The sequence below is a fragment of the Pocillopora verrucosa genome, chromosome 14, assembly GCF_036669915.1.
Source record: "Pocillopora verrucosa isolate sample1 chromosome 14, ASM3666991v2, whole genome shotgun sequence".
In the NCBI taxonomy this organism is placed as follows: Eukaryota; Metazoa; Cnidaria; class Anthozoa; order Scleractinia; family Pocilloporidae; genus Pocillopora; species Pocillopora verrucosa.
In genome coordinates, this window is record NC_089325.1 from 15,329,275 (window position 1) to 15,457,728 (window position 128,454).

Consider the following 128,454-nt stretch of genomic DNA (forward strand, 5'->3'; position numbering starts at 1 on the left):
CATATAGACAACTTATTCATGACATTAAGTTAAAACATTACAAATGAACCAAACACAACAACTGACGTATGCCACTTGAGTCTTGCAGTTATGAACACTATTTAAATAGTAGTGAAAATAAAGCCTGAAATTTTTGGTAGTACTTATTATAATATTATAAATAGTGTTCATAACTGTGAGGATTGCTTCTATATTTGTTTCTTCAACCGCACTTTGCATATATGATTTTCATGTATTTACAGTCATTTATTTGCCCCTTCAAGGGTTTATTTGGAACCAACATAATGACCAGCTCCCAGTTTGCTTGTTAGCTCAGGTTGTAAAGCACTGCACCAGTATTACAGAGGTCAAATCCCATACAGGCCTGACTTTTTTTCAGGCCTTAATTTCACTACTGCTTAAGTAGAGTTCAGAACTGCAAGAATTGCTTCCATATTCATTTCTTCAAGTGCAGTTCACATGTATGATTTTCATATATTTACAGAGAATTTGATATTAGATCAACTAATAATCCCCTAATTGATATTTTTCTTTATTCTCATCACTTATCTGGTTGATATTGTATTGATATTGTGAGGAGAAATTCTGTCATGGTCACAAATGGGAGTTAAAGGGTTAAGGACTGTAGCCCTCAACAGTCTAGTTCTTTTAGTCATAGTTGTTTTATATTCTTCTTTTCAGTAGCAAGACAGAAGTCCGATTTCCTATCAATATAGGAATTACAGGTCATGTTGCAACAACTGGCGAGGTTTGAGATGCCTTTTTTTGTATGGGAGACTTTGGTTTATGTAGATGTACTAAAAAGTTATTATCTGTGATTTTTCCTTTATTTTTTCAGACATTAAATATTCCCGATGCGTATCAAGATGAGAGATTTGATCCAGCTGTATGTATTCAATATTTTATGTTAAATGACATCTCTTGGCAACCATATGTGACATGATCAGTTTAAAATGCAAGCTTTACTCTACTGCACAGCCCACTTATGTTTTCTTCCTGTTCTGTTACACAGGTTGACCAAGCTTCAGGATTTGTCACCCAAACAATTCTATGTATGCCTATTAAGAACAGCAGTGAAGAAATTATAGGTGAGGAAGTGAATATTAATGTCTGTCTCAATAATAGGCCATTTTACAGTTGTGTACTTAGTTGCCAAGACTTTGATTTGGAGTGAGGCTGAAGGTGTCACCATGTCATGATGGAGACCAATATTTAGTCAGCATGATAACAAAGTCATATACATTTGGAAAGCAGCAAGGTTTGTATCATAACAAGGTCAACCTTAGCCTCACTTCTGTTCAAAGGCTTGGCAGACAAGCAGTCAAGCGTAAAACAGAGTATTGACAATTTGGGTATGAATCAATGGAACAGAATGACTGTGCATGCAAAATGATTGGATACCACCTCTTGAGGCTTGTTAAGTGGTCTGCAACATGACTGTCAGCAGCTTAAAACAACTGTTTAAGTGATATGTCTCCAATTTCATGGTCTGCTTTTGATCATAACACTTTAAGAGATGTAAATCCCAAACTGATGTCAGTAGTCTCATTCAGTCATCTAAAAATTTTACAATAATTGTGCCTTGCATTTAATAATGAAGATCCCAGCCAACTGGGTTGGTCTAGTTTGGTCTGGTCGTTAATACTCTTTTCATAATTGGTTCTGTGGTATTTGTTTAACCTTTTACAACCTAAATTCATCATGCATATTCTCTGCACTGTTCTCTATACATTTCCTAAGGTGCTGAAGAGGAGAATTTGTTTAACAATCAAGAGCTTCTTTAGTTGGCAATCATTTCTGTTATTCTCATGACCTTGATATGTGATTCTGGGGTGATACTGTAAGGAGGAATTTCATATTAGTCATTCTTAGGGGTTAAAGGGTTAACAAACAAGGATTTTTATGAGCCAGACCCACTCTTCTATCCTTTGCTAATAACTGTCATTTTCTCTAAGAATAAAGTTCCTAAAAGTTCGTTTTCCTCTTCTCTTTTTTCAGGTGTTGTCCAACTCTTGAACAAACTTGATGGCACAGCTTTCAACAAGAATGATGAAAATCTCTTTGAGGTATATCTTCTGACAAAGTGTGTACTAATTTATGGTAGATATGATTTGAAACTTGTTTAGATGGGCAAGTGAATTATTTGATCTCAACCTATTTGCTGCTGCTAACATGGCCCAGTTTGTAGTGGCAGTCATGTAATATCTGGAAGGCAAAGGTTTGAACTCTCTCAAAGCCAGAATTTATTCAGACTTTTCTTTATTCAATTTCCTCTTTTGCAGTACATCTGTGAGGATCAGTTTGATTTTTGTTGACCTCCTTATACAGAGATGCAAAATTATAGAGCTCTATCAATACCCACCTGTACTTATAAATGCCAAAATATTCCTTCATATCCAGTAATGATATTTCTTATTTTCCATTGGTTTTACAGGCTTTTGCAATCTTTTGTGGCATGGCAATCCAGAATACTGTTATGTATGAAAATGTCAACAAAGCTATGGCAAAACAGAAAGTTGCACTGGAGGTAAGAATTGTTTATTAACAAGCTCAGGGTTTCAGTAACAGTTGGGTGGCAGGTAGATCCATCTGTCTGTGGCATTTCTCAAAAGTCATTGTACTCTTAACATATACATGTTGACATCCAAAAATGTCAAAGTACCAGGTCATTTTACAGTTGTCTGCTCAGTTGCCAAGCTTTTGATTTGGAGTGAGGCTGAAGGTGACCTTGTTGTGAGAGAGACCAGTATCTAGTTAGCATGATACCAAAAGTAATTTGCATTTAAAAAGAGGCAAGGTTTTTATCATAACAAGGTCACCCTTAGCCTCACTCCCATTCAAAAGCTTGACAACCAAACACGCAACTGTAAAATGGACTATTGGGGAAAACCTGGAAAATAAAGGATGATGCTGCTGCAAGATTCTAGAACTTCAAAATTTCCTGGGAAAGCTTGGACATTCTTAGCAGTGAAATACCTACCAGCCCCTCACATCTACTTGCCTGCTATTTTTGACTGTCCATTTGTACCACATCTCGACCCTTAGACCCCTAAGAGTGACTAACATCTAATAATTATTTGTCCTTTCAATATCACCCCTGGATCACTCATATAGGTAACACGAATAAAGGAAGTGATCACCAACTGAAGAAGCTCTTGATTGTGAAACAAATTCTCCTTGTCAGTACCTTAGGAAATGCTTAACAACAGTATGGAGAATATGAATACTGATGTTTAAGTGTAAAGGATTAATGAAATCACTGCAAGTTTAATGGATGTCTTGAATGTTTGAATTAGTGGCCAGCTTTTGATGAACACCATGATCAAAATAAGTACCTTCCTCTTGTCTTGCTCCACTATCTGGGGTTAAGTCACTAATTTTTTGTTTTTGTGTTGTGTTCAAGGTTCTTTCCTACCATGCCACTGCCCCTTTGGAGGAAGCTAACAAATTAAAGGTACACAACTTTTACATTTGATTAATAATTCAGGTTCCATGGAAAACCTGGAGAGTCTAAGAATTTTTCAATATCACTTGAAAGCTTTGAATGGGTTATTTACAATTGTGTACTTTGTTGCCTAGCCTTTGATTTGGAGTGAGGCTGAAGGTGACCATGTTGTGATAGGGACCACTGTCTAGCCAGTATAGCTAGCATGATAGAAAAGTGATTTACATTTCAAAAGCAGCAAGGTCCATGTCAACCCTCTAACTCCCATTAGTGACCAAGACTGAATTTCTCCTTCCTTTTTTGAAACAACATTAAGTAGGCAAGTGATGAGAACAAAGAAAAGTATCAATTATCAGTTGATCCAATACCAAATTCTCCAAAATAACATCATAAGAATTATACGGCAGACAGTAAGGAGAATTGCTAATGAGATCTTCAGAGTGAAAGGCTTAATTAGCCTCACTCTTTTTCAGAGGCTTGACAACCAAGTATACAACTGTAAAATGGACTATTTATGGTTTATGGTTTACAGTTTCCATTGCATGAAGTGTCTATAGCAAAGTAACAACATCCCCCCCCCCCCCACACAGCATTTCATCAGTGAGACTTCCCTGATGATTTGTCAGTATCCATTTGGCTATAATTTCTTGTGTAGAAGAGCAGGAATAAGAGCTAAACTTTGTTGGGTTTTATCTCAATTTGATTCAAAACTAACGAAAAAAAAAAAACCCCTTTGCAAATTAAACTTTACACTAAGCCCTAGTTAGGCTAACCCATTCACTGTCATGGGCAATTACCATTAGGCCATCACATCTGCCACTTCAGAGTGGGATAAGCTCCGGCAAAATTAGTTCTCTGGCTGGTAAGCTAACTGTATTTATTTTACCTTAATTTTTTATCCTTCTCCTCGGCAGTCTGTTCCTTTACCATCAATCAAAACTCTTAATCTGTTGGAGTTCACTTTTGATGATGAGTTGGTCAGTGATCAAGATACTCTTCTAGGCACTCTTGCTATGGTGATGGACCTAAAGTTACATGAGCATTTTAATGTGGAGTACCAGGTAAAACAGTGTACTGCTCTTCCTTTTTTATTTGTTTTTACTTAATTTAGCTTACAGAATTGTTTGAATACTTAATATATATTTTTGGATTTTATTTTATTACGGAGTAAATTTCAATTGAGTGTGAAACGTCATCCAGAATCAACCCTTTTACCTCTAAGAATGACTAAACACACATTAAGGTCAGGAGAATAAGGAAATGATCAAAAACTTAACACTCTCTTGATTGTTTAAAAAATCGTTCTTGTCAGCACCTTGGAAAATGTATAGGGAACAGTTTGGAGAATATACATACTGATGTTAGGGTGGTAAACGGTTAAATTCATTTATTTTGTTTTACTTCACTCTGTTGTTGGCCTAGAAAAGTTGTGCTACCCTTTCAACCAAACAAACAAAAATAAAACAATTTTGTATTTTCCCATAATGCACAGGGTATTTTTGTTTTCTCATTGACTTTTCATTGGTTCCTTGTGTTGGCTGTTTGTCCTTCACACTCTTAACATAAACATATATATTCTCCACACTGTGTTCTCTTAACATTTCCCTTGGTACTGGTGGGGAGAATTTGTTTGGCAATAAGGAGCTTCTTAAATTGGTGATCGTTTCCTTTGTTCTCACAACATTTTCATTTGACTCTTAGGTGAAACTGTAAGGAGAACCTAGAAGCCAGTTAGCCTTGTGGGGTTAAAGGATTATGATTACTTTAAATTTAGTCTTTGCTGTACAATCCTCATATGAAATGTGCTGCATCATTAGTAACCAACTTTAATGTTTTTGTTCATCAGGTTCTCTGTCGCTGGATCCTAACAGTGAAGAAAAACTACCGGCCTGTGATGTACCACAATTGGAGGCATGCATTTAATGTAGCTCAGACAATGTTCACCATTCTCAAGGTAGTTATCCATTTTTTTGTTCTGGCAACCATTTTGTGATTCCAGATCAAGTCATGGCAACCTCAAAAAAGGAATGAGCTCGGAGCCCTGATAAACATAACATGTTTTCATAAAAGGAAATACCTGTTATATATGGCATTAGTGTTAGTTTTTTTCCACAATGTGATACTTTGGATTATAGGTGGACGAATTTGGGAAGTTGTTTACTCCAGAAGAGAAATTTGCTCTTCTAGTTGCCTGTCTTTCACATGATCTTGATCACAGGGGAACCAACAATTCATTTCAAATAAAGTAAGTGGACAGAACACTCATTTTGAGTGTGTTAAGTTCTTCTTATGTAATGTTTTGCACCCTAACATCAGTATGCATATTCTCCTTATTGTTCTCTATACATTTCCAATAGTACATTTCCAATAGTACCCACGAGGAGAGTTTGTTTTTTACAGCCAAGGGCATCTTAAGTTGGTGATCATTTTCTTTGTTCTCATGACGTTAATGTTTGATGTCTGAATGATACTGTATGGAGAAATTAGATGCTAGTCACTCTTAGGAGTTGAAGGGTTAAGGTTAAGTCTTAGGTCTCATTCCATTTTCTTTAACAAAATTCTCCTCTTTCACAGTGGTTGTTTGAGTGTTAAACTCAGTCGACTACTGTCACATGAATAAAGGGGGTAAGTTTCTAAAGAAACTGTTGTGCTGCATCGGTGTTAGAGTATAACAGGGTAATTTAGTATCATCAACTGGGTTGATAACCTGAACTGGCCATTGTAAAGATTTTAAAAGCTGACTTTTTGAGCTTTAGCCCTTTGTTAGAGGTTAAGAAGGGATGAAGGGCTATGACAAAGGGCTAACACTTGAAACATCAGCTTTGAAACTCTTTATGGCAAAAAATTTATGTTATCAACACAGTTCATAATACTAAATTACCCTGACTAATGTCACAACCTACAAATTATGTAAATTGCTAAAGTGTAATATTCAAATTATGATAACTAGCTATTCACCACACCCTTAGGAGTGCCTCGGCATTAGCACAACTTTATAGCACATCAACTATGGAGCATCATCACTTTGATCAATGCATTATGATCATCAACAGCCAGGTATTGATTATTGTTTAATCTGTAAGGGAGATAGGATATTAAGGTTAGGCCAGATGGCTTGTTATGTTTTGTAGTAATCCCTATCTTGTACAGTTTCATTGCTTTTTTGCTTGTGATTTAGAATTTCTGGAACACTTAGTGTTTATTCAGAGCATCTCTGTCCCTTTCCAGTTACACCTTGCTACTGCAATTATCAGTTGAGTGAGATGTGGATAAGTAAGGTGATGAAATTATGGTTTTGGCACAGGTGACCTTCCTCAATTAAAGGGGTGGTAACTGAATCTCAAGAGCTAATTATCACCAACCATTGAACATGAAAGTTCAGCAAAAGAAGTGAAATAACATATTGCCATAAGAAACAGAGCTAGTTACCCATGACAATAACAGAATTTTCACATCAAAATTGGTCACCAAACTTCCCCCACGCCTCGCTCATCTGAAAATTGCAGTATTTTATGTTTTGTCAAATAATGTTGACTGATGTTAATAACTATTTCACACTAGATGAGTAATGAATTAAATACTTTTTATCTCTTTTACTTTACTTAGTATTGTTTTACCTAATATCTCATTTTAGGGAAATGAAATTTTTGGATCTCTCTCAGCTGAGGATTATAACAAAGTGATCAAACTTGTAGAACAAGCAATCATTGCAACTGATCTAGCCTTGTACTTCCAGTAAGTAATAGACAGTATAGTGTTCTTACCAGGTTGATGCACTTGATAATGATTTTTGTTCTTGGGAATAATGTCAAGGAGGCATTTCCATTCTGAATCTTTTTCGTCTAAGGAAACGGGCTGAATTTTTCAAGAAAGCTGAAGCTGGACTTGAAGATTGGTCAACTGATGAAAACAGAGAACTTTTGAGGTGTGAAAACATCTTTTAATATTGTCAGGGTTTTTTCCAACTTTTGTTGAACAACTGAGTATCAAGAAATTGTGCTTTTTGGTCATTTTTTAATTGATGTAACTATTTATAGCCTTGTTGCTTATTTCACATACCCCAACCAGCCCAGATTCTTGTTCTAATAATGTACATGAAAAAACTACACGCATCTGATTGGCAGAAAACAATTGCATTTTTCATGTAGCACAAGTGCAAAGTTGTAACACAAGTGCAAATTATAAATAGCACACAAGTTACAGAAATTTACTCCACTTGACTTTCTGTACTGCATTTTTCATGTAAATTATTAACAAGTAACCAGATGATTTCTCATTCAAGCAATTTGGTGTAATTAAGCACTTGTAAATTTTTCAAAGAACATGAAGTAGTCATCAGGATTTGGTTTTAAATCAAGAGAACAACTGATAAGTTTGAATATTCTCATAACCCTTTTACAGGATAATGTGTGGATTGCATAGGGAGAAGTTACTTGTTAATCACTTTTGGGAGTTAAAGGGTTAAGTAACACTTTATATCTTATATGCATTCAGAGCTATGATGATGACAGCATGTGATCTTTCAGCCATCACCAAACCTTGGCCTGTACAGAGAAGGGTAAGGAGATTTTACTGCTTGGTCATAGTTAAGTGGTTAACCATTTTAATGGTTTGTTGAAATAATTGTGCTTCTGAGAAGAAAAATGTAGTTGTTCTTGTTCTAAATTTTATGCCAGTGATGATTACAACTCAATTTCAAAATTTGAGTGTTTTTTTTTTTAACAATCATTTTCCATAATCTTGGTGACTAATATTACCAGATAATATTCCAATAGGTGTGACTTGAGAGAGCTAGATCAACTGAAAAAACCAATGCTAAGATTTACAATTTTTTTTCAACACAGCTGTTGAATAAATTTTGTTCTGTTTCTTTTGTTTTTGCTGTTGATTTTTCCTATTTAAAAGTAAGTGGATTGTTTTTTCTCATCATACATTTGTTATTGATATAAAGCAAGCAGCTCTCTACTGTTTGTCTCAACCTTTTCTTTTTTTTTTCATTTCTCATTAAAGACAGCACTACTTGTGGCTGAGGAATTCTTTCAGCAAGGTGACCTTGAACAACAAGAGTTGAAATCCACACCCATGGCTATGATGGACAGGGCAAAGAAAGATGAACTTCCACAAATGCAAGTTGGTTTCATAGATTCTGTCTGTCTACCTCTGTATAAGGTGAGTGGCATTCAATCATTTGGTTCAATGTTCTCAACATTGTGTGTAAAATCAAACTTTTCTAGGAAAACATAAATTTTTTTCTTAATCTGTCATGGAAAGTCATGGAATTTTACTGCAATAAAATAAAATAATCCCGCTCTCAGTAACAAGGAATTAAACAGTTTATTTACAAGGTTGATGAACTTGTACATTATGTCCAGTAATTCTCATTTGTTGGCTAATAAGCAACTGGCAATTCAAGTTTATCTTTTGGGCTTTTGATTAGCTATCGAAAAAAAAGAACTCTACATTAATTATAATTTCTCAGAACTTCAAGGTAGATGAATCTTTAAGTTTTCTTGCAGGCTTTTACACTAATGAGTCCAAAGCTTGCTCCGCTTAAAGAGGGCTGTAGAGAAAACAAATTACAATGGCAGAAACTAGCTGATGATTACAAGGCACAGGTGTGACAAAAGCTATACATTTTGTTGATACTGTTATTACTACTAAACATCTTGCTACAAGCCTCAGTGAACACTGATTTTCACTCAAAATGGAGTTAGAGTAACCAAAGAGTTTGAGCTATATGATGTGGTGAAATTATTTATCAGCTACTTGGTAGAATACAAATACCCCCTTACCTTTTTGTTTCTTATGATCTAGTGAAACTATATTTTTGGATTGAACTGGCTCTTTGATCAGATTGTTGTTCCTTCTCTCCAACAATGTACTGCAATTTTCAATTTAGTGAGGCGCGGTGGTAACAAAATTGTGTCATTGTCTGTTTCCAGTGGCAATGTTTTGTTTGATTTCTTTTGGGTTGTGTAGTTTGATGGTTGGTGACGTGTAGCTCTTGCGATTTGGTTACCATTTGACAACACTGTCATGTTGTGGTCAAACCTGTCACCAAACTCTTTTAGTGCCTTACTCAACTGATAACAATAGAAGGTTTTTTTTTCGAAATATTGATAACAAGGATTAATAGAAGTTTATTTCCCTTTTAATCTCTATTATTTCAAGTTCACTTGCTCAGCTTTCTGAAATGAACTAATTGGATTGTAGAGGACAATTTTGCCATCAATAGAGTTCGAAAATTTGGGCTATTGACCTCAAAAAGAAGATGGTAATGAGTGCTTAACTCTTATCTCTCAAAGAGTTTTAATTAGTTTTTTTTTGTATGAGACTTATAAAAAGGTTTTGATTCCCAATAGCTGGATGCTTGGAATTTTCAAACAAATTGTTTTTTTCGTCTTCTTTGTACAGATTGAGAACAAAGTGTGGAGAAAGAGATGAGATCTCAGATGATGTAAATACTGAACATTTGTTATTATTTTTATTTGCTTGATAGCCTTAGCTGAGCTGTGAGCTTGCATGATCTTTGTAATACCTAGTAAGTATGTAAACATTATTTTTTTCACATCCCATTCATGGCAATCATTCATAAAATGTCTATTTTTTCCCATTGTTGACATGAAATTATTATTTTGTTTGGTGTTTAAGAAAATTTAGATTAAAAGTAATATTAACATGTAATGTAACATCAGTTGAATATTAACACCTGATTTAACCACATTAAACCCATTTTGCCTAGGATTTAACTAACCACAACTGGTAAATAGAATTAATATTATTCTGACTTTTGCCTGAGAATAATATTGTCAAGGGTTAGAAATCACCTGACTTTCATAAGGTAAAGTTTTCTAAAGGTTAATTCAACACAATAAGTACATTTAACCCTTTTATTTAAGATAAAAATTAATGATTTATTAATATGTGATGAATATTGATTGGCATTGATATCGATTTTGAATTTATTCGATATTAATATCATGACAATTGTCAATTAATTTCAGTCAGGCTATTGATAAGTGTATATTTTGGCCATATTTGATAAATTTTTATTTTTTTCTTGAGCTATGTAGTAATAAAATCTAAACATCAGAGGGCACACCACAAGGACTCTTCTCTGAAATTATTTTGGCACAATGTAATAGCTCTCTCTTGTAAGTTGGCAGCTCAGCTGAAAAGACATTTAAGAAGGATGACACTTCACAGAAAATATCACTGAAGCTGTCTCCCTTTCCTCCTTCTCAGAAGTATTGTGAAAAAAGGGCTTGAGTCTGTCCTTTTTTTTGAGGAAACTCTAGTTGAATGTGATGTTCTCGGCAAAAAGGGGGTAATTTCAACCTCATTCCTGGGCCCACTCTCTTACTTCCTCTACTAAAGGTCAGCCTACTGTCAGGGAATTTGAAAGGGGGCAGATTGCTGGTGAGGGAGGGAGGGGGGCTGGTTGACAGCGTAGGATCTCAAGTAGGAGTTGCATTAATGCTCCCAATTGCAAACAATGGTAAGTCCTGGGAGAGTGTGAGTCTCTTGTTTGATAACACTTAGCCCTAACATATTTTCAGTTGAATTCTTTCTTCTTTTGTAGCCTCAAGATGAGAGGAAATCAAACAGAAAAGTATGCCTGTCTCATTGGAAGACAAATAGTATATTAAAAGAGTTAAAGTAGCAATCTTGTAAATAGACATCATATGAATTTAATTTTTCTAGCAAATGAATAGTAAGATCATTGCCAGTTGGTGTTTGTATAAATATTATTGTACATGGTCAAGTAAAACTATAGCAGTGTCTGTTATATTTTCTCTATTCATAATATCCAACAAATGGGATCAAATTAAAGGCTTTACTGGTTGCTAACAACAAGCATACAAGAGCATTTACTAAAAGAAAATAGGTTCAACTATGGGGTTACATTTGATGGGGTGGTCTAATTGTCTGTGTGAGAACAGTGGTGACAAGAACAGATGTCCCTTACAGTGGGTGATGTTTTCACAATCTGAGAAGAAGTCACCTCATGACTGTAATGGCGACTTTTAGCTCAGGTTTTTGAAAAGTCTTTTCTTGTCACGATAGAGACTTTGAAGCAAACCACAATGGCAATGGCAATAAGGATGTGGTAAAAAAACAAAGACTTAATGCATGGGCAGTACAATAGCCTGGCACATGTATTTTAGACTTCATGCACTTCTTAGCCATCCCCTGCAAAGCAAAAAGGTGCAATCGCCAAAATTTGTGTGGTCTGAGAACAGAAACCCAGACACCAAATCATTTAATAAGTTTTTATTTGGAACTCAACAATTTTCCTTTACATTATGCTGAAGTAGGGGAGTGGCATCATAAGAGGTGGTAAACACATGCAGCTATTTTCAAAATTCTACAAAAAATGATTGATGTCTTCCGAGGCATTGCCATACTGACTGCTTAAAAAACTTTTAACTACAAAGCCTTTCGTTGAGATGATAGACTAGTGCTCCTTTCACTCCACCAACCCATGTTTAGTTCAACCAGGTTTAACTAAATAAAAACCAGCGATAGAAAACTGAAAGACTAAAACTTACTATTTGGGTTCAAGTAAGCATGAACTTTTATCTTCATTGTGCTTAATTTGAAGTCAGCAAACATCATTTTAAGCAACTTAATGAAGAAAACAGTCTCTGTTTGACAAAACAGCTGTGAAACGTGATGTAGCTTTGGAGTGAATAGAGTATAGGATTTCACATAATTCTTTCACACTTGAGATCCTAAAACTATTTTTCTAACGATAGTGAGTGCACATCTCTTCTGGTTGGTTCTGAAAAGTTCTGTCAATGCAAAAACCCTTAGTTTGTTCATTGATAACTCTCATTACCTGCCTGCATGAAAGTGTATTATAATGCGAATAGAACTCATATACTTGTCACTCTTGGAAGTCAAAGGTTTTGCGCAAGTGAAGTGTAACTCATATTAATTGTGCCACAACCATCAATGGTGGCACTTAAAGCCTCTTGGCTGCTTCTTATACCCTTCTGAAGGAACAAACTCAACTTTAAACATTTTCTTACCAAATCTCTTGTTTCTCTTTTGAACAATGTACTTTACTAAAGTTGAATGTCGTCCTATCATTGCATAGTGAAATAAGCCATGAAATTATTATGAAATAGAAGTGTTATTCAGGGATTCCACTGACCAATGACAGGAATGAGAGTCCTTTCTTTGCCACATTTAAGTCTTTTCCTCATTCACCATACTATTGATTCATGACTCATAAACTTACATTGAAGAGTAATATATGAACCTGTACAGAAATATATTATTTTAATGGAGGGTCCAAACGGGTAACTTGTGTGGTATTATATTTAGTGTTGAACACTATCTTTTGTTGGCAAAATTCACATTTCATTCACTTTGTTCCCATCTTGAAACACAGGGACAAACACTTATATTTGAGCCCCCAATCTGGTAACACATATTAGACTGAAACAGGTGGCATTGTTACAAAACGATTATAATTTAAAGAAAAACAAAACCTAAAAACTTGATTAGTCAAACTTTGAGTAAAAAATATTGGTTGGCCTCTTTAATTAACGTTTCCAAGGAAAGTTACTAGTTCACATGGTGATGTACATGTTTCAGTTTTTTTTGGCTTGCATCTCAGGGAAATTGTCAACATAGGTTAGTTAAGCACAAATTTCCACAAATCTGCAGCTGACCTGAAGCTGTGCTTGTGGCAGTAAATTATTAATTCACTGTCAAGTCCAGCCTTTAAGCTCATAGTGCAAGGTCACTTTGTGTCAATATTTTCCTTTTTTGTAAATGTTTTAAGGGCATTGACATGTTCTTGACCAACTGTACTGGTTCAAATGTTTTACACCCTTTTGGTACATATAAGTAGGAGTAAATTTATTTGTGTATTGTTATTCAAGTTGTACAGGGCTGAAAGTCAGAGGTACTCTAATCTTATCACTTAATTCATACTTTGTCAGTTGAATAGGAGCTCTTGTTTAAAGCAAGGTAGAAATGTCTTTCTGGGCAGAAAAAGGTGTAAAGTTTCAAAATTAATATTTTTCCAACCAATTTTAATTTAACGTGATGACGCCACCCACCAACAAATGAATGGAGCTAACCCTTTTACTCCCAAGGGCTAATTAGTCATTCTCCTTACTTTCTGCCATGCAATTCTCATGATGTGAGTTCAGAGAATTTGGTACTGGATCAACTAATCTTGTAATTGATACTTTCCTTCATTGTCGTCACCTGTTTGCATGATATTGCATCAATATTTTAAAGAAGAAATTCTGTCTTGGTCACCCATGGGAGTTGAAGGATTAACGAAATGATAGCATCATATGGATAGAAAGTACAGATGGTATACTGTGTAATACAGCATAGTATACTAAATTTTAATAAATAAACTCATAAAGAAACTTTTGTGTATGGTATTTTGTGTGTATAACTTTTAGTTACAGAGCTAATGTAAAGTTTGATTTAGTGCCTAGGGTGCTTATTAGGAACAGGGTGCTTATTTCATTTGAGAAACAGTGCAATATGGAAAACAAGGCTTTGATTTTATCTAATAAGGAACAAAAGTGCAAACTGTAAAAGTAACAAATGTACAGTGAAAATTTGCAATGTAATGGTAGGGAATGTACTGTTAGTGCTATCATTGAAATAGAAAAGGAAAGCTTCTTGGAGTAGGAGCACTTATTGGAATGAGGGGGCTAAATCAAATTATTACAATGTTAAGTTGCATCTGTTTGCTAAAGTTTGATTAACATAAGAGTACTGATGTTAGGGTGCTGAAAGTGACCCTTTCACTCCCAAGATCTCATTGGTACTTCTCCTTACTTTCTGCTATACAGAACTCATGATTTTACCTCTGAGAATTTGGTTTCTGATCAACCAGCAATCTCCTTACTGATTTCTTTTTTATTCTCATAACATTTCAGCTTGATATTGTTATGATATTGTAAGGAGAAATTATGTCTTGGTCACCTGTGGGAGTTAAAGGGTTATTAACTAAACAAGATCATAATTTGAAGGCCTTGGTCACCCATTACCAATCAAATATTTTGTCCAACTTTTGCCACTTCCACCCCTATGAGGAATACAGTCACCTCAGAAGCACTCTTACATTGAAGCTATTGATTACACAACATTTCCAATGCGGTGACACACCTAGCTGTTCCTGATGTGTGCCACTTTTGTTATTACATTTTGATATTGCGTTGATCTTCTATAGAAAAGATGCATGGCACCATGGAATCTACCATATTTCCTCAAAGAAATGCTGAGTGCTTATCTGATATTTCATTGTGAAGGAGGCCACTTAATCAAGAGCAATGCTTATGATTATCCTGTACAGATTTCACAGTAGTTGAAGCTTAACAAATTCTAATAACAGCAGAAGTAGCAACAGCTCAGATGTCCTTGTGCCCCTACTATTATGAAAGTGAGGGAGGAGGGGGCACTGCTTATTTGAAAGAGGTGCTTGTTTAACATTAAGTCCAAGGGGGTGGGTACTTATTCAAGGAAATGCAGTATTTTTTAATTAGACAACAATGACTGCCAAGTCTTCTACTGTCTTTTATTCACCACATCCCCTCACAAACAAAATTCAGTTTCATTAAATTTGTCCCTGTGTGTGTTCACTCAGACACACTGCATCTTTCAATTAATTCACACAACTTGATACAAAGAATTATATCATTAAAATTATGTGATAAGCTGAATTATATATGCATTTTGATAAGTTTTTAGTTATGATCTACTGAAAGAGAGATCCATATATGATGTCAGAATTGACGACATTTTGCTTCTTAATGTATAAAACAAGTAGAATCCATGTTGCTGTGGGTCTGCACAGTAATAAATCACAGATGACATCAAAATGTAGTTAGAACATTTCATTTTGTGACACATAGCTGCACCTTGTGTGCCACTTTTTAGTTCTTGCTTTATTTTGATGTCATCTGTGATCTCTTGCAACACAGAGGCATGGCAAAATGGCATCTATTTTTTAACCCTTTAACCCTTTCACTCCCAAGATCTAATTAGTAATTCTCCTTACTATCTGCCATACAATTCTTAAGATGTTAGTTCAGAGAATTTGGTATTGGATCAACTAATAATCCCATGATCAATATTCTTCTCTACTCTCATCACCTGCCTGCTTGATATTGTATTGATATTGTAAGGAGAAATTCTGTCTTGGTCACTCATGGGAGTGAAAGGTTAACTCCCAGAATTGATTGACTTGTAACTTCTCCCTATGATATCTGTACATTATCTGGCCACTACGTAATGAGAATACTCAAACTTATCAGGAAGAAGTTGTTATCTTGAGTTAACACCAAATTCTCATAACTTATTTACAAGGAATTGTGAGTCAGTTAGAGGGGAGAATTGACAATCAGATCTTGAGAGTTGAAGGGTTAATTTGGTTTATTTCATGACAGTTTATTTCCAGTTATAAGTAACTGTATTCAGGTGATATTTTCATTAACTGCTTACTTTTCTTAGCTGTCTCTGACAGTCTTTGCATCACTCAACAAACTTCATGAGAACAACCACACTTGAATGCTTCCAAAAGCACACGTCTTCACACTATGGTATTTGTTGTAGATGAATCAGACGAGAGAAGGTCAATATCTGCACGCCTTATAACCTATTGATCGTTTACTCCACATTCTTTTGATGACAGTAGTTAAGGAGGGTTATCAAATGGTACAATTTCCATCTCCCTGCACTTTTTTGTAACTTCAGGTTTGAGGGCTTGACTGTTATAGTACCACATAGAATCACCTCCTTTGTTAAATGCTGGTGATGTAAAAAAAAATTAGTAATCAGTAATTCAGTAAAGCTTTCCAATAATAAATAACTGATTTGATTGTTAACTGTTACATTAACCCTTTAATCCTTAACAGAGACAAGGTTCTAATTCTCCTTACAATATCATCCCTGGATAAAATGTTTCAGTCACAAGAATATAGGAAATGATCAGCAACTCATGAGGCTCTTAGTGTTTTTACAAATTCTCCTTGTTAGAACCTAGAAAATGTATAGAGAACAGTATGGAGAATATGCATAATAATGTTAGGGTGCAGAAGGTTAAATCTGTGACATTGCTGTTAGAAGTAAAGTTACAAAATGTTTTCAACTTCATACCTCAGAATTAAATTTTGGAAGCTATTAGGTCTAAAAGAGGTTCTCTAGAGTTGAGCATACTGTGTTGTAGTGGCACGGAGAGCTTGAATCCCAAGGGGGTGCAATGTAAATACAATACTTGTTTCATGGTCAGTAGTTTCTGTGAATAACATGGAAAATGCTGAGCTTGATTTTAATCTGTTAACGGTTAATTTTTATACCAATTATTTCTACAGCTTGTATATGTATTTTCTGAGGATACTCATTCTCAAGCCAACATAATTTAAAAACCACCTTGAATAATCTTGGATAAAACTGTTCAGTATTCACCAGAAATAGTGAATAGCATTTAAGGCACACTCTGATTTGGTACTCAAACTCTGAATAACATTTACTATTCAACTCCAGGAGATTATGTGCCATGTTTGCACCCCAAAACATTATAACCATTGCAGGAAAAAACAAGTCTAAGTAATCTCTTTGTGCTGTGCTATCTCACTGTTTTAGTATGTAATAAAACATCTACTCACCTCAGTGCTGGTGGCTATCAGTGGATATTCACTTCTCTCCTTTGTAGCTTGGTAAATATCCACAACTAGCCACCTCCACTTCAGTGAATACTTGCTAAGTATCAACAATTATTTAACACTGTCCATAAAAAAACTGATAGTAGTTAAAACGATGTAAACCAATTTTGAGCTACTTTCAATGAGGGAAGCAAAAGAGGACGGTGGAAGGGGGGGAGGGGAGGGGGGCTCCAATTTTTAGCCAAACTCACACGTCACGTGTACTTAAAACAGAGTTCCAAGCTTCACGAATTTAAAGAGAAAAAGTTTAAACTTCACTTTACTTGTCTTTTTACAAAATCGATGCGTCACGTAATAATTTTTAGCTTAATCGCGCGTCACGTTTAAACGCTTCGCCAACACCCAGTCCTCAATATTACAGTAGATTGAAGTAGATCGTAGATGTCCGCTTAGTCGTTAGGAGGGCAAACAAACTTACGAGAGGTGACAGGGGCCCATAAAAATAAAGAAAGTGAATCAAAGTTACGTGTGATTTGCTTAAAACGAATAACCAGAGGAAAAAATATTCGTGTAAGGATGGAAAGTAATCAAAGTCCAAAGTACTTCGCCGAGTATCAAAATATTGGCAATCACTGTCCCATTGTTAAATAAACTCAAACCGCACTTTCGTATTCCAAACCGAAGCTTTAAACACAGACAAACTCAGTCACGAAAACTTGAACTTACCGTTTCCACCTCTAAGCTCGAGAGGCTGCCCTGCAAGTTTAGCGAGATTTCCACTAGTCACGCTTGAAGAGTGTAAATAGTTGTTTGTCTTTTCACCAAAATGCACGTAAAACGACCCTTTCACTCCTGTTACTTTCTTGATACTTTGACTGATAACTTTTGCGTTGGCGTTGATTGGAAACTTCACTGTGTGTTGTTTGCCATTATAAACAACCATGATTGACTCCAGTTCTTCGTTGGCTTTCTCGGTCTCGAGTTCTTTGTGCATTTTTGTAGTTTCACTTGTCGTAGTATTACTCATGATCAAAGGTTAACTCGTAGCTTTACGCTGTTCAACCCGAGACAATATTCAAGATCCAAGCGCTAGATCTAATATTTGGTTCTAGTAAAGGCCATAAAATGCATCCCGAGGGATACTTCGTTCGCTGTTTCAACCAATAAGTATTACCCTACAACAACAAAAGAACACAAAACCACGAGATGAGCCAAAGGTTACGCAATATTATGCATGAAAGAGCAAAGCGACCGAATCCAAGCGGGGTCCGGTAGGTAGAGTTTTGTTTGAACAAAGAATCGGTGATTAGTGCAAATTTGTGTTACAGGAATATTATTCTCCAGCAGTAATTCACCATTTCTGAAAAAGTGACTCTTGTCGAGCCCCAGATCTCTTTTAGAAAACAAACAAAGCGTCAAAGAAGGGAAAATGCATGCAGACGGAGGACAGGCTGTGTGGTAGTCTTTTTACCTTTAAATTAGTGAAAAAAAAAAGGGGAAGGCTTATCAACCATTTTCATTTCAAATTTTCTGTTTCCATTATGCAAAACTGCATTGTGATTAACATTTTTACTGAAAAAAGATTTCCACAGGTAATAAGGTGAACTACACAGTCAATAAAATTAGCCAAAAAGTCAAGGCAGAAGGGTATTAGTTTTCTAAAGAAACTTTGTTGCTGCATCAAGGGGGGGGGGGGGGGGGGGCAGGGGTGTTACAAAATAATTTGGTTTTTTCAACTGGGTTGGTGATGTCAATTGGCCACCTAAACAGTTTCTAAACCTAACATTTTGAAGGTTAGCTCTTTGTCAGAGCAAAAGAGTTGAAAGCCAGAGCATATATGATACAGTGTAGACATGTGAAAAATGTTTTATTTGCACACAGGTCAAAAGCTATATCCTGCATTAGTCACATCAGTCTTACATACAATACCTTGATGCATGCATGCAAGAAGGATATCATATCTGTGCACCACTAGCTGACAAATTTACAGCTACACGAGTATTTAAAATCACTATAGATTTTCAGAACTCACTGAACCCTCACTAAACCTTGAATTGCTTAATTATCCTTTGAAGGGTTTGTTTTGAGTCAAGAATTTTTTTAGGGTGGGATATTGTACATGATCAGCTCTATAACCTTCGACCTGAAATGTGAGTTTCTCTGAAGTGTTAAATGGATTGTACTTTGGACATTTCCTGCTTATTCTGACAATAAAGTGATGAGATAATTTTGGTATCAAATTATGTGTAAACAAAATTGCACATTGTGATAACAAGGTTTCAAAATTACTTTTTACAATCTGAACTTGTCATAATTATTTGCCACAGAAAGACAAAAATCTTACAATTTCCTCTCTTGTGAGGATAAAAGTTACCAGATTTGAAATGTCACAGTAATTGGAATCTTTTTTTACGTGCTAAATATTTGCTTCATCCAAAAAAGATTAAGGGGTGAGATGCCCAAATTACCACACAGACAAAAACAATAACAAACAGAAAATTCAAGGATGATGAATGCTGACATAGATGGAAAACATCCAGGGTCCAAACTGTAACACAGCTAATCAAGAGTAAAACATGTTATTTCAGTTTAGTCATGTATGCTGTGAGCAACCAGTTTTTGTCATGCTAGAAAATACTCATTCACTCTACCCATCACAAGGCAACTGTCACGCAATACTCTTTCCTGGTGACGTAGATCTTTCTGGCAAATTTTATTCTTCTTTTCTTCAGGCATGTGGACAAAATTGGCATTGATCACTCCCTGTGTACTCCTGCCAGTTCTACCCATACTGCTTAAGTATTCCTCTCTCTTCCTTGCCTTTTCATGCTCCCTCTCAGCCATTTCATGTCGGTGTCTTTGTTCTTCAGACCTTCTTCTGTCATCTTCCAGTTGCTGGAATAAAAGAAAAAGCATAAATATCTGGGTAAAGGAAAAGAAGTGGCATGAGTGTATGAGAGATGAAGAGAGAAAGAAACCCAGTGTTATAAAGGTTGATGAGCACAATACTTAGGTTCTCCACGCCTAAGTAACAAGTGCACGGATGGCTAGTGAGTTGCTGTCCTGCCTCAGAACAGTTACACCCAACTAAAAAGAATACCTTCTTAACCAGGGTATCACCTCCTTCATTGTTCAAACCTTCTCCAAGCACCCAGTTAACCTCAGCACCTGTGAGTACAACAGCTGGCTAGAGACTCAAGCGAGATACAAGGTTTTTTTGTGCGTAAGGATCCCTTAAAAAATAATTAACCAATCTACGCCAAGGAAAGTAGAGTAAATGCTTTGTTAGAAAAATAAATGTCCCAAATTAAAATCGTCATAGTCCTTTATCAGTGATAGCTGTGCTCATCTTTGAATAAATCACTTTCAGAGTCGATGTCGTCAAAGTATTTTAAAAACAAAATAAAATTCCCGTTTGTAATCAAAATTCAAGCTCGGTTACGTCGCCTGTCTCCATATTGCCTCGGGCATTACAACTGTATACAGCTGGGCTAAATTTGAAGCGTACAAAATTTCTTGAACATTATTTCACTCTAAAAAGCTGCACTATTGGAAGGCTATTTCCTGGATCAAATACAACAACAAAATAATTCTCTGCGACTCAAAGCTATTAAAACATTCCGCTCGTAGTTTGTGCAAACAGCTAATTACCAAACTACTCGAATTTCAATGAAGTTCAGCTTAAGAGTTCAACGCAGAATAGTGAGCCTTTCTGAATATATTTAATTATCGACTAGAATTCTAAGATACTAGATTATCATTTAATAGAAATGTTCGACAGTTCAACAACCGTCAAATAGCAGCGTGAATAATTTCCTACTCGCAAACACAAAACATGCCGGGCAAAAGGCGAAGAACTTCAAACCTGTCGAACGGCAATTCTTGCTAATGCTGCATTCTTTTTGTCGATGATTCTTTGCTTTCGTAAGGCTTCTTTATGGTATGCTTCAGCCATTTGGCGTTTATGAAGAGATATCTGCGATGTTATCCTCAATTCGTGAAGCTATTTCAGAGTATAAACACTTCCCGTGTGCCAAGAATTTGTTGCTTCTTTGGTATCTAAGGGCGAATGCTGATCGCAAAGCATTCTGGGATACAAAGGGTTTTCCCTTTCATTCGAACACCTGTTTAATTTTTCGCAAATTTTCCTCGAGCACGCTAACCATTCATACCGTAATTATTAACGGATGCATTCTGACTGTCGATGTCTGGACTGAATTTGACCGTTCTTAGATACATATTAATAACAAGAAACTGCTTCGAATCATTTTCATAAAATTACGATTGTTTTTGTACTATACTATTCTATACCAATCTCACCTGTCCATACTCAATCCTTGCCAACGCTGCGTGCATTTTATCGACAATCCTTTGTTTTCGTAAAGCTTCGTTGTGATAAGCCTCTGCCATTTCGTTTATGAATAGGATCAGCTGCCCTGCACGATTAATACTTTGAATACGCCGACAATTATAGCAGCCTCTTTTATTTCTAGGAAACTTGAATGACAAGCCTCGATATTAAACCATACAATCCTTTGGCAAGTGAAAGGTTGAAAGCATCGTCTCACTAACCCCTCAGCCTTTCTGACGTCAAATTTGATTGTTATCAGTTGTAATCCACTGACGTCAGATGGCGTCACAGTAATTGTACTGAGTGGAGTCCAATTTGGTCTGTAATCATACGAGGGATCAACAAATCGGACGACCTCGAAGCGGGTGTCTGACTTGTTAATTACAAGTATGATTACAGACAGAATTGTACGACGCGAAGTCCCATTACCAATTTATCAAACCTATGACAAAATTTGAGAAGCAAAAAAGTCATCGGTTATACGTTTTCATACCAAAAAAAAAGTTATCTTAGTGAAATGCACGACAAGTAGGTTTGCGCGCTCCTGATGCGCACTGTCCAATTACACAGGCATGACGCGTACGCTGTTAGGAACCCAGCACCAGACACTGTCCACTAACAGGTATGATGGGTACACTTTCTTCTTACACTGTCCACTTACAAGCACGACGCGTACCTTTTTCTAGATCAAGTATCGAGAAACCAAAGACACTGACGTATCTAACATAATACTTTGATTTCAGCCATAGGTTTTAATTAGATTTTCTTGACAAGATTTCACTGACAATGCAGATGGAAAAATTTAAGTCTTTTGGGCGAGGAAAGTAGTCATTGTGAGACTTCACAAAGACTCTTAGTTTGGAGACAGTTCAGGATTTAAGTGGAATTCCACTTCAGAAAAGTTTCGTTCGAAAATCTTTCATTACTAACATATAATGTGAGTAACTTTCTGGTTTCTTTATCAAGCGCACTTGCCAAGGAATTGAACAGTTGTCGTTGTCTATGGCGACAGAACACAATTGTACTCACCAATGCGTAACGCACCAAATTTATCCTCATTCGCCGAAAAAACTGCAATGACTGAGCGCAACAACATAATTTTTTCTAAGAAATTTGCTTCGAATGGCATAATTAAGGCTAGAAGTAACTAATCGATCGCACTATTGTACCATTAATACTACAGTATCTATATAACATATTGTTTATTTCATTTTATCTATTTAATTTGATATTAGGGTGGGCAGTTTCAGAGAATGCTACCAATTCGTCGCATACGCATCCATAGTCGCAACTCATGGCGGTAGTGGACCCAGAGGGTCCGGAAACTCTGGTTCCCCCTCCCCGTCAGACCTCTTGTCTGACGCCAAATTAGTTGTAACGACAAGATCGCATGTTACTTATTAATATGAGGTAATTGAAATTAACTTGTTTGAAAATTTCTTACCTTACTTAGGTCATTGTGTAATAACAAAAATTTGTGTTTTTCGAATCAAAGTACGGACTAGACTCTCCTGCATCAAGGACACTCTTCGAGTGCCGTTATGTGGTTGTAGCAGCCTTATAAAAGCATGCAATTTGCTTCAAGAGCTGTGCGGTATGTAATGCTGAAAGTTCTCCGCCTTTCGGTTTTGTCTGTCAAGGTCGTGGGCAGGAAATAAAACCATTTAAAGACTGATTTTTATTTATCACAGTGGGGAGGGGTGGGTGGGAGGAGTTTGGTTGTGTCACGCACGTTTTGGTCGTGTCACGCACGATGAAATTGACCAGAGCCACCTCATAAGGTTCTGTTATAATCCTATGATCCTCTCTCATTGGCAGTTGGCAGTCAATTTTCTATAGTCTCCCATTTTATACTCTGTTGGTGAAGAGTGATTCCATCTCCGTTTCCCCTGAAAATCATGGATCCCTCCAGTCCGACTCCTGCCTCCCCCTGGTGATAAATCATGACAAATCCCTCATCCAAGGATAACAAGGATAGAGAATTGTTTGAAATTATTCCAAAAGTTCATTAAAGTCATGCGGAAAACAAAAAAAATCGATTCTGAGAGCGTTACATGATTTTTTTTAGAGAATAATTTGGACTGTGAAAACTGTAAAAACATAATCAGTGAATTATCATCTTTTGTTGAACTTTGTCGCGCGGATTAAATTTGCATTTGTCTGAGAATTGAAGTAAACAATAAAATCCTAGGCAACCAGAATTATGAAAGGAGAAAAAAAACCGAAAAAAACCGTATTTCGTTACAAAGAAGAGACAGCTTAACTTAAAAATTATGAATATTGCATATCCTATCGAAGATAAGAAGAATTTACGAAAACATTGTAAAGATCAGATATTTCAATAAAAGCATCTGGGCCACTTTTATCAATACTAGAACTAACGAAGTGATGAATTTTAAAATCCATAACGTTGACATTACAACAAGAACTCTTAAAGATGTTTGGAAAGAGCTTGCCTTAAGAACGTAGTAAACAGCTTTGTGCACAAGGGGGTAACATGGGTGATAGCTGGTACGGGTGAAGCACAATTCTTAAAACCCTTCCAATAGCTACTGTCACTACGAAGCTTTATTTCTCACCCTGCGCTTTCTCAACTTTTCAAGTGCTTCGTGTTTTCTGTCTACGACGCGTTGTTTTCTCTGAGCTTCCTGATGAAAAGCGATCATCTTCACTTGTGTAGTGTCGTCATTCAGACATAGAGAGACTATTCCTTCTTCATTGCCAAAGGCTAACTGAACTTTATTGATGAGCACGTTACACATATACAAGTATAAGAGTTTACTGACATATAGTTATTTTACAGCATGCAGGTATTTCCAGTACAATAGGATTACTGCGAGTAGTACATTTACTGAATTAAGTACAAAGTGCTCACCTTAGAACCCATACTAAGGTTGTTGTCAATAATTAAGATAGGTACATGTATAATCAATACACTACAACTTGGAATCCAATCGCCTCGGCAGATGTTTGCACAATCACGCGGGTTCACAAAGCGACAAAACTTCGATGACGTTTCAGGTCTAGCCTGTTCCTCCAGCTAAATCTCTCGGGGCCCATCCGCTATCCGAAGAATGCCACACAATGCACATAAAAGACATTTAGAGCTCTCTTCAGAAAGGAAATTAAATCCTCTGCTTACAGAAACCCGTTTGATAAATTTCACAGACAAAGCCATCATCTTGCGGGCAAACAGCCTTTGTTTTAATCAAAAGAGCTTTCTCTTTATTCCAGATGCATACATGCTCATTTTAATTCAAATTTGTCGCGCGCACGTTTGCACACTTACGAGAAGATGATGAAATCTGTAACAGCGAAAAGTTTCGCGGTCTAGGTGACATCGCGATCGTTAAGTGTTTACACATTTGCAATTATGAACTCATTTGAAGTGTGTTTACCCTTCTGTTGATTGTCATTTCCCAACACACAAACCAAACAATACTGTCCCAAGAGAGCGCTCTCTTACACCCTTGAAGCAACAACTAAAAAGACAATCAAATTTAAACAACGTGTTAATAAGATCTTTTTGGTCACACATTTGGATTTCCGACTGCAATCGTTCATTCTGCTCACTAAAGGGGCCACGTTGGACTTTTTTCTGAGTGCTGCAGTAAATTTGAAGCTTGAAAATGTATCATGAAGCCTACCACCAGGAAGCCCAAAGACGACAGCGCGTGATCGAAAGGAAACATCTTGCTTTGGAACGCCTCAAAGAAAAATACACACAAGTGAGTCTAAATTTCACTTTACGATTTCGGGGTCTGGTAATTTTGTTCATTGTAAAAAGCGAAATTTTTTCTCAGTTTGAAGACAACTCAGGGGATGCCATTTTATTTAGCAGAGATGTTATTCTGTTTACCAGATTTGGTCTTAAATGTTACGCAACAGCAAACAAAAGTTCCATTTTAAAATGTCAATGTTTACCAAATCCAAACAAGGCAGAGAAATAATGGGCCAAACTGGAATAAATTGCACAGAAGCTGTAAAAGAAGGACACTAACTTTAAGAAATACCGTTACTTGTCCAAGCAAAGTATTCAGCTTTCTCAAAATCACGTTCCAGCCGCAAACTTAAATTGCAAGGAAATCATACTATCAACATCCCGTATCTAAGACGACGGCGCCAAATTGATTGGTAAAGGAGAGTTAATCGAAATTACCAAGTTGATAAGAGCGCCGACCAGAAATCCCATCACCGTTCTGAAAGAATATATACGGATTCAGAAATATCGATTGAGCGTTTGAAAGAGAAGCCTCTTTTCTTTAACTTGCAGGATCTGGGCAAGAAACAGAAGTCGAGAAAGAACCAGCCGGAAGACGACGAAATGACTGGAACTAGGGCCGGGACCCGCGGAAGCAAGCGTGAGGACACGCGCGCAGCTACTCGCGAGATACACTCACGCGATACTCTGTGGCTTCCAGATATTTGTCAAACCACTACAGGCAGGACATACTACCGACTTATTCCCCCAAAACCGAAGCCGCTGCACCAATGGCGCGATTTGAAGAACCGCATAAGGCATGACTATAATCTGGTACCCCTCCCATACAAGAACGAGCACATAGTGAAAAGATAGCTCTTGAGGAAGTAATCCACTGCTTTAGCGCAATTTTCAAAGTCCAGGATTTGTTTAATTTTGCTTTACTTCGCTTTGTGATTGGCCCAAAAATCTCATACCACCCTGTCAACCGTTCATGTTGCACTTTGAACTCTTTGCTTGTTTTGACTTTTGCACTTTGGCGCCTTGTGATAATTTTCTCTCCTCTGATTGGCTGTTGTGATAACTTTGGTTTTGGTTATAAAACACTTTACTCTGGTCTGTGACTGGTGTAAAAAAAAAAAAACTCACTTTACCCTCTCAACCAATCAGGTGAAAAACTATTACCAATCGCCACTCGAGTTTTCCCGCCATGCATACATTGCGCTAATGTTTACTTTGAGTTTTTGTCGGTTTCTTGGCTGCTATGTTTAATTCTAAGGTGTTCCATCCAAATGTGCTGTACTAAAATAGGTATGAAATTATAAAAAAGGAGAACTGGTTTATCATGCTTCTTTTAACAAATACTACTTAACATTCCATGTTACAGTTAAAAAAAAAAGCGCAAGAGTTTCTGTTTAAAAACCGAATATGTCTTTTTTTAAATTTTTTTTTCATTTAACGGCTGAGTTGGGGGTCCAAAGGTCACTTACAAAAAGCGATGTAAAGTCTTTGATCAGTGTACAATGCAGCTATTTGTCCAAATCCTTAAATCTAACTTAATCACCATTCTTGTTCCAATCAGATGATTACGAGGGAAACCTTTGAGCTGAGACAACCTCAAATCACATTTTTTGTCAAGGAACGTTTTTTTTTAGGAGGTAAGGGGGAGTAGTGAGCTTTTATGAACCTCCACTACCATACCCCCCTCAGTGCATGGGCACCACACAGAAGGTTTTTTTTTTATGACCCCCTAAAAAACGTGAGATGCAGATATATTGCAATGCACAAAATGATTTGTATTTGTTGTTCAGTATAAAGCTGATCACAACTCCTTGTATTGATGTAGCAGCCACCTAACTGTTCATTTAAAAAATTAGATAAAAATAATCCTATGACATAACCAAGTGTAATGACAGCATACGGAAGACACAACAACAAGGAAGATGAACGATAGTAATTTTCAGTGTTCAAGTTAAGATGTATCTGCACAGGGGTCTCAAACTGTAATATGGATTCTGGATAATGATACCCAAACAGATATATACATTTGATAAATTAAACTGTGCCAAAGTACTTCACAATTCTTTGTTTCCTCTTCATCTTCCACGACCTACAAGAAGAAATGAAATGTGTGTCTACTAAATTTTCAATGCAATTTCTTCTAGAGGACAGTAATTTTCGTAAGTGAATAACAAACAAGATCTGAGTAGCTAAACGATTTCAAACATTCACTTTTTGTTCTATTCCTGTTCTAAATGCAGTAGCCATTACCTCTAAAACCTCCACCACCACCCCTGAAACCTCGTCCTCCTCCACCTCTTCCTCCACCTCTTCCACCACCTCTGCCACCTCCGCGAAAGCCACCACCACCTCCTCTACCACGTCCACCACCTCGACCTCCTCTGCCTCCTGAAATTTCAAAACAAAAACAAAGGTTTAAGCAGCAGAAAAATTAACACAACTGACACAAACAGAAAGTCATTATGTCATGAAAGTGAGTCTGACTTACCTCTTCCTCTACCTCCAACACCACCTGGGGGTCCTCGAAGGGAGAAATCACAAATAATGCTAATCAAAATAAGACTACAACAAAGATGGACATGGATTGATCCATATCTCAATGTAACTGACAAAACACAACTTCCCTTAAGGCTCAATATCCTTTCTACTGCAAGTATTCTAAAGTAAAGTCCTTACTCAAGCCCAGTAGCTCATCCAGCTGGAGCTTATCCTGGTTTCTTTCACATGAAGTGACTAAGAGTATCACTACTCCCCTCAAGAAGGGATGCTAGTTACCCCCAAGAATTTGATGCGGCTTCCCTGACAATTCATCAGCACTCATTTATACTCCTAGCCGGCAGGAGGCAAAGTGGAAAGTAAGTGTTTTGCCGAAGAACACTGACCCAGCCAGTTCTTGCATGCAGACCTCTTGACTGGAGTCCAGTACACAAACCATTAGGCTGTCATATCTCCCATTTCATGAACACTAAAAAAACCCCAAAATTCTTCCTTAACTAATGTACACTAACAGAGTGTCCTGCCCCAACAACTAATTTAAAACAGGACACTTCTTTTAAAAAAAAATTCAAATTTTGCACCTCAGTGATGCGTTAGAAATCAATTGAATGCCATATGTGTCATAGAAGATAACATACCTTTCTGGCCAGGAGGTTTAGGGAGAAATCTGGCAAGAGGTAGCAGTTTCATAGGATCGATAAAGAACTAAAAAGAAGCAGAAGTAAAATTGAAAAAAATTTCTTTAGAACCCCAATTACTCATTCCCAGTAAATTTAACCCCCCCACTAACTCAAACAAGATCCAATTTCCTTTGGATTTGACTCTGTTTTTTTCAGTCATTTACAATCAGCTAACTCAAATCCCCCTCTAAACTCAAACTCATTTTACTTTCCCCTTACTCAAATTTACCCCGATAACTTGATCATACTTTAAGAAAAAACATTGGTCCATAAATGTCTAAGTGTCAGAACAGAGCTGATCGACACATCCCCATCCTTAATCTTCACTGATAGGAATGTGATAACATCATAAAAATGAAATAAATTATCTGTAAGCTAAATTTCCCAAAGTAAATGTCTTTATAAAATAAAGCTCTGTTGATTGTGCAAAAAATGGTAAAAACTAGATTACTTTATATCAATCATTAACAGGATTCAACTACAGATAACTTGAATTCCCAATAACTTGAACCATGTTGTTTGCCTTGAGAGATTGAGTAATCAGGGTTCCATTATATCTTTGATTACAAGTCACAGGAACCCTTTTTTCTTGATCAAGTGGCAAAAGTTAACTCTTGGCAAAGAACTGAACCCTCTATTTAACATTCCTTACCTTTTGATCTTTTTTAAATGAGGAAGCTTTCATATCTGTGTTAACCTTCACTGAGAAATACTATATAACAAACACATAGTTAAGAAAAACTCTCAAATGAAATTTCTTTTTGTAATAGCTCTATTCATCTATATGAGGAGTTCCAACACTTTCAGTGATACAAATTTAAAACTGTGAGATAGACAAGATAATATCCCAACAAAAAAATGCCATGTATTTCTGAATAGCACGGAAAATAAAAATAAAATTATGTTTTTTTTCGAAATTGCTTGAATTGCAGCCCATCTTATCCACAGGTCAAATGAAATTTATTTCAGTATAAATATTCTAATCAGATTCCTTCATGGGATAGAAGAACCATCTGAGATGTGCCTCACACTCAAGATGTGGCTTCATAGCTCAGTTAGTTGTAGCACCCAACTAGTATCTGGGAGGCACAGGTTTAAATCCTGTCCAAGCCTGAATCTGGCTTCTTCCCTGCAATTTCCTAAATTGCAGCTTACCTAGGAGAATCACTGCTTAACTGTTTAGCCCCTGAGAGTGACTAGCAACTAATTTCTCCTCACAACATCCCCCCAAACCACACATAAAGGTCACAAGAAAAAAGGAAATGATCACCAACAATAGAAGCTCTAGATTGTTAAACAAATTCTCCTTGTCAGCACCTTAGGAAATGTATTGAGAACAGTATTGAGAATGTGTCTACTGATGTTAGGGTGTAAAGGGTCCACTGAGGCAGTGATTCTGTTTATTTACTTGTATCAGTCTTTCTTACTTGACTGCTATGGGGTTATGGCTTACATTGTTGGAAACTTTAACATTTTTTAAGGTGATACATGCTAAAGAGATGAAGTATCACTATTTTTTATGCAATTAGGTCAAGGATACAAATTCTGTCATTGGACCGAATATGTCATCTACTTTGCCGATCTGTGACTTGTTTTCTAAGTACACTGGAGCATTAAAGTATGGAATCTTCTCATTTGTACATTTACACACTAAATCTCCTTCACAAGTGTGGAGCACATGTCCAAGCTCTGTGAAAAATGAAAACAATATCTTAGTTATCGAGCAAAATTGAAAAAATTGAATTTGAATCAACTCTGTTGTTGTGTAGGAGATGGATGGCTTTTGGGGTCAATGCACTTAACCCTTTAACTTCCAAGATCTTATTATTCTTTCTCCCCTTTAGCTGCTACACATTTCCTTATGAATTAGTTAAAGGAATTTGGTGTTAGATCAAAATAACTTTCACTTGATACATTGGAGTACTCTCATTACTAGTTGCTGGATATTGCAAAGATATCATGGGGAAAAGTTACATGTTAACCACTTCTGGGAACTTTAGAGTTAACCCCTTTATTGAGAGTTCCATGATTGAGCCCTCGTGCATCATTCTGTTGTGTTCTTCAGAGAGTCATTTAACCCTCATAATGTCTCTCTCTCTACTAAGGAGTGATCATAGGTACCACAATTAAAAGGTGGAAGATACCTGTTAAAATGGAGATGCTTTTAAGGGAAACGAGGGAAGCTGCATCCCTTCTCCAGGGGGATTACTTAATTGTAATTGACTAATGGAGATGTCCCTCAGGATAACGTCACATTTACCACAACTGTATAGACTATAATGGGGTTGCATTTGAAACAGAGCAATTAGAATGGGGTAGGAAATTTTTAGGATTTAGAGGGTATGGATTTGAAATGGGAAGAATTGGGGTTACAAAGTTATTACCAAAGTGACCAAGTTGGGATCACTAAAGTTACATTTGCCCAAAAGTGACTAAGACAGGGTCTTCAATTGGCCAGAAATCAGACTACGATGGGATACAGGTTCTGAGAGGCCAGCTGCACGTACCCAGCAAAAATCAACCCAAGTAACCCCTCCCCAGATGTCTTCCAAGAGGAGTAGGAAACCTTCTGGACCCAGTTGCTTAGAGGCCAGATAATGCTACCTAACTGATAAATCACTGGCAGAATAGTGATACCAAACCATGTAGCATTATCCACCAGAGATAATTTTATCCAGTGGAAAGCAATATCCAACCTTTGAACAACTGGAGCCTGAACCCAGTTGCTTCAAGGGCAGATGATACTATCCTAAGGACAAATGATGATCCAGTGGATAAGTGTTAAAAAAACATACTGTGCTATCCACTGGAAAGAGATTTATTCAGTGGATAGCATTATCCACTCTTCAAACAACCCAGGCCTGGTTCCCTAATACTATGAAAGCCACGTCATGCCAAGCTGAATGTGAAACTTGACTTGTTCATACACTTAATTCATTTGGCTGAAATGCCTCCCATCATTTTAGGATAAGGTTTAAGTGAAAATCGTTCTACTTTTACACGTAGTGGCCAAGCACAAGTGCATAAATACAATTCTATGTAATTACAGCTTCTACAGATGATTGCTTGCTGGAGAAGTTTTATTTTCCTTTATGATCGATTAAATTTGAAATCCACTGCAATCTATCAGACGTCTAAGAATTGCAAACGAGTGTTTGTAGAACTTCGGTTCACTAGAGTGAACTCTGATCTAAGTAACTCATACTAGTCTACTTAAAGCTGGTATATGAACCAGCGATACAGCTTACTAAGTAGAGTAAGCGCTCAGAAAATAATTTTCTAACCAAGGAGTAAGGTCTACCATTACCTGTAACATAATCGGGAGGCCCAAAATCTCTCTGCTGAAAACCTCCCCTTCCACCGCCACGACCTCCGCCTCGAAAACCGCCACGGCCACCTCGACCGCCACCACCACGGCCCCCTCCTCGGCCACGAAAAGACATGATCTGATCACCAAAAGATTTACAAGTTTACACTATAAAAGGCTGTGTTGTTATCTGGCGACCGCGTGGTTGAGAGAGAGTTATACTTGGTAACCACTCGCTGGATTGATCGATAGGTTACCAAGCCCATCAGGTTTGTGTCCGGTTGTGTCCGAATTCTTGGCAAACCAAAATAAGCTGGGGGAACCCAGGTAGGTGAGGTAACCCGGCTAACTGTGGTCGAAAAATAGCCTGCTTTGACATGCAATTTTTACTACCTTTGTGCAAGTTTTACTACCTTTGCGCGAGTTTGCACCCTGAATTAAAACAAGTTTGCTTCCCTTCCACCTTCACCAGCTCGCTCCAGGGGGGCAAATAGCAAAGGTAGTTGAAGGGCGAACTCGCAATGAGGAGAAACCTCCAGATACCATCAACAGAAGAGGTCACTAGCAGTGGTGGTCCCAAAGCGGCATTCGGAGGACATGGTGGTCATTTCATTGCACCCATTTTGTGAGTTGCCACGAAACAACAATTGTTATTGTTTATCCAAGACATGGAAAATTTGAAAATTTTACTGCTCACATACTCCCTAATAAGATTAAGAACGTTTAAATGTCTTGCTCATTTTCAGCGAGTTAGTTGTCATCTTTGGAAAATGTGATTCATGGCAGTTAATTTTAAACGCACTCTTTGATTTAATTCTTTTCAGGCTTGCAAACTGTCTCAAAGGGCGTCCTTGTAAAATGCTCCCCATCGCCTGGCTAAACCATTTTTCGGAGAAATGAAAGGAAAGAAAGAGTAAAAGAACACCAACGACCAACCAGACAGTACAGAACAATGCAACAAGTTTAGAAACATTGTATTACAATTGGAACTTTTATTTAAAACCGAGTCAACCTTCTCTATTTTATATACAAGCATGTAAATAGAAATCGTTTTTTTTTAAACATTATTTTGTCCGCTTAACCACAAACCACTTTCACAGAGGGGGGGGAGATGAAGCTTTATAATGGAATTGCGATTTTTCATAATTTGCACGCACGGAAACAAACAATCAGAGGTAAAATAGGGCTTTCTTTAAGCTACAGTTTCTAAGAGGATTTTTCATCTGGATAAAGTAAATTGGGAGAAATGTGCGCGCTGTTCTAAGGATATGCACCTACAAGAAAGCCATCATACACAAATACAACATTTCTTAAAATACCACGTTCTAATGTAACGCATGTTGATTAAGTAAATCTAGGCACGCATTTATGGTATGACGAACGTAAATAAAATCAGCCAATGTTGTCAAAGAAATTGTTGCATGAACGAGATCAACCGGAGATAAGAACGAATATTTTCCGAAGATTACTGACTACCTCGTGAACTTTAGCGGGTATCTTTCGAACACAGACATCTCCCGAAGCTTAAATTAATTACAACTGTTAAGCTTACATATCTAACTCTACTGTGGTCGGTTACAGGCATTTTTCGATACTCTAGTACCCAGACATTCTCTTCCGGCGCCTGGCCGTAGAAGCCCTGGGTATTTTTACTTCTCTCACCTTGAGTTATGTGCGCTCTCAAACTTGATTTCTTTCGTATATACACCTTCAAAAACAGGAAGGAATTCACCGAAGTCGGTTTTACTCTTGGCGTCTACACGCAGTGTAGATTTGTATGATATTTTCATTTCTTCTATCCAGGTGTGGAATAGAAGGGCACTCGTTTTCTAATTAATATATTTTTTTACATAAATAAATGCTTCTCTCGCGCTTTGTTATCAATGCAAACCTCTATTTTTAGCTCTAGCTTTAGATATTAATAGTCGTGGGAACGAAGACAACATGACAGAAACTTCCCCTTTTCTTGAATAGTGATTGAGCCAGCTGCAATAGTCAGCGGCGTAGCTAAGCCTACCTATCCATATCTCTGACAAAGCTATTCTTCTTCTAATTGGATGACAGGGTGTTGAAACCTTTGAGTACCTCAACGATAATTTGCCGAAAATTGTGTTTGTTCTCCGCGACTGTTTAAATAAATTGACCTCTTTCGCCAATCAAAAACTAAAAGCAGTTACCGTAGAATTCCTACACTAAAGTTTCCTGCTCCAGAAAGTCTTTCTGGCTACTGTTTTGTTGGGTAAGAGATTCCCACTGGAACCAATTCTCCAGCTGCCAGTCTGAAAGACTAAACGTTCTAGAATCAAACGGCTGATTACGATTGTACTCCTCGTTTTTGTCCCGGGCCAACTCAACTTCAATTTCAGTTTGTAAGCTGGTCCATTCAGTTATTAAATGTCCGTCGTCAGCCACATAGGCCCGGACTGGGATCGGTGACGATGAAGTGGATTCCGCAGAAACGAACGCGGTAGACGAAGGAGATGAAGGAGGTGTTGAAAAGTTTGAATAAGAAACTGAAGCCGACCCTGAAGAAAGAGCAGGAGACGGAGGCTGCTCGAAAGCAGATCCTTCGTACCTGCACGTAGGTCTCGTCATCGGCGGTGTCTTTCGTTTGTTTTGTCTATAATTTGAATTGTAACTCGTCGTCGACGCGTGATCGTCGGGTGAAGACATCTGTCGCCCGAACATGTGTTCTCGGTAATACCTAGCATCGTCTTGATTCAAAGAATAACTACGATTAGGAAATGCAGAATTGTGATTCGATTTATCACTACTGCTACGTGTCACTGTGCGTGGTGAAGGATTTTGTCTCGCACGCCAGTTTGCTTCGTTGAAAGAACGCGAACCAGACGCGTTCGAAAAGCGTGTTACAGGACGCTCTGCCGCTCCAGCGGACATGACGCGTCCTCTTACTGGCGTCTCTGCTTTACCACTAGCTTCGTAAATGAATGGATCGTCTTCTGTTTCAGAGCTGTTTAGAAAATTGAGAGAAGGAGAGGTTAAGATGAAGGTAAGAGATGCGGTTTATTTTCCATATGAGTGAATATGGCGCTCACAAGAAAGAGCGATAAACTACCGTGGGAGATAATCTGAGGGGGAGGGGCGTCCACCCTTTCCGAGGGGACACACCTGTAGTATTTTCAAAACGTGTCTGAAAAAAAATTTCTTTAACATCAGGACCGTACATTACTTATTAGTGGGTTATCATGCTTTTAAGTCTTAGGGACAAGTCATTTTTATCCTCTGGGAGAGAGGGGTCAGGGCATTTTTTTGGGTGGGGGGAGGGGTCCTACGATTTTCAGGAGGAACGGAAGAGGAATGGAGGAGGAACAGTCGTCACCAATAATAGGGGGCACCATAGACAATCGACTGCCTAATGGCTGCCCATGAGAGGGAATTATGGGAATATTAAAGGTAAATTTTATCGTGACACAAGCAGTCTCTTCCGAGCCCTCCGTTCATCCCCCCCTCCCTTCAAGTACATTGACGAACACGTAAAATTTATGTGTATACAAACCCTCCATTTACTTTTGAACATACGGAGTTAAAAGACAATGTTGAAATATAACTCCACCTCACAACAATCAAAATCTACCCGTCCAAGAAGAATGTTTTCCACACTTTTTACCTTACTCCGTGCGTTCTCAGTAACCTTCTCCTTAAAATGAAATCCAGAAGTTCCGGTTCATTTTCCAAAAGATGAACCAGCGCGTCATGATGCATTTCTGCAGAAACCTTAAAGAATGAAAAAAGAAGAGAAAAATTTCAACAGCGTCTAATTGGATATCAAAAGTGCATGAAAACAACGTAATATTGGAGGTTATGGCTTGCAGAGACAAAAAGAAAATGACTAAGCTGCGGAGATTGAGGGAAACTCGTGTTGTGTTATTATTTCATGTGCGCCCGAAGACCGCGGCTTATCTCAAACCCAGGTCTCACTCGTTTCTAGGAACGTGTGTGTGACGTTGAAGGGATAGGCGCCGATAGGCGTCATTACGTAGCATTTCAAAGTATCAGAATTACTCCCGGGTGATGCAAAAATGTAATAATCAATGCCGATCCTACTACCTGAAACAACTGGTCGTGATGTTCAATCATATCTTGCACCACATCAATAATTTCCTTCCTTTCATCCGCACGAGCCTTATCTTCTACTAGAAAGTCGTGATGTTGCCCTTTTACCTGAGAGGGAAAAGAAATAGAAATTAAACAAAAGTAAAATGAAAAAATTATAAAATTTTAAAATCAAGACGACGACGCAAAAATGATTCAAATGTACATTCCGATTTCTATTAGAATTTAATTTTTATTTCATCCTTTACATACCTTGTGTAAAATATTCGGGCCAATTATAATAGCTAAGTTTTTAGAGTTCATTTTGTTCCCAGGAATCTGAAAGAGCAAAAGTTTGTTTAGAATCTGCGATTTGATACAGATCATTGTTTAAAATTCTTAAGCCAGTTAATAGCCTAAGAAAATGGGGTCTGTTTTTTTTTTCGGCTTAAAACAAGAATATATTTATTCAAATTGATTCCCTCAAATAATGCTGAAATGATCACGCAGTTTTTTTAGTTTTGACGTAACCTGTCTGGTTTGTATTAGTAAACCACATAAATAATAGATATCATGAGATAGACGGACCGAAAAACCCTTAAAGAATGGACGGCAGCAAAAAGGCGAACAACCCAAGAAATTTTAAAAGACAGATACGGACTGGCGTCTAGAGAAAACATTTAGTCAAGAACCAGTCCCCTCTCAGTCGATTGTCAGCCATAATGGCGGAACCGAGCTGCCCACGGTGAACCCGAGTCATTCGCAAGAAAGAATCAGAGTCAGCTCATTACCTCCACTAACGGAGGTAGGTTTTCAATCAGTCAGGTTAAAGTTAAAAGGTGGATAACACTCATAGTGCTTGTCAAAGTCTTGGTGGTCGAAAATTTGTAAAGATTTCGTAAAAAGATCTTGTTTGCACCGAGCTTAAACAATGCATGAATTTAGCTAACGATGTGTAGCAAAACTTACTTCATTGCCTTTTTCGTCAATGCTGTCTTCTGCACATTGCGCAACTCCAGCGAGAAATTCCAGGAGTACCTTTAATGTGTCTCTGTTTGGTGCTGGTAGAAGACAGCAAAGAAGCCGAAGAGCTGAAATCTGCATACTTGGATTATCGAAGGCTGAAAAAATGAAAATAACAATTGTTATGCGTCGATCAATGCGAAACTTTAACACCCCTTCCCCCGGGAATTCCTCTGGGAATTTGAACTTGAACATAGGTCCATTCAAATTATCCCCCGCTCAAGCCAAAATTGTGTTCAAACATCCTACCTAAAGTACCTACCCAAGCGCCAGATTTGATGGTCACTTTTCAAGTGAAAGGCAAGATTTGCAACCGTAACTTTCTTCTCATTGGCCACTAATTGATTTGACTGTTCAAGCTTTTAAACATAGACCTTACAGACCTTTTCTTCCAGTTGATCAGTGTGGTATCAGTTTATCACTCTCCCTTTTACAAACTTCACTTTCAATAGAAATTCTAGTTAAAGTTATGGTTTGATCTTTCTGTCATCTTCAGAGTTTCTGCTGGTTCATACACAGGCTTCCCAAGCTCATGTCTTGAGAAAGAGCAAACTAGTAATTCATGAAAGCATCACGCCCTGTGTGACATGGTGTGTATATCAGGAATGACAGTTATGGCAAAGCAATCTTAAAAACAGCAGTGAACACCAGACACCACAGTGCTTCCCTAGCTCGTGTCTCAAGAAAGAGCAAACTAGTAATTCATGAAAGCATCACACCCTGTGTGACGCTGTGTGACATGGTGTGTATATCAGGAGTGACAGTGATGGTAAAGCAATCTTAAAAACAGCAGTGATCACCAGACACCACAGCAGACACACAAGGAGTGAGTAACTTTTGTTAATCTTGCTTGTATAATGTTTATATTTTAGAATATTTAGCCTTGTAAATCATCCATATTTCTTTCCCCATTTTATTCCTTATAACACGTTCAAATTATCGATGGTTCCTTGTGTAACTTAACACCATGTAACACAGTATGTGACAATTTCATAAATTAATCGTTTGCTTTTCCTTGATACATGAGCTTGGGACACCTGTCATTCGTATTTGAGGTTTGTGATGGTCACTGAAAACCAATTTACTTAGGACGTTAAGTAAGAAATATTTCACTTAATTTGCATTGTGTTGAATACTTACTTTGTGTTTCTAAGAAGGCAGAGTACAAGTCACGTGTGAGCAATGGTTCTGGAAGGTCTCTGAAGTATTCTTTGAATAATGCAGCCACATCATGTGGGTTGTCTTCAACTGTGAACTTTGTTTTTTCTCCAGAGTCAAACTGATCTCTCATCTGTTGGAAACACAGAACATAAAAGAAATAATTTGGTTGGAAATCAAAATACTTTTGCTATTATACAAAGCAAACTAGTCTTTTTATGAATAAAATATTCAAAAAATGTAATTTACTTGTTTCATTCGCTTCTTAGAACCTCCAACTCTGAATATTCCAAGGACATGTAGACCTTCAAAACAGGAAGAAAACATAACTTCTGTTAAATGCTCTTTTAAGGCCAGGAAACACTTAGCAACAAGTTTCTATTTCAACTGCTTTGTGTGTACTGCCTTCAAAAAAATGGTCCAGTAATTTTTTAAAAATTCAAACTTGTTCAAGTTTAAAAATGTACCGCCTTCAAAAATATTTTGGTAAAAATGATTTGGTTTCAACTATGGGGTAGTTAAACAGGCCTCACTGCTTAATGAAGTACTGTAAACTGCTGCCTTTAAAGCCTTGGGCTTAGACAACTTCATAGGGGATATTAGAAGGGCTTATGTCTGATGGGCTTACAACCAAAATGGTAAAAAAAGCTTAACAATTGGTTCATACGTCAGTGTACATTAATCGAGATATGAAGCATGCGCAAAGTTTGGAAAGCATGAAAGATGGGTAAGAGTTGCTCTTGGCTAAGCCTCGAGCAACTCTAGCTTCTTGAGTGCTCTCCAAACTTCTCAAGTGCTTCATATCTCAATGAACGCACAGCTGACATATGAACCAATTGTTTTATAAAATTTTCAAACCGATGGAAAATTTTTTCTTGAGGGATTTGTTTGCTGACATCATGTCCGTGCACAATAGGAATATGAAGCACGCTTGCACAATTGAATTTGATTAGACAAATTTACTAGCTATGTTATAATTTAAAATGAACTATAGCAGTTCTATATCTTTACACACAAGCTAGAGGTTTACACGTACAGTATGCAAGAACTGAAATAACAATTTTAACTTCACAGACTGGCCATACCATAACACTGAAGGTGCTCGATAGCGTGCAAAACGATTGGTGGAACTTGAGGTTGTGGGGGACTTAGCACTGACTGTTTATCCATCAAACAGGATGCAGAAGCAGATGAAGACAGTAGTGTCAGTGCTTCAATAAGTCGTGATTTCCAACTTGGTGATTCCAAAGGTTGGTCTTTATGAGAAGAGGTCTTTTCATCAGTATTTGAATTTGAATTATCCACTGATGATCTTGAACTGTGAGAGATGCTGGATCCAGATGAGTGTCTTCTGACCCCAGTTGAGTCATCAGATGCCTCTTGGGTTCCTGTTGATGATATTGATGGTGTGCCCTCTTTAACATTCTTTGGTGATTTTTTTAGTTCACTGGAATCTGGGGGACTTTGTGTGGAGACAGCTTTGTGAAGAGGTATTGCAAATACACCATTTTCTGAAAAAAAATGAAGAGATGAATAAATAGGTAAAATTGTCTGTTCAAACCTATTTTTGCTCGAACAAAACCCATTTTTGCCAGCCAGTTATCCATTATGTCGTATCTTTTATTGTACATGCAGCCTCAAATTCAATGCAGGCAAAAGTGACACAGCCTTATCTTTCTTTAACCCTTAAACTCCCATGAGTAACCAAGACAGATATTCTCCTTACAATATCAATACAATATCAAGCAGACAAGTGATGAGAATAAAGAAAAATATCAGTTAGAGAATTATAAGATGATCCAATACCAAATTCTCAAAACTGACATCACAAGAACTGTATGGGGAGATAGTTAGGAGAATTAATAAGGAGATCTTGGGAGTTAAAGGGTTAAAAAGACATGAATTTAGCATGAGTGAAGAACAGTAAAAAATGTGTGGCCATCCATGGCGTTGACCATACATTATCTGTTATCTGGTTGTTATTTCAAGCCCATGCTTATGATGTGGGGGTTCTTTAGAGGATTCCCTATGAAACTGCTTCAAAAACTGTATCATCATAATAACGCATCTAGCAAAGCCATTCAGTCTTGAGCGCAAAGTGATTAAGACTATTACTCCTCCCTGAAGGGATACTACTCTATTGTACAGCCAGAAATCTGTCAAGTTTCACTGACATTTGGCAGGTACCTATATTTGCTCCTTGGTAGAGAGAGGCTCTGTGGGCATTCAGTATCTTGCCCTTAAATTCTACCTAATGGCCTGCCTGTGGGGGTAACATCAAAATTCTCAATCTAGCATGCATTTTGTATAAGTGATAACATGGTTCAAGAGGAATTTGGTGTTAATAAGCACAAGTAAATTTTTCAAAGACAACAAAACTGCATGAGCCCATAGGGCAAGTGCAATTTGTAGTCTTTGAAAAATTTACAAGTGCGTATTATACCAAATTGCATGAGAAATCATATTGTTACTTGTTAATAATATACATGAAAAAACCTCAAAGAGAGTCAAGACAGACGTAACTTTTAACAGTGCAGACATGCTTTTTGTAATTTGCACTCATGTTATAACTTTGCAATCGTGTTACAACTTTGCACTTGTGTTACAACTTTGCACTCTTGTTACAATTTTGCACTCTTGTTACAATTTTGCACTTGCGTTACATGAGAAAGCACTTGTTTTCAGCCAATCAGACATGCACAAATTTGTCATTGCATAATTAGCTAATTAAAACCTCACTGCCTATACAACGATCGTAACCACGATCCAATGGCATAAGTTTGTGTGCAGGATACAAGCAAATTTCATAGAGAACACTGAATTACCAACCTTTGTCTTTGTCAAATAAACTTGACCCAGAGTTTCCTTTCTTCCATGACAGTGCTCTCTTTAATGACTTCCTAGGATTCCGTGGATCTTAGAATGAAAAGATACAAATAATGTGAGTTGAGTGCTGACAAGGTATTACTGTCTCTCTCTAGGGGTGACACCAGGTACAAAACCAATCAACAAATATCTGAGAAATTAATGCACAATAGAAACCTTGCAGATTATTTTGAATGAAATGAGTTTTCCAACCTGTACAAACTTTTGTATCTGGTTTTAGGGGGAAAATATGAATGAGAAAGATGAGTCAAACAAGGTCTGAGGCATCAATAACTTAATGGACCACAAAACAAGGTTAGATTTTTATATTTCTGGGTTCAAAGAGAGGGGGACAATTTTGATTTACACAAACTTTAGCTAAATGATGACTTTTTTGCATGAGGAATCGAACCTAATAGTCTATGAAACAGCTTAACCCTTTTAATCCCATGAATGACCGAGACAGAATTTCTCCTTAAGTTATCAATACAATACCAGGCAGACAAGTGATGAGAATGAAAAAAAATATAAATTAGGGGATCATAAGTTGATCAAATACCAAATTTCCAAAACTAACATCACAAGAACTGTATGGCAGACAGTAAGGAGAATTACTAATGTGATCTTGGGAGTTAAAGGTTAAGCAAATATCAGTTACTGTGCAACTACACAGGGATGATATGCAAACTGTCCAATTACACTGGTCATTCGTAGCATGACGTCTATTGTCCTACCAATTGTGTATTAGATAGCCAATTGCATGTGAGAATTTTATGACAGTATCGGGGGGGGGGGTGTCACCTGCTAAATATAGCTTGGTGTGGCAGAAAAGTCTAACAGAGCAAATTTGGAAAGTTATAATTCTCATTCTGCAATTTGACTCATAGATCATACAAGATCATTTAAATAGATGCACTTTAACTTTATGAAAAATCAAATTTCTTTTCCTGTCAAGTATTTGTTGCATGAAATAAAAATATCTGATTTGATAAGGGGGAGGAGACAAACTCATCCTTATTACAAACGTTTGTCCTGAACAACTTTTAGTTGACTCATGTAACAAAAGTCCAGACATAAATATACCCTTCTCTAATATTATGTAACTAACAAAGTAAATGAACTTGACCGAAAATTGCTGTCAGCATCCCCCATGATCCCAATGTCTTCAGGTACTAACTAAAAATGTCAAATTGTCATCTCTTTTTTTGGAAGCCAGCTAAAACGATTACATGATGTGACAGTCAGTTAATGCAGAATGTCAAAATTGAGTCCTTTTTTATGTCAACATGTTCAGACAATTCGTTCAATGTTTTCTTAACAGACAGTTTGTGCGTATATGACTTGTTACGTTTTACCACAGAGTTTCTAGAGATAAACAGTGTGCTTGATAAATGGGCTCAAATTGCTTTGACGGTTTTCAAATAAAGTTTGTCTCTCTGAACGGGTGATTTATGTTTAGACGCATAGCCATTGTCAACGTGCCAAGGGAAAGATGATAAAGACTATTGATGTTGGCTCCAATGAAAAGTTGCAGCTCGAATTAAGAGATTTCAAGAGCTGATTGTAGTTCATCTCCTTCAGTCCTTTTGTCAATAACGGTGACAGGTCATTACTTACATCCCAAACCGTGATATGTTTATTATGGCAAGACAGGAATTTGGAACAAGAAAAATTTGCATTCCCTTCGGTCAAAACGATTTTACGCGTTCAGGGTTTGTGCATAGACTCTGCGCACGCGAACAGAACGATAATTATCAGGTTGACGCATTTTAAAAAAAGCGACAGCGTGCGCCGAGGCATCTAGATAATTGTCGAGAAGTGCATGCTCAAGCTAAAATGACGATAATTGTTTATTCCGCTGTCGTGAAATCGGAAAGAATGAAAAAAAATCGAAGCAATTTCAGGAACGTCGCCGAAAACAAAAATCCCGGCGTCATTGCGAAATCGGCATTGAAATAAACAATTCTTGTACGTTTCCGTGTCGGAAGAGGTTGGCCGACTCGATCGTCTTTAGTCGCCACAACAGAGAACGATTATTTCTACCTGAATAGATACTATTTAACGAATGTTCTGATTTGAAAGTACGAGGCTATTCTCAGTTAAAAACAAAATAAACGCGTTCAGCCGTTGAAATTTCACCTTGAATCACTTTTTCATTTTGCTAAAAATTTATACAACATCTCATCAAAAGAACCGCTTTGGATGTCGCGAATACTGTTTATGGTTGTTGTTTCAAGTGTAGATATGTATGTAGTGTACGGTAATGGCTTTTACAGTGTTTTTTTAACACATTAAATCGCACCTTCAGCAATTGTAAAAACCAATATTGCACTGAGGAATATTTGCGAGCGATAAGTAATTACTGAAATGAATTGAAACGTTGCAAGAGTCACTTTTATTTCATTTTGATTTCAGTGAATAGTATACCTATTCAACAGTAAGCAGCTCTTGACCGGAAAGGTCGATAATATGTTTCTAATTGATGTGATTGTTTAGCGCATTTACCAGTACGTTTATCTCTTGAAAAAAAAAATCGAAAATACTGGAATCAAATAAGTGCGGAGAGCCATTAAGAGAAATTAAAAAATAAATAGATAAAAGAGATATTGTAGTAAGGATTATTGTACCACTCGTACCTTTAGGTATCGTTAGGTGACTTTTAAAATCCAGTTGCTTTAACCGAGTTTGAGCGACTCTTTGAAGAGCGATACACTCCGGTTCGGACAAAGCCGAAAGTTGAGTGTCTGTCAGCTGAAGTCTGCGTCCTTCCACAGAGCACCAGCTAAAGTTATCCTTCACAAAAGAGAGAAAATAAGTTCGCATCTCGTTAGGACGGTCATTAATTCAACAAATGAAAATGCAAAGCTCTGGCAATTTAACAAAAATGCGCTGCAAGGACTTTGGAGCAGTTATTACTCTGTAGTAAACTCTAATGAGGGCTTCGAGATAATGCTTGCTTAAGAACGTGTTCCTGACAAGCTAAGCGACTTGTGTATTTATCTTCTGCTGGGTTTTGTTTTAAGAATGGCAGAAGACGGCGGAATGTACCAAGATAGTTTGCCAAAACAATTAGCTGCTCTCATTTCAGAGTCTAGCGTAAACGCAAGTATAAGCGCCGATTCGAACCCAATAAACGCTGGTCAAATGCTTTGAAAGGAGCACGCTTGAAGCATTAAGATGTGTAATGACACTCGATATTTTAGCAAGGTCAAGAACGCGTGGAATGAATAGTAGAGGGGAAAATGCCGATGGAAAAATGGCTGTGCGTAACCTATCTAATACAATTTTCACGATTGGTAAATCAATCCACGCCTTCCGCTTAATCTTAGACGCTGGCGCATTACAACAAATTCAATCGCAGCTCATCGCGAACCAGAGGAACGCGACATTGAGCAGTCAGCGCGATGAACGCGGTCGCAGCCATACCTGAGGAATCCACAGGGCATTGCCTGCGTTGGGAATGACCTTCAGCCGATTTCGCCAGCCCTTCTGGAAAAACTTCTCCTTGTGGGAAGGCGGTGACAGCTTCTCCTGCATGCCTGAATCAGAGTCGATAGTGAAATCAGGAGTATTAGACCAACCCTTCGATGAATTTTTAGACGCTCTACCCGCACTTAAGTCATTTCGCCCCTCTGATTCACCACTTGTAGTACCCCCCCTAAAAACCGATCCGATGTTAGCAATGGCTCCCGAAGCAAGCTTTTGAAGTCCTTTCTTTTTAGCTCCAGACGAAGAGGACCCGTCGCCGTCAACCCTCGGAGACGTATCGCCCGAGCCTTCGGCAGGCTCTCTGTGCGTATTCATAGAAGTCGGCGAGCCTATCCTCGGTTCATCGTCGCTTCGCTCGACCTCGTCTTCGTAGGGACGTGTTGTACGGTATTTACGCTGCCCTCTTGCGCTAATGCTTGATTCGTTCATGGCTCTTGGAGATTGGGTTACTGTTCTGCAAGATGGCGAAACCCTCTCCACCGGTTCTGTTGGACTGTCGCTGTCGCAAGCGTTCAGAACCATGAATACGTATCCCAACTGCAAATAACCTCACATAACTTCAAATGGCGTGACACGCAGAGCATGAATTGGCAATTGCCGCGCACGTCTTGAGGCGTCGGACGTTGTGGAGACTTTCATAATTTGCCACTTATTCGCCGCATTTTCTAATGGAATTGCGTTTTGTGTGTAGCTGTGAGTGAGTTGCTAATCATTCATTGATTGACGCGAGGGCAGATCTTGTTAATTGAAATCAATAAATTCCCATTCCTGATTGGCTGATAAACAATATTAGTCTGACGTCACGCGCGAAAAGCCAATTCTATTGTAATTTGCTGCGCACAACAAACACGGTCTTTAACAATTAATGACAGTCAAAGCAACCTCAAAGACAGACTTAAAAGTAACAAGTTCTGATTTGTAGAACTGATTGAGTAGACAGAAGAGAATAACCAGTGTGTAAACAAACCGAATAAACAGATCCTTTTGTAACCATTCTCTTTGATGGCGCGTTCGATAACCCGAGCTCAACCTTCCCTTGTCGCCGAAAGTGATTTCGTAGGTTTGTTGCTTACTGTATCTGGACGCACGAAGCAACGGACTTCCCGTTGCTCACTATTTCCAAACTACCCCTACCTGTGAGAATTGTCGGTTAACAGTAGAAAAATCACTTTTGAAATAATTTCGAAAGTTTGTCAAACGGCTTTGCAAAGTTATCCAAACACATTTTGTTTATCATATACCCCGGGGACTTGTAATCCTTGGTTCGTTCGTCAATAGCGCGAAATTGACGTAACTTTGGTTCGTGTTCATGAAGGGAAGGCGGCGAAACACTTACCAATAACATCCGTTTTATTCAAAATCTTTGTTTTTTTTTCAAGATAACCTCAGGCGAAAGGAAGTTCGTTGGCGTAGATCTAACTTCGCATCTTGATGCATCTTATCCTCATCAAAGATTTAACACAAAAGGCACCGGGGTGTAATAGACCAATTATGAATACAAGTCAGACACGAAAGTCAAACAAAGTTGTCAAAAGAGCAGACTTGTTTGATTTATTCCCCTCTTAAAATTACCCAACCGTTCGTCTCGATTTATTCATTCGAAAGAGATGGAGCTGATAACTACGTGGAAGACCGTGTTTAGAGGCGCAGTTATCGGGACAGAAATAACAAATTTTTACCTCGAAAGAAAGGTTCCCGTGGATCTTTCTTACTCACTGTGAAAAAGTTTTTGAAGTTTTACAAAAATTTTTAAAACAATCAGGTCCTGGCAAGATGTTTCATTTGGCATTAAACTGTGATATCGTCTCTCCTATATTCTCATGCAAGCTATTGAGTTTTGGATATTCAAACGTACAATTTGGTTTTAACCAACTATTCTTTGCAGATCATGAACACTGTCATGCGTCAGGCTACAGTTGTCATAGACAATCGTTCTTTGACGCAAGACAAAAAAGGAAAATTTTGTGAAGAAACGTCATATTTCTTTTAATTCCGTTAGCGTTGACAATTTCTCAACCTCTCCGAGTTCCCTGAGCATTTAATCATTTCATTTTTCTCCTTGAAACCGTCATGTCTCTTGCAAATTAACGAGCAATCAAAATTTGGATTCTAATTAAATGTTTGTTTTGATTAATTTTATTTGTATAGAGTTGAACGAACGTGATCAGATCAACCTAAAACAACAACGATCTTTGTGAAAGTCTCTTTCGTCCGAAATGAACCAACTTTTACAAATTTTAACAACTTGAACTAGCTTGGGGTGAATGATAAATGAGAGATCGGTTTACAAAAACCCACGTGGAGAGCTATCATTGACAAAAAGTTTTAGATCGATGCGCTGTTCGAAATTTGCTTTCTTTAATGGCAGTACAGTTTCACCATGCTCGCAAGATCAAGCCTTCAGACATCTTTTCTACGCCTCCCAACCGATTTTCAGTTTGTTGCGGTGTTGGATATATGGAAGCAACGTTTCTCTTTGAGAATCCTTCGTGGGTAGGCTGACCGTGTCTTTGCTCGTAACATAATATTTTGGTTTAAGAGGCCATCGTGGTAAAAGTTGGCTCCCAGTCAAATCTGTCCCTGTCAACAGTTCAATATTGTATCTAGACGCGCTAACGAATTCTATGTCAATAAGGCGAGAGACCATCTTTCATGGTGATAAAAACTTCCATTATTTGATTAAAGAATGAGTTTTATATTCCCCCAGACGGTTTGATTCAAATTTGAATTGTGGGCTATGGAGTCGAGTTTCATCTCCAATCTTAGACGGCTTTCGCTACGACACATAGTTTAATGTCGGCTTAATTTCAACGACCGTTCGCTTGCAAAATCTCTCCAATGCAAGAATGCCAGAATCTTCATATTTCATCGGCACTGAACACGTCCCATCCTACACCTCATTTAATTTTGGATCAGTCCAACAAGCGATAATTTCTCTTACCTTCATAGTACTGGCTGTAAGATCTCTGCCGGTAATGATCTCTTCTGCGGCTGGTGACAATGGGATGAACTGATTCGACTTCAGGCATCATTTCACGCCGAACCTTGAGACAAGAAGGCTGGATGAGTCATAAAGCGCTAAGCACTGAGGCTGCTTGTCGTCCTCACCGTTTTGCTACTAGCACAGCAGACTATGTAGCTACCCCGTGATCAATGAATACTCTTTAGTGCAGTGGAGAAAAATGATTGACAGGTCCTTAAAAGAGCCCTGGAAAGCGCAGCTGCGGTTTTATAAAGCTAAGGTCACATCACACGAAGAAATTTACACAGAAAGGAGGCTCATCGACAAGACATGAAGGTCGCCATCGCGTAGGAAAAAAAACGAATGTTAGCACGTGTGCGCTTCTTACCTGAGGCTAAGAATAATTCTCTCCTTGGAAACCTTGCCAAAAAGCAAAATTTGCCAAAAAGCCCCCACGGGATAGTAAGAACGCAGCTCTTTCACTCTGCAGATCCTGCGAGAATGATTTAGAGATCGTTTTGATCTAATGAAGTAAGGTGGCGTCCTTTTGCGTGACTTACGACTCTTAAAGCTCTCTGATTGTACTCGACTGAAGATCTTCAAATGACGTTGCTTGCGCTTGGGCTAAATCCACCAAGACCGGCTATGTGCGTAGGATTAACCGTCACGAAATTCTTAATCTATCGCGTGCTGATGTCTGATGTTTCGGGAAGTTTTGGGATTGTTTCGTTTGACGGTTATTCCGCCAAGGTTCCAGTGAACTGAAGTGTTTTTTCCTTTTTATAATTAATCTGCTCACTCTGCGGCGGTTCGGATGTGAAGCGACGAGTGTAGTTTTCACGAACTCGCAATTAAGTTTTTGCTGTTAGTTATTTCTTTCAACAAATTTTCTTGATCTGTTCAAGTACTTTCCGGTGTCACTGTTTGTTGAATAATCGAAAATAATGATGAATAATGTGTTCTTGCGATCTGTTTGAAGACTTTTTTTGACGTTAGATGAGACACATTTCACTTAAAGAATTCTTCCTAAACTTAGTTTAATCTTTTTTTTTTAACCTTTCGTGACTAAATTGAATCTGGGAAACAATTTTCCTAGTCTCACCAAGATAAAGGTCTTATTGTTGCCGAAATATTCATTACTGCTAAAAGTCACGCTATAGATTTTTTTTTTGCGGAGAACACAACGTGACTTCTTGACAATCCCAGGACTTTATTTGTAAAAATGACGTCTGACAACTCTTGAAATGTCTTTAATCACGAGAAGTTAAATAGCTTATTTTAAACTCCAACTTGACGATTCCGTAATATCGAGATTTATGCTCCTCGAAATTGAAGGGTATATTTACGAGTTTCCGGCAACCACGTATTATTCTAAACGCATAAGTTATGGCTACGTTCTGATATTTTTTCCTTTTTTCCAAAATACTCGGTGATTTGTAGAGGCGACGTCTCCTGTATAAGCTGTTGATACATCGCGTAGAAATGATGACATGAATTGAAAGCATCCTTTCAATGATAATTGCCAAAAAGAGGAAGGAGAAGGAACCGGAGGAGCGGCATATTTGACCTCGACGACTTGTCTTAATCTTTCTACGTGATATGAATCTTAAGTGCAATATTCAAACCCGAGCGCCCGCATTACTTATGATGATGAGCGACGTTCTGCATTACTAATCCCGTTCTTCAGTGTTTTGTTTAATCTATCTCCTTTCATGTTACTGGCAAACAATTCCTTTAGTTGAGCAATAAATCTACTTTAAAAAAAGTATTTAAGTGAAACCTAGGCTGAGCTCAAACATAGTTATCCTTTATGCGCAGGTGCCAAACATAACAGAGCATTTCCAAAGATAGCCGACGGCTCGCGTGGAAAACTGTGCCGGTTAAAGCAATGGTATTTACGACATTCGGCTCGAAATTGGAGCACGGTTTGTCTTTATAATAACCTCCTCAAATAAAATATTTAATCATCTGCGAATACCGCCTGACATCTTAATACCGACCAAAAATGCTTTTGCGAGATGCGACAAATTTTAAGACGGAAAACTATCGGAATTACCACCCATACTTAGCCATATAGTGCGTGGTAGTCCGCCGTAGATCTTCAATTCTAATAGATCACCGGCCAAAAAAATAGAGGACTTTTCACAAACAAACGTGATGGAATGCAATCTGACTCAGTTATGTAACACTTAGATCATTGTTATCAAGATGTGTAGAGTTGGTACTCACCACGTTCTCGTTCGCTGGCAAGCCAACTGAACTACCGGCTTCAAACAGTGCCAGACCAACACAGTATCGTCGAAAATTTGTTTTTTTTGTTTTTTTTTCAGTACTTGTACATATTGTTATGTTTTTGACCAAAATATAGCTTAGATGTCATCTATTAACTTGAGGTTGTCAGCTTGATTTTTTAAACCACCTCTCTATTCTGGACCTTCAGAAGCTAATGACTTTATATTGTAGTTTTCTACGAAGCGTAACGTAGATAAGAGGTTACCTTATCAACGTGACGTCGACAAAACGCGAGATAACACACACTAGGCGATTGTCTCGGACCTTGACCTGTTCTGGCGAAGCTAGGATCTGTCCGAAAGCTATCACTTGGAGAGGCAGAATGGATCAGTTTTTTTGAGTGGACCTTTTTAGTTTTCCAACAATGACTGAACGTTGAGTTGTTTACCGCAGTTAAAAATATTTTGTGATAAGTGAAGGTCGTTAAAAATTTCATAAATGCCTCAAAACAACCAATCATAACTGTTCAAATGAAACATGGATATTGCGCACAAAGTGATATTAATTAATTTGATGATGAGAAACTCTGTTGTGCTCTGTGGCCTTCAGATCTAAGACGATTCTAGTGACTTGATTGAAGCATTGATATCATCACTGATGCCTGGACTCATGGTTATGAGATAACGGGATGTTAAAAAGGAAAAGAGGGAGAAAACTGCGATTAAAATGTAACTTCTCCCAATAATATCCATACATCATTCAGCAAACAGGTAATGAGAATATTCAAACTTATCAGGTGGAAGCTGCTATCTTGATCCAGCACCAAGTTCTCATAACTAATTTACAAGGAAATGTGTAGCAGCTAGAGGGGAGAATTAACAATCAGATCTTGGGAGTTAAAGGGTTAAATATTTACAACTGACTTCCCTTCTGACTTGCTACCAGGATCTCTTTGTGAAGCGCGAATTTTGTTGGCCGGGACAGAGTCAGTGACTCTAAAGTTGCAACAGAGAAAGTTGGCCTTGACAAATTTCTCTGAAAAGTTTTCCTTGAAAATGGAGATGGAAAAAATTAATAAGTTTTTTCATGAAAGGTGTCCTTCATGTCGACAAGTTATTCAAAAACTGACTTGCTAGCCTGTGAAGAAGTAGACTATTGGAGTCTTTTGAAAGGAAAGTATGGATGACTGAAGGAAACTTCTTGATAGGGATGAATTTTCCTTCGCAAGTGCAGTTGTCGAGGAAAGAAACTAGGATTTTATTAGAAAATATCCTTTTGTGAATCCACCTCTAATAAATAAATTCTTGCGTCAACCGGCTGTTGCATAACGGGAAAATTTATTGGTTAGGGTTGGAGAGCTGGCGTGCGGACACAAATTATTTAATGCTAAGTCAGGATACCACACGGCTGGTGTGATATTGTATTAACATGGAAATGAGCGGGAGAGAGTGGTTTAGTTGCGCCTGATTGCCCTTAAACTAATCTTCGGGATATGAAAGTTAAATATTGCCCGCGAACTGATCGAGAGGGAGAACGAAGAAGAATGAACAGAGGTTGGCTACGTAACTAGAGCCTTCCAACGTATATAGCCTGTTGTGTGTACGACCTACACTGACAACTGCAAATAACTATGAACTTGGACATTTTCGTCGAAATAAAAGCCTACTTGAAACCGTTTAGTGAGTACCGCTTGCAATGATCACTGGAAGTTACTGCGTAATTTAAAAAATCACCGAAATGAACGCTCACCCTGACCACGATCCGAAATATTAACGTTAACTTGAACTAAGTTGAAAATGAAACTAGTTAACACTATTTCCAAAACTTAAGTAAAAAATACATCATGAATCAAAGATATTTTGACATTCAACTGCCCTATGATAGCTTTCGACTACGCGAATCAAGAACCGTGACGTGGATGCTCAACGGATTAAGGGTCAAATTAAGGTTTTGAGTACCACGTGTGTTCCTCTCTACCCCATGCGTGCGGAAAGTAGAAAGGGTTTCTTTCAGCAAGGTCGTGCGGCAGTCTCTTATACTGTCCGATGATCTTTAAACCGCCCCCTTAATGCGATAGGAGTAAGCCTTGAGTTATAGTTAGTGCAATAACTCTTGAAAGGAAGAGATATCGTTATTTTCGTATCTTACCGAATATATCTCTATCTCGGGGAAGAGCCTAAAGGAAAGTTTTGCCGAACCTGTGTCGCTGAGGACCTTAACTCCTTACCCCGCCAAAGACAAAATGAAGCAGAGGATGTCAAGGAAAAGACACCCCGTCGGGATTATTGGACCTTTTGAGATAACCACTGGAATTACACTTGAGAAAAAAAATCGTAATTTAAGACTGCGGACTGTTATTTTTGCACCCTGTTTAAGGGTTTTGATCCAGGAAGGTACTCCGGTCAAGGGACTTCATATCAGAATAGCATTGTGTGTTTAGGATCAAGACCCCGAAAGCCTTACCTTTGTTTGCGGCACATTTGAGCCTTACCCTTGTTTGCGGCACGTTTGGGTCATTAAGACTCTGCCCCTCCCCCCGCCCCCTGGGATCTAAATCTCGCTTGGTTATGTCTGGTCTTACTTCTTATCTGCTCTCTCTTTACGCACTAAAGTTCTGCAAATGAGCCTCCAATGAGGAATCGAACTTGACTCTTCTAGAAAATTTCGTTGCGAATCTTCTCTGTGGTCTCTGGGTTTTGGCATGCGATAAATTCACCCCTGAGGTGAACATTTGTGTTAAGTATAGTTGTTACGTAAGAGAAGTAAAAATGAAACTGACGGAAAAATCAAACACTGGATTAACTGTCAGTTGAAATGCTGGAGGTTACGGCCCAAATTACCTTGAAAAAGAAATCACTCGCTTTCACTATGGTGAACACATACCTTCATCGTTTTCAATCGGCTATTTGTTGGGAAAAAAATTCTCATTTGTAGCAGTTGCAGTTTGATCGGTAAGAAAAATTTTACCAGCGTGAACTTACTTCAACTGTTAGCTTTCCTTGGAAGATCACCCGAACTACCTGACAGGGTTTCATAGTTCCACTCCTGTTACCGAGTATTATAAAACGGAGTTACTCACTGCGACGTTACTTAAACAGCAGGTTCGTGCGATTCCTAACGTGGTTTTGTAGACTTACAGGTTGTCGTCTGAATGGCTAATTTATTGACGCGGCGGAAAGAGGGTGTTAAGAAGATTAAACAAACCTTTAACCCTTTTGTGCCCTTTGTACCCTAGCATCAGTATACATAGTCTCTATACTGTTCTCTATATATTTTCTGTTAAGTTGAGAAGGAGAATTTGCTCAACAATCAAGAACGTCTGTTGTTAGTGGGTGATTACTTTCTTTATTCCCGTGACCTGTAGGTTGATATTGTAAGGAGAAATTAGATGTTAATCATTCTAGGGGTCAAAAGGGCAATTTGATAAGAGTAACTGTGTGCGTAACGCCATGTTTTTATGGAAATTATAGAACCCTAAGCAATTATAGAATCATTTGATTTTTGCGTGCATGCCTAATTTGTGGATGTGTTGGAAAAACGAGGGGGTGGTAGTTATATTGGCCCCACAACTGCCTGACTTCGTAATAAAAAAACCAGGTCTGTGATACGTTGCATGTCTTCGGCCGAATTAGTAGAGTTAGCTTACGTGTAGCCGTACCCTCCCCCCCAAAGGAGAAATGTTTCTGCTGGGGGGAGGGGAGAAAAGGGTACGGCAACACGTGGCTTATTTCCTCTTTGGTCAACTGCCAATGGCCAGAACTCATCCTTGTTACTGCGAGTATCATTAATCCTTCACACCCAAACACCAGTATGCATTTTCTCCCTACTGTTCTCTATACATTCCCAAAGCTGCTGACAAGGGGAATTTTTCCCCAATCAAGAGCTTCTTTAGTCGATTTTCATTTTTTTTCTCCTCGTGACCTCAATTCGTAATTCAGGGATGAAATAGTAAGGGGAAATTAGATGCTAGTCGCTCTTACGGGTCAAGAGGTTAAAGGTGAACGAGTTTTGAACCCTTCCCGGATGTAACGTGATCAGAATTGATCCAGGTTGTCGGGTATTTAATTGGTGAAGGGCGCCATACAAACGATTGGACTGAAAAAGTATGAGCGCAACACGTGGCCCAGAAAAGAATACGGCAACGTCTAGAATGGAATCTTGAAATGAATTTCACTTCCATTGGTATGGGCACAGTGTGGTTGTTACACACTCACACGACGTACGTCCTTCAGGTAAACGTATATGGTTGGTGGCGAACTAACTTCTGGGGTCCCTCCCTCCTCCCAACCCCCCTTCCCCCCCCCCCCAAAAAAAAAGCCTGGCAACTACTGAGAAACTCTTCTAAAGGTTTCGAAATTGCGTTTATTATGAAACCAAATTGGTAGAATTGGCTCCTTTTTCCTTTGAATGATCAAGTGAATGACATTTTATGAGGTAACCATAGTTATGATTCGTCGTATATATTATAACTTTGTGAATAATTCATTGCAAAGGATAATAAATTAAGAGCGGAAGAGCACTGGCATAATTTACATTTTAGCTGAAATATTAAGTTAATCAGATGACGATATTTAACTAAAAAATGTTAATTCGAATAAAACTCTTGTACCTCAATTAACAAACGAAGCCATTCACTTGAAGCATAAAAATATTTCTCCTCATGGCTCCAAATTTTGGCATATTTTGCCACAGTGGAAGTGATAAATAAGGCATTTATTTTCCTGGTGAAAATTTTTTCCTTAAAAGTGTTTAAAAAAAAGCTTCAAAAGTATTCTCGTTTAAAAAATGTTCGTGAGGACGAACTGAATGATTCGACGCGAATACACGAGTGAATTACGAATGTGGACTTTTAAATACTCTGTACATCTTTTAAACAATTATATTCTCCTAGAGAATAGGTCCTTTTGTTCGTTGATATGATCCTTTGTTAAGTGTCCGAAGACTTAGGCATAACGCTACGCAATGTTACGTGGGTAAAAGTGTTGCGTGATAACCAAGGGACACTTGCTAGGCACACCTTTACAAGCATTTACCCATGTCTTCAAGGTGACTACAGAAATAATTTTGCAACGAACTTAATTTTTTTTCTTCCATTCTTCTGTCACCAAGAGCATAAATTCTGCGCCACAGTTGGTAGTATCTATGGCAATGGCACTCCACGTTCCTTTAGTACTTTGGTACGTAGACACGAGGTTTGCTATACTTTGGTTTCCGGGCCCTCTGATCCGTATTGGAAAGTGTTCCGTACTTTGGCCACTAACGAAGCTAAAAATGGTCCGATGGCTTTGCTGTAGTACTCTGGAGTTCTACCCCTGAATAAGAATAAGTAATTAAAATTTTGACTTCATGAATTTATGTTCTGGCCCACACACATTTGAGGGAGAAGAAAAGCCTTTGCAAAGAAAAGATTACGAGCAGCGAATATTTTATCCATTGAGATCTAAGGAGCATTAAGTAAAAATTAAGGCGGAGAACATTCTCTAAGAATCTAATTATAAGAATAACTTTCATCCTCTTCCAACGTGGGTTTTAGCATGTTGGAGGAAAGGGAGTGGTTGATAAGAATCCATCCGAAAAATAAGAAGATTAAAGAGATATTCCAAGATGTTTCCTTCACCGATTCGAACTCGTTGGAAACGCGTGAATTTGTCAATTTAACGTCAGGAAGGCTGTGTCTAACTTATCCGTCGGAGTATAATTAACAAAAGACGCCGCCCAGGTAGTCAGCCAGATTCTATGGGTGAATTTTATTCAATTATTTACGAGTTGATAAAGATTTTTGCGACTTTTTGTTCGAACTCAGTAGGGCATAAGAATACAGGAAACTTGCCCAAGGTCACTTTACAACGGACAATGACACCATTGTACGATATATTAACATTTCAGCAGCTCATTTCTAAGTCGAACCAACGAATACGAGAAAGTTGGAGGTAGGATCTTACGAATAGTTTAAAATGTATGTGTTCCTTTTTACATTTTGTAAAGGAGTATTGTTCTAAAGGGCGGAAGTGGGAGGTTTGGGTATAAATCATAATTCCCAATCTACAATTGCCAGCCTATTTTGTCTGCCAAGAGGGTATATTTCCCTAATTTTGTAATTCCAAGTCCCAGTGACCCAAATTTTAATTTCCCAGTACAAAAATGGGCAAGTCTGAGACCTCATTTCCCCTTCCCAGGTCCCTTGCGGAACTGAGATAGTCCTCACCTCTGGTCTACTCGGCTTATGTAAGTTAGTCGTGATTTGCCATTCTCTAGAGGCTCCACTAGATATCTTGACGCCAATACAATTGAAGGTACTCCATTGCTAGGAGGGGCCCGTGGATGATTGATAGATGTGGAGACCAGTGCACAAACACCCTTATCGAGGTCCGTCCATGCCCTTAGATAAAAAAAAAAAGGAGAGTACACTTCAATGTAGTTCGAAGAGATGCAACATGAGATAAGCTTCAGCTATACTTCCTAAACTAAAAGTTGCCTTTGTCAATTGTACAAGAACCTTGTTATCCTGCTTCTTCCTCAAAGAGATAGAGAAAGAAATGCTATTTTGAATGAATACAAGTGTTTCGACAAGTAAAGCTTCAGTGCGAGATAAGATCGATAGTTTCTTATAGAGACGTAAAAAAATGTTAAGGTTACGCAAGAGCCCTCCGGGTTTTACGTTATTGTGCTGATTCTTTGTAGCCCTATTTCATATATAGAAACGGCTCAAAAGGTGGCATGTCAATCGACCAATATTTGTTTATTCTTCTCAGTCAAACTTCAAATTTAGTGGGAATTACAAAAGAGCCGGGTACTGAGGAGTAAATTAAAACAGCTTGATGTCATTTGCATGAGAAAACGTTTCTCAGCACATGCACGTACTTGTTCATTGTCAGTAGGTTCTAGATTATCAGCTGGATTATAAAAAAGGTTTCAATAAGCCATTTACCTTAGCACTACGTGTTGTCGTTTTGGTTGAAGGATCATAGACTTGGTGGTGTAAAAGAACACATCTGTGTGATCGTCAATTTTCTCCACCATATCCCAAGTTTCCAAGTCTTCGTCCCAGAGATGCCTTGAAAGAAGAGACGCCACCATCGGTTAGAGAGCAAAAAGGGACTTCTTACTTTCAATTAGGAAGTCTGGTTTAATTGCACAGTGTTGACAAAGCGGGGAGAGGATGATGAAACATAAAAAAACTAAAGATGCCTTGTGGAAAAAAAATTACTTAGACCACTCTCAAGCTCATGGGTATCTTTGTGCGGTCAAAGCCCGTATCGCACTGGTCTAGCAATTAAATATTTAGAAGTTAATTTAAATAAATTGCAAATTTACGCATTATCAGATCATCTTGCACTGTAACCTCCAACATCCGTAGTTCGTTGTTGTACACAAGTACCTTACACTATCATGAAAATTCCCAAACTTTTAAGGTGCACAAAACTGCAAACCTTTAGAGCTATATAGCAAAATAACTGAAAATTAAGCTTTTCCAGTTAGGGCACGATGGCGCGTTGCAGCAATGAATCAAACAATAAGTCTTTCTTTATACCTTTCGTAGAGAATTCTTCTTATGATATCCTCTGGCTTGGCATTGACTTCCACAACGCATCTCCACAATCGGAGAGGGTAACCATCTTTCACTTTCTTGTAAGAGATCTCTACTGAGCTGTCGTACCACGGGTGAGACACCCACCCCTTAAATCTGTCTTTTGCTTCCTGAAAGTGGAAAAGACGAGGCTGATTAATAAGCGGATGATTTTTCTCCGACACAACTTTTTTTCTAACAACTATGAAAACGTTTAAATTATTGAGAAGAAGTTGCATCATTCCACAAATTTTACAATTTAAGCAAAGGCCAGCAAGATGAAAATTACCCAATTAGCACTCGATAAAATTGAATAAGCCAATCAGATGTAATCTTGGACACGCGCAGCAGTAAAGGGCGGGAAAGGTGAATATCGACTGGTGGGATTTAAATATTGCACTTCATAGGCCCTTAACACATACATTAAAAGAAATGTGTTTACCTTAAGTAATCCAGCGATACAAGATTCGATGTACGTCTGATAATCACTTTCAGGACTGGATTTACTCTTTCCAAGTTTTTCTAGAGAAACAGGTTCGCCTTGCTCGATATACGAAAACCGACTGTTCTTCACCGTGTCTTCGGGAATCTGTGACACAAATAACGATAACATCAAGTTTTCGTTAGGTAAGTCGTTTAAGTTTTTTAATAAAAGAAAGTAATGTTGTCAAGAATTGCTCTTAAGGATTTGAAAATTACTCTAACGGGAATGGAACTTACCGAGAAGAGCTTATCCACTTCTGTAATCATCTTAGCTAAACACTCATGGGCGGCCTGTAATGGTGAGATTTAGCGGCAACATGTTAATTTTATATCATCTTTTCGCGGAAAACCAGAAGAGCAGATCGCTAAAGTTAGGATTTGGGTTCAACTAGATGCGCTGTTTATATTTTTCTAACCTCATACGCACGACTTAGCTCTAATCGAGTCCCAAAATTTTCCCAGCAAAGACGTCTCGAGAATTGCATTCAAACTAAGTAAGTGAGCTAAGTTGGGAAATTGTTTATACCTATTTTCACTGGTTGCCTTTAAAACCCGATGAAGTTACATTGCTAATAAGCAAGAGAGGAGCGCTTACCAGATTATCAGTGAGTTCCTTTGAAGCCTTGTTCATAGGTGTTCGCTTCTGTCGCTTTGGAGAAGACGGATCTTCCTTTGTACCGCACAAGTGGAACAGAGAAGGAGCAAAGCATACTCCAAGATTCTTCTCATTCATCTAAAAGGGAAATAATCTATTTTTTTAGACACTACTCGATCCAACCAGCTATTTAGTGCTGAGGAGCGACGAACATCTGAATTTAGTATCAAAGACGATTAATATTTCTTTGAGAATTGGATATAGTAGCGTTGAGTCACAAAAATGATTGATGATCTGATCAAGGTCGCACCAATGTATGTAGCATAATATGCCTGACAAGCGGTAATTTTATCTTCACTTTGTGATTGGTTCTCTCAAACAAAGATTACACATCAATTCTTGTCATAAATCTTACTTGATTTGTTTCAGAATTGGCAGCCACCTCATTTAGGAACAACAATAATGTCTGGAGTGCTTCTCTGTTTGGGTCAGGCATGAGGAGAATGGCAGCCTGCATTGCTTCCATTCTTGATTCAGGGGGAATGCCTTTAAAGGGGGGAAAAATGGACAAGATTAATGCATCTGACTTAAGTGTGCATGAAATCTCCTTTCACAAATATTACCTCTCATTTGATATTGCATGTAATCACTTCAACTGATATGGAACTTAACAATCCAACATAATTAATTTACTTGAAAACTCTGTTTTGCACATAAAATCTCATTTAACATCATGAATTTCTCATTTGGGAATTTCTTGTTTATCTAACTGTTTGTTGAAGTACAGCATTTTTCATATGAAATACCATTTGATATCAGTGCTTATCATAAACCAGTCAAAATGGTCATCAATCATCTACTTACTTGAAAAAATTGTTATGAATGTTTCAGCCAGTTTAGATGTCAAGATAGGTTCTGGAAGTTCTCTAAAATACTGCTTCAACATGTCTGCCATGTCATATGGTGACAAGCCCTCAAAGTCAGTATTATCTGTATCAAAACAACAACAAATGATTACGTTATCATTCATTGTAAGTTATAATTGGGTAAGCTACAGGTCCTCTACATTTTTTACCCTGTGCATGAGAAAGAAATGTCTCGTTGCCTGATCAGCGCTTCAAGCTATCAGTCCCCATGTTAAGTGAATCAGGGCTTGCTCACTTCTAATGAGTTATTGCATAAATATGGGAAAAAAACTGCACTGTTACTCATGCAAGTGTACATTATTCACATGACTATCCTAAAATAATGTACTCCTTTTCATAAGAAGAAAAAATCTACTCTTGTAGCTTAGTTATACCTGGATCTCCTTCAATCATTTCCTTCAGGTGATTTATTCTCTGTTTACCACCTGATTTTCTGAATATGCCAACAGCATCCACAGCTGTGAAAAGGAATTAAATGTCAAAATGTTATGTCAAACACAAATTCTATGTTAAATTATCAAACTAATGACTTTTAAATTTCTCTTAAGGCCAGAAAGTAGTTGTTCTGTCCTGATTTGACAATTACTTTTGCTAATCCCTTAAAGGCTTGTGCAAGTAACCACAAGATCTTACACAGGTTCCACATGTAAAGGTTATGACATGCTGCAGTCCACATATAAAGGCAAAACTTGGAAATAGAATGTAACACAAGTCTTAGATTTCTTACCTGATCTTTGTAGATAGTTGATTGCAAAGAGAATAGATTGTGGAAGAGGTTGACCGGAGCGCTGAAGTACGACTGAGAGGGGAACGCCAAACACATTCCTGTCTGAAAAAGTCAAAAGAGGGAATAGTTGAGGTTGTAAATTTATTGAGTTAACTGGTTCCTATTTTGAGGCACATAAGGCCTTTCGCATGTAATACATCACCAGTTATTTAACTGTTGTCTCACATACTATGAAATACAAAACTTTCAGCAGCAGTAAATTACCCAATGGGTAATTTAGGATGGTCTGTTAGCAATTTGAATTGGATATGTATTCTGGGTAAAACACTATATGACAAGTACCTCTATAATCTGGTGACTTGAGCTTCTTTAAGAAATGGGGAAATGACCTGAAATAGGAGAAAAATCACCAAAAAATAAACAAATTATCTCTCTCCATCAAGTAGATGTCCAATGAAATTTATGAGGATTGAAGGATGCCAGTAGCATTTTTCCATTCAACTTGTCTAAAAAGCTTCCTTACCAATTCCACATTCCTCTGTGTGAGTGAGTATGTCTTTCCATTAGTGCTGTTAGTTTCAAAAGTGAGTATTTTCTAAGAACGGCTAGCTGTCCTGCTGTAAGGTCACAGATCTTTGGAGACCTACATTTGTGATAATAAAGGCAAAAATAATGAAATAAGTCATTACCAAGACAAACAATAGAAGTGATGAAGCTACCTAACAGTCTTGACAACTTTCATATCTTTTATGTCATGGTAATAATAATAATGGAAATTTAGCAATGGAAACTTCAGGAAGTGGCTCTTCTTTCCTGCTGTCTGGAGGACTCAAAGAAAATCCCTTGAAGCAAGGAAAAGTACAAACTAGAATCTCTACCCACATGTGATGGCACTGTGCCATCCCTTCCCTCCTGTCTATGACCAACGTTTATGGCCGGTAAATATTGCTAGCCAAAAGAACTACTGTTTCCTAGGCTCAGACTCAGTTATGTGGAGATCATTAACAGAGAAAGACATGATCTCCACAGGTCAATGCAGTAATTAAAAGAGACTTTAAGACAATTTGACAAACTATTTTTCTCATTAAAAGAGAAACATTTCAGGCACTAGTTACACCTGAAACCAGCCAATATTACATTTATAAATTCTTCTTTTATTATGTTCCATGAAGTTATGTATTAGGAACACTTACATGACACGTATTTCAGGTCTTGAAGTCTTTTCAAAGCTATGCCATCGTACTTTAGGCCTTGTTGCTGTTGACGATGGAGCCACATCATTGTTACATTTTCTCTCTGAATTTCGTATTGATTTTAACATTGTCAAATCCCCAGGCAAGTCGTCAATTTCATCATCACGTTCAAAGTCTGAAAGGTCCTCATTTGATGATGCACTGTAAGATTCAAGTCCCAAATCACTACTAGTAAGGATTCTTTTTTGAGTTCTGCCTGAGTTTCTTAGTTGATCATTCCTGTTGAGGTCTTTACCAACATTTGATATTGATGGTGTACTGGCACTTAATGTTGAAGACAGATTGTCATATACACTTTTCCTTCCTTGTGCTATACATAAATCCAAGTGTGTTATGGGTGACAAATGCTCAGGAGCAAGTTTGCCTTTCTTGTGAAATGACCTTTGCCTTGTGTTTGATACACTGTTCAAAGATGAGTTTATTCCATTATGTGAGCTACTTAAGCCAGCTGGACCCTTTCCCTTGCTGAGTGAAGGGGAACCATTTCTTCGACTTGACCACCGTCGATTCTTATTTTGTAGTTTCCAGCGTGAACTTAATGCAATCAAGTCTTCTTCATCAGAATCGTAACCTCCATCATTCTGTTAAGACAAAATTAATTTGCAGTCACCTCTGCTTTCAGGGCTTAAAAAAAATGCAGCAGAGCAGGAAAGACATGAGTAGCTATTTTCAGTACCTTGATGTGGAGGTTCATTTTTGCACATCGATTGAGTGTTTGAAGACGCCTGATGAGTTAAATAGACAATATTACTAGATTAGGTTGTGTTCTTCTAAATAAAACCCAAAGTGCACTCAAAGGGACAAGGGCAATTTTGGGAAAACTTGAAAAATACGCATGAAATTAATCCTTAATTGCCTGAGGGCACTTACAAGTACTTTTTTTATCACATAAAGGGTTAAATTTTTTTGGGGAATTGCAATCGTGCATGATGTTCCTGTGGTGAAGCCCTTTCAATGCTGCCACAAATGTCAAAACAAACGTAACTGACCGATAGATTCAAAGAACATTTTATTCTCAAAATATAGTTAACGTAGCATGGCTTCATTCAGTTAAATTGCAATCAATAAATTGTTGCTACAAACAGCAAAAGGCTCAATAAGAATCAAGTAATCATGCCCTCTTGATTACCAAGTGTTGATAAGTTTTAAAATCATTACCTGTACAAAGATTGAATAGAATCTTGATCCAGGAAGTGATGTTCTTTAATGACAGATGCTGTGTCAATGGGAAACTTTCCATCTAAATTTGCAAAGATAGACTTATGACCTACATTGGTATTGAATTTCAACAGGTGTGCCATGTACTTAGGATAAGGTGCTGTTGAAGACGATTTAGATAATGGAAAAGTAGGTCCAACAAACATGTCACTCAGGACCCAGTTGTTCAAAGAGTGGATGATGCTATCCAACAGATAAATCGCTATCCAGCGAATAACTGTGAAGGAAATGTACTGCACTATCCACACAATAGCAATTTATCTAGTGGATAGCATTATCCAACCTTGGAACAACTGGGGCCAGATCCATACAATAAGGAAATAGATAGTGGGACATTAACAGACATCTTCAAGAAAACCAGTTGGGTAGTGATCATTAGGAATTAAGCGAGTCAAAGTCTAAATTAGTTTGAAATTAATCTCATTCAACTTCTTTCCTTTTGTTTTCTTTCTTCTTGAGAAGGATCAACTCGTCAAAACTGTTTTGCTGTATACTAAGGGAGAAGATGCCGGCAAATTTAACATAACATGCACAATCACAGGAGAGAATATTTTAAGTTTCTGTAGCTCCTTGTCTACACTTAAACCTCAAGCTCGTCATGTTTGGCTATGCAATTGAAAGGGGTTAGTTTGCTGCTTCTTAACCAAAGATGGTAACTCATGTTGTTGAAAATGTCAACTAGAATTAAAATGTATTTGTACCTTCATAAGCCTGTGCATATTGTGGAAATCCAGCTGCTTTTAGCCAGTAACATGCCTCAAGGGCCTCTAGTTCTGAGAATGCAAAGAATTAGTTTCAAAAATAAGCACAATATACATCACAACTTGTAGTAATTTGGACTGTAAGGAAGGAAAGGGTATTATCAAACTCCTAAATAAGTTTCCATCAAAAAAAAATTATTACACTTTGCAATATTTCTAGTAAAGCCAAGGTATTAGTCACAAGAACATTTTTCTGTCAAGGGTAACACCTGTTTACATTTGGCAATGTTTTATTGCTGAGAGCATCAAATTTTCATTGTACAATGAAGCATCAAATATGTTTTTCCTGCAGTGATTGTAACAGCCACTAAAAAAAGTCCAAAAATTGTTTTGTGGAAAATAATTGTTACTGCCATTTCATTAGACCAGATGATAATATATACAGCTGGGTACATTAATCACAGGATGAATATTTTTAGTGATCTTTGTTAGTAGGAGCACACTGACACACAAGTATGGAAACAGGAGAAATGTTTATAAACACAGCTAAAAATTGTTTACATTATCAACACTTTAAACTACACCAGAAGGCTAAACTATTTTTAACATGAAGGAAAACCTTCGACAAGGCCTTCAGTCATTCAATGTTAATTATTTATGAGGTATGAATCAGAAAAAAAATTCTTAGGGAAAGTAGTGAATCTTTTACCTTTTTAAAGAATTAAAGGAACTTGAAAAATTAAGGCATGCTAGATAAATCCCTTTTGTTGAAATTGCGATAAAGATATTATTTAGGGAAGACAAGATATTGAAAGAATACAAACATTATTGCTCGGTTAGAGTTCGCACTAGGTGGCTTCCGGTATTGCAGAAATACATGTATAGTTCAGCAAAATTACAAGCTAGCTAACAACACTTCTGTCGTTACGTTTTGGCTAGTGTAACATACAAGCTTAAAATCAACATTCAGCCAAATCTGTCAAAGTTAACGTCATCTTTTTCGTTAGAAAGTAAGATACGTCATTCAGCCGTGGCATAAGGCATTTTAAGCTCTAACATGCGGGTTTTATTATGCCAGGAGTCAAAGGAGAGTACTTCGAGCATGGCTTTCCATCTGGTGTGTCACACAAATCTCTGGCTGATTTCCACACTTCATTGTGATCGAAAACTTAAATAGGTGGCTTGTTTTTTTTAATCATTTATTTCGATGAAAGAGAAGATAGCGGAGTGACCAACTAGCTTGTGTCAATAAAGAATTCAATTTGCTTCACTGTAATTTTCTTCGTCCACATGGCCATCTCTCTTGCAGATCGTTCTTTTTACCGCCCTTGCAGTAAACGTGCCTTGCAGGAACACACCTTCAAAGACCTTTGACATGCAAACAAACACCACATCTTGTCGTCGATTAATGAGGAAATATGTAAAGTAAAATATGTACACTGCAAATCTTGATCTTGAAACCTACATGTCCTCGAAAACAATTAATACAGCATAAAACAATATAGCTAAAGCGATCGACACTTAAAGCACACAATGGAACCAGACCTGCCTTTGTCACCGGTGACCGACTGAGATACTTATTTGATTGTTAAGTTGAGTAGAACTACACATTCTAATAGCGGTCGGATTTTACAGTGAGAGATTGATTTACGAGCGAATTTTTTACTTACTCGTAATTTCACGCATGACTGGCGCGCGAAATGGACAACATTCTGTTCAAACAATCTTCGCTGCAATCCTGTAAGAATGTGACGTGAAATACCAAAACATCCCCAATGTCCCAGCCGGTAAAGGTTTGGTCGAATTTAACAAGATTTACTTAACGGAACGGTGGATTCCTTAAACAGATCTATCTCTTGTCACGTGAGAACTACTATTCAGATTTTATTCAAATCAAGTATTTGTTTTGCTTCTACCGCCACAAAGTCTGAACATAATGAATGGATGTGGTTTTGTCGCTTATATTCCCTCTGTGCATTACTTTGTCCGGCCCCGATTTACAATGCTATCGCCTCCAAAAATTGGGAGGGATTTGTTTAATCCTTATTTCTTTACGCTGAATTAGGTTTGAACGACTTTGTGCCAGCACTTAAGGCTACTGCTATTGTATCATCAGATGAAAAAAACCCAATGTCACACAATTCGTGATTGAAATGGAATGTTACTCATGCCATGATTTTGATGAACTCTAAGATGACTGGCCACTAACTGAGTACCAACTATAAGCAATCATCTTCCAATTCTCCTGTATAAAAATAATTTCGGCGTTCTATGACACATTTTCTTCGCTACACTTATTGATAGATAAAACCAAGGCATTCGAGCAGTGAAAGAGATTTAAATAAGCAAGTACAGCTGAGCTTAACTCAACGGTTTTCTATTCCACAGATAGTCGTTCCTTTGGAAAACGAAATTTTTTAAATCGAAATCCGCGAGTCAGAAATTGAAACAATATCGGCATCAAATGCAATGAGTCAGCTTTAAACCACAACATAATTGAAAATGTAATCAAGGCAAATTTGAATTCCTTCACACCTCGGGTCAAATCATTTTATCTTAACTCGTTTGTACCTTTGATGGTGTCCCTTTTATTCTTGCGAACCAAGAATCGTCGCAGCATTTTTCGCCTGTTTTCGCCATTGGTCTGAACGCCATCTGAGAGTGCCATGGCCATGAGGAATATCAGCGACCACGGCACAGATATGGTACGAAAGCGCAATATAACTGAGGCCACCGAACAGAACTGCTCATTTCTGCCTCGAGGGAAATTTTACCGAACAGCTTGATATCAAAAGAGAGGTCACATCCAAGAGGACTAGGCCCCAGGAAATAATCCCTACACCCGATTTGATTGACGCATTGTTTATGTCAACGCCTTGACAAACAACCACCCATTGTGAAAAGAAAAACACAATTGAACTAATCACTCAGGGTGGGGAATCAAATTATACACTCTAATTCATTTCTCGATATGTTAAACTTTGGAGTGAAAAATCATCAAATATTGTTTTCATTTCGTTTAAACAGCCGTAGATTGCATTTTCACCGCTGTAGAAAATTTTCCTCTGGTGACGTCAGCTAAGGTGTGTAACTCATAGTATTATTTTAGGCATTGTGTCAGCCGTGCTATATCCGTTTCATTCTTTAGACAGCAACTACACACGTGGGAGGAGGTCTTGTTGTGGCTTTTCACACGACAGTTATTGAAATTCAGTTTAGTTACGGCCTCTTCAATTGCTGACAATCCTTTAGATGGTCAATATCGTATTCCTCTTTTCAGTCTGCAATTCTCACACAGGTTTAAGTAGCACGTTTTAAATACCAGCCATGGTTCAAAACGCTCTTTTGCCCGGCGGCCCTAACCCGCCCACAATTACCTATTCTAGTCGCTCTAGTCGGTTCAGAAGGTTTTCGAGAGAATCAGGAAAACGGCGATTTCGAGGACGGAAACTCGTGATTTAAATATGTTCAAAGGCTGATAAAATTTCTACTAATTAATTCTTTTTGTGCGACTGGAAATCCCTCAATTTTGAGATTCCTTCACATTCAGAAGCAAATCGATGTTATTAGTTGGTTTGCGGTGAAGAAGGACAAAACAACTTAAGAATTACAAGAAAAGGTAAACTTAAGAATTTTCTCGGTCGTTCATTATGCATGATTCTGTTTCTAAGTGTGTGACCCTTCTTCTCGGTATTTCATATAATTTCTAGAACATCATACATATCAGCAAACATCACGCCTGACGATTGATAGAAAAGAAATTGAGAGAGTTAAACGCTTCTTAAGTGATAATTACCTTTTGCGAGCGTAGAAGCAAAGTCTGCAACTACCATCATCGCAGCGTCCAAAGTTTCACAAACCTCGTTGTCCAGCTTTTCTCTCGGTTCTAAACTCGTTTCACACATGTTTCTGCGGTGAACGGAAAAGGCACTGGACACACTGCTTATCATCTTTGCTTTTATAGAGCTCTCGCGCGGGCAAGGCATTCAGTGACGTATTTTGACGTAATGATTCAGCCGGCACCAATTGAACCGGAACAACAACGAGGGGAGCTTCTCCGCATGTAATAAATGTACATGTAGGAAATCGTTAAAAGCCTTGCGAGATACAACTTCCATATCTCGATTTGAAATCTCAAATCACTTAAACTCGTGAAGAAATCCACGTTTTGTCACAGCGGGCTTTTGTTTAGTTCTGATCGAGGTGTTAAGAAAGGTCTTTTGGCGAGGCGGTTGTTTTTTTTCATCAGACGGTGGTTGTTTTTTTTAATCAGACCGCGTGAAAACGGAAATTTGACTCCTGCACTGCATAAATTTAGTTGATTTAAAAACAGATATGTTGTTGTAAGGGACGGGACTGCTCGCATTAACAATGTTTTCTTTTACGCAATAAACGAGCTGAAACGTTTCAAGTGAAAATTAATGATCTAGTTGGTGACCGTGACCACCAAAGCTTACATAAACACTTGAAGGACATTAGTAAATCAGGTTTTAGAACCAAATACTTTTAACGCAGGAAATAAAAGAAGCATTTACATGTTTAAAGACAAACACCACACCTGTTGAAGTAAAAAGATTAAACAAAGAAAAAGTTTTGTCAAGACGGAAAAAACAAGAATCTTCGTCAGCGTGAACGCCCAGCAATACAGAGATACAAAAGGTTTTGTCTTCTAAACTCAGCAAATGCATACCTGATACAATTAAAAATGTGTCAAATATTTCATCGGCGATAGAGTTCGACATTTCCTAGTGTATATTCTTCAATACTCAAAATGGATGGCCAAAACATGTGCTGCGGCATTAGACGTGAATACAATTTCCTGGAAAGTGAAGTGGATCAAGTCCAAAGGTCTCACGTTTAGGCAACTGAAAAATCTGTTTTTGTATAAATACATATTTTGAGTTTGTATCCGTGAATACTAATTTTCTTTTCGTTGTAAAGGATCAGAAAGCAAAACAAGCGAAGGCGAAAGATCGAAAGAGCTTGTGCTCTTGAAAGTTTTTGTGTCTGGCACTTACGTAAGTCCCTTCCCTCACCGACGACCGGTTTGGACTAAATACCTCTAAAGTGTTTAGTTCGATCTTTTTTTTTTCTTAAAATTTAGCTACCTTTCTGTACCCCTTTCTTATATATTATCCTAAAAGTTTTCTTTCCTTTCGCTAGCGGTGGACACGTTCTACACTGTCACGTTTTATCCGATCGAAACCCCTAATTACCATTAAATTATCGTATTTACGCACGACTTATTCATGAAGGGATACTTTCGTGTATCAAACATTTCTCTAACGTCATGCGCTAAAAAGTTTCTTATCTCGAACGTCTTGGGACAAAAAAAGCTGACACATGATCGACATCTCAATGAAAAGATGGATCAAGATAGAGCTCTTCACTTATTTGTTTCACCTTCTTATCTTGTATACTGTTTCCTGTGTACAGTTCATCGTAATATTTCACGTTTAGATGCTGGAATTTACTCGGAGTTGCAATGCCTGCTGCTTTCATTGTTCAGTCAAACTGAGGTAACGAACGGACTGAATTACCGCGGAAACACTTCGCTATGAAGGCTAAATACATACGCGCAGAGCCGTAAGGTCGCTTTTTCACTATGCTTTAAATCCGAAACTGGGTTTTTAAGATGTAACCATTTAGTTCTGAAAAAAGGATAGGGTTTTGCACACCATCTGAGACCCAGATCAGGAATTGACTATGTTTTTTAACATTCGAACCATTTTCATAGGGTTGGGAAAATAAGCAGTATTGGATTCGAATAAGATAACGCTTTTTTGAGAAGCATGGTTATCTCTCCCGAGAGAAAGAGAAAGAGAAAGAGTTGTTAGATGAAAATTGTTCTTCCATAGCATTTCCACAGACGTTCACGACTCTCAATCCGTCTCTATAGCTCGCTTAACAACTCTCACTCCCGCCGTCAAATGAAATTTCCCCTAATTGACTCGTCTAAGACCACTTTTCAAATGAAATTGGACGTTTTTCCAAGTGGTTTGAGCAACCTGGCCTTATACGCTTGCAAGTTAATTTGATCATGTGATTAGTTAGATACACAAGACACACGTAATTTTTACAGAACAACGGCTTTCCAAATGTCCCTTTTTCCCCTTTATCATAGGGCTGATTGAAATGCGCTACTTCACAAGGGAGACAAAGGCTCTTTGGATTCCCAGTGTACACCTGTTATTTCCTGCGCGTAAAGTTTTGCGTCTTTGTGGCATGTTTAACAGTTTTGAGTGCCGGACTGTAACAGATGTTATCAGTTTCAAATCAATTAATACTAAGTGCTCCTGTAAAACCTCTGCCAACACAAGCAAAACATACGAGAGAGATTTAAGTAAAAATGTTCAGTTTTTTACGCTTTCGACTGAGCAAACCAGTGTGACGTATATCTCTGTACGTGCCACAAGAGGAAGAATCGTGCGCTTGTGACTCATTCCGTAAGTATAACTCAAATTTAATGAACCGGTTTGAACTTGGATTATCTTGAAAGCTTTCCACACTTCTATGTGACCAATGTCCGTCGGTACTACTACAGTGAAAACTGCTTTCGTTTCTGTCACAACACTTTCGTTTATCTCAAAAATGCTTTCCGTTGGAAGGTATTAATTACCTTATTTCAAAAATACCGCCAGTAACACTAAAGTTTAGAAAACACCATTTCGTCTGAAATCAAACTGCTGTGTACAACCCGGAAGATTTAACAATTTTCGCCTAATAATGGCAAAAGAGTTTCGAGTGGCGTCATGCCAGTCAATCTCGTCCAACTAATGCCTAAATCTATGAAACACAATTTAAGATTCACGGCAGTTTTGATCTGGATGAACCTAGGCGAGGATAACGATATCTTATTTATAAGGAAGTTTGCCGTATTGGAGGTCCTAAGATTTAGAGAACTCTGATTACGTCATAGAGGTTTAAAATTGGTTATCACGTCTTTAACTCAGTGCTGATACCAAGGTTAATTAGCGGGTATCAAGTAGCGCTATTTTTGGTTATTCAAAAATATTTTGTAAATAACATCTTTAAGTAGGATAGAAGGGGTTTAACATCTCAACTTAATACTGACGGAAAAAAACCTTGCTGTGAAAAAAATCACGTTTAAGCAAAGGTGCCAGGTTCGTAATTAAGAGATACTTCAACGTACGTGATTAGGAACTTTAAACACGAAATGGCAACATGGGAGAGGGTGACCTCGTCGTCTTTCAACAAAGAAGTGCGCTGAAAAAAACTTCAATTAAGCCCTTAGAATGTCGCTAATCTGAGTAAATCTTCAAACTGTTGACAGCATCGACTTTAATGAATTCAGCACGCTGGATAACCGTGCATGTCACGCACGTTTTAGAATTCCATCGATCAAAATCAATTTCGATTCGAAATGTCAAAGGAACCGTTCTCATTTCTCTCTATAACTTGTCTTAGTTGCAATATCGTAGCGAGTCAAAGGTTATTTAGACATTTGTGATATAAAAGTACGACATCAAAGGTTTGATGCTGATATAACCCCTGACTTTAAACATATGTTATGCGAACTCTCGAAACAACCGTAAGTTTCCAAAGTTAAGAACAACAAATACAGATCCAGGCAGAATACAGACCCGATGTTAAGTGTAAGCGCAATTGCTTGTATGCTGCGTATTTTAATATCGTTTCCCAGCCTTTAAATTTGTTCTTAATTTTTTTCCGTCTTAAGAGCTCTTCCATTTTCTTCGACACAGCATGTTATGCATCAATTTGTGAACAACAAAGTTCATCAGTTCTAATTGTCTTGATTGTTATCTGTCTCACGCAAATAACTCTAGGCAGGAACTTGAACAGATCATAATTGCATCTTTTATCTTTCAGCATTGTCCTCTTTCATGGTCTACTACGAATTTTATCTTCCTTCCTCTTGAACTGATTTCCTTACTTTCGTTTCCAAAAACAGCACTATGTAGAAAGAATGCCTGTTTGTAAAAATCCAATACAGATCGAAACCGAACCTTACCTTCAAAATCTTCCATCACTGAGAAGAAGATATGTACTACAAGTAGCTAACTGCCTGAGTAAATCGTTGATAAGAAGTGAGTCCAGAGGATAAAATAGAATTCAAAGATATTCTCGAGAATGCCCCTTCAGTGGTGAATTCTCGAAAGAGTAGGATAGATTTATGCACAACTCAAAGCTGTGTTCTGCGTTCATTTAAGCATTTTAGGCCTTGCTTAAGATGTTTTTTATGCTCTTTGAATCACACTTTCGGTTGGAATGTTGCAGATTGGGTTTGCTGTTTACTTCAAAATCACAAGAACAGTTTCGTTGAGAAAAAAAAATTTAGAGACACGGAAACGTCAAAAACAGTTCAGCGTTACGTAAGAAAGGGAATTTAAACAAACATGAAACCTTAGAGGAGCTTAATGAGGAAAAAATATGTTAACAAAAGGAAATATGCTAAGGCTATGCGTAGTTTGTGTTTTGACAAGCGATTATCCTTCTAAACGCCGTAATTACGACTTTCTCGAAACAACAGAAAACGAACATATTACACAGACAATGGTTGAAAACAAAGTCGTTTAAGAAGGAGGTGACGAACGACCTTTTGCTTCAGATCCCTTGCGAAACACTTATCGAGTGTATTTACTGAAGTAACACTTTCATTTGCGTTGTTTCTGAGAAATCACACGTGTGCGTTCCAGTATGTCTTATGTAAATAAAGCGATGGCTTTGTCTCTTTTCCTCTACTAAATGGTAGAAAGTCGTAAGTTTTGAACTACCTGCATTTCCATGAAAGCACCCCAGGATAAGCGGTTTTAGAAACTGGCATTTACGTCTTGTCATTTCCCACGCGTGAATCTCAGCAATGAGTTTCAATTAGTTTTGATACACTACAACTATCTCACAGTGCAGCACAGAATAATGGATGGGCTCAATTGACAATGAAATTTCACCGAGGTCTTAGGTCATACTATCTGTCATTAAGCGAGGATCCCTAAAGTTACAGCACGCGATCTGGAACATTATAGGAACAATCTGATTGGCTACTAAGCCAGCCTACAGAATTACCAATACGATAATGCCAAATGCCATAGTTACGGTTAATCCTTAATGATAGTAAACAGTGAAAAGTCTAGGGTTTGTATTCGGCAAGTCAACTAATTCTTTATCGCGAAATGGAAGGAAAATCAATTTATCAATCTACAGGGGAGCAAATCTGTTATCAGCCAAGTCTCTGTTTCCTCTGATAAAAGAAAGTAATGAAAGTGGTAAAACAGGTTGTAAACAACGTCAAACCATTTTTGGAAGAGAAGAGCATCCAATTCAGTGATGCTCGCAGCAAGAAGGCAGAAAAACAAACAAACAATAAAATGTAAGTTGAGGCTTTAAAAGCTGACCTTTTCAGAGACGCACAGCACTTTTTTGCATACCTTAGACCACTGATTAAATGAATCTTGAAAACAGAGGTAGAGAAATATTTACATTACAGAAAAAAAGACCCAAAACACGCCTTCGACAACAAAAGAGAAATTGGTTCCTCTCAGACTGGAGAGTGTAACGACAAACAGTTCCGAAGATAGAAAACCCCACAAAAATAACGAGCCAAATGAAACGCCGTGTATAATGGGTATATGTGAGTTGTGAACGGCGTGGGTATGTCATCCGAAGAACTTTGTGTTATTGCTCCAAAAGGTATTTACATGAAGTCGAAGTTATATTAGGATTCAAAGAAATCTCAATAGCGTCCTCTAAGTGAAGCGTCCAAGTGATGGTATCACTGACAGACCACAGGGCCAAGAGTTAATTGCGAGGATCAAGGAATAGTTTCACTTTTGCTCAGTTTTTTCCTAAGGTAACAAAAACTGACTGCTATCAGGACGTTTGCATACTCTTTGCACATTTGCTCCCTCAAGGCTGCGTGACGAATGAGGAAACACGCATATGATGTAGAACACCACAAAAATGTAATTATTAGCTGGCTGTACTTTAATGTCCTATCTTGGTTGGAGCCTTATTGTGTAACTGACGCAACAAAGTAAAAAAAGGCAATTGAAGACACATCCGGTACAGAAACAGAATCCTTTTTCTCCCGCAGGAGAGCTGAGAGACGTGATGAATTCGTATAGATGATTTTACACCGTCACGTAAACAAGTTCTAGCCTAATTGCTATTCCGACATTTCAGTGGTGTCGTTCACCACTTAAAATAAAATTAATGATGCAGAAACAGAATTAAATCAAATAACTACACGTCTCGGTATAACCAAAAGAAATCAATTAAGTGTAAAAATAGAAACTTAATGGCCTTTTGCATTTTTCTTGTTTTTCCACCCACGTGGACTGTCACCGCATTTTAGTAGTCGTTTTTTTGATCAGCGAGGCTGCCATACATCCTTGGTGGAACTCAAGCATACGAATTTAAGATGTAAAGCCGGCGGAATGAAATACCAATCACTTGAACGCTACTGTAGCGTCTAAAGTATTTAAACTATGCTTGAAACTCTCATGACTTCATGAAGCACACAGATCAACGAGCAGTTATCACCGCTTTATCTGGCAGTCATAACTCCTTCGTCTCCTCACAAGTTTGTTTAATCATGTATTAACCTAAGGCGGGCAGGTTTTTTTTGGATTGACGTGTTGATTTCAACGGGGTAATTAATCTCATGGCAGATTTGTACAGTCAGAAACAAAATCAGAGAAAAGTCCGATGTTAATTTGGAAGTCAGTTTAATAGTATAGAAATTTGAATACTGCGAGGCTCGATGCACTTTTAACCGAGTGATAACCAGTCTGTTCAATCGATGATAATATAGGCACCTTCCCAATAAACGTCTAGCTAATACTGATCATGAAATATTGGATAACATAGAATTATCAGGACTGGAATGGCATAATTTCTGGCAAGCATCAAAACATCTAAGGACACTGTAATCATGCAGTATGTCGTGGTTGATGGACGAGATAACTTTAAGAATTCAGTGAGCCCAACATTTGTTACCATTTAAGGACACAGCTGTATTACTGTATGATACATTATTTGGATTTGAACTTTCTACGGTACACAAAACAACCTCAAATCCTTTGATTTAGAGTTTATAATTTGTCACTCCCACTCCTTCCTAAAAATGCTTAGACTTGCCCAGATAAGCATATAGAAACCAAATTTCGTGGGAGACAGAAAAATGTCGGGAATTCATTCAAAAACATCAAGTTCGGTCCGCCTTATAAATAACTTCCATACACGATACACGCAAGTTGAAAATAACACAATCCGTCATAAGTAATTGGAGTAGTTTAACTTATAAATTAAAGGTCTTGGATAAGATGTTAAAGGTAAGAACGTTGTCCACCAATTTAGGGTTATTCGATGTCGTACATGTTATTAAATTCATTTTGGTTACATCAGAAAGTTATACTTCAAGTCCATGGCTTCCGCAAATGGATCCATCAACAGTTTTCTAGGCTGCTCTCCAAGAGGGGAGAATATAATGGTTCCCTGAGGTATGGGATCGTAACTCGCCGAGGCACAGTCATGAATTTTGTGCCAAGATGCGGACAAGGTTAAACGTGCAATTTGTGAGAACAAACAGTGATGATTAATCGATTTGATACGAAGCTAAGAGAAATAAAGCTACAAAAAAAAATTTGATGATTCTGAAATGCTAACTATGTTATCAGTCGAGTAGCAATACGATAAAGAAAACAGTTAGGCTTACCTGCGCGACGTGAAGATTCGTCTTCTGTTTCGCTTGCTTGCTTCTGAATGGCCTGGAAAGAAAACATTCGGTGTTGAGCAGAGAATGTCGGTCACATCCACAAGCCGGCATCTCGTACGCATGAGTAGGTAACTGGAATTCTTGTCTACTTGAACTGGGTACGATTGTGATCAAAATTGGCGCCATATTTCTAATGCGTTCAAAGATCGGCACTCAAGGTTTGATTTAGTTTTTTGCGAACTGAAAGTACTCTACCATCCTAGAGGCTATCCCTTGGAATTTGAATTAATACCAGAAATTAATAACCCATATTTTCAGTAAGTATTTCCTTAAAAAGCTGCTTAACACGAGGAGTCATTCATATCGCTCAAGCTCTGCTTATCATCAGGCATTTGCTCTGCTTTCCTTTTGAGAAGAACCATGTCAGTGAGTTTCCACGCCAAATTTTTTATCAAAAATCTAGCTGAAGAGAAGGATCGAAAAAAAACTCGTACAAAACCAAGAATCGTTTTTCTTTTATCAGATGGTGCCTTTCGAGTATTGCTTATTTCGTAGAGAAACAATTCAAAATTGTTTTGATAAGAAAAAGTAAAGAGTAACTCGCTGAACTTATCAGTTTAATTCTCTTTATCTTTATCTGTCCAAACCTGTCGGAAATGGAAAACTCTCGTTATCAGCCTTCTATCGATGTCAGACGGGTTGAAAACAAGCAAAAAATACTGTCTGTTTGCAATTTTTTTAAGCCACTTGATGAAACGTCAGAAACATCACCCGCTGAAAGCGAGTTTGAGTAATGGTCGTGGGTCGTGGGTGCCGGTGTGGGACAAGTCGTGTCGGTAATAGTTAACACTGAATTAAAAGTTAATAGTTCATATCTAATAATAATAATAATATTAATGGTACTTCTACTAATAGTTATTGTTATTATTGTAGAGGGGAACGGTTTTTTTTTTGGTGAAACGTGATTTGGTTACATAGCCGTGAACGGTGAATCGCCCTTTTATGGAAATTGCGAGACGACTGGGTTTTTTTTTCGCGAAACGTGACTTGAACCGTTATTGTTTCTCTTCCTTTAAAAATAATCCAGTCCGCGTCTCAAAACAAGACTACGTGTAGAAATATGACTGTGATTAGCTAATTATCATTCCAACAGGTAATTGAACACCTTTTATCTTCGTTTCGTGAAATGGCTATTTTCGTGAAACGTGAATGGCCATTTTATTTTTCGTGAAAAGTGATCTAGGAGCCCCCTTTACCTCCCTCAATTATGGTGTAATTTGACATAATTGACATGAACAAGCCTTTCTCCAACCCTTCTCCAACTGTCAGGAGCCAGTAATGGGCTCCTGCCAATTGTAAATATTATTGTTTATTCCAATATCATCGCATCAGCTCGGTGAGACTACCATTTCATGGATTCACTTAGTTATAAGTAATAAGTAATTCATTCAGCTAATTTATACCAAAAAATCTGTACTTAACGATAATTTATTATTGGTAGTAGTACTATTAATATCATTATTATTAACAATTAATTATTAACTATTACCAACACGACTTCTATTCACACTCACATCTACGACCTACGACCCACGACCCACGACCATTAGTCAAACTCGCTGAAAGCCACTAATAACATCTAATCAATGCCTAAACATGACTACCTATGGAACAGTAACCAATAATCAGCTGTAATGATAAAAGTTTTCAAAAGTTTTCAAAATTTTTTTTCTACGACCACGAGATATAGAAATTTGGATCCGAAAGCTATAACATTTTCAGGTGAAATTTGTCCATAGGTTCTGCGGGTCCCAGTCGTCTGGTGTTTACACGAATGATGTTCTGAAGCATAATTCATAAATGAAGGAAATTGCTGCAATGTGATGATTGCTTTGCATTGTGACAACACTGTGAGACATGTGCAACTCATGCAAACATATCATAATCACTCTCGACGTTACAAGTTTACTTGATAGCCGCCAGGAAAATTGGAGCCCTGATATTCTTTACAAAGTTAAAGATACTTTTTCAATCTATTTGTTTACTTTTGCAGAAAACAAATTGATGAGATGTTCCATTTCTCTCCCTCGAATGATCTGTGTGTGTGTGTGTGTGTGATTTTTTTTCCTAAGCCTATTTGAGAAATGGCGTAAAGTGTTTTTTTTCTCACTAAGGCTATAAGAGAAATGGTGTGTATTGGATTATGTCTTGACAACGAACCACAAAGAAAAATTCTCGGTAAAGATACGACAATGAATACACACAGCAAGGATGATTGAGTAAAATTTTCTTAAGTTGTGGGATTGATGCATATCTTTTCTACTGCACCTCATTGTCGTTTTCGTCCGCACTTCCCGGGAACGTGAAAGCGCCTTGTGACGAAGAACTAGTCCCCTCATTGTCATCCTCGGCAGGAGAGTTCGTCTCGGGGCTTGGGGTTGAAAGAATGTCCTCGAGAGATGAGGCCTCCATACGCTAAACAAGGAAAGTTCAAGATTTAGTTGAAAGCGATGGATAAAGGCTTGGAGCAGTAGCACGACAGCGCTGATTTCAGAGATACACACTATGATGTCGTCAACGCAGAGGTAGCACTACACATATTCAGACAAAGATCATTGAGAGTCAACAAAGGCAGAAAAAGCATTCGGCCATCGGTAGTGTGATTTTGGCGTCAGTTATACTGCTGTGCTACAAAAAGAACTTTCCATTTATTCGAAGTACTGTGTAAGTCCTTGATTTCCCCATGTTCCCCAAATGCTGCACAGATGTAACTCTAAAATGTTGCTGAAGTGCAATATGGAACTCATTTATAACCTCTTTCGAGCGTTCGCAGTAGTCCCTTAAGACTAAGACTTGAACCTTTTGAAATAAGCTCAAACCTTTTCAAACCCAGTTTAGTATGATTATGGTAGTATTTACCAATGGAAGGGTACTCAGTGAAATTTTAGGATAAGATATGTGTTACATCTCATGTTCTAAGCTATAGACAGAGGTACAGGTGCGAGTCGGACTAATTTGTGTTGTAAGTCAGACAGATTAGTGTCTCTTTTTGTAAATCGCAGCCCTTATCGCTCTTCGCGACCAGAGCAAAAATCGTAGAAGTCTAAGGCCTGCAAACAGTCTGTCAGGCAGATTAAGCGTAATGCCATGAATCCAGGAAGTATCATTGCGTCTAAATTTACACTAAATTTAACAGAAAAATGAAGGCCTTTTTGTAACTGTTAGATTTTCAGTGTCACGTACTTTTGAATTCCTTAAGAAATAAATAGTCAAACTTTTTGAAATTGAATAAGTAAAGGCGAAAGAGGAGGCGAATAAAAACGTTTATATTGTACTAGCATGCCAAATTGATAGCAGTATTGCATGTCAATGGTGTTTTCAAGTTTACACGAAAAGAAGCCTCAGAATGGAACACTTAGAAAATGTGGTCGGCGACAAAATGGTGCCCGAGCAAATTTTGTTGTAAAACTATTCAGCCACAAACATTATCTGTCTCACTGCCCTAGGAAATACCGCCAAAGGTAATATAAACACCATAAAGTATATGGCTATTGTCGCTTTTGCCGACAGTTCCTTAGTCTGTAAACTTATCGAGGTTATGGATTGTTGAAAGTTCCCTTTCGCGATAAAAATTACAACTATCTTCTTCTGTATTTCATTAGTAGAAGTATATATTTTTTTTGCCATTGAATTAACCTAGTCTGTTTTTAAGTGAATATTCGTTTTTCCGCTTGACAGACCTAACCATGATCCGATACAGTTGTACACGTCTGTTCAAAGTTCCAAAGCGTTCTGAACTTAACTTATGGTCACCTTTTCACAGGTAAATTGATGGGGATAGTGCAGTTTGTAGACAGCTTAACTTCCCTGATATTTATAATACTCGGAATCTAAAATTTTGCTTTGTTTTGCAGAAGAGCGAACAATAAAAGAATCTCACAGCGTAAATGAACTTCGAAATTTCTTATTGGTAATAATTGATGTCAAATTTGGTCGATTTGCTTCTCAAATCCAGACGTTTCATATCTATATTTTCAGCAGTTCAAATCTGGCTTCATCGTAACGTCATCGAAGATGGATAACTTCCATTACTTTGACTGTTTTAACAAAGTTATTTGGTTCTTACCTCAGCTAGCGCCTGTATAACAGTCATAATCACCCGTCGCTTTTAAACAAAAGACCTCAAAAGCTACACCACCGGATCAATTAGTCAAATAATCTACGAGTCTTTTTCTCACAGAATGGTATCAGTTCGGATAAACGTTGAAAGCATTTCTTTAACAGCGTGTGACCATAATCATTTATAGCACATTTCGCAATTTTTCTAGCTTTTTCGTCGACTTCGTCCTACGTGAGTGTAATCCTCTAAGCCTCCTACATGTGGACTCGAGTTGCGGTAACGGATACATTTGCTTAGCGTAGTAACGCTTCAGGCTACGGCTTCAAACACTGTTACTTACGTTTAAATCAAGTAACCACATTCCGCCCATGCGGCGTCTTCGTTTGAGACCCGGTTCTTCCATTTTTCTTCGCGCAGTTTGGAAGTATTTCCTCACTAGATACTGCTCTCTTTCCATCACAGCCCCAAACTAACGTTAGACTTTGGAAACTATGTTTAGAGCTTCAATCATGGGTCACGCGCGTGATATTCGACCTTTCCCACCCAACCCGGCGTTTGGCATATTAAAACCCGCTTGGTCACGAACACTAATGTAAAATAGGCCAACATATCATATTCAATCTGGGTTTTCGTGATAATAGAATAATTGGTTTATTTTAGACCACGTATCGTGCTTGAGATTCTCAATGTTTTGATGACGATGAAGTTTGGTAATTAAAACACGCACTAAAGAGTTCACAGCGTCAAGCTTGGCTTGCAATATTCGAGTCCTAATTGAGATGAATTAGAGACGAAAACGCCCAAGCCACAATAATAGAGATCGTTGTTACGCTAAACTGAGGCTTTTCTTTTCAGGCTGAGCACTTTCCTTTGATATACGAAATATCGGAATAATTACATATTTCAGTGCCTTCAGCGGAGACGACCGTCGGCCATCAGCTCTTTTGAACAGTTCCGACTCAAAAAGTTGACAATCAGTTTCACGCTGGTGAAACATCGAGAGATATTCATGTTGCCTTGTAAAAGCAGTTAGAGATAACAACTTTAATAGCGTCAAACCACAAGTTCGTTGGCATTCCTATTTAGAAATCCACTCGATGTGAACTATCACGAAACGCATGTAATCCACCTTCAAAGCGGTCCAATATTTAGTCGGAAGTCACGTGAGGATTGTTGGCGGGTGTAGGTTTTGATAGCTATATCTTCTTAATTTTTTTCAGTGGTTTTCCATAGTCTGCTTAAATTTTTAAAGTATTGTGTGGGAATGTGAATGGTGTTGTATGGCTTTCTGCCGATCACTCTAACTTAAGGCACGGTCAATCTCGATGGTGGTTATAGAGAGGGACTAGAACGAAAATTCAATACTTTCTTGTTAACTAACGGTTTTTTTTATAATGCTAATTTTGCGTTGATTTGTCACACGGGTTAATCTTCTCTAGACTTAACCTTTGTTCTTCTCCGTTTTTTTTTTTTCTTTCGTGCACCAAAAGTTTTTGATGCTTGCTTGGCCTGACAAGCTTTTATTTATAGATTTCTTAATTAACGCGTCAATTGTTTGTGACACATTCAAATAGGCGACTTAAATATCGTCATATGCAAAGTAAGACCCATCACCAGAGTCTCTATGGCTCAGTGGTAGAGCATCTGAGCGCGGAATCCGAAGGTCTGAGGTTCGATTCCTGATGGGGACTCAGGGAAGTTTTTCTTTGTCTCACGCTCGTGACAAGACGGAAAAACGTCTTTTTTTATTACTTTACCGCGCTCAAAACTTACCGTCTTTCTAAAGATGACTGTTGTTATAGATAGCAATGGAAAACCGCGGTTTAACGGTTGATATGTCTGCTTGCGTATCTCAGTGGAGTTTAAAGGGATGTTTCCGCAAACGGTTTCGTATACAATCGTTTTTATACGTGAGTCTTGAAAAAATGTTCGGCTGACGTTGACCAAAATTTAAGGTACATACTTGCAAAATTACTCAAATTTAGACGTTTCCATTTTGCTAATTTTGTTTTGTTTTGTTTTACTTTTGTTTTGTTTTTGTTTCGTTTTTGTGTTTGTTTTAATGAAAGCTATCATTCGTTGAGCAGTACTTATGTAAGACATTGCAAATCGCTTCCACTTAAGGATCATTTTTGGAGAAAGAGAGGAACGTTCACTTTGAGCGCAAAAATAACAGGTGCATGTTTGTATACTAGAAGAAGTATAACCAAAAGCTTTTCTTGATCGTATAAAGTTAAAGCTACGTAATACAGGCTCCGTGCAGATTTGACAATCATTGAAATGACATTTCTATTTTCATCATGCCAAAAAAAAAAAAAAAAACCGGACAGACAGTTTTCGACCTTTTACGATACATTATGGTGAAAACTTGCCTACATATTCTTCAGAAATGAATACACAGCTTGATCCTGTTCCCCTTCAGTTTTGCTTTGTTTTGTTTTTTTTTTTATGAAGAGGAACTGATGAGGACGTTGTGAATTGTCGCAGAGGTCGCCCCACCAGTCTCTTTCCGTCTTGCCTTGTCCGTTTTGAACAATTGCCTAAGTATCTACGCTGCAGCAGCAAATTCGAAATCATAAAGCGTGATTGGTCCTTGCAATATTATTTCGTGACCTAGAAGCGCCACAGCTTACAATATCAGTCGTTTATGTGTGCTGACCGTAGATGGAAAAAAAGTTACGAAATCGAACGAAACTGAAATTATACTTACAGACAGAATTTCTACGTAACTCATCGGCTGTGTGATAAAAGGCGTTCCTCCGAACGAACTGGCTGCAAAGATAAAGAAAAAAATCTTTAAGTTATGACATAAGTGTCGCCAATGGTCTGGCAAATGATCTTTAGATGGATGTAAAAAGGTTGACAGTGTCTGGTTTGTCGCTTGATGAAAAAGTACCAGTGTTCGTTCTTGTATCTTGTCATACGACTTGTTATTGCTCTTACCAAAAAAAAATTAGGCTTGTTTTGTAGTCGCTGATGTAAGTTTTTTGTTAGTTATACCGTGTTTAAAACTTAATCTTGATGAACACAAGTCTAAAAAGTTTTTAGTTTATGACGCCATGTCAAGTGGATCAAGACATTCCATGGCTCAGGAAAAATTGGTTGAACAAACTCAAATGTGGCAAGCACCCGGTTTCTGTAATCCTAGCTTCAAAATTAGGGGCAATTTGAAAAAAGGAAGAAAAGATTTGTATGTAAGGCTATGGTCACAACAGATCCGCTTTATCCAATGAATTTCATTGAGATTTATCCTCCGTGCTCTAAAAACAATGTGCTGTAGCTATATACAGACCTGTACAATGTACTATAGCTTCATATTGAAATTAAAGCTCAAATGTTATTTACAGTAATCATTCCGATCCCAAACTGCTGGGTAACGCGAAAACAAAGAGAAATAAAAAATGAAGCAAATTAACAACTATTATCCATCCTTCGGTATAACGAACATTTTGTTTGTTTTTTTCCGCAAATTCGCTAGATCAAGGTTTTCTACAAGTCGTAATCACTGATCTGAGGGTTAATGTCTGGGTGAGAAAAAGGTTAAATTTCGTTTAAAATGGTAATCAAGGTTGCTCAGTTGGAAATCGTTTCCGGTATTCTGCTGCTGTTTTTAAAGGGGTTTCTAATTTTCCACAATCGTTCAATGACTTCTCCCGTCTTCCTTTCCCATTAATGGAGAGAAATGCTTTCCCCCGGTCGGTAATGCTTGAAAAATTATCCACATTATTCATGTTAACCGCCCAGAACTGTGATATTTGTTGTTTAAATTATGCGACAGTAACAAGAACAGTCCTCACTGCCATAATCCTTGGATTCACTGGAACTCAACAGGGCACGGGAAGGTATCTTTGTTGCAAAGTAACTAGTCAAGTGTGATCAATTTATCTTCGCGTGCTCAGTTGGAATAACGGGGCTGAACAATATTGACGGACTGAGATGACGTCAATACCAACAGATATTGGAATCATATATAACCGAACTTCCGTTGATGCAACTAATCTTTACTAGGTGCATGACTGATTTGGGTATCGAGTACTGTTCGGAATTCCGATGCAAAGGTTGTTTTTAAAGTCAATGATGTTCCATTAGGAGCATCTATGTAAACATGATGCTGAAAGATTACACTAGGCTTAAAAGTCGTCCGTCAACACCTTTGATCGTGTTCCTGTCGATTCTCATACGACCTGAGTTTACAGCCTCGGGCAGAAGGGTCCTAGTAGATCGATAAGAGACATGATTCACTCCACAGAGACTAAGTTGTCAATTTACGAGAAATCTTTGCTCGCGAGGCTGCTGGGACGTAAATTATGCAACCGACCTCTTATTTAAACAATGTCTTTTCATTTTGAGTTTGAACTGACCATGCAAAGATCGGAGTTCTGTTCTGTTATACAAGTAATCCTCTTATTAATAGCCAGCTAGTGGCAAAATAACATGTAAGATTCGCACAGTTACGATCCTTTGATTGCTAAATTAAAAGCATCAATCTAGCCGAAATAATTACCATTAGTGCATAGTGCAGAACGAGTGTTATAGACGCAATGTTTACATCAACCCTCAGGGATTCGAACACAACTGAATATACTTCCAAGCCATGTATGCTCTCTGCTTCTCCCTCTCAACTTTCGGTTGTTCACAACACCTCTTACCTTGAAAGGCCACCACGCCAGTGCCTGCTTCTCAAAGAGTGGGAAACACAGGAGAATGTAATTTACACATGCACTCGGCCGATTGTGATAGCGAGATCATGGCTGTCAGTTCAGTGGTAAGTGAAATTCCATCATAAATTTCCCTTTGTTTGCATGATTTTGAGATTGCGCGCAAACAGGTCATGAAAGATTCAAGAACGACTCCGCAGGAGCCTTTAAATCCCGGATACGATTAAATAGTACCTGGCATCTTTGGCGTACCCTCTCGTTTGCTGGAGGAGTAATGATGAATAAGATCTGTAAAATATTTGTCTATTCCAGGGCTGAACGAGTCATCAGCTCCGTGATTGGTCACTGCTATTGTTTGAGGCATTTAAAGTGCGTCTTTTAACAGACACAAAACATTAACACTTCTTGACATACTTCTATCAATCAGATGGCGTTATTTTTGTTCAGAATGAACCAAGGAATGCTGTTTGATACGCTGAACAATTGAAAAAGTTATTTTCGATCTTAGGCGAAGTCGTTCAACAATAGACAAGAAATTATTTGCGGCTTTTGATCGTTTTGTTCTATTGTTTTGCATGAATTAATCCGTGTAACCATTTACAGCTTGTATTTATACGGCGAATTATCCTGCTTAAACCAATTTGCCAAAAGACTGCCTCACGTTATTTCTTTGGCGATCACACGAGCCCATTACTTTCCTGCGGTGGACGCTTCTTTTAAACTCGTTCTGTACGATACTAATTTTTGTTAATTCATTTATCACTTAAAGATGACTATCTACTGTTAACAATAATCTTTCATAAAATTTAAGACTTACAGGAGGAGTCAAGAAAAAAGGTGAAAAATAATCGCTTAATTGAGAAGACTACTCAGTAAGTTTTTATGTACTTTGTAATTTTTATGTGAGTATATATAAATATGTGTATCGCGAGACCTGAAATTATGGAAGAAAAGAGGTTATTCAACTATGTATGGCATTTAAATTAAGCACTCGTTAACCAGTCGAGACAAGGGAGTTTGCTTACGGTGGTTTAATCCCTAATTTCATTCAGTCTGGAAAAATGGGTTAGGAGCGGAGGGTATCGAGCTTGGTTCATGTTTTATATGTATGTTCCTGGTGGGTGGTGTTTCGGTTAATAATCAGGAGTCGTGTCTTTTTTCCTTTTTCACACTTTCCCTTGTATGTCGTTGGTAAGTCTCAGTAAGTCAGTAGCAATGGAAAGGCATCTTATCATGCGTCTATTTCAGAGAGATCAAAGATCTGATAAAGTTCAAAGGTGTCTGTAGAAAATTTGAAATAGCGTTCTTAAAAAAGGTACTCGAACTGAGATATCACTCGAGTGTGAACAGCCATTTCACAGCTTCTTTTCAAATGCGCATGTGCTCTTAATATACGGTTAAAATGCGTGCCTTATTCCACGCTTCGCAAGTGCCCTGTCATTGAGTGACCTCTGCACTCGCGAAGAGAAGAAGAGGGGCAGTACCACAATATAAGCAAAATGATTTCTTTCCTTTTTCCTTCTTTTTTGTCCCATTCCCCGGTGTTATAAGAGGGGAAACTGAAGTAATACTTTGAAATCATACCGTAGCAAGGCTGGTAAAGCAATTGCGATTTTCTTTTTATCCCTGCAGGGGGGCTCTTCATTCCAAGCCCACACATAATGAAGACACGTCCTCAAACGGGACACTGAATCGTAACCTCCATTACGTTTTCGTTTCTGACGCACTGCATAGCATGATGATCCGTACTTATCATAGATCAGTTAGAAGTGAAAACTGCTTTCGGTTGCAGAACCATCCGCGAGCAATCTTAGATATCTGCTGAGTTGCAAATCTTTCTTTTCTTTTCCCCTCAGTTTGCACCGGGAGGGAGTTAGAGCTTTCTAATGATCTCGAAAACTTAGCCTCAAAACAAGCGTTTCCTGATTTTATAATGCTATGGATGCACGAGATTAGCTGTTCGTCCTGTCGTACGAATAAAACCCTCAACTGACATTTGCAGCTAACGAAAACTTTCATCTGAGATGACATTTTCGTGGATCAGTTGTGACCTTAGGACGTTCCGCAAGGTTTAATCGTTCTCCCCTTAAACATCGTGCTCACTTGTTCCATAATGACTGACCTCTCATCCATAAGACACCTGAAAACTGTAATATCACGTTATTTCATGATAGGTTCCTATTCTTGGCCCATTCCAAATTCTTGGACGAAACATCTTTAATATTGTTTCCGGTTGAGCGGTTGCCGCATTATCATTGTAAACAACCGCGCCAATCGTAAATGTTGTTACTACGTGAAAATTATACTGTGAGCTTTCGATAGAAAACTTAATCACTGATTAATGATGGAACTAATGCAGTTTTCTTTCGATACGCGTCCGATTTAAGAGTGCATTCTGTTGATGTACCCCTGGGACAAAAATCTGATCCTGCCCAATAACTAGATCGTATCTTTTCCAAACTCCTGGTTAAATATCTGCAAAAATAGCTTACGAAATCTTCTTATTTCGACCAAGAGCATTATAATTTTTTTTTGTTTATGAAATCCTTTCAGCATTGGGACCTAAGAGTTCCGCTAGCTTGAAACTCTATGAGATCAGAAAGAAACACTGAATACTAAAACAGTCGGTTTTTGTCAAAGATTCATAAGAAACCGGCAGCTTGCAGTAAACAGTAACAAAGAAATATCAACTGATCATGCTGATAAAATATTGTTACTATTTTTCACCAATTTGGACAAAAATAAACTACTTGATTCAAATACCTCGCTTTTGGTTCTCATCAAAGTGAATCGGAAATGATTGGTACGACGACCTATTTGCTTAAGTTTCCTGTCGGTAGGGTGTCCACGGTAAAACCTTAGTCTTTTGAGGAAGTACCAAGAGTGTTAAATCACCGCAAACGAGCATAGAGTAGAGAGGAGTAAACTTGCAGGATACACTCTGTGTTTGTTAATCCTTGAGGTATTTGTGAAGAAAAAACACCGCATACCGATGCAAAAATAGTTTTGAACGACGTCAAATCCGTGGTGTCGCTCTTGCCGAACCATTTAACTCAATCTAAACTGACAATAATCCATCTGTACAAACAGTTTGTCACGAACAGAATCGAGGTGAATGTCAATTAGTGAACCAAAAGAGTTAAGACGTGAAAGTTCGAATTAAACCTGTGGTGCTTGAATACAAATTTAATCTATCAAATGGTAAACTTTACAGTATAAAGACTGTAGATGGAATTGTCACTTTGCTAAAATTAAAATTGATCACACTCTCGTAAATATTTGATCAAAAGATCTTTTAGTGAAAAACGTTTGAGATACTTGAATCCTTAGTATTGCAGCTTCAGTGAATTGACGAAAACAACAGTCCCGTGTCACGTTTTTAAATCAACAGGCTGTCTTTCAAAGTGAAATGGAAACTCGTAAGTTTGCCCAAGAAATAACGAAAAAAGAAGATCATATAACAAAAATTGGCATCAAGTTAGATATTTAACTACAAAACGCGCAGGTTTACATTATCCCTTTCGATATTATTCCATAAGGTTTCAATTTATTTTGATATGATATTGTTAAAGCTGGAGCACATCATTATTTACCATGAACAAAATAATCAAACGCCCCCCGAAGTAAAATGAATTATTGGAAGTACTGTGACAAGAAACATTACATGCAATAATTTTTTTTGGAGTTTACAGGCCCTTTTTTGTCGGCGGCACATTTGTGTTCACGAAAGGAGCTTACGAGGAAGAATCTCGTTTTTCTTAAAAGATTTAGGCTTATATTGGTATGGAACTTTGAACCAAAAGAATTTAAATTAAGATTGAATACCTCCCATTGAATAAAATCGTTTACGAAGAGTTTTAATACTAACCAGGAAATAGAAAACGATCTCAGTCATTCAGGGTCAATGATTTAAACCGTTCGGTACAAAAAAAGAACAACAATTTGTAACTTCAAAAGAAAGCTTAGATTGGAAACAATATTGCATCCTTCATCACCGTGACAATTTGAAAGACAAAACAAAGTGAGCAGTCCGTTTAGATATCTGGACGCGCATTTTTAATGCTACCCTACAAATTTTTCTCGGGCTAAACAGAAAGAACTTCGTGCAAAGGGAGTTACAAGTGATACTCACGTGGAAGCTTTTTCCATCACATGTGCTTCTAATTTTGAATAGGATTAGACTTAGTTTTGCGCGTGTGCAAATCTTTGGCAATGATAATTTTGAATGCAAACCATTTAGATTTGTTTCTATTTTTGTAACTATTTTTTTCCCAAAAAAAAAAAAGTAGAAGGGTAGCCAAGAGAAAGATATGATCGTAAAACTACGCGAATAGTAGCGCTGAATAAAGTACACATTCGTTATCTCGTGTAAAGGTAATTAAGGGCGATCTATAATCGCACTCAGGTGAAGGAGGCAGTTAATTTCCGAAGAACTACCAGGAGGATGATTTTTCCTAAAAGCTCGTGATCATCACAATAAGTTAGCGCTATTAACTTTCTGAGATACGTGTATCTCATTTGATTGAATTATCAGCCTCAAATGTTCCTTCATTGGTCTAATCTTTCTGTTGGTGATTATAGGGTAAACGGACTTACAGTTCTTTTGCGGAGACACTGGATCACAACGAAATCTCGAAAAAGGCTTTGATTTGGACAATGGAGACCTCAAATGCCATAGAGGGGGAACAAGTCTGGCTACGGTAGTCATTTTAGGAAATACTCTCCGCCTTAAATGATACCAGCGTTCGTGTTGACATGATATTTAGGCTTACCTTTCTTTGACTTCCAGAAGCTAAATCTTCTTTTCTTAGGCTTTGTCTCAAAGTTGTAAGATCTTCTTGAACTAAATCGGTGGACTTTGTGCGTGAAAAACAAGCACCAAATTGAACTCATGTTTTCGTTTTTCAACGAACCTTGTAATTATCTGTGACTGTCTGTTTCATCCAATTGAAGGTCTGTGTACGTGATGGCGAGGCAACCGACTGACACAAGTGTCCCTTGGCTCTATTTAGTTAGTGAGGCAGATATAGCCAGACGTGGTATTAGCCATCACGGGGAAAATTCTCGACATTCTAGGAAGTGATACTTTGTTTAGACTTGTAAAGCGTGATCCTAATAACGTATATGAACTATGTTTAGCCTTTAATCGCATTAGCACTTTAATACAGTTGCGATCAGGTCCAATGACGTACTCTCCCCGAAATAAGACTGATAATGTTCTCTCGATACCAGTTTGCAATTTTGATACTTAATGAAGAAATGTCCTTCAGCCGGAACAGTATTTATTTATAATCAAATGCATAGTTGACTATCTGTTTGATAGTGTATTGTAAGAAAAAAATTAAAAAGTTGAAGCGTGATTTGTAGGATCAGAGTTGTCGTATTCGACTGCTAAATTTTTTCACATTTTCTATAAATATTCACGCATACAAAAGGAGCCTTTGATCAGTGTTCTACATTACTTTAAGTGGTGTTTGAAGAGAAGGTCAGAAATGAATAGGAACTATTTCAAAAATTATCATTTAAAAATTATTCAAATGTTTTCATAACAGGGAGCGATTTATCGATATGACAAACGTGGAAATTGCGCAAAGAATTTTCTTTACGTTTTGAAATCGGAAGGACTTTAGACGTTCTTGTAGTGGTGCAAACAGAGAAATCGATATAACTAAACAAGAAACTGTGCGCGAAATAAAGAACAGTCAATGGAATTCATAATGCAAACTAACCTAATTTACTGTTTATTTTTATATTAGAATAAATAAGTGGTCAAATCGCTACCGGGAAGTTTCACAAAGGATTCTCTGCCAGTTGGAGTGATGAGGAGTTGTCTTTAGCTGGGAAAATAATTTTATCATTGACGTGCATGTTACGAGAAAATTTTGAGCATTTATGAGCGCACGTCAGAGAGAGGAGAACAGGAAAAAAAAAACATCACAATTTACCGTTTGATCTGCGCCGAATTTAGCTGGACTTTCCTGATGAACAGATTTGAGGTTATGCTTGATAGACTTCTAATTGTAAATTACATGATGAAGGCCTGGCGTATGATCAAGGAGCGATTCCCGGTGAGACAAGGTGTGCTGTATCCATCGGATTGAAACTGTTATCCAATGAGGAAAACCCTTTAATATGTCTTATTTCTGAGCTTTCGTCCAACCCATGAGATTAGCACCGTGAGAATATGAATCCTTGACGGAGCGTAAAAATCGCCTTTATTTCCAAAGGTCCAAGTCTGTGAATGCGGATGAAGATATCATTCAGTTTCACGCTACGGTTTCAATGTCTTGAACATGATTTAATAAAAATTCAAATTACTAGTAAAATCTTTGCAAAAGTCTCAATCATCTTCGAAAGTATGGAAGAACGCTCGTGCTATTTCATACTGAAAAAACGTTTGCTTCGCATTGAACTTCAGACGTGAGTCAAAACTTTTACAAACATCATAACTACAAGGAAATGTCCGTCTGTGACCTGTGTACGTCTGCGGGAGGGTATTTGTCAATATCTACCCTGTTGCAATGCTCCTTTTGCAAGAGGTCATCGGTATTGTTTATACGTGGCTGCTTAATAGGCCAGAGAGTCTGTGTAAAAAAACCGCTACTTTTACGATGCACATCACCATTTTTACCTTGTTAGCGTCATGGCATGCACACCTCTGAGCTGTAAGGTCACAATCTTTGTAAGAAAAGCGTGTAAAACATTCAAACAAGAAAAGTACTTTGAACTATTTTCCCCTCTTTATTTTATCCCTAGAATTTTATGGATTAATCTTTTTTTGTTTTTGTCTGACTAAGGCCACATTCAATTAACTTTCCCGGTTGGTTTTGTTATTTCTGGTGAGAAAATTGATTTGGTTTGTTTGTTTTGTCTGAAACTCGCTAATTCTTATAAAGGCGTTGTGCGGCGGCAAGTGATCCTTATGATCTCTTGGCTGCGGTTATTAATAAAAGCAACTTTAAGCTTGTCTAGCAACCACTTTGGCTACGTGCCTTGGTTTGCCCTTCCCGAAAACAATTCTCAGATTGTTCCGTCCGGCGTATCATGTACAGGGCATAAGGCTGAGAAATTGTTCCTCTAACATAAGCTTGTTATTAGTTTAGCAAAATTAGACGAAATAAAGTGATACATTAAAATAATCAGTCGTATGACAAACAACATTTGTAGGTTTGCAAAACATGTTTCCAAATCATTCATGTCATCTCCAGTTGGAAATGCTCGTTTTACAATTTGAATTTAACTGCACAAATACTTGAAATATCATTGAGCTACCATGAATGTACCAAGATAATTTTTTTGGCATCGCGCAGCTGTGAATTAGATTTCTGGTTGCCGATGTTTGAATGCTTTGTTTACTTCGTGCTTGTAGTTTTCCATCGTATAGTTCAGTGAGGAAATTCAGTAAGTAAAGTATCAAATTAATGAACTCGAGGGTGGTACGAAATAGTATTAAAATATTATTAAACTAATGGCCCTCTTACAAATTAATGAAGATACTTAAATTAAAACATACATTACTAAATAATAAGAATCTCCTACAAACTATGACATCATTGATATGAGTTTGACTGACATAGTCAAGAGAGGTTAAATTTGACCAAAATTCTCGACCTCTTTATTAAACTAGCTCTATAAGAAGTGATTTTCCAATAACTACGTCTTCTTACAAGCAATAGACTATCCCGACAACACCAGAAAAATTAAGCAACTTATCAACTTCACGTAACTGCACAAACCAGTACAAGAAAAAGTATTTCGGCTATAGGGGAAAATCCCTGAGTAATACGGGGTTAAATTTCAGAGCTTTGGGGGAAAATTACTCAGTGATAGGGTTACCATTAATGACTATAAGATTCACGCGGCCCACTTCAGTATGAGAACAAAAAAAAAAAGAACAGTTATCGAGTTTTTGAAATTATATCTCATAATATAAGTCACCGCAACTTGCATCTCACAAGCCCGTGAACTGATACAACCCGATTTAAGTGGTAGGATATCAGCCGGTTGATCACCAAAACAATTTTCCTACTTTAAATCATTAAGATCCAATGCGAAAATGTCAAATAATAAAAACAGACTGACAAAAATGATTTCCAGAAAACAAAATTATCGCGGTCACCCGCAGCGTGGTACAACTGGGTTTATAAACTATTTCCAAAGCATTATTTTTATCATCAGGGGTCCTGATTATTTTTGGTTCGCTCGAATGCAAATCATAAATACACGGATTAGCCTGTTTTAAGCAACATGCGAATCGCTTGTGATCGTAAGAAGAACTTGCAGTAACCTTTTTAAAGAGCGCTGCATCGCGATATTTTTATTTTATCTCAAAGAATTTGTTTAAATAACAATTCTGTAACCAACTCACTAGGAAGATTCTGGTAATAAAATGAAATGCAATTTGAACACATATGAATTATTAATTGCTTCAGAACTCATGGCAGAACCGATTAATTAAAAATCAAAGAGAGAGGCTAATATCGGAAAGTTTCCTCTTCAGGTTAACATGTTTAATTCCGGTCTTTACCTGGAAATCAATTACGGGAAACATTATACATCGAATAGAACTGAAAAAGATGAAATTGAAACCAAAATCTTTCTTTCGTTTATTCGAGCGAGAATCTTTTGTCTTTTGATCAATGTTTATGAATAGTAAATTATATTTGGTTTCTCAACCAATCACCTTTCTATGAGTTCGGCTTAATTGTCAGCGGCCAGTGTGGTTGTTTCTTAACTCAGCTTTTGTCAGTTGTCCAAAATTTGCATATGAGACAGTACTTTCTGTATTCCTCAGCGCCAAATAGAAGAGTTGTACGGCCATCTGACATAGAATCAAAATTTGTTTAACAGTCGACTGTCCGCTGCTCCGGTGAACACTTTCTCCTTCAGTGATGTAGATTTTTAATACTTTCGTATTCCTGAAACTCCAACAGCACGCGGATCAACAGCTATGATCAAACTTGATCTTTCGCCTGGGTTCGGCTACCTACCTGTATTCTGGGCGCTTTTCACATCATTTACCTTCCTGCTATGTTACACTATCGCCGTCTCGCTGAATCACATCTATCCATTCGTTCCCGCCATCAGCGATACAGGTGCACGGATTCCAGAAGCAAATCTGTTCTCGGAGTTCTTCAATTTCTCCGCGCTTCTTCTGGCTGTGAGCGTGTTTGTTCGTTACCTTCAATTCCAAATGCTGACCAAGGGCTTTGAATCGTCGGATCTTCGTCTCAGCCGGTTGAACAAGTTTGGTTTGGGCTTCGGACTTGTCAGCGCGTTTGGAGGAACGATTATCGCTAATTTTCCATCGAACGAGGTGAGTCCATTTTTCGGTGTACTTAGGCACGTGAAACTAATAATTATTTTGAATTTAGGTTTAAAAATGTCTTCTACATTCATGCGACTGTGATGCGACACTTAATGTTGTGATCGTCAATAAAGTCATTCTGTATATACGGTTGAGGATTTGAAAATACTGGACGAGACCACACGGGGAAAAATATCGCTGCCCATATCTCTGTATTATTAAATTGCACGTTTTGTGCGTACTGATTAAGAAAGTACACAAGATCATGATACTTTCTACGACAGTTCTGAAATAGCAATGTCAGTAGATTCGGTGTCAAATTGTCTTAATTTATGCAGGTCAGGTTTCGTTTGTTCACCTGTCTCATTGACAAATAGCCTGCCCACTGATTCAAAATTGTGAAAAATAAAATGAGGTTTGTATCACCATTTTCTCTCGTCATCGCAGCCAGCGCGGTTTATTTACACTAAGACAACCTAGATTCATCGTTGTGTAATTTATTTTCTGTATGTTACAGAAGCGTTTTTTGGCCAATTGGGAATACTAACTCCTGTTTTCTCTTGGGAACAATTGGCTTGCGAATTGGTCTCCCAAGCAATTCACTGAAGTTCCATCTATTGATTCATTTTATCACAAATCTTAACGTTCATATAAAAGTACAGTAGAAACTACTTTTTCAAAAAGAATATAGCTGAAATCACCTGGCAACTAGAGGATTTCCTACCACAATATTCAAATTTTTTGCCTACAAATTGTGGGCGTTTATTCTTTCGAAGCCTTCCAGTTTTTTCATCATGATTCCATTTAACACCCAAAGTTTTGATTTTTAATGATCACTAATGGTTACCTAGAAAATGTCATTATTTCAAGTTTCTATTATCAAACGATAGCCATTCGTTATCTCTTGAATCGAAACTTCCTAATAAAAACAAACGAGGCTAGGGAATTTGAATTAAAATTTCACTTGTTAATATCTCTCGGCTTTAAAGACGGCAACCTGTGAGAATTTGTATTAATGGAAAGTACTTTCTTCCGTCTACTGAAATATTCAAATTATCGGTTTACTTCGGCGCAGTTCAAGTTCGAAATAAAATTGGAAAAAAATCGTATCAAAAATGTTATTCTTTAATCATCCTTGGCTTTCGTTGGCGTGGACGGATACTTAATATGTATAATTCCCGTTTGTTTAAAAATGCATGAATGAAAATGTACAACATATTACAACGATATCCTCTCTTATAAATTTGTTCCATAGTATTTGATCGGTTTGCCGATATATTTTTTCGAGAAAAAAAGCAAGAACGATTTAGAATGCATACAACTTAAACCATGGTTACACAAAATGGGTTTCTTTTCGGATTTTGCTGATTCAAATATTTTTTCTGTACTCGTCATCATATGAAGCAAGATTTGTTTTGCAGTTTCCATTACCTATAGGATGAAATTACAAGAAGAATCTTATAAAGGACATCTCTCTTTAAAGAACCAATAATCAGGTTAAAAAATATATTTTATTGAATTTTTCGAAATTTTGTGATAGTCCGAAAAAGTGGCTGGACAAAACACGCTGATGGTTCTTCTTCAGGCGTTAAAAGCTTTTCGATTGTCTGAATTAACTAGGAATTCTAGTCGAGATGACAAAATTGTTGATGACGACTTAACAAAACACGTGGACATCAGCCAGCAAACAATATTGAACAAACAGCTCTCGTAACCCTTAATTCCCGCTAGTGATTAAAAAGTATTTTCTCCTCATAATATCCTTAAACACTCCAGCAAACAGGTAATGAGAACGCTCAAACTTATCAGGTTGAAGTTTTTACCTTGATCGAACACCAAATTCTCATGACTAGTTTACAAGGGAATTTGTAGCAGCTTTAGAATTAACGATGAGATCTTGTGAGTTTAAGTGAGTGACTATAAGCCAAAGCGCGAGTCTGTCGCGACTGAAAGGATTTTTTCGAGCTACTAACTAACGGAAAAGCGCCGTCACCCAATCTAGATAAATCTCATATCCGGTGGATAGTGCAGCACGTTTTGTTAACAGTTATCCGCTGGATAGCGATTTATCCGCCCTTTGAGGAACTGGGTCTCGGTCGACATTTTGCTTGCATAGAACTGAAATGGATAGCCGTTTATTATTATGTGATGTTTGACTTCGATTAAAACCTCTGCTCTTTAATTGACAGGAGGACTCGATGATTTACGTTCACGACACCGGTGCAGTTCTGTTGTTTGCTGGCGGAGCAGTCTACTGTTGGATTCAGACATGTCTTACTTATAAGCTTTCCCAGATAGGAATTAACACCCAATTCCTCTTCACGATCCGCTTCATCCTTTCCTGCATCATTACAGTGTTTGGTTCTCTCTTCTTCTTAGCGGAGATATTTGCCTACGAGGAGTTTCGTCAACAGTCCGAACACGTTGTGGCGAACTGGCAACCCTCGGATCCAGGCTACAGCGTGCACGTGCTCAGTAATATAAGCGAGTGGATTGCAGCACTCTGTTTTGGTCTTTTTGGAATGACATTTTTCGAGGAATTCCAAAAGATAAGCTTCCACGTTGAGTGCACGCCAAAGTGCGAAGAGCCCCGACAAGGCAGTCCTTTACTGGATTATACCAATATCAGCGAGGAGGAATGATGATTTGATGACTGACCAGTAATAATAAAACTAAGGGAGATCAATTATCGAAATTTTTTGATGTGAATGCGTTTTTTCAGAATTTATGATAAAAATTTAATTTATTTTAAAATTATTTATTTATTTCAACAATTAATGGACCAAAAATTGTAAAATAATGATATACATCTACATACTATGATGTGAAGAATTCTTCTTAAGATGTTGGTGTATGACTTTGAATCTCGACATGATATGGTTGTTTAAAGGGTGAAATGGTAGTCGGGTTAAAGAACAAGAGGGGGCAAATTATAAAATTTTGCAACCCGGAATATATGAGTTGTCCCAGATTCTTTTCAGAAACTTCTGTTACGCAATGCTAAGATAAAATAACAGGATTTAAAAAAACACTTCATTGCTTCCACTTTAAGTTGAATAATTGCGATAGGTGAATCAGTCATTTCAATTCGTACTCTTACAGACCGTAATGTAATTAAGTGACCCTCTATTTTCTATTTGTAGTAATTCTTATTTCTCTGTTTCTCTGTAAAGAAAGGGGATGAATTTCTAGAGAAACTGTGGTGCTGCGTCGGTGGGAGAGTAAAGCAGGTACTTTGTGTTAACAACTGAGTTGAAAAGGTAAATTGGCCACCGTAAAGAGTAAAAAAGTTGACGTTTCGAGCGTTAGCCCTTCGTCAATCGCTCAGTTGTTAACACTAAATTACCTGCTATTCTCTATAAAGGTCTGACAGTCAAGTATAAAAAACCGGTTTATTTTTGCTAAAATGTATGCTCATTGATTTTCAACTAGCTATACAATTTTTTTTTCACTTTTCATTGTAACTTATTCAGAAAATACTTAGCCTGTATCAAACATTTTGCACTGTCAAATGTTTTCCTTGCACAGTTACTGATGTAAGTCGTTTCGGACACTGTATTGAAGTTTCCTCTAGGCTGTATGTGCCTGCAAAAATGCATTAAAAAAGCTCCAACTAGGAAACTTGAACAAAGTCGTTTTGTTGCAGTTTTTGTTTCTGAAAAGACATTATTCATTGGCGGTGTTTGCAACGCTTATGTAATAAATGTGTCCAAACTAAGGGCACTCGCTTTCACCTTGCCCTTAGCTAGAGGGCCGCAGTCATGGGAGGAGGGAGCGTGGTTGGAGGGTTTTGGTTGTGTCGCGACAAAACTTACCTGATTTCCCCCCCTCCCCCCCCGTAAGGCTCTTTAATATTCTTATGATTCTCCCCATTGGCTATTACTTGACGGTCAATTTTCTGTAGTTCTTCCTTAATACTCTGTTGGCGACGACTGATCCCCGCTCCTGAAAACCATGTACTATCCCCCAAAAATTCCCTCAACCTCCCCACCCCCCTCCCCCCGCGATAAATTATGACTGGTCCCTTCATATTTTAAAAGTAACTACCCTCGCCCCCCTACAGTGCAGCTGTGCTTGTTAATTGGAAGTGAGAACTTCACATTTAGTAAAGAGCACTTTTTATCACAACCAAACTGTTGTTGACGCAACAAAAAGCACCGTCTGGAAAAAAATAAAAAAAAGTTTATCAAGTGATGTTAAGGTAAACTCTTTGCTACTCTTCCGTTGCAAGGTGAACGTCTTTTACAAGCAGTTGCAACTTTTTTCGCATTCAAAGTGTCCCTTGAGTAGAGGCTTGAGTTGGTGTTTGTTAATTTTTTTAATATCTAGATGACAACAGGAAAAATATTCTTTTCATTTCTCTGGCTTGGGATCCGCTAAATTTGGAAAAGCCATGTATAACATTCATAAATCTGTGCGGTGTTGTGTGCTGCGTTCCCATAAAGAGAGGACACTGTGTACATTTCGAGAGCTGGCACAAGATTCCCTCTGCCTCTTGCCCTGTCGACAAAAATTTTGGTGATGTCAGGCTGTTTCAGTCTTCATGCAGTCATTTCCTGAAAATTGCCCCATGCCCATAGCAAGAGGTCTGACAATTGCTCTTTTCCTGTAAATATTGCATTTTCCATCAGTTCTTTAGATATTTTAATTGCCTCAGTCGCTGTATTTCCTAAATTCTGTCATCACTGTGATTGAGGTACACTTGTTTGTGGCCAGTTTTGTCTTAAGAGGTTAAGGTGTCCCCTAAATGAAGATTGCGAATTAAAGGCTTCGGAACTCATGAATGTTTCCCTTCTACCCGAATGGAGTTGTCCCTTTAGAAATAAAAAGGTTATTCCAACATCTTTAAGGGGGCCCAATTTTTTTTTGAAAAATATTTACTTGAATCTATCTAGATTTTGAATTTGTTGTTTGTTTTTACAAAAATTCTTTTGCAGAGTCAAAAAACGGCGTTGTTTTGAAGATTGTTTTTCCGTTGCCATGGTAACCAATTCAAAGCAACCAAATTTTCTAGGCTTAAACGTAAAAGGGAACACTCTGTTCCACGTTCCCGTAGTTCATTCCAAATGTACAAGTTATTTTTTAGGCCTGGATACACAGCTACGAGGAGTTACAACTCTAGCGAAGTCGCCAGTAGTTGTAAGTTTTGATGGTTCATGGTCAAAATGAGGTTATACTGCTAATCACTGCGTTGGATTTGTTATTTCTGCTGCAACTGGCAAAGTGTTGGACCTTGAAATTATTTCAAAAACCTGTGGTATGTGCTTACAAAAGAAGTCAAGTCTGATTGAAGACCAGTTTGAACAGTGGTACCAAACTTATCATTGTGAAGGCTCTTATAAAGGCCCCAGCCCAAGTATGGAGATGGAATGTGCCAAAAGGATGTGGGGAAGAAGTGAGCAGGACTTTATCAGGTACACGTGGATGATTTCTGATGGGGACTCGAAAGCGTATAACGCTATATGGAGCATTTATGGTGCCTGTGACACTTGTCACCATTATGAAAATCTTCAAAACAGTGACCAAGAGTATGTTACCTGGAAAGCATCAGAAGGTTTTGAGAAGTGGGAAGAGGATCACTTAGCTGGAACTGCAGGCTGTGACAGGGTCATGAAATTAGACTGCATTGGACACGTCCAAAAGCGGCTCTGGAAAGCACTTTATGAATTTCAAAAATCCTCAGTGAAACTGAAGGATGTAAAACCAATTTATGGAAGAAATGGAAGACTGAAAAGGCTGCAATCGAGAAACTGAAAAAGAATTATGGCAAGGCAATTCGTAACAATGTAAACAGAGAAATTACAACCACTGAAGAGAGGGACCAAGCTGTGCAGTCGATGAAAACTGAGATTCTGGATGGATTGTTCCACTGCCTGAAGCTGCCCAATGAGAAAGGCACCAGTCTTGTCAAGATTTATGACAGGCTCACAGATTCTGCCCTTCTTGCTAGATGCTAGCCTGGTTATACTCTGAGTGCTATCGAGTCCATCAACTCCCTGGTGTGGAACAAATGTCCTAAACACAAGTGGTACTGCAAAAGGAGAGTGCAGTTGGCTGCTTCTTCAGCTGCCTTACATTTCAGTGGCGGTGCTTCCACAAAGCACGCTGTCATGGAGAAGGTTGGGCTCACTGTGAGTGATAATGCCAAGATGGAAGCCAGGAGAAGGGATTCAGAGAGAGTTAAACAGGCAGAGAAGAGAGTGCAACACCAGCACAAGAAATACAGAGTTGCTAGGTGACAAGCTAAACAGCGCGATGAAGATCTGAGGATCCGTGGCGAGGGTGTAACATATGCGGCTGGGGCTTTTGGTGAAACAGAACCTTGCATGAACCCAAAAAGAAAAAAAAAGGCTAAGTAGAGCAGGAAATAACTTTGGGCATATTTGTTTCAAAGTTATTCTGCCAACAAACTGTGTTTTTCTGTTAAAAGCCAACTTGAACCCAGATTTCCATAAATTTTTTCCTTTAAATTGCTTTTCCTGCAAATATGGATTTTTTGCGAAAATCTGGGTGCTCCCTCAAATTTCTCAGGATGTATTTGCGCAAACATCACCAATTTTGCCACAAATATTTGACATGACATACTGCAAGCCTACTGAGCAAAATTCAGTTTGATTGAAAAGTATTGGAGTTTTGAGGAGTTGATCTTTACTTGGAATGAATTGGTTGTCATGGCAACATTAATGATCGAAACCCGATTTCACTCGATAGGTTTTTAGTGCTTTTTAAGTAGATCCATGGTGCTTAAAACCAGCTCAATTGGATGTATTTTGTGCTTTGAATTGGAGGGGGCAGAAGACGGGTTTAAAAATGAAAGAGTCTTTGTATTTGTTAATTATTAACTAAGAATAAACAGATCTGGTCAACTTTACTTGTTGCTTGGTACGAAGGGTCATATACTTGCCTCTTGCCAATTTTCAGCAGTTTACCATGAATGGTTACGATCCTGTGACTGTTTTAGTTATGACCTACCCTATTGGTGGATTTCAACCAGAGGGCCCCCTTTATAGATCAAAGATCTTTTAGGCTCTGAAGAGAAATGCTCCCTGTATAGAGGTGTCCAAAAGGAAAGGATCCACTGTAGATGTAAACCGTGTAAACATCCACCAAAGTCCCAAGATCTGATTCTGAAATCTCCCCTCTGACTGCTACACATTTTATTAATTATCTATACAAATTTGGTGTTGGATCTAGGTAACATCTGACACGTACACTTACAAATACTCTTAAAAAGACGATACATTGTGTTTTTCTTCGTTTTAATATCACTGTAAACAACTGGTTTCTTCTCTCTCGCAAAAAGCTTCTCGCTCTCAAAATTCTCGCTCGTGGTCAAGTCCAAACTTAGAAGTAACTTATGCACGGTCCTCCCCACAAAGGAGCTGAAACTCTCGCACACAACTTCTACGTGATAAGTCTGAGTTTTCTCATTACCTGTTTGCTGAATAATGTATGTACATTATAGGGAGACGTTACATGTTAAACACATCTCGGAGTTATAGGGCTAATTAAGTCCTGTCATCTATAGCCTTAGTTTCTGACATTTTCCTTACCCTTCTCCAATGAGCCTTCACCTTTCTATCCTTAATTGTGGACAGAAAGTCTCAATGAAAACATAGTTCAAAATGATAAAGCTAGGCAAGTGGTAACGTGTTATTGTTGTACATTTACATATAAATAATAAATAATAATAACTTATTGTCTCTTTATCAAACCCCGCTCCGAAGCTCACCCATCCCCTCTCCTAACCCTTACGCCCGCAGTTCAGACAAATTCTTCTCTTCTTTGTAGTCTTGACTTCAACCGCTTACTTCTGTCTGTCCTTTTTAAGATATGTATAAACGATCCACAGGCAATCAATGTACCATCGTGGACGATAAAATTCTATATCAATAACGTGAGTTTATTTGAGCCATGTCGTCAATTTTGTTGTTTGTTGCTTTGGTTTTTTTTTTCTTCTTTTAGGAAAAACTTTTCGATTACATTTTTTCAGATTATACAAATACCACAGATGCAAGACTACACCGAAAAAGAACCGAGATGGCTTAAGATGGATAAGATTTACAAATGATTTTTTTCCCCAGTTGCTTCACATGTAGATCTTGAACTTATATTTCCATAGATTGAAGCAAAAACGCAAATAAGTTTCAAGTGAAATCAAAAAGCTTTCATTTCACGAGTAGTGGTCAGCACAAAAGAACTCCAAACAAACTTAGGAAACTTTACATGTCAAAGAAAACAAAAAAAAAATGCTTATTTCTACTCTTTCGGTCTTTCTGACAGATTATTGAATTCTTCACAACGGTTGATCACATTCCCTTGGGGGCTAAATCAACCGTCATTTTAACCCTGGCTTTGTGGATAGAGTAGAGTAAGTTTTGTTCAATTTACGCCTCTTCTGTCGAGCAATATTCCCTAGGGGTTCTTTCAGAAAACGAACGCCTTCTTACGGCTTTTTCAAGTTTAAGCCTTTTCTAAGTGGACGTTGTTTAGAGTTCGCAACGAACTTCGTCCATAAATCTATGATGGCCATTATTTCTCAATGTCTTCCGTATCTTCCTCTCTTGTGGTCGCTTCTTTTAATTGTTACCGTTACAATGTCGCGTTTAATGGCTGACGCCAGCCACACTCGAGAAGCTCTGCTTAAAGCTAGTTATTCCATGGTGCAGTCAATTTTCAGTGAATTTTTGGATCTCTTGGCTCTGGTTGGAATTGTTTCGATAGTCGTTCGCTATTTACAGCTGGATCTGGCCATTCAAGATCTTACAGGAGAGTTTCGATCCCGATTCAGCCGTTTGAGGTCGGCTTCCGTTTCTTTGGGACTCGCAAGCATGCTTGGAATTACGCTAGTGAGCAATTTTCGGCAACCGAACCATCAGGTAAGTTTGCTGATTGCATGCACAACTTACTGATCAAGGTAAACCATGTTTTAATTCAGACTAGGGTCCATAGCGTATTTTTACGCTCTGCACCAACATCACGTCTAGATCACCTACTGAACGCCTCGGAAAGGCCTAATCAAGTAGTGCATGATTATATAAACAGTGAATAGCGAAATTTGAATTTAAACTCCGACTACTGAAGACGGCTCTCTTAATTTTTCTTGTGCCAACTTCTTCATAACCATGAAACAATTCGTAAGTTTCTCTACCTTGAAAATGGTTGTTGCAAATATATAGTAATTCTTTGTCAACTGTTTGCAACGGATTAAACTTGATTTAGCAATCTCCTGATCCTCTTTCCCACAACTCTTATAAACCACAGTGAGTGTCAAAAGGGTCGAAGCTGTCAACGCCTTATATCGGCAAATAGGAACAGATTACATCGCTTGATCGAGGGATGCTATTCCTTTCTCCCATCAATATGTGACTTTGAAAGAGGTTTAGTGGGAAGCTTTTTGCGTACACCTAAACGCCCCGGTCCACTATAAGATATGTACTGTACAACATTTTCCACCGTTGTTTCACAGATAAAAAATTCCATCAATTTTTTTTATTTCTCACAGAAACATACCGAAGTCCCTGGTATTGTACACTACATTGGTCGAACTGTGGTTGGAGTTTGTGGAATAACATATTGTTCACTCCAAACCGTTATCACCTATTACCTCATTAAACCGCAAACAAATACCGTCAAGCTTTTCGCGCTGCGCCTTGCAACATCGATTCTTCTATGCGTCAGCGGTCTCGTGCACGTGTCTATGGACGTGTGGCTTGCGGCACAACTTTTGAAAGGAACAGCCAATGCTGAAAAACAGATGCATTCTAACTTGAAGGACGAAGAAGACATCATGTTCTCTATTTATAATATCAGTGACTGGTTGACTTATGTACTTTTTGCTTTGTTTTCATCAACGTATTATGTGGAATTTCGCCATTTGGATCGTTTGGAAATGAGCTGTTTTCAAAAACATTCTCCAGAAAAGAAGCCGACTGAATGGATTCAGAACAATTATACGAAACTGAAACACGAAGTGAGTGAAAACTCTGATCTAGAATAAAACTGATACAAATGGTTTTGAATTCCTATCCGACTGCTAGGGAAATAATCTCCTTTTAATCTCATGTAATACTGACAAAATCAACTAAAAGGATCGATTTGTAATAAAGTAACTATATTCGATCCTAATCAGTAACCGGTCTCTCTCTTGGTACAGCTTTCCAGACAGTCGGTCACTCCCGACAACAACAGCAACTACTACACGACTGAGTCCTTATTTACATTAACAAAGTATTCTAGAACATTCCGGAACACAACTATGGGCCTGTTTACATGGAGGTGGGGGACCCTAGGTAGGTGAGGTAACCCGCCTAGCCGTGGTCAAAAAATAAAACGCGTTTACATGCAATCTTACAACCCCGCGGTACTGGGGTGAGGTTTCTTGAGGTCGCTGTTGCGCTTGCAGTTAAGGAGTTTGAGCACAGGCGTCCCAAGCTCACATCTCGAGAAAGACGAAAGATTAATTCTCGGACACATTTGTATTTATTCCTCGGAAAGCATCACGCGTTTTGTTACGCGGTGGTAGGTTACGCGAGGAACCGTTGACTTAATACGTTATACGGAATAGTTTGGGAAACGAAATATGGTCGATTTACGACGCTAAATATTCCGAAATGTGAACATTTTCCACTCCTTATGTGTCCGTTGCAGTTTCTGGTGATTTCTACCATGAGACAGCTAGGATATGTACAAAGTTCTAAAACATACATGTTTTTGCCATGAACGCGACCCGAGCTAGGCGGGTTACACCACCTTGAGACATTTACATGGCAAATTGTCACCCCGGCTGACAGGGTTATCCTACCTGGTAGACCGGGCAACCCGCCTTGGCGGGTCACCCCACCTATCGTGTAAACGTGATCAAGATAAAATAAGAAATTATATGAAAAGGCGGGTTACCCCACCTAGAAGGGTTACCTCACCTACTTGGGGTTCCCCACCTCCATGTAAACAGACCCCATTTTGGTAGTATCATATTTTGTTCATTACATTTGGTAATATTTCATCATAACTGCGTGACTTAAAAAAATGTTCGGCTATAAAGTTCCAGGGTATGCGTGTCAGGAAGTGACTAGACATTCTAGAAATTTAGAGAAACTTATTTTGTTAGAAATATTTTTCCAACTCTCTTTGTACCTTAAATATTCCAATATTTAGCCGCAAATTGTAGTTTTCGTAGAAACATCAGTCTCCATGTCAAATTCACGACCACAATAAGAAAAACGTGACCGAAATTCTACTGTAAGATAAGACCGCCAAAAGGATAAGAAGACCGCCAAAAGGAATAGGAATTGATCAACTTGCTCATTATAATTTTTTTACTGAATGGCTTATGGTAATATATTGGTAATAAACGTCAAATCGAGGCTTCTTCGTTTAATGATTATCCTTTATTCTCTTCGCCAATTCGTCAATTTTGTTTAATTAGCATTTACGTCATAAGCTTTAACACGTGACGAATATAGCGTTTTTAGTCACGTGATCTCATTTTAATTGGCTGCCATATTGGTGCACAAAAAATAAATGCTGACAGCGGCCTTCTTTTAGTAGTTCTAGTTTTCAGCTTTACTGAGCTAGCATACGTGTTTTTGGTAAACTAAGTTTAAGTCACCCTTGGCTATTAAGACTATTAAGAGTGCAAGTGGGAACCGATATGTAAGTACAGACTATTTCTACCCCTTTTCTGGGGTACAACTTCTAACTTATAGCTCCTTCTTCCAAAAGTCGCGTTTTCAACCAACTAGATCACAAAGTACCGTTACAAGTCAAGTACTTGGCCCCGCGTGTCAGCGCCCAGTTTTTCGAAGGACCCATTTAGTTTTTCTGTAGCCTTCTATCTCTTGCCATTTTATGACCTTTCAATGATTTTATAACTGCTACCGTTTATGTTATTGCTATCCCTTTAGGACAATTTGAAATACATGTATTCTCTCGTCACTATTGATTTTTATATTTATTTAGAGATCATCTAGAAACATCTGTTGCTCCGCAATTATGATCGGAATGTTCTCCCTTATTGGTTCGTGATTGGCGTTATCTTGTTATTTGTGGTCGTTCCATTATCTTCAATAGATCATCGTTAATTACAGCTGATTTCCCGTGATCTCTAGCCTTATTCGATCAGCATGCACACAAGTTCAACGCGAGTAGTTGTTGACAAGTAAACTTTGGCTCTTCAAAAGTCGCCCCGAATCTGGCGTTACAATATTATTTCCGTTCCTTTTCCAACACCAGTAAAAGGGAACCCTTAAAATGTTTTTAGATGAGACATATTTCTATTTTTATCGTTTAACAATATTCAGTATGCATAACATGCAACTATTTAGCAACTAAAAGGGTCTCAATGGGGCGATGGCTCTTACGCTTGACCGCTAATTTTTTTTGATCGTTTTAAGGCTAACAATTAAACCTACTGAGACCCTAAATTAACACTGACACCCGCGCTTGTTTTCTTTTCATCGCTGCAGAAAAAATGGCGGTTAAAATCGTAATGGTGTATAGTTTCTTGACCAGCGATTTAAAAATGAGAGCCAAGGTTGCCTCAGCCGACTAGGGTTCTGTACTGTTCTGCCATGTGTCAGTCAGGTAGATTTAACTAACTCTCTTTGTTTCTCAGGGTTACGCACCATTTGGGTATCTCGAGGTGGTACAGAAGATCAGTAATGGTCTTGGCTTAACACATCTCTGGTACTTATTGTATCTTCATGATGCAATTTCAGTGATCTATCTTCTTCTAGATGAAAACTTCAATCACTACACTTCCGATGACAGTGTTGCAGTTGACGCGGTAACCACAGGTTACGCTGCGATCAACCAGTGGAATGCTCAGTGCATTTGCTTAATAACAATATTCTCTGTGCCGCAGTTGAGTGAAGCTTAGTTCAACCATGATAGTTTCATCGCGTTCAATACGTCTCATACCAGTTATCTGGCCCGTTTTGATTTGTATTACCATCATAACTCCGTATATCATAGCCGTATCACTTGGCCATGTCTACCCTTTCTTACCAAGCATTAGCAAAGCGGCTTCATTCGAACCACAGGCGTCACTCTTTGGTGCTCTGATGACCTTGGTGGCTTTTCTTGGACTGGCAATGATGGTGGCTCGGTATGTTCAGGTTCAGGCAGTTCCTGGTGATCTGGAGTGTGAATTCTCAAGTAAGATCATCAGGTTAAACAAAGTTGCTCTACGGTTTGGCATTTCGTGTCTCATAGGAGTTGTCCTGGTCGCCAGTGTCAGGTCTTCTGCCAAAGTGGTATGTATTATGGCTGATAAAACCGCAAGGATTAGGACCTTGAGCTAATAAGTCAAATTGTTGATCGACAGAAATAAGTTATTTAGTTAAAAAGGATGTATGTTAAAAGGCTTTTATTATTGAGTTTTTTTCCAATTTCCGAGTTATTTTTCGTGAACCTCACTAGATCCGATCAATCGCGTGGCTTCAAAATCACGTCAATTCTGAGTGACGATTATTCGCAGCGAAGACGCAGCTACAGAGCAAGCAATAGCTGCTGGAATGAATCAACTCTTCTCTCAATGACTAAATTAAAATAGTCCTAGAATTATTATGTTTAATAACATCAATTAATAACATCTCACCGTGTTGTCTCGTGTAATAGCACGTAATTTATGAGGCGTTGTTCGGATCACAATAACCATGCAATCCGTTTTTTCAATTTTAACTTCGAAACTTGTCTTTTGATTTACAATGGTTTTCGAAAATATTCTTTCCTTTGCAAGTATTTTCTTATAGTAGCTTTTCCTGCATATTTACAAATGAAGGCTTTACCTCGATATTTACTGCAAAAAATAAATTATTGCTGGGCGTTTGTTGTTGAGATTTAATACCCCCGTTAAAGTGCCTGTGACACGAAATTTGTTTTGAATTTCTGTTTCATAGCTGTATTCAAAATTAGAAATAAGCGATTTAAGCGCTTAGCGAGTTCTCCTCGACCAAATTTTTTTGTGTATTAAAAGTACGATTTGGTGGCCAAAAATTGTCCCCATTAAGCGTGCGGCCAAAACGATCATGTTACATCGTTGTGATGTAGACAACTGTGAAGATACGTCGGCAACTATGGGGAAGAAAGGAGAAATCTAGAAGAAAGGACGAACGTATTGCGTGACCGGAGCGCCAAATGATTAATACACATATTCCGGGTATTTCTCTACACTACTTTCCAAAGGATGTCGCTATATGGCCAAATGGACGCGTTTCGATCGTCGACATCGAGGAGATTTTACCCTTCACTGAATGTCGTCGGCCTTATGCTCCGTACCGGCTCTGAAGGCGGCTGTTACGCACACATACCACTAGACAAATCAGGGGAAGATAACCAAAGAATTCAGCTTAAAAGAATGCTGATTAAGGTGCCTGTTCCCACACCGTAAACGATTGTTCAACATTATTTTTGGCTGACATGTCGCAAGTGAAGAATGGTGAGTTTCTTATTATTCAGGGTGATTTCACGCGCTTGAGATGTATTCATACTCCTTGTCTTTCCACATGACTACATTTGCGCTTTTCTTATCGTGTGAAAATCCTGCTAGTTGTAGTTTCCATCGTATCTTTTTACCAGAAATACATAATTTATGATAAAGTTCAAGCCCTTTCCTGAACTGGCCGATATCCTGTTGCGTGAACAGTGCGAAACCTTTGGCGGATACTGGCATACACACAAGGTCGAAGGGGCCGTGTGAAAGTTGATGCATACGCAATATTAATTTGCAATACTGATGTCAGTTATTTGCCACTGAGCGAAATGGGTCATACGGCAATGCTGCAATTAAACTAAAAAAAATTCTCTCTTTTAAAATCTTTATTTGAGGCTAACTTGAATCAGACAAACTCGCTCATTTTCCGTTTGACCGGCTCGACGACGACAGCCTTAGCCTTTGCAATCTTTGAGGAAAGGAGCATGATTTGCATTTTTCAAGCCGTGAAATCTTTAAATTAAAGTAGCCCCTTCAATCACAGGAACAAAACTTCCCGATTACTTCTCGGCACAAAATCATCGTGCCTCGTGATGCAGCCGATTGTTTCGTCAAATGTTAGCTTGTGGTTTGCTAAGGTAATCATTCTACAGCAACGAAACCCTTGAGCAGTGACCAAGGGCAACCTTCGCCGCACTTAGTGCGAAGGAATAAAATGTTATGTCAACAAAAACGAACACAACTACCCATTCTCAACATAGATTTCGCCATAAAAAACAAAAGAAAAACGAAACAAACTAAACATTCAGTAACGGGAGATTTTTGTTCTAATCTCGACCTGAACACCGCACTCGAAAAACCGTCTTAGTCAGTCTGCGTAGAAATCTTCGTTTGATGCGGTTCTCCTTCGTAGGGCTGAATCGTCCTCGCAACTTCCATTTCTTTTTTACTGCTTGAGTACGATGTATCAAAACTCTTGGTAGAGCTTGCTGAAGGTAAGTATACATCGCTATCTGACATTATTCAAGAGTACTTCAACACTGATCGATAACAAAATTACAAGAGATGTGAGAGATTTGTAAATATCAACGGAGAGTTTTCATAGTTTTCTACGTCATCACCCGCTAATTCGTTACCAGTCCACGGGACACTTTTAAGACAAAATAGGGACATCGGACACTTTAAAGCCCGAAAAAAGCGAGTTTTAAGTTTTTTGAAATCTTTCTTCTATCGGAATTGGTTTTTACATATGATAAGCTAAATGTTTATGCAAAAAAAAAAATTCATTTCACAGACGCCTTGACTCCGAATTTTGAATTGTAAATCTTTTTGATCCAAACTCAGGGCATAAATTTTCTCGACAGACCTTTATCAAACACGTGGTCTTGCTTCTCATGTGATCGAAATTCTCTGCTTAGGGGTTAATCAGAAATTGCTAAAAGAATTCACTTTAGATCAGAATATGCAGAGGTCACTTAGAGCCTATTAACATAGAGATGGGGGACCCCAGGTAGGTGAGGTAACCCGCCTTGATGGGGTAACCGCCCGTTCATATGATTTCTTGTCTCATCTTGATCACGTCTACACGATAGGTGAGGTAACCCACTTAGGTGGGTTGTCCGGTCTGTCGGGTAGGGTAACCCTGTCAGCCGAGGAAGCAATTTGCCAAGTAAACGTCTCAAGGGTAACCCGCCTAGTCGAGGTTGCGTTCATGTTACTCTTGCGAGAACGCCACCCAGGGTTATAAGTTGTATGTAAACGCGGGCTATTTTCGACCACAGCTACGTGGGTTACTTGACCAACCTGGGGTCCAGACCCTCATATATCCTTTTTCTTTCTGTGCAGGTTATTATTGTCGCTGGTAGGAGAGAATCCGGACCTCCTCTTGGAAAACTTCATGACGCTGCTACCGCGTTACTTTTTGTCAGCGGAATACCATATCTTTGGTTCCAAACCGCTATTACCTTCTTCACGGCTAAAATGGGCCTCCATTCAAAATGCGTGTTCATCTTCAGGCTTGTCGTGTCTTGTACTATCACATGCGCTGGCATAGGATATCCTTTCTTCAAATGGTTCTCGTACACAAGGTTACAAACAGGTAGCTCCGTAGATTTCTGGAGCCCTGATGACGGTGGTTATGCCCTGCACTTGTTTAGCACCATCGGGGAGTGGGTTGCCTGTCTGTGCTTAGCGCTCTTCCCTGCATCCTTTTACGAAGAATTTAAAACTTTTTCTCTTGAAATTCATTATGTTGAGGTTAAGGAACATACAGACAGCAAGAAAAGTGACTATGTGAAGATAGGAACAAACGACGATTAGAATGGTTATTTGTTGCAAAGTAGGTGAATAATACGTCCATTTGAAATGAAATGAAATGAGGCTGTGTAGTCTTAATTTCCTACAGTATTCGTTATCAGTCTCCCTCGTCATATCGTTTTCTTGAATCTACAGCAAGTTGAAATCAGTACTATTTCATTTCCTTGGCTCGCATCTTTTTTGCAGATTATAGTGCCGAGTACTTACGAAATATGTTGCATCACCGACCGAAATTTTCGTCCAAATTTAGATCTTTTCGTTGGTTATAACATTTGTAATTTCTGCCAAAAAATAAAGAAATTAACGGGAAATCAACACCTACACTTTAAAAACTATTTTAGCCTTCCAATGAAAATCAATGAGAAAATGAACAATTCTTTTCCGCAAATTTGAAATGAGACGTCGAGGGACCAGTCTTTGCTTTTTGCCTGGGGAGCGGGGTCGAAGGATTTAAAGGGGGATCACATGATTTTTAGGGGGAACGTGAGGGGGGAGGGGTCAAGCGTCGCTAAAAGAGTATAAAGGGGGGGGGGAGCTAAAGAAAGCTAATTGCTTATGAGGGGGGGATCGTAAAAATGTTACAGAGCCTCATGGGAGATCACGTGCATTCGCCCTGTCACAATCAAATTCCTTCAACCTCCCTAAGCGATAAGAAAAGACAAAAAGAAAAAAAAAAGAGCTAGACCAGGCGAAAACAATTTAATCAGCTTTAAATCATATCACGGCGTTTTATTTTTTTATTTGAGAGAAACACGACTATTATTATTTGGAATTATTTGTCAGCGAGCAATCGCAGCTTTGTGACTCCAAGCTGACATCTAAACACGTTCTGCTGGTTAGATTAAAATTTCAAGCAAATGCGTTATACAAATTTCGTCAAGGGGCAATGGAACCAGTGGTGAAATCACGTCTTTCTGGTTTCTTCCTTAAAACTGCCTCTTAAAAAATGCTATGAAAAACCAAAGGGATATGATCTTGTCTTAAGGAGCAGCCATTATTTATCGCCTGGGGTGGGTGGGTGGGGGACTTGGGGGATTTTGGTCATGTTTCAACAAAAATGTACCTGATCCCCAATAGGGACATGTAATATTCTTATGACCCACCCCTCCCCCATCGTTGGCAGTTAATTGGTAGTCAATTTTGTTATATTCTATCCCCTTTATGCTCTGTTGGGGACGACTGATCCCTCCTAGGTTCCCCTGACAACTAAGTGATCCCCAAAATCCTCACCTCCCTCCCTCCCTCCGCTTCCAGGCGATAAAAAATTGACTGAATTATCGTTGTGAGTGTGTATCATCTCAAATGAAAATTATTCTGGGAAAACATCGGAATTAATACTTTCAGTTTCAAACCTTCTCCCCAAAGTCACTGACTTGGATCGATACAGATTCTTCACACGAAATCTTTGTACGGTTTAAGATAGAAGGGAAACCAAGTGAAAGTAAATACATTGAGCTCGTTTCTTTTGCTCTGATTTGATAAAATTGCAGCAGATGCATAATTTTCCGCAATAAGTAAATCTTTTATACGGACACGCGTCATAGTATGAATTGTAGCAATATTTCGAACCAAAAAACTTCGCAGGTTCATTAGTATTGTTAATATTTTGTTTAGGTCGAACTGTGGTTAAAATTTTCAAACCGGGCAAAGATAAACAAAACACCTGGCCCCGATTGTTCGAAGGTTGGACAACGCTATCCACTGGATAAATCTTTATACGATGGATAACGCTATACGTTTTCCTGTCACTTATCCGCTGGATAGTGATGTATCCGTTGGATACATAGCGTTATCCGACCTTTATGCAACTGGGCCCTGGTCACAGGAGATGGATTATGACCTCTGCTATGATTTTATTTCTTTCTAGAAGTCGAGCCACAAAATAGCATGGACAAATCTAGACCTCAAAGATCAGTTTTTTACTCCCAGAGAAGCGGTTCATCCTCATCATGTTAGTCATGAAAATATTTTTGATGTCTCTAAGTACCTTATTTTGTATTATATATTCAACTCACTATCTCTTTTTTGACTTATGTACTTTTTGCTTTGTTTTCATCAACGTATTATGTGGAATTTCGCCGTTTGGATCGTTTGGAAATGAGCTGTTTTAAAAAACATTCTCCAGAAAAGAAGCCGACTGAACGGGTTCAGAACAATTATACGAAACTGAAACACGAGGAGAGTGAAAACTCTGATCTAGAATAAAACTGATACAAATCGTTTGAACTCCTATCCGACTGCTAGGGAAAATAATCTCCTTTTAATCTCATGTAATACTGACAAAATCAACTAAAATGATCGATTTGTAATAATTAAAAGTAACTATATTTGATCCTAATCAGTAGCCGGTCTCTCTCTTGGCACAGCTTTCCAGACAGTCGGTCGCTCCCAACAACAACAGCAACTACTACACGACTGAGTCCTTATAAACATTTACATATTAGTCTAGAACATTCCGGAAAAAAACTATAGGCCTGTTTACATGAAGGTAGGGGACCTCAGGTAGGTGAGGTAACCCGCCTGGCCGTGGTCAAAAAATAAAACGCGTTTACATGCAATCTTACAACCCCGGGGTGCTGGGGTGAAGTTTCTTGAGGTCGTTGTTGCGCTTGCAATTAAGGAGTTTGAGCACAGGCGTCCCAAGCTCACATCTCGAGAAAGACTAAAGATTAATTCTCGGACACATTTTTATTTATTCCTGAAAGCGTCATGCGTTTTGTTACGCGGTGGTAGGTTACGCAAGGAACCGTTGACTTAATACGTTATACGGAATAGTTTGGGAAACGAAACATGGTCGATTTACGACGCTAAATATTCCGAAATGTGAACATTTTCCACTCCTTATGTGTCCGTTGCGGTTTCTGGTGATTTCTGCCATGAGACGGCTAGGATATGTACAAAGTTCTAAAACATACATGCTTTTGCCATGAACGCGACCCCAGCTAGGCGGGTTACACCACCTTGAGATGTTTACATGGCAAATTATCACCCCTGCTGACAGGGTTATCCTACGTGGTAGACCGGGCAACTCGCCTAGGCGGGTCACCCCATCTATCATGTGAACGTGATCAAGATAAAATAAGAAATTATATGGACAGGCGGGTTACCCTACCTAGGCGAGTTACCTCACCTACCTGGGGTCCCCCACCTCCATGTAAACAGGCCCCACTTTGTTCATTACATTTGGTAATATTTCATCATAACTGCGTGATCTAAAAAAATGTTCGGCTGTAAAGTTCCATGGTATACGTGTTAGGAAGTGACCAGACATTCTAGAAATTTAGAGAAACTTATTTTGTTAGAAATATTTTTCCAACACCTTAAATATTTCAATATTTAGCCGCAAATTGTAGTTTACGTAGAAACATCTGTCTCCATGTCAAATTCACAACCACAATAAGAAAAACGTGACCGAAATTCTCCCAGTAAGATAAGACCGCCAAAAGGATAAGAAGACCGCCAAAAGGAATAGGAATTGATCAACTTGCTCATTATAATTTTTTTACTGAATGGCTTATGGTAATATATTTGTAATAAACGTTAAATCGAGGCTTCTTCGTTGAATGATTATCCTTAATTCTCTTCGCCAATTCGTCAATTTTGTTTAATTAGCATTTACGTCATAAGCTTTAATACTTGACGAATATAGCGTTTTTAGTCACGTGATCTCATTTTAATTGGCCGCCATATTGGTGCACAAAAAATATATGCTGCTACCGGCCTTCTTTTAGTAGTTCTAGTTTTCAGCTTTACAGAGCTAGCATACGTGTTTTTGGTAAACTAAGTTTAAGTCACCCTTGGCTATTAAGACTATTAAGAGTACAAGTGGGAACCGACGTGTAAGTACAGACTATTTCTACCCCTTTTCTGGGGTACAACTTCTGACTTATAGCTCCTTCTTCCAAAAGTCGCGTTTTCAACCAACTAGATCACAAAGTACCGTTACAAGTCAAGTACTTGGCCCCGCGTGTCAGCGCCCAGTTTTTCGAAGGACCCATTTAGTTTTTCTGTAGCCTTCTATCTCTTGCGATTTTATGGCCTTTCAATGATTTTATAACTGCTACCGTTTATGTTATTGCTATCCCTTTAGGACAATCTGAAATACATGTATTCTCTCGTCACTATTGATTTTTATATTTATTTAGAGATCATCTAGAAACATCTGTTACGCTGCAATTATGATCGGAATGTTCTCCCTTATTGGTTCGTGATTGGCGTTATATTGTTATCTGTGGTCGTTCCATTATCTTCAATAGATCATCGTTAATTACAGCTGATTTCCCGCGATCTCTGGCGTTATTCGATCAGCATGCACGCAAGTTCAACGCGAGTAGTTGTTGACAAGTAACTTTGGCTCTTCAAAAGTCGCCCCGAACCTGGCGTTACAATATTATTTCCGTTCCTTTTCCAACACCAGTAAAAGGGAACCCTTAAAATGTTTTTAGATGAGACATATTTCTATTTTTATCATTTAACAATATTCAGTATGCATAACATGCAACTATTTAGCAACTAAAAGGGTCTCAATGGGGCGATGGCACTTACGCTTGACCGCTAATTTTTTTTGGTCGTTTTAAGGCTAACAATTAAATCTACTGACACCCTTAATTAACACTGACACCCGCGCTTGTTTTCTTTTCATCGCTGCAGAAAAAATGGCGGTTAAAATCGTAATGGTGTATAGTTTCTTGACCAGCGATTTAAAAATGAGAGCCAAGGTTGTCTCAGCCGACTAGGGTTCTGTACTGTTCTGCGATGTGTCAGTCAGGTAGATTTAGCTAACTCTCTTTGTTTCTCAGGGTTACACAGCATTTGGGTATCTCGAGGTGGTACAGAAGATAATGGTCTTGGCTTAACACATCTCTCTCTCTCTTCTTATAGATTAAAACTTCAATCACTACACTTCCGATGACAGTGTTGCAGTTGATGCGATAACCACAGGTTACGCTACGATCAACCAGTGGAATGCTCAGTGCATTTGCTTAATAACAATATTCTCTGTGCCGCGGTTGAGTGAAGCTTAGTTCAACCATGATAGTTTCATCGCGTTCAATTCGTCTCATACCAGTTATCTGGCCCGTTTTGATTTGTGTTACCATCATAACTCCGTATATCATAGCCGTATCACTTGGCCATGTCTACCCTTTCTTACCAAGCATTAGCAAAGCGGCTTCATTCGAACCACAGGCGTCACTCTTTGGTGCTCTGATGACCTTGGTGGCTTTTCTTGGACTGGCAATGATGGTGGCTCGGTATGTTCAGGTTCAGGCAGTTCCTGGTGATCTGGAGTGTGAATTCTCAAGTAAGATCATCAGGTTAAACAAAGTTGCTCTACGGTTTGGCATTTCGTGTCTCATAGGAGTTGTCCTGGTCGCCAGTGTCAGGTCTTCTGCCAAAGTGGTATGTATTATGGCTGATAAAACCGCAAGGATTAGGACCTTGGGCTAATAAGTCAAATTGTTGATGGACAGAAATAAGTTATTTAGTTAAAAAGGATGTATGTTAAAAGGCTTTTATTATTGAGTTTTTCCAATTTCCGAGTTATTTTTCGTTAACCTCACTAGATCCGATCAATCGCGTGGCTTCAAAATCACTTCAATTCTGAGTGATGATTATCCGAAGCGAAGACGCAGCTACAGAACAAGCAATAGCTGCTGGAATGAATCAACTCTTCTCCCAATGTCTCAATTCAAATAGTCCTAGATTTATTATGTTTAATAATATCAATTAATAATATCTCACCGTGTTGTCTCGTGTAATGGCACACAATTTACGAGGCGTTGTTAGGATCACAATAACCATGCAATCCGTTTTTTCAATTTTAACTTCGAAACTTGTCTTTTGATTTACACTGGTTTTCGAAAATATTCTTTCCTTTGCAAGTATTTTCTTATAGTAGCTTTTCCTGCATATTTACAAATGAAGGCTTTACCTCGATATTTACCGCAAAAAATAAATTATTGCTGGGCGTTTGTTGTTGAGATTTAATACCCCCGTTAAAGTGCCTGTGACACGAAATTTGTTTTGAATTTCTGTTTCATAGCTGTATTCAAAATTATAAATAAGCGATTTAAGCGCTTAGCGAGTTCTCCTCGACCAAATTTTTTTGTGTATTAAAAGTACGATTTGGTGGCCAAAAATTGTCCCCATTAAGCGTGCGGCCAAAACGATCATGTTACATCGTTGTGATGTAGACAACTGTGAAGATACGTCGGCAACTATGGGGAAGAAAGGAGAAATCTAGAAGAAAGGACGAACGTATTGCGTGACCGGAGCGCCAAATGATTAATACACATATTCCGGGTATTTCTCTTCACAACTTTCCAAAGGATGTCGCTATATGGCCAAATGGACGCGTTTCGATCGTCGACATCGAGGAGATTTTACTCTTCACCGCATGTCGTTAGCCTTATGCTCCGTACCGGCTCTGAAGGCGGCTGTTACGAACACATACCACTAGACAAATCAGGGGAAGATAACCAAAGAATTCAGCCTAAAAGAATGCTGATAAAGGTGCCGGTTCCCACACCGTAAACAATTGTTCAACATTATTCTCGGCTGACATGTCGCAAGTGAAGAATGGTGAGCTTCTTATTATTCAGGGTTATTTCACGCGCTTGAGATGTACTCATACTCCTTGTCTTTCCACATGACTACATTTGCGCTTTTCTTATCGTATGAAAATCCCGATAGTTGTAGTTTCCATCGTATTTTGTTACCAGAAATACATAATTCATGATAAAGTTCAAGCCCTTTCCTGAACTGGCCAATATCCTGTTGCGTGAACAGTGCGAAACCTTTAGCGGATACTGGCATACACACAAGGTCGAAGGGGCCGTGTGAAAGTTGATGCATACGAAATATTAATTGACAATACTGATGTCAGTTATTTGCCACTGAGCGAAATGGGTCATAAGGCAATGCTGCACTTAAACTAAAAAAAATTCTCTCAATTAAAGCTTTATTTGAGGTTAACTTGAATCAGACAAACTCGCTCATTTTCCATTTGACCGGCTCGACGACGACAGCCTCAGCCTTTGCAATCTTTGAGGAAAGGAGCATGATTTGCATTTTTCAAGCCGTGAAATCTTCAACTTAAAGTAGCCCCTTCAATCACAGGAGCAAAACTGCTCGAGACTTCTCGGCACAAAATCATCATGCCTCGTGATGCAGCCGATTGTTTCGTCAAATGTTAGCTTGTGGTTTGCTAAGGTAATAATTCTACAGCAACGAAACTCTAGAGTAGTGACCGAGGGCAACCTTCGCCGCACTTAGTGCGAAGGAATAAAATGTTATGTCAACAAAAACGAACACAACTACCCATTCTCAACATAGATTTCGCCATAGAAAACAAAACACAAACGAAACAAACTAAACATTCAGTAACGGGAGATTTTTGTTCTAATCTCGACCTGAACACCGCACTCAAAAAACCGTCTTAGTCAGTCTGCGTAGAAATCTTCGTTTGATGCGGTTCTCCTTCGTAGGACTGAATCGTACTCGCAACTTCCATTTCTTCTTTACTACTCGAGTACGATGTATCAAAACTCTCGGTAGGGCTTGCCGAAGGTAGGTATACATCGCTATCTGTACATTATTCAAGAGTACTTCAACGCTGACTAATACAAAATTACAAGAGATGTGAGAGATTTGTAAATGTCAACGGAGAGTTGTCATAGTTTTCTACGTCATCATCCGCTAATTCGTTTCCAGTCCACGGGACACTTTTAAGACAAAATAAGGACATTTTAAGGCCCCAAAAAAAGCGAGTTTTAAGTTTTTTGATTTTAATCTTTCTTCTATCGGAATCGGTTTTTACATATGATAAGCTAAATTTTTACGCAAAAAAAGAGAAAAAAAATTCGTGTCATAGACACTTTAAGTCCGAATTTTGAATTGTTAATCTTTTCGATCCAAACTCAGGGCATAAATTTTATCGATGTACCTTTTTATCAGATGCAATCCTTCACCAAACACGTGGCCTTGCTTCTCATGTGATCGTAATTCTCTGCTTAGGGGTTAATCAGAAATTGCTAAAAGAATTCACTTTAGATCAGAATATGCAGAGGTCACTTAGAGCCTGTTATCATGCAGACGGGGTAACCCGCCTTGATGGGGTAACCACCCGTTCATATGATCTCTTGTTTTATCTTGAACACGTCTACATGATAGGTGAGGTAACCCCCTTAGGTGGGTTGTCCGGTCTGTCGGGTAGGGTAACCCTGTCAGCCGGGGTAGCAATTTGCCAAGTAAACGTCTCAAGGTTGGGTAACCCGCCTAGTCGGGCAATGTTACACTTGCGAGAACGCCGCCCGGGTTGTAAGATGTATGTTAATGCGGGCTACCTGACCAACCTGGGGTCCAGACCCTCATATATCATTTTTCTTTCTGTGCAGGTTATCTTTGTCGCTGGTAGGAGAGAGTCCGGACCTCCTCTTGGAAAACTTCATGACGCTGCTACCGTGTTACTTCTTGTCAGCGCAATACCATACCTTTGGTTCCAAACCGCTATTACCTTCTTCACGGCTAAAATGGGCCTCCATTCAAAATGGGTGTTCATTTTCAGGCTCGTCGTGTCTTGTACTATGACATGCACTGGCATAGGATATCCTTTCTTCAAGTGGTTCTCGACAACAAAGTTACAAACAGGTAGCTCCGATTCTTTCTGGAGCCCTGATGACGGTGGTTATGCCCTGCACTTGTTTAGCACTATCGGGGAGTGGGTTGCCTGTTTGTGCTTAGCGCTCTTTCCTGCATCCTTTTACGAAGAATTTAAAACTTTTTCTCTTGAAATTCATCACGTTACAGTTAAGGAACATACAGACAGCAAGAAAAGTGACTATGTGAAGATAGAAACAAACGACGACTAGAATGGTCATTTGTTGCAAAGTATGTGAATAATACGTCCATTTATGCGAAGCTTCAACATCCCCACCCTCCCCCCCCCCCCTCGGTTGCCTTGCTGCGTAACTATGTTAGCAGCAAGCTTCTGATGACAAGTTGGATCTATTAGATGTGTCCATCGTTTTTTAAAAGATACGAGAGGTTGAGCGCCGTCTTTTATTGACACATAAGTTCATTACCTAGCTAAAAAAGAAGTATTCTAAACGTCTTCTTTTTTCATTAATCGCACATGTTTCATGTGTCACTTAGGTAGGGCGATTTATACTTAACTTAATCAGCCGAAGTTGCCGTGTTTATAATAATAAAACAGTTCGAGTTGAATTCTTCAAAATCTCTGGCGAAGTGCGGCAAAATGAAATGAAATGAGGTTGTGTAGGCTAGATTAACCGACCTATGTATGTGTTATTAAAAAACGGTAGTCTTAATTTCCTACAGTATTCGTTATCAGTCTCCCTTATCGTGTCGTTTTCTTGAATCTACAGCAAGTTGAAATCAGTACTATTTCATTTCCTTGGCTGGCATCTTTTTTGCAGATTATAGTGCCGAGTAATTACGAAATATGTTGCTTGACCGACCGAAATTTTTGTCCAAATTTAGATCTTTTCGTTGGTTATAACATTTGTAATTTCTGCCAAAAAATAAAGAAATTAACGGGAAATCAACACCTACACGTTAAAAAATATTTTAGCCTTCCAATGAAAATCGATGAGAGAATGAACAATTCTTTTCCGCAAATTTGAACTGAGACGTCACATATCATGTCGCAACTGAGCTGTGTCGGTAAGGGACCACTCTTTGCTTTTTACCTGGGGAGCGGGGTCGAAGGATTTAAAGGGGGATCACATAATTTTTAGGGGGAACGTAAGGGGGGGGGGAGGGGCCAAGCGTCGCTAACAGAGTATAAAGGGGGGGGGGAGCTATAGAAAATTAACTGCTAATGAGGGGGGGATCGTAAAAATGTTACAGAGCCTCATGGGAGATCACGTGCATTCGCCCTGTCACAATCAAATTCCTCCAACCTCCCCAATCGATAAGAAAAGACAAAAGAAAAAAAAAAGAGCTAGACCAGGCGAAAACAATTTAATCAGCTTTAAATCATATCACGGCGTTTTATTTTTTTATTTGAGAGAAACATGACTACTATTATTTGGAATTATTTGTCAGCGGGCAATCGCAGCTTTGTGACTCCAAGCTGGCATCTAAACACGTTCTGCTGGTTAGATTAAAACTTCAACCAAGTGCGTTATACGAATTTCGTCAAGGGGCAATAGAACCAGTGGTGAAATCACGTCTCTCTCTCTGGTATTGTACACTTCATTGTACGAACTGTGGTTGGAATTTGTGGAATAACATATTGTTCACTCCAAACCGTTTTCACCTACTACCTCATTAAACCCCAAACAAATACCGTCAATCTTTTCGCGCTTCGCCTCGCAACATCGATTCTTCTATGCGTCAGCGGTCTCATGCACGTGTCTATGGACGTGTGGCTTGCGACACAACTTTTGAAAGGAACCGCCAATGCTAAAAACCGATGCATTCTAACTTGAAGGACGAAGAAGACATCATGTTCTCTATTTATAATATCAGTGACTGGTTGACTTATGTACTTTTTGCTTTGTTTTCATCAACATATTATGTGGAATTTCGCCGTTTGGATCGTTTGGAAATGAGCTGTTTTCAAAAACATTCTCCAGAAAAGAAGCCGACTGAACGGGTTCAGAACAATTATACGAAACTAAAACACGAAGAGAGTGAAAACTCTGATCTAGAATAGAACTGATACAAATCGTTTGAACTCCTATCCGACTGCTGGGGAAAATCTCCTTTCCAGACAATCAGTCACACCCGACAACAACAGCAACTACTACACGACTGAGTCCTTATTTACATTTTGTTATCTGTGGTCATTCCATTACCTTCAATATATCATCGTTAATTACAGCTGATTTGCCGTGGTCTTTGGCCTTCTTCGGTCAGCATGCACGCAAAGTTCATCGCGAGTAAACTTTGGCTCTTCAAAAGGGTAAAATTTCCGCACAGCCCCATACTACATTATGCATTCAATTCTTGAATAGAGAAAACAATGACAAAAACAATAACATCGCCATTGGGAAAACAGATTTGTTTTACAATAGTGTGGGGCCGTGCGGACATCTTACCTTCAAAAGTCGCCCCGAACCTGGCGTTACAATATTATTTCCATTCCTTTTCGAACACCAGTAAAAGGGAACCCTTACAATGTTTTTAGATTAGATATTTATATTTTTTTATCGTTTAACAATATTCAGTATGCATAACACGCAACTATTTAGCAACTAAAAGGTGTGACGATAGGTTTTCGCGCACTAAACTGGACTTCGCGGGAAACGTACAAAACGGGGAAATTAACTCGGTAGAGACCACTCGGCTTACGAGAACGGAAACTCGTCACGATTTCCTGGCACAACGGAGATCTACTTCGAGCGAGCTTATACGGACGTCAAGGATGAGACAGCGTTTTGGTTCCACAACAGACTTTTATGCGTAGAGCACTCTTAAACTACATCATGCCAGAGTAAAAACTAAAGTAGTAATCGTCAGTCAAAACGGCACGCCGTCGTGTATGTAAATCGAAAAACTTTTACAAAGTACTGCAGAATATGAACTGTTTGTGAGGTTCCATTGTTCTCTAAATCAAACCATATTTGAACAGTCTAACAAAAGAAGTGGAAATGTTTCTTTGAAGTAAACAAATTCTACTTAAATATTCCATCTGTTTCTATGATGAAAAGATTCCAAAATTAAAAGGACAGACTCCATAAACTCTAAGCCATTAAAAATAGGAAACTTATGTGAGAATTCACATCTCTGATACAGAAAATACTTATCTTAATTACAGTAGAGCGGCTTAGGAAATAAAAGCGGAAAAGCAATTAAAAGTTTCTGCCTACTAGTATGCGAGGTTGGTGTGGAAACTATCGTATGAAAGGAAATGAAAGTTACGAGTATAAACGCAGCTGCTAACTTCTATGAGAACCAATGTTTCCAGAAAGTTAATTAACACTTGTATTTACCTAAAATTTCACGAGTGATGCTGAACAAAAGTACCGACATACAGGTGCATAATGAAAGCGAGTGGTTTTTATATATTTTTGACTTACTAGAATGAAAGAACTTGAATGAACTCGAATAAATTGGAAATGGTTAAATGTGAAAAGTTTACGTATAAATATGTTCCAAACAAACACATGGAAAAATCAGTAAATTTTCCCGTGAAGGGTTTCAATGGGGCGTGGCTTTACAGCTAACGGTTCAAATTTTGGCCTCTTTAGCAGGTCATTTTACGGCTAACGTTTAATTCCTTTCTATTGTGGTTGACAAAAAAATTTAACAGTTAACTTTTTAACGACTAACGTCCAAGTTTGTCAATTTTTTAGGCCTGACGGCTAATTTTTTTGTCGTTTTTACGGCTAACAATTAAACCTACTGAGACCCTTTACTAATACTGACACTCGCGCTTGTTTTCTTTTCATCGCTGCAGCAAAAAAGGGCGGTTAAAATTGCAATCGTGTATAGTTTCTTGACCAGTGATTTAAAATGAGAGCCAAGGCTGTCTTAGCCGGCTAGGGTTCTGTCCTGTTCTGCAATGTGTCAGTCAGGTAGATTTAGCTAACTCTCTTTATTTCTCAGGGTTACACAGCAATTGGGTATCTCGAGGTGGTACAGAAGATAATGGTCTTGGCTTAACACATCTCTGATACTTATTGTATCTTCAAGATGCAATTTCAGTGATCTTTCTTCTTCTAGATTAAAATTTCAATCACAACACTTCCGATGACAGTGTTGCAGTTGACGCGGTAACCACAGGTTACGCTGCGATCACCAGTGGAATACTCAGTGCATTTGCTTAATAACAATATTCTCTGTGCCGCAGTTGAGTGAAGCTTAGTTCAACCATGATAGTTTCATCGCGTTCAGTACGTCTCATACCAGTTATCTGGCCCATTTTGGTTTGCATAACCATCATAACTCCGTATATCATAGCCGTATCACTTGGCCATGTCTGCCCTTTCTTACCAAGCATTAGCAAAGCGGCTTCATTCGAACCACAGGCGTCACTCTTTGGTGCTCTGATGACCTTAGTGGCTTTTCTTGGACTGGCAATGATGGTGGCTCGGTATGTTCAGGTTCAGGCAGTTCCTGGTGACCTAGAGTGTGAATTCTCAAATAAGATCATCAGTTAAATAAAGTTGGTCTACGGTTGGCATTTTCCTGTCTCATGGGAGTTGTCCTGGTCGCCAGTGTCAGGTCTTCTGCCGAAGTGGTATGTATTATGGCTGAGAAAACGCAAGAATTAGGACCTTGGGCTAATAAGTCAAATTGTTGATGGACAGAACATAATTTATTTAGGTAAAAAGGTGTATGTTAAAAGGCTTTTATCATTGAGTTTTTCCAATTTCCGAGTTATTTTTCGTTAACCTCACTAGATCCGATCAATCGCGTGCTTCAAAATCACTTCAATTCCGAGTGATGATTATTCGAAGCGAAGACGCAGCTACAGAACAAGCCCTAGCTGCTGGAATGAATCAACTCTTCTCCCAATGACTAAATTTTAAATAGTCCTAGTATTATTATGTTTAATAACATCAATTAATAACATCGCACCGTGTTGTCTCGTGTAATAGCACGTAATTTATGAGGCGTTGTTAGGATCACAATACCATACAATCCGTTTTTTTCAATCGTAATTTCGAAACTTGTCTTTTGATTTACAATGGTTTGCGAAAACAATCTTCCTTTGCAAGTATTTTCTTATAATATCTTTACACTGCACTCATATTTACAAATGAAGGCTTTTACCTCGATATTACTGTAAAAATAAATTATTGCTGGGCGTTTGTTTTTGAGAAGGATACCCCCGTTAAAGTGCCTGTGACATGTGTGTTTGCATTTTTTTGGTTGATCTGTGTTCAAAATTAGAAATAATCGATTTATGCGCCTAGCGAGTTCTCCTTGACCATTTTTTTGTGGGAAGATAACCAAGAATTCGCTTAAAAGAATGCTGATTAAGGTGCCTGTTTCCCACACCGTAAACGATTGTTCAACATTATTTCGGCTGACATGTCGCAAGTGAAGAATGGTGAGCTTCTTATTATTCAGGTTTCTATCACGCGCTTGAGATGTACTCATCCTCCTTGTCTTTCCCATGACTACATTTGCGCTTTTCTTATCTGTATGAAAATCATACTAGTTGTAGTTCCATCGTATTTTGTTACCAGAAACAAACAATTTATGATAAAGTTCGAGCCTTTCCTCTAACTGGCCGATATTCTGTTTGCGAGAACAGTACGAACCTTTGACGGATACTGGCAAAATACAAGCCCGAAGGGCCGTGTGAAAGTCAATGCATACGAAATATTAATGCTGCAAATACTGATGCTTATGTTGTTTGCCCCATTGGAAGCGAAGTTGTGGTCATATGGCAATGCTGCAACTTAAACTAAAAAAGTTCTCTCTATTAAAATCTCTATTTGAGGTTAACTTGAATCAGACAACTCGCTCAATTTTCCGTTTGACCGGCTCGACGGACCGACAGAACTCAGCCTTTGCAATTCCTTGAAAAATAGAGGCATGATTTGCATTTTTCAAGCCGTGAAATCTTTTAAATTGAAAGTAGACCCCTTCAATCGACAGGAACGAAACTTATCCCGATGACCTCTCGGCACAAAAATCATCGTTGCCTCGTGATGCAGCCGATTTTGTTTCGGTCCAAATGTTAGCTTTGTGGTTTTGCTAAGGTAAAGTCATTCTACAAGGCAAACTGAACTTTAGAGCAGTGACCAAGGGCAACCTTCGCCGCCTACTTATTGCGAAGGAATAAAATGTTATGTCAACAAAAAACTAACGAACAACGAGGAAAACTTACCCATTCTCAACATAGACTTTCGCCATAGAAAACAAAACACAAACGAAAACAAACTAAACATTCAGTAACGGGAGATGTTTTGGTTTTCTAATCTCGACCTGAACACCGCACACGACCAAAACCGTGTTGGTCAGTCTGCGTAGAAATCTTCGTTTGAAATGCGATTCTCCTTGGTAGAAGCTGAATCGTGCTCGCAACTTCCATTTCCTTCTTCACTACTTGAAGTACGCTGTATCAAAACTCTCGGTTAGTAGTAGTATAGTATACATCGTTATCTGACATTATTCAATAGTAGTTCAACGCTGACTGATACAAAATTACAAGAGATGTAAGAGATTTGTCCACGTCAACGGAGAGTTTCGCTCTTTTGCCTTCCTACGTCATCAATCCTCTAATATCTCGTTTCGCATTCCACGGGACATTTTTAAGACAAAATACGAACAAGGCGAGTTTTAAGTTTTTTGAAATCTTTCTACTTCTATCGGAATTGGTTTTTATACATATGATAAAGCTAAATGTTAACATCAAACAAAAGACAAAAAATCGTGGCAAAGACACTTTAAGAGCGAATGTTTGATTGTTAATCATTTCGAAATCCAACTTCAGGGCATACAATTTTCTTGATAGACCGTTTATCAGATGCGATCCTTTACCAAACACGTGGTCTTGGCTTCTCATGTGATCGAAATTCTCTGCTTTAGGGTTAATCAGAAAGTACATAAGGAATTCACTTTTAGATCAGAATATGCAGAGGTCACTTAGATCCTGGTTAACATGGAGATCGGGACCCCAGGTAGGTGAGGTAACCCACCTTGATGGGTAACCGCCCGTTCATATGATCTCCTTGTTTATCTTGATCACTGTCTACATTATAGGTGAGGTACCCACTTATGGGGGTTGCCCGGTCTGTCGGGTAGGAATAACCGATAGGTAGCCGGGGAAGCAATTTTCCAAGTAAACGTCTCATGCTACCCTGGCGAGAACTCCACTGGGGTTTTAAGATGTGTTACCAGCGAGCTATTTTTCGTCTACAGCGAGGTTGGGCTACTGACCAACGCTGGGGTCCCAAGACCCTCATCTAGCCTTTTTCTGTCTGTGCAGGGGTTATTTATTGGTCGCTGGGAAAGAGAAAATCCGGCCCGCCTCTTGGCCACGTTCATAATGGCTGCTACCTCGCGTTACTCCTTGTCAGCGGACGACTTTACCTGTTGGTTCCAAAGCGCCATGGTGTCTTCCCGGCTAAAATGGGCCTCCATTCAAACTGGGTGTTCTTTCAGGCTTGTCGTGTCCTGTATTATCACCTGCTCTGGGCATAGTATATCCTTTCTTCAAGTGGTTCGCTCGAACACAAGGTTACAAACAGTAGCTCCTTGAAGCTTTCTGGAGCCCTGATGACGGTGGTTATTCCCCGGCACTTTGTAGCACCCAGCGGGGGAGGGGGTTTGCCTGTTTGGCCTTACGCGCTTTTCCCTTCATCCTTTTACGCAGAATTTAAAACTTTTTCTCTTGAACATTCATCACGTTTAAAGTTAAGGACATACAGACAGCAAGAAAAGTGACTATGAAGATAGGACCAAAACGACGACTAGAATGGTCCATTTGTTTGCAAAGTATGTGGAACATTGCACTCCATTTATGCAAAGCTGCACATCCCCAACCCCCCCCCCCCTCCGTTGCCTTGCTGCATACCAATGGTAGCAGCAGGCTTCTGATGACCCAGTTGAATCTTATGTATATTTACCCATCGTTGTTTTTAAAAGATACGGGAGTTGAGTTCTCTAAAAAGGTTCTAAAACGTCTTCTTTTTTTGTTTCTTTGAATCGAACGTTTTCATATTTCACAATTAGGTAGTTATCTAAACTTTACTTAATCAGCCGAGGTTGCCGTGTGTTTAATAACAAAACAGTGTCGAGTTGAATGCTTTAAAATCCTCCGGCGAAGTGTGGCCAAAATGAAATGAAATGAGGCTGTATAGTCTCGATTAAACTGACTAATTTCTATAGTTATTAAAAAACGGGAATGCTTAAATTTCCTACAGTATTCGTTATCGTCCCCTTATCATGTTCGTGTTCTTGAATCTACAGCAATTGAAATCAGTACCATATTAATCTACTTGCTTGCCTCGCATCTTTTTTGCAAATTACCGTTCCGAGTACTTACGAAATTTTTTGCATCCCACCCCGACCCGAATTTTTGTCCCAATTTAGAACTTCTGTTTTGTTATACCATTTGTAATTTCTGTCCAAAAAATACTTTAAAAGCTATTCAGCGTTCCGATGAAAATCAATGAGAAATATGAACAATTATTTTTCCGTAAATTTAGAAATGAGACGTTACATATCCTGTCCGGCATACTGACCTGTGGCGGTCAGAGGACCAGTCTTTGCTTTTTGCTTGGGGAGCGGGATCGAGGGATTAAAGGGGGATGACATGATTTTAGGGGTAACGTAAGGGGGGAGGGAGAATTTCAAGACCAAGCAGTTTTAGATTCTTCGGAAAAGGAAAGAGCGATGCAAAAAGGCCGAAAAAAAACAAAATAAAACAAGAAAAGGAAAAGAACTAGACCCAGGTGTGCGAAAACAATTACATCAGCTTTAAAAATCATATGACGGCATTTATTTTAGAGAAACATTGCTATTATTGTTGTTGGATTATTTGTCATCGAGCGATCGCAGCTTTTTTACTCCAATCTGACATCTAGACACGTTCGGCTGCGTTAGATTAAATTTCAACCAGGAGCCCATTACCCGTAGCCTCCATATCGCAATTGGAACCTTGAGTCACCCTGTTCGCCTTCATCTTTTATTTTTCGAGCTGAGATATGGGGGGGGGGGGGGGGTTGTTCTCTTTACTGTCCCGCGAAAACACGCTGACGTTCGCATAACACTCTAAAAATAAATGCCAACCAAAGGCGAAGGCTGACCTATATTCCTTCCTTCTGCATGTAACATAAACAATAGAGGACCACAGCTCTCTTATGATTGGCTATTATTTAAACACACGCGAAAGACCCCGTTTGGGGGCCACGGCCCCCCCCCTTCTTTCCCTTGACAACGAATTTATCCCCAAAAGCTCACTCCACCTCCCCCCCTTCTTCCTTTCCGCTTCCATGTGATAAAAAAATTGACTGAATTATCGTTATGAGTGTGTATCATCTAAAATGAAAGTTTATTTTAGGAAAAAATCGGAATTAATATCTTTCAGTTTCAAACCGCTCGCCCCCAAAGTCACTGACTTGGATCGATACAGATTCTTCCCACGAAATCGTTTGTACGGTTAAATAGAAGGGAACCCCAAGGTGAATAAGTTACATTGAGCTCGTTTCTGTTTGCTCTGATTTGCTACAATTACCGCAGGTGCATAATTTTCCATACGAAGGAAATATTTTGTACAGACACGCGGCATAGTATGAACTGTAGCAATATACCCCCTACCCCCCTCGACCTTGGTTATTCTGGATATCACAAAAACCTCGTCCAATTATTGTATAATAGCGATCAGGTTGAAGTTTTTCCCTCCACCTTAGCCGTGGGAGCCTAACGTCCAAGCATCACTGGGATGATGTCGATGTATGGTTCGCTGCGTTTGCAATTCCACGTCCGAGCGTTCTTGGCACCCGGCCATAAAATGCAGTATGTCAACAACGTTCCGCGAAGCTTTTCCAGGCGCCAGACAGTAATCCGTGGAATTGAGGAGAGAGCAAAAATCAGCAAACGTTTAGGGAACATGTTGACATATGTACACATATGCGGCTCTACCAAATCATCGTGAGAATGTTGCGCTTCCAAAAAGTACGTTACGGTCAGGTAGGAGAAGAACAGCGCCGTTAGGATGATTGTCAGGGTCTCAGCTGCCTTGTTGTTCGTTTTAGAAGGGCGCTGGCTTCTTCGTCAGTAACTGCTCAGTTTGCAAAATAAACAAATTTTAAATAAAAAGTACACCCATAACGTCCGCTGTGACCCAACACTTTGGCCATCACTTCATAATACCCTATAGAATTTCTTGATGTCTTTTCCGTATCTTCCTACCTCTTGTTGGTCGCTTCTTTAATTGTCCCCGTTACAATGTCCGGTTTAATGCTTGACGCAATGTCACACTCGAGAAGTTCTGCTTAAAAGCTAGTTATTCCATAGTGCAGTCAATTTTCTGATTAAACTTGATTTAGCAATCTCCTGATCCTCTTTCCGCACCACTGCTTATAAACCACAGTGAGTGTC

At 38.4% G+C, this 128,454-nt stretch overlaps 8 protein-coding genes and 1 pseudogene across 26 annotated transcripts in view; 4 read left to right on the forward strand and 5 right to left on the reverse strand.

The window, feature by feature from the left end:
* The window catches only part of LOC131774744 (dual 3',5'-cyclic-AMP and -GMP phosphodiesterase 11), a 14,016-nt gene extending 2,782 nt beyond the window's left edge, over window positions 1-11,234 (forward strand). The window contains exons 6-22 of the mRNA XM_066161962.1: window positions 682-748; window positions 839-886; window positions 1,013-1,088; window positions 1,999-2,066; window positions 2,435-2,527; window positions 3,404-3,454; window positions 4,360-4,506; window positions 5,292-5,399; window positions 5,581-5,690; window positions 6,415-6,502; window positions 7,080-7,180; window positions 7,293-7,370; window positions 7,940-8,003; window positions 8,456-8,614; window positions 8,962-9,060; window positions 9,945-9,986; window positions 11,028-11,234. Coding sequence (XP_066018059.1) covers window positions 682-748; window positions 839-886; window positions 1,013-1,088; window positions 1,999-2,066; window positions 2,435-2,527; window positions 3,404-3,454; window positions 4,360-4,506; window positions 5,292-5,399; window positions 5,581-5,690; window positions 6,415-6,502; window positions 7,080-7,180; window positions 7,293-7,370; window positions 7,940-8,003; window positions 8,456-8,614; window positions 8,962-9,060; window positions 9,945-9,950 — 1,363 coding nt within the window. The 3' untranslated portion in view covers window positions 9,951-9,986; window positions 11,028-11,234. The remainder of the gene's footprint in view (window positions 1-681; window positions 749-838; window positions 887-1,012; window positions 1,089-1,998; window positions 2,067-2,434; window positions 2,528-3,403; window positions 3,455-4,359; window positions 4,507-5,291; window positions 5,400-5,580; window positions 5,691-6,414; window positions 6,503-7,079; window positions 7,181-7,292; window positions 7,371-7,939; window positions 8,004-8,455; window positions 8,615-8,961; window positions 9,061-9,944; window positions 9,987-11,027) is intronic.
* Window positions 11,235-14,963: 3,729 nt separating this feature from the next.
* LOC131774735 (uncharacterized) lies at window positions 14,964-18,299 on the reverse strand. Of its 2 annotated transcripts, XR_009339420.2 has the most exons (3): window positions 17,815-17,956; window positions 16,583-16,721; window positions 14,964-16,234 (listed from the first exon to the last, which is right to left on the reverse strand). XR_009339420.2 is itself a non-coding variant. In XM_059090811.2 (2 exons), exons 1-2 carry the CDS (start codon window positions 18,113-18,115, stop codon window positions 16,122-16,124), a joined length of 414 nt encoding a protein of 137 aa, XP_058946794.2. In that variant the 5' UTR covers window positions 18,116-18,299; the 3' UTR covers window positions 14,965-16,121. The 2 variants fall into 2 exon arrangements, 1 of the variants encoding a protein (XP_058946794.2); XM_059090811.2 differs by lacking the exon at window positions 16,583-16,721 and having other exon boundaries at window positions 14,965-16,234; window positions 17,815-18,299.
* Window positions 18,300-18,944: 645 nt separating this feature from the next.
* On the reverse strand, window positions 18,945-21,150 carry LOC131774739 (GRB10-interacting GYF protein 2). The gene is made up of 2 exons (XM_059090814.2): window positions 20,954-21,150; window positions 18,945-19,983 (listed from the first exon to the last, which is right to left on the reverse strand). The coding sequence occupies exons 1-2, from the start codon at window positions 21,041-21,043 to the stop codon at window positions 19,711-19,713; spliced, it is 363 nt and encodes a 120-aa protein (XP_058946797.1). The 5' UTR covers window positions 21,044-21,150; the 3' UTR covers window positions 18,945-19,710.
* Window positions 21,151-26,912: 5,762 nt separating this feature from the next.
* LOC131774736 (H/ACA ribonucleoprotein complex subunit 1-like) lies at window positions 26,913-31,856 on the reverse strand. Its single transcript, XM_059090812.2, has 7 exons — window positions 31,644-31,856; window positions 29,877-30,025; window positions 28,989-29,048; window positions 28,295-28,361; window positions 27,649-27,681; window positions 27,411-27,548; window positions 26,913-27,249 (listed from the first exon to the last, which is right to left on the reverse strand). Exons 1-7 carry the CDS (start codon window positions 31,777-31,779, stop codon window positions 27,236-27,238), a joined length of 597 nt encoding a protein of 198 aa, XP_058946795.1. The 5' UTR covers window positions 31,780-31,856; the 3' UTR covers window positions 26,913-27,235.
* Window positions 31,857-32,615: 759 nt separating this feature from the next.
* LOC131774727 (rho GTPase-activating protein 6-like) lies at window positions 32,616-49,857 on the reverse strand. Of its 4 annotated transcripts, none has more exons than XM_059090789.2 (13): window positions 49,691-49,857; window positions 47,173-47,275; window positions 44,169-44,281; window positions 43,379-43,535; window positions 40,707-40,793; window positions 38,963-39,388; window positions 38,127-38,182; window positions 37,860-38,010; window positions 36,666-36,817; window positions 35,970-36,035; window positions 35,712-35,825; window positions 35,272-35,378; window positions 32,616-34,614 (listed from the first exon to the last, which is right to left on the reverse strand). In XM_059090789.2, exons 2-13 carry the CDS (start codon window positions 47,261-47,263, stop codon window positions 33,831-33,833), a joined length of 2,304 nt encoding a protein of 767 aa, XP_058946772.2. In that variant the 5' UTR covers window positions 47,264-47,275; window positions 49,691-49,857; the 3' UTR covers window positions 32,616-33,830. The 4 variants fall into 4 exon arrangements, with proteins under 4 accessions (XP_058946772.2, XP_058946771.2, XP_058946773.2 ...); XM_059090788.2 differs by lacking the exon at window positions 49,691-49,857 and adding an exon at window positions 49,423-49,639; XM_059090790.2 differs by lacking the exon at window positions 49,691-49,857 and adding an exon at window positions 47,582-47,925.
* Window positions 49,858-53,764: 3,907 nt separating this feature from the next.
* LOC131774729 (stAR-related lipid transfer protein 13) lies at window positions 53,765-88,360 on the reverse strand. Of its 15 annotated transcripts, none has more exons than XM_059090791.2 (21): window positions 88,141-88,360; window positions 81,421-81,482; window positions 76,919-77,065; window positions 74,591-74,642; window positions 62,896-62,967; window positions 62,135-62,216; window positions 61,653-61,701; window positions 60,917-61,557; window positions 60,247-60,366; window positions 60,066-60,112; window positions 59,724-59,825; window positions 59,371-59,454; window positions 58,935-59,060; window positions 58,486-58,616; window positions 58,071-58,208; window positions 57,713-57,766; window positions 57,435-57,581; window positions 56,957-57,123; window positions 56,354-56,479; window positions 55,631-55,804; window positions 53,765-54,737 (listed from the first exon to the last, which is right to left on the reverse strand). In XM_059090791.2, the coding sequence occupies exons 1-21, from the start codon at window positions 88,259-88,261 to the stop codon at window positions 54,623-54,625; spliced, it is 2,757 nt and encodes a 918-aa protein (XP_058946774.2). In that variant the 5' UTR covers window positions 88,262-88,360; the 3' UTR covers window positions 53,765-54,622. The 15 variants fall into 15 exon arrangements, with proteins under 15 accessions (XP_058946774.2, XP_058946776.2, XP_058946780.2 ...); XM_059090793.2 differs by lacking the exon at window positions 88,141-88,360 and adding an exon at window positions 83,603-83,747; XM_059090797.2 differs by lacking the exon at window positions 88,141-88,360 and adding an exon at window positions 83,360-83,542.
* A 3,769-nt stretch (window positions 88,361-92,129) lies between these two features.
* On the forward strand, window positions 92,130-96,306 carry LOC131774731 (DNA damage-regulated autophagy modulator protein 1). Its single transcript, XM_059090806.2, has 2 exons — window positions 92,130-92,684; window positions 94,865-96,306. Exons 1-2 carry the CDS (start codon window positions 92,319-92,321, stop codon window positions 95,315-95,317), a joined length of 819 nt encoding a protein of 272 aa, XP_058946789.1. The 5' UTR covers window positions 92,130-92,318; the 3' UTR covers window positions 95,318-96,306.
* A 1,349-nt stretch (window positions 96,307-97,655) lies between these two features.
* LOC136278262 (uncharacterized) lies at window positions 97,656-98,632 on the forward strand (annotated as a pseudogene).
* Window positions 98,633-114,315: 15,683 nt separating this feature from the next.
* Window positions 114,316-118,300, forward strand: LOC136278148 (DNA damage-regulated autophagy modulator protein 2-like). The gene is made up of 2 exons (XM_066161513.1): window positions 114,316-114,825; window positions 117,822-118,300. The coding sequence occupies exons 1-2, from the start codon at window positions 114,457-114,459 to the stop codon at window positions 118,293-118,295; spliced, it is 843 nt and encodes a 280-aa protein (XP_066017610.1). The 5' UTR covers window positions 114,316-114,456; the 3' UTR covers window positions 118,296-118,300.
* Window positions 118,301-128,454: the final 10,154 nt, after the last annotated feature.

Coding starts and splice junctions, on each gene's coding strand:
- LOC131774735 (XM_059090811.2), bottom strand. CDS start 18,115: ATGAGTAATACTACGACAAGTGAAACTACAAAAATGCACAAAGAACTC. Junction 16,235..17,814: donor CGAGCTTAGAGGTGGAAACG/GTAAGTTCAAGT, acceptor TTACATCACCAG/CATTTAACAAAGGAGGTGAT.
- LOC131774739 (XM_059090814.2), bottom strand. CDS start 21,043: ATGGCTGAAGCATACCATAAAGAAGCCTTACGAAAGCAAAGAATCATC. Junction 19,984..20,953: donor CAAGAATTGCCGTTCGACAG/GTTTGAAGTTCT, acceptor CTTTTATTCCAG/CAACTGGAAGATGACAGAAG.
- LOC131774736 (XM_059090812.2), bottom strand. CDS start 31,779: ATGTCTTTTCGTGGCCGAGGAGGGGGCCGTGGTGGTGGCGGTCGAGGT. Junction 30,026..31,643: donor GCCTCCCGATTATGTTACAG/GTAATGGTAGAC, acceptor CATTTTTCACAG/AGCTTGGACATGTGCTCCAC. Junction 27,549..27,648: donor TGTTGGAGGTAGAGGAAGAG/GTAAGTCAGACT, acceptor TTGAAATTTCAG/GAGGCAGAGGAGGTCGAGGT.
- LOC131774727 (XM_059090787.2), bottom strand. CDS start 44,753: ATGGTTCTGAACGCTTGCGACAGCGACAGTCCAACAGAACCGGTGGAG. Junction 39,389..40,706: donor TTTATTTGACAAAGACAAAG/GTTGGTAATTCA, acceptor ATTTTTTTTCAG/AAAATGGTGTATTTGCAATA. Junction 35,379..35,711: donor ATCACGACCAGTTGTTTCAG/GTAGTAGGATCG, acceptor TCATTCTTTAAG/GTTTCTGCAGAAATGCATCA.
- LOC131774729 (XM_059090793.2), bottom strand. CDS start 83,732: ATGCCTCAAACAATAGCAGTGACCAATCACGGAGCTGATGACTCGTTC. Junction 61,558..61,652: donor AAATGAACCTCCACATCAAG/GTACTGAAAATA, acceptor TTGTCTTAACAG/AATGATGGAGGTTACGATTC. Junction 56,480..56,956: donor AGAAGAATTCTCTACGAAAG/GTATAAAGAAAG, acceptor TCTTCTTTCAAG/GCATCTCTGGGACGAAGACT.
- LOC131774731 (XM_059090806.2), top strand. CDS start 92,319: ATGATCAAACTTGATCTTTCGCCTGGGTTCGGCTACCTACCTGTATTC. Junction 92,685..94,864: donor CTAATTTTCCATCGAACGAG/GTGAGTCCATTT, acceptor TTTAATTGACAG/GAGGACTCGATGATTTACGT.
- LOC136278148 (XM_066161513.1), top strand. CDS start 114,457: ATGATAGTTTCATCGCGTTCAATTCGTCTCATACCAGTTATCTGGCCC. Junction 114,826..117,821: donor TCAGGTCTTCTGCCAAAGTG/GTATGTATTATG, acceptor CTTTCTGTGCAG/GTTATCTTTGTCGCTGGTAG.